This window comes from Nerophis ophidion, linkage group LG02 (genome assembly GCF_033978795.1).
Source record: "Nerophis ophidion isolate RoL-2023_Sa linkage group LG02, RoL_Noph_v1.0, whole genome shotgun sequence".
Classification (NCBI taxonomy): Eukaryota; Metazoa; Chordata; class Actinopteri; order Syngnathiformes; family Syngnathidae; genus Nerophis; species Nerophis ophidion.
In genome coordinates, this window is record NC_084612.1 from 87,310,066 (window position 1) to 87,454,244 (window position 144,179).

The following is a 144,179-nucleotide window of genomic DNA, read 5'->3' on the forward strand; positions in this document are numbered from 1 at the left end:
GGCCGGATGTTTGTAGTCCATTAGTAAATAATGCTGAGTCACTGTCCATCTCACAGCAATCTTACATTTATTTCAAACTATTTTATGCTAACTGCCTCTTTTTCTTGAAAGGCAAACTCATATCAAACCTTTTAAAGGTGTCAACAGATAAGTGAACGTTTCCATAGATTTTCTACATTAACAAAATCATTAAATGTGTAGGAATTTAATACTTTTCTCCACCTTTTTGTGTTTTGACATTTATAGAGAGGGACCTCCATGCAGTATTTGAATGGATAAACACTGCCCCCTACTGACAAAATACTTAGACTTAGCCTTCCTTTTATCGTCATTCAAATTTAAACTTTACACTACAGACACAGGTGGGTATAGAGTAGCCAGAAATTGTACTCAAGTAAGAGTACTGTTACTTTAGAGATGTATTACTCAAGTAAAAGTAAGGAGTACTCACTCAAATATTTACTTGAGTAAAAGTAAAAAGTATGTTGTGAAAAAACTACTCAAGTACTGAGTAACTGATGAGTAACCTGTTCGTTTAATGATTACGGCGACAAATAATGCACAAAAACATAAATATAGCAATGAGCAAATTCAGAGCCAGGAATATCTCTTAAGCAACTAAAACAATAATATATATTAAATAATACATTAAAATCAATCAATCAATCAATGTTTATTTATATAGCCCCAAATCACAAATGTCTCAAAGGACTGCACAAATCATTACGACTACAACATCCTCGGAAGAACCCACAAAAGGGCAAGGAAAACTCACACCCAGTGGGCAGGGAGAATTCAGTGGGACGCCAGTGACAATGCTGACTATGAGAAACCTTGGAGAGGACCTCAGATGTGGGCAACCCCCCCCTCTAGGGGACCGAAAGCAATGGATGTCGAGCGGGTCTAACATGATATTGTGAAAGTTCAATCCATAGTGGCTCAAAGACAGCAGTGAGAGTCCCGTCCACAGGAAACCATCTCAAGCGGATCAGCAGCGTAGAGATGTCCCCAACCGATACAGGCGAGCGGTCCATCCTGGGTCCCGACGAGCGGTCCATCCTGGGTCTCGACTCTGGACAGTCAGTACTTCATCCATGGTCATCGGACCGGACCCCCTCCACAAGGGAGGGGGGGACATAGGAGAAAGAAAAGAAGCGGCAGATCAACTGGTCTAAAAAGGAGGTCTATTTAAAGGCTAGAGTATACAGATGAGTTTTAAGATGAGACTTCAATGCTTGAATAAAAAAAATTAAGGCAAATTGAGCCACAATTATTTAACAGCACCATAGGCTCAGAAGGCATTCATTGATTGATTGATTGATTGAAACTTGTATTAGTAGATTGCACACTACAGTACATATTCCGTACAATTGACCACTAAATGGTAACACCCCAATAAGTTTTTCAACGTTAATCAAGTACTTAATAAATGACCAAGTCGAGGTGATCTACCTCATATGTACATATACATACATACACATATTTATTTACGTATTTTGATGTTTTTGTTGACATGTTAAAGATGTTTTAATGAATATACATGCATGTTTAACATATAGATTCCTTTTTTCATGAAGACAAGAATATAAGTTGGTGTATTACCTGATTCTGATGACTTGCATTGATTGGAATCAGACAGTATAGTGCTGATAACGTCCACGTTTTCAAATGGAGGAGAAAAAAAGTTCCTCTTTTCTGTCTAATACCACATGAAAGTCGTTGGTTTTTGGCATCTTATTTGTCCAGCTTCCATATTCGTTTTTATACACTTTACAAGAAATACATTGGCGGCAAACTCCGTAGCTTGCTAGCTTGTTTGCGCTGGCTTTCGGAGACTCTTATTTTGTTAGCGCAGGCGCGATAGAGCGGCACTTTTATTGTGAAGACAGGAACTGTGCGATCAGTCTTTAGGCTTTTGACGGGAAGTACGGTTGAAATAAAAAGTGTCTTTTTTCATTTACACTTTTAATTGATTGATTGAAACTTTTATTAGTAGATTGCACAGTACAGTACATATTCCGTACAAATGACCACTAAATGGTAACACCATAATACGTTTTTCAACTTGTTTAAGTCGGGTTTCACGTGTGACGGTCAAGTAACCGTCTGGCTCTGTTTGATTGGTCCAACGCCAACAGTGACTGCATGTGATTGGTGGAACGCAGGCATGCGCAGATCCTACTTTGAAGGTCTTTCACAAACCAAAACAAACAATAATAGATCGATAAATATCAGTAGCGAGTAGCGAGCTGAATGTAGATAAATGGAGCGGAGTAAAAGTAGCGTTTCTTCTCTATAAATATACTCAAGTAAAAGTATGTTGCATAAAAACTACTCTTAGAAGTACAATTTATCCCAATAGTTACTCAAGTAGATGTAACGGAGTAAATGTAACGCGTTACTACCCACCTCTGACTACAGATAAGAACGGAATTTTGTTGCATTTTCTCATTGCAGTGCAGGATAAAATAGCAATAAGGTGCAGCTATAAATAAATGGATTACTGTACAGGTAAATATATTGCACTTTTGCATATGCGTCCGTGTTTATGGATGTATGTTATATTGTCTTTATATTCCAGCGAGTTGATCTGTTATTGGGGGGTATTGAGGGGATTATTATGATGCGTTCAAGAGTTTTATGGCCTGAGGGAAGAAGCTGTTACAGAACCTTCAGGTTCTGCTACGGGGGTTGCGGAACCTCTTTCTAAACAGTCCTTGGTGGAGGTGGGAGGAGTCACTGCAGATATTCCAAGCCCTGGTCAGGCAGCGGCTTTTTGCGATTTCCTGTACAGGAGAAAGAGGGGAACTGATGATCTTTCCGCCGTCCTCACCACTCTCTGCAGAGACTTCCAGTCTGAGGCATTGCAGGCTCCCGTCCAGACAGAGATGCAGTTGGTTAGTAGGTTCTCTATAGTGCCTCTGTAGAATGTGCTGAGAATGGGGGGCGGAGGGAACTGTGCTCTTTTCATCCGACGCAAAAAGTGCATGCACTGCTGAGCTCTTTTTACAAGAGCTCCGGTGTGTAGGTACCTGGTCATATTGTCAGTTATTCGTACCCCCAGGAACTTGGTCCTGCTTACCATCTCCACTGCTGTGTCTTTGATGAAGAGTGGAGCGTGGCTGGACTGGTGCCTCCTGAAGTCCACGATGATCTCCTTGGTCTTGTCGACGTTCAGGAGCAGGTTGTTGGTTCTGTTTCACCTCCTCCCTGTAGTCCATGTCGTTGTTGTCACGGGTGAGGCCCACTACTGTTGTGTGGTCCGCATACTTCACAATGTGGTTAGTAGTGGACCTGGTACAGCAGTCATGGCCCATACTATTCTTAGTTATTTTTTGCCAAAAATATCCTTCAGGATGGATGAGTGTCAGACATCAGTTTATTTGATTACATCACAAATGTACATGATCTGTCATGTTAATGTATATGATACTGTACATCATATTTCTAATAGAAACTTAATAAACAAACACTGAAATATACAGCATGACACATTTGATGACCTTCAATTTAAATTTATAAGACAGAGCTCAGGAAATAGTCCTGGCTCTGAAATGACAAATATAATCTGAGATGTTATATTTATATTACATTCCGTGGATATTTAATATAAATAGTAAAAGTATACAACATCAGGTAAATAAGCTTTAATAATGGATTAGATTTATATACAGTAGCGTGTTTCTTGACACTCAAAGTGCTTCACAGACAAGTGAGACTCCATCATTCATTCATTCATTTACTACACTTTATGTACTCGGGTAAGTGGGAAAGTTCCTGAAAAAGTTCCTTGTGGAAAATGGCCTATTCTTCTGGGGAGGGATGTTAGAATATTGTAAGTTGATGCACGATGGCACAGGGGTTACAATAGAATAGAATGGACTTTATTGTCATTATATTTGCATATAATGAGATTAAGGACTCCAATTTAAGATGTGAAAGTGGAAAGAAATATGGAATGAAAATAAATCACATAAGAAGTAATAAAGATACAAAATAGGAATTGAAATAAACAGACTACCATCCAATACAAAAAAAAAAAAAGCAATCCTGTACAATATAAAAAACAATATACACAATACTGTACAATATACAGAGCAAAACAAGAGTATTGGAGTAATAAGTAATGACAATCGGTGTCGGACGTATTGCACTCAAAGGGTAATATTGCACAGTAGGGTATCAGGGTAGGATGCTGTGTAGGGGTGAATCATTTATTATAAGGTTAAGTTCAAGATGGTGAAGCTGTCTCTGAGCCTGTTTGTTCTGGCTCTGATGCACCTGTAGCGCCTGCCTGGTGGTAGCAGGTGGAACAGGTGGAAGCCCGGGTGTGTGCTGTCCTTGGTAATGTGTTTTGTTTTGTTTTGTTGAGGCAACGGGAGTTATGTAAATCCTTCAGTGAAGGCAGGGGGTCAGCCGATTATTTTTTTTTGCAGAGTTTCTGACCCTCTGAATCGCCTTTTTGTCTGCTTCAGTGCGGCTGGCGTACCACGCTGTTATGCAGTACGTCAGCGGGCTCCCGACAGCCGAGCGATAGAAGGTCACCATCCAGTTTTTTCTTCCTCAGCACCCTCAGGAAGTGGAGTCTCCGCTGGGCCTTCCGGATGACCGCAGTTGTATTTGGGGTCCAGGAGAGGTCAGCAGATATGGGGGTGCCGAGGAACCTGAAAGAGCTGACTCTCTCCACCTCCCAACCGTTGATGTAGAAAGGGGCGGTGTTTTTCCTGAAGTCAAAGATGAGTCCCTTTGTTTTTGTGGTGTTCAGTGCCACACAGTACCCTCATTTCTGTATGCAGACTCCCCCCTCCCAGTGATTGAGTTTAAGCGTGTTGAAGAGGAAGTACGTGCATGAACAGAAGCAGTGTGTCGCATGGCTCCTTCTGAATCCATCTTCTCATCCTCAGTCAACACGTTCAATCCTAAAACACACGGTGAACATGCAAAACATTCTGAAACAGTAAGAAAATTATTATCACAAAAATTGGAACAACCTAGTTTACCTGAATTCCGCTTTTTTATTTTTTTATTCTGATTGGAGGGAAGAGTGGGTACTTGGTCTAAGAAGGATGTCATTTCATCCCACTCTTTGGACACTGAAACAACAACACAAAGATAATTACATTCCAATCACCTTAGTGAGGTAAGGAAACTAACATCCTTACAAGGTATTGATTACATTGAAATAAATAACCATGAATGCATAACTAATATGATACTGTAAAACTTGCTGATTGTAATTAAGTGAAAATGAAAACATGACATGTAGCTTTAAATTAAGGATCACGCCTTTTACTGCACTTGGTCTTCTGTTCCAAATATATTTATCAAAACATGCTGCAAGATCAAAGAGAAAATTAATAAATGAATATATAATGACTTGAAAAAAATAGGAATAAAGCGTGATGTGGGTTTACAGTTTGTGCACACAAAAAGTATTAGTTATAAATGTTTTCGAATGTTAATTTATCGTCAACAGTTTAATTCTCTCCATGGGATGAAAGAGGGCATCATACAGTTAGAGATGCTACCTCAGTAGAAGCATTTAAGTCCCATCTTTAAAACTCATTTGTATACTCTCGCCTTTGACAAAATACTCTAGTCGGCACATCTGCGGTCCTTTCCAAGGTTTTGCATTGTTCCCATTTGGTTGAGTTTTTTTACACCCTGATGTGAGATCTGAGCCGTGAATGTCGTTGTGGCTTGTGCAGCCCTTTGAGACATTTGTGATTTAGGGCTATATAAGTAAACTTCCATTAATTGATTGTCATTTGGCATGTTGAGTTTATGTACCTTTTAGATATTGACGTTTGATGTATAAAATACAACAACAGATGATGAACAGAATGAAGGTACAGTTTAGGATGACAATCCGTCGAGCCTCTGATCTTTTACCTGCACAGAAAAACAAAAGTCAAACTCAAATCAACTTTTCAAAATACAAAACCCAAAACCAGTGTAGTTGGCACGTTGTGTCATGTTCGTGTTTCGTTTTCGAAGATGACCAGGTGACTTCACGTTGATTTGTGTATGCGAAGATGGCTGATGAGGCCAATCTTTGTCTGGATTGACCGGCTGCAGTGAGGGCAGGTTATGGCTGGGGGGTGGCTGGCTGAGAGGGAGGAACAGTCTCTGGTCTTGCGGAGCTGTCGCTTCTGTTCGGCTTCATGGATGCGTTTTTCCTCGAAGTCTGCTACACCGTGGCAGACTGCAGAGCGCCAGTTTGAACGGGGTTGGGCATCGGCTTCCCAGGTCTCTGGGTCCAGACCACAGCCCTTGAGATTGGTCTTTAGGGTGTCCTTTAAGCACTTTCCGCTGTCCGCCGCGTGAGCGCTTTCCATGGTGCAGTTCACCGTACAGAAGTATTTTTGGTAGGCGTTCGTTTGACATACGGCAGACATGACCAGCCCATCTCAGCTGGGAACGCTAGAGGATGGCATAGATGCTCTCCATCTCAGCCCTGTGGAGGACCTCAGTGTCTGGGATCTTGTCCTGCCACCTGATGTTGAGCAGCCTCCTGAGGGATCTCATGTAGAAGGGGTTGAGTTGTTTAGCATGCCGGTTGTATACAGTCCAGGTATAAAGGCTCCCATTTTTATAGTCTTTGGTATGACTCGTCCGGGATTTGAACTCACAACCTACCCATCTCAGGGCGGACACTCTAACCACTAGGCCACTGCATGACCTTCCCTAAGCGGCAATGCCTTTTCTTAGGGGCACTCACTTTTTTACATTTTTGGTTTAAGTATTAGATACCTTTTTACCTGCACGCTGCCTACCGCTGTTTCCGACATCTACAAAGCAGTTAGCTAGCTGCTGCCACCTACTGATATGGAAGAGTATTACAGGGTTACTCTGCCGAGTTCTAGACAGAGCAGACATTCAACAACGGATTATAATTACCGTATTTCCTTGAATTGCCGCAGGGCATATAGTATGTGCCTGCCTTGAATTACTGCCGGGTCAAACTCGCTTCGCAAAATAATTAGAGCATGCTTACTTTTACCGCATGCCTTTGATAAGCGCAGGAGTGAGAAGAGGTTTTAAATGAATTAGCGCCCCGGTGGCAATTCAAGGGAAATACGGTACTGGTTTGCAAAAAATATTTTTAACCCTATTAGGTGACATTACATAATCTCCCACGACACACCAGACTGTATCTCACGGCACACTAGTGTGCCACGGCACTGTGGTTGAAAAACACTGGTCTAAGCTTGGGCACTAATTAACCCCCATACCATCACAGATTCTGGCTTTGGAACTTTGCCACTATACCAATCCTGATGGAACATTTCCTCTTTGTTCCAAGGGACACGGCGTCCACAGTTTCCAAAAACAATTTGAAGCAATTGCATCAGTCCATCTTAGATGAGCTCGGGCCCAGCGAAACCGGCGGCGTTTCTGGGTGTTGTTGATAAATGGCTTTCGCTTAGCATAGTAGAGTTTTTACTTGCACTTACAGCTGTAGCGACCAACTGTAGTTACTGACAGTGGTTTTCTGAAGTGTTCCAGAGCCCATGTGGTGATATCTTTGACACACTGATGTCACTTTTTGTTGCAGTACCGCTTCTCTGAACCTTTTGATGATAGAACAGGCCTTAGATGATGAAATCCCTAAATTCTTTGCAATAGCTTGTTGAGAAATGTTGTTCTTTAACTGTTGGAAAATTTGCTCACACATTTGTTCACAAAGTGGTGACCCTCGCTCCATTTTTGTTTGTGAATGACTGAGCATTTCATGGAAGCTGCTTTTATACCCAATCATGGCACCCACCTGTTCCCAATTAGCCTGTTCACCTGTAGGATGTTCCAAATAAGTATTTGATGAGCAGTCCTCAACTTTCTCAAGCTTTATTGCAACATGTTGCAAGCATCAAATTCCTCATGAGCTAATGTTTGCAAAAAATAATAATGTTTTCCAGTTCCAACATTAAGTATCTTGTCTTTGCAGTCTGTTCAATTGAATATAAGTTGTAAAGGATTTGCAAATCATTGTATTCTGTTTTTACGTGCCAACTTCACTGATTTTGGGGTTAGTACATTACATCCAAAATAAAATTTCAATATGTACCACCACCATTTCATAGCCATCATTATTGATTATAATTACCCAGGAAGCAGTCCTTAGCGGTGAATGAAGCCGTTTCATTGGTCAGAGGGTTGCTGACATCACAACGATAAACTTGATCATCATCTTCATTCCTGACAGTTATTGTTAAATTTGGTCCAGTCTGCTCCTTTCCTGGTGAGCTCCACTTCAACTTTAATAAATGAGGATGTTTGGACTCTGTTGAGCACACAAGTGTCGCCTGCTTTGTGTCGCTCATCTCACAGGATATGTTGGGTTTGGATACTTTGTCTGTAAGAAAACAGAAGGATGGTCAACATGAGCTCAGATGTTTTTTTCTTTTGTTTTTGGGGTGGAGATTCATGTCGTGTTGAGTCGTGTTCACATTTGAGCTCAAATGTAACACAATCAACACTATTGTTAATGAACCTAGATTAGACAAGTTAATATTTATAGTGCTCAATATTTGTGTTAAAATGTTTATGAATGGAAATGTAAACTTACCTATAACTTCAATTGTACGCTGGAAAGTATAAGGCTTGTTGTTTATGTTCATTTCTAGGAAATAGTCTCCACTGTCTTCATATGTGGCGTTTTTGATGGTGAGTTCTGCAGAGACCCGGTCCAGAGTGATTCTGTTCTTGTATGAAGACTTCACAATGTCCTCCATGCCAGAAAAAAACACCACATAATTTTCATTATGTAGCCAGATTAATCTAATAGGTTGTTCAGAGATGGATGGCATGAAGTGTATGTCCTGACCCTTCAGGAAATATTTCACATCTTCTGCAGAAACTGTGAAAGGGACATAAACAGATAAATAGTCTTCAGCTGTAGTGGTGCATCATTAAGACACTCTTTACAAACAAAACCCCACTACAGACTTTAGTGCCTATAAACACAGCATTATCTACTATGCACGATTGTATTGAGAGTAATTACCATACTAACAAATAAAATGTTACCTGCACTTTTTCAAAAAGCAGTTTTTGTCACCTGCACTTTTTACCCGTCCAAAAATAATGTGATGTTATTAAATGGAGACAAGTCAAACACTGGCGCCAGGCGGAAAAAAGCCCCTCATGCTGAAACTCGTTTATTTAGGTCCCCCACAAGCTTGTCTATTGGCTCTCTGGGCTGCTTTCTGCCATCATTTAAATACGTATCATTCAAAATGGAGATAGATAATCATCCATACCTTATATCACTATTTGCAAAGTACATAAAAATACAAAATGTGTTTATGGATTTTTTTACGGAATTACATTCAGTCGTGTGCCCCGTTTTTGAAGGTTTGGTCATTACAGGGGACTTAAATGTGCAAGTGGATGTAGCCAATGACAGGCATTCTAAAGAACTCAGTGTTGTCCTTGAAATATTTGGTCTAACTGGCATGTAAAGGAGTCCACCCACAGCTGTGTGCACACTCTTCATTTGATCATTGCCAAGAGTTTTCGGAATTTTTTGTCGATGCTGTTTTATTGGATAGTTTGTGTGTTTTCTTTGACTTGTCTGTTAGACCCAAACCAGCATATAGATCTGCGGTTGTTGGGGGAAGACTTATAAATGAAAGCATACAGACACAGTTTGTGGAAATGCTTAGGTTTGAAAACGCCCCGTATGTTAATGTTGATGATCTGTCGAACTTTCATATGTCAAGTGTTGTAAATGTTTTGGTTAGAATGGTTAAAAGTAGTCAAAATGCGCCACAGAGAAATGAAGACTTGGTTTGGGCACAGAAAAGGGAGTGCCGCTGAGCCCAACGGAAATGTCAAAGTCAAAGCTCCAAGTCCATTATGAGATTTACAAAGAAAAGTCAAAAGTTTTCAATCAGTCAATCAATCAAAGGTTATGGATACAGCCCTTAATCTAAAATGTCTCAAAGGGCTTCACAAACCACAACGACATCCTCAGATCAGATCCCAAATCAGTGTGTTGATGCAAAACTATTTTCTTCAGCTCAACTCAGGCAAAACCAAAACAGGTAAAACATATTTTACATTCAGTATTTGCAATGTACCTTGACATGTTGGGAACAAACTCCCTTAAAATATGTACTGTATAATCCACCATAGAAAAATGGTAAGAATATATAATGAATAGCACAAACTTGATGACCTCAATGTCATGAGTGTAGACCTGTATTTTATACTTTACTATTACTTATTTTATTGATAACACCATAGTTAACATGCCTGGAGCATTTTTATTGTATCTTTATCAACATGTGTTAGTTAGACTTTGCGTTTCATAGCTTTTTTTTCTCATTAATTTAGTTTGGTGGCAAAACACACAACAGGTGCAACACAACACAACATCAGATCTTTTTTCTATTCGTACAATGACTACATTTATAAAGAATTACAGGAAAAGCAACATCAGAACTTACCTGCAGTGAAAGTCCACATGAAATAGACCAGAACATGTTGGTAGTCCATTATAGACGATTCACGTCAAGCGATTTGACCAAAGTAGTTGGCTGTCTTTTGATAGCTTTTCAGTCACTGAACACAGCAAACCAAATGGGTGTGATTTGTCAAAGTGAAAGCCAGATAACCTACAACACCTGAGTTTCTTATCTATTGATTTTCAAAATAAGAGCATAGCCAGAGCATTCATGGTATGTTAACACTTGTAAAGTATATGAAACAGCTGATTTAAATATGTGGCAACCTTTAACTTGTTCCTTAAACTTTACATCAGAGTTTTGTATTTTAACATTGATACATTTCTAACTGGATGTTTTAATCTGAAATTTGAAAATCAGTATGATTGCTTTTTTATATGCATGGTGTGATGGTGCACGTCAAGATTAAAGTTCACTGGCAATATGTCTTTTATAACTCAACAGAAAAGCCTGTTTTTCTACCGCTTATAAGCGGTAGAAAATAGATGCATGGAATAAGTAAGTGAAAGGGAAAGTTTGCATGGATTTTCGACATTAACAAAATCATTAAATGTGTAGGAACTTAATACTTTTCTTCACCTGATGTCAACTTTTTGTGTTTTGACATTTATAGAGAGGAACCTCCATGCAGTATTTGAATGTACAAACACTGCCCCCTACTGACCAAATTCTTAAACTTAGACTTTGACTTCCTTTTATTGTCATTCAAATTTGGACTTTACACTACAGATAAGAACGGAATATTGTTGCATTTTCTCATTGTAGTGCAGGATAAAATAGCAATAAGGTGCAGATATAAATAAATAGATAACTGCACAGGTGAATATATTGCACTTTTGCATATGCGTCCACGTTTATGGATGTTATATTGTCTTTATATTTTAGCGAGTTAATCCGTTTTTGGGGGGATTTGAGGGGATTATTATGATGCGTTCAAGAGTTTTATGGCCTGAGGGAAGAAGTTGTTACAGAACCACTTCTGTAACAGAAAGACAGAGAAAACAGTCCTTGGTGGGGGTGGGAGGAGTCTCTGCAGATATTCCGAGCCCTGGTCAGGCAGCGGCTTTTTGCGATTTCCTGTACAGGAGAAAGAGGGGAACTGATGATCTTTCCGCCGTCCTCACCACTCTCTGCAGAGACTTCCAGTCTGAGGCATTGCAGGCTCCCGTCCAGACAGAGATGCAGTTGGTTAGTAGGTTCTCTATAGTGCCTCTGTAGAATGTGCTGAGAATGGGGGGCGGAGGGAACTGTGCTCTTTTCATCCGACGCAAAAAGTGCATGCACTGCTGAGCTCTTTTTACAAGAGCTCCGGTGTGTAGGGACCTGGTCATATTGTCAGTTATTCGTACCCCCAGGAACTTGGTCCTGCTTACCATCTCCACTGCTGTGTCTTTGATGAAGAGTGGAGCGTGGCTGGACTGGTGCCTCCTGAAGTCCACGATGATCTCCTTGGTTTCGTCGACGTTCAGGAGCAGGTTGTTGGTTCTGTTTCACCTCCTCCCTGTAGTCCATGTCGTTGTTGTCACGGGTGAGGCCCACTACTGTTGTGTGGTCCGCATACTTCACAATGTGGTTAGTAGTGGACCTGGTACAGCAGTCATGGCCCATACTATTCTTAGTTATTTTTTGTCAAAAATATCCTTCAGGATGGATGAGCGTCAGACATCAGTTTATTTGATTACATCACAAATGTACATGATCTGTCATGTTAATGTATATGATACTGTACATCATATTTCTAATAGAAACTTAATAAACAAACACTGAAATCTACAGCATGACACATTTAATGACCTTCAATTTAAATTTATATGACAGAGCTCAGGAAATAGTCCTGGCTCTGAAATGACAAATATAATCTGAGATGTTATATTTATATTACATTTCGTGGATATTTAATGTAGATAGTAAAAGTATACAACATCAGGTAAATAAGCTTTAATAATGGATTAGATTTATATACAGTAGCGTGTTTCTTGACACTCGAAGTGCTTCACAGAGAAGTGAGACTCCATCATTCATTCATTCATCTACTACACTTTATGTACTCGGGTAAGTGGGAAAGTTCCTGAAAAAGTTCCTTGTGGAAAATGGCCTATTCTTCTGGGGAGGGATGTTAGAATATTGTAAGTTGATGCACGGTGGCACAGGGGTTACAATAGAATAGAATGGACTTTATTGTCATTATATTTGCATATAATGAGATTAAGGACTCCAACTTAAGATGTGGCAGTGGGAAGAAATATGGAATGAAAATAAATCACATAAGAAGTAATAAAGATGCAAAATAGGAATTGAAATAAACAGACTACCATCCAATACAGAAAAAATAAGCAATCCTGTACAATATACAAAACAATATACACAATACTGTACAATATACAGAGCAAAACAAGAGTATTGGAGTAATAAGTAATGACAATCGGTGTCGGACGTATTGCACTCAAAGGGTAATATTGCACAGTAGGGTATCAGGGTAGGATGCTGTGTAGGGGTGAATCATTTATTATAAGGTTAAGTTCAAGATAGTGAAGCTGTCTCTGAGCCTGTTTGTTCTGGCTCTGATGCACCTGTAGCGCCTGCCTGGTGGTAGCAGGTGGAACAGGTGGAAGCCAGGGTGTGTGCTGTCCTTGGTAATGTGTTTTGTTTTGTTTTGTTGAGGCAACGGGAGTTGTGTAAATCCTTCAGTGAAGGCAGGGGGTCAGCCGATTATTTTTTTTTTCAGAGTTTCTGACCCTCTGAATTGCCTTTTTGTCTGCTTCAGTGCGGCTGGCGTACCACACTCTTATGCAGTACGTCAGCAGGCTCTCGACAGCCGAGCGATAGAAGGTCACCATCCAGTTTTTTCTTCCTCAGCACCCTCAGGAAGTGGAGTCTCCGCTGGGCCTTCCGGATGACCGCAGTTGTATTTGGGGTCCAGGAGAGGTCAGCAGATATGGGGGTGCCGAGGAACCTGAAAGAGCTGACTCTCTCCACCTCCCAACCGTTGATGTAGAAATGGGCGGTGTTTTTCCTGACGTCAAAGATGAGTTCCTTGGTTTTTGTGGTGTTCAGTGCTACACAGTACCCTCATTTCTGTATGCAGACTCCCCCCTCCCAGTGATTGAGTTTAAGCGTGTTGAAGAGGAATGACGTGCATGAACAGAAGCAGTGAGTAGCATGGCTCCTTCTGAATCCATCTCCTTATCCTCAGTCAACACGTTCAATCCTAAAACACACGGTGAACATGCAAAACATTCTGAAACAGTAAGAAAATTATTATCACAAAAATTGGAACAACCTAGTTTACCTGAATTCCGCTTTTTTATTTTTTTATTCTGATTGGCGGGAAGAGTGAGTACTTTGTCTTAGAAGGATGTCATTTCATCCCACTCTTTGGACACTGAAACAACAACACAAAGATAATTACATTCCAATCACCTTAGTGAGGTAAGGAAACTAACATCCTTACAAGGTATTAATTACATTGAAATAAATAACCATGAATGCATAACTAATATGATACTGTAAAACTTGCTGATTGTAATTAAGTGAAAATGAAAACATGACATGTAGCTTTAAATTAAGGATCACGCCTTTTACTGCACTTGGTCTTCTGTTCCAAATATATTTATCAAAACATGCTGCAAGATCAAAGAGAAAATTAATAAATGAATATATAATGACTTGAAAAAAATAGGAATAAAGCGTGATGTGGGTTTACAGTTTGTGCACACAAAAAGTATTAGTTATAAATGTTTTCGAATGTTAATTTATCGTCAACAGTTTAATTCTCTCCATGGGATGAAAGAGGGCATCATACAGTTAGAGATGCTACCTCAGTAGAAGCATTTAAGTCCCATCTTTAAAACTCATTTGTATACTCTCGCCTTTGACAAAATACTCTAGTCGGCACATCTGCGGTCCTTCCCAAGGTTTTGCATTGTTCCCATTGGGTTGAGTTTTTTTATACCTTGATGTGAGATCTGAGTCATTAATGTCGTTGTGGCTTGTGCAGCCCTTTGAGACATTTGTGATTTAGGGCTATATAAGTAAACTTCCATTAATTGATTGTCATTTGGCATGTTGAGTTTATGTACCTTTTAGATATTGACGTTTGATGTAAAAAATACAACAACAGATGATGACCAGAATGAAGGTACAGTTTAGGATGAAAATCCGTCGAGCCTCTGATCTTTTACCTGCACAGAAAAACAAAAGTCAAACTCAAATCAACTTTTCAAAATACAAAACCCAAAACCAATGTAGTTGGCACGTTGTGTCATGTTCGTCTTTCGTTTTCGAAGATGACCAGGTGACTTCACGTTGATTTGTGTATGCGAAGATGGCTGATGAGGCCAATCTTTGTCTGGATTGACCGGCTGCAGTGAGGGCAGGTTATGGCTGGGGGGTGGCTGGCTGAGAGGGAGGAACAGTCTCTGGTCTTGCGGAGCTGTCGCTTCTGTTCGGCTTCATGGATGCGTTTTTCCTCGAAGTCTGCTACACCATGGCAGACTGCAGAGCGCCAGTTTGAACGGGGTTGGGCATCGGCTTCCCAGGTCTCTGGGTCCAGACCACAGCCCTTGAGATTGGTCTTTAGGGTGTCCTTTAAGCACTTTCAGATGTCCGCCACGTGAGCGCTTTCCATGGTGCAGTTCACCGTACAGAAGTATTTTTGGTAGGCGTTCGTTTGACTTACGGCAGACATGACCAGCCCATCTCAGCTGGGAACGCTAGAGGATGGCATAGATGCTCTCCATCTCAGCCCCGTGGAGGACCTCAGTGTCTGGGATCTTGTCCTGCCACCTGATGTTGAGCAGCCTCCTGAGGGATCTCATGTAGAAGGGGTTGAGTTGTTTAGCATGCCGGCTGTATACAGTCCAGGTCTCACAGGCATACAGCAGGGCGGGTAGGACAACAGCACGGTAGACCTTAAGTTTGGTCCTTGGGCTGAGCCCTTTGCGCTCCCAGACAGAACTGCGGAGTCGGCCGAATGCAGCACTTCCATGCGCTATCCTATGCATGACTTCCTCGTCGATGTTGCCCATGCGTGACAAGGTGCTACCCAGGTAGACAAACTTTTCAACAGCTTTGAGGTCTTCACCACGTTGTGTAAATGGTAAATAAAAACAGAATGTAATGATTTGACATTTTTTTTCAACTTATATTCAATTGAATAGACTGAGAACCTTATTGTATCTTTGCAAATAATCATTGACTTAGAAATTAATGGCAGCAACACATTGCAAAAAAGTTGGCACAGGGATATTTCTACCACTGTGGTACATGGCCTTTCCTTTTAACAACATTCAGTAAACGTTTGGGAACTGAGGAGACCAATTTTTGAAGCTTTTCAGGTGGAATTATTTCCCATTCTTGCTTGATGTACAGCTTAAGTTGTTCAACAGTTTCCGTTGTGGTATTTTAGGCTTCATATTGCACACATTTTCAATGGGAGACAGGTCTGGACTACAGGCAGGCCCGTCTAGTACACACACTCTTTTACTATGAAGCCACGCTGTTGTAACACATGGCTTGGCATTCTCTTGCTGAAATAAGCAGGGGCGTCCATGATAATGTTGCTTGGATGGCAACATATGTTGCTCCAAAACCTTTATGTACCTTTCAGCATTAACGGTGGCTTCACAGATGTCTAAGCCAGTGTTTTTCAACCTTTTTTGAGCCAAGGCACATTTTTTGCGTCGAAAAATGCGGAGGCACACCAACAGCAGAAATCATTAAAAGACCAAACTCAGTTGAAAGTAAAACATCGTCGTCACAATTGTTGGATATGATTTTAAAGCATAACCACCACTATAACTCTTGCCTCAAAGTACTGTCACCACCTGTCACATCACGCCCTGACTTATTTGGACTTTTTTGCTCTTTTCCTGTGTGTACTGTTGCGCTCCAATTTTGGTGGCCTTTTCCACATTTTTGGTATTTTCCTGTAGCAGTTTCATGTCTTCCTTTGAGCGATATCTACTTTGTTTTAGCAATTAAGAATATTTCACTTGTTTTTAATCCTCCTATGTGGAGACATTGTTGATTGTCACGTCATGTTGGGATGTACTTTGTGGATGCCGTCTCTGCTCCACAGAAAGTCTTTGCTGTCGTCCAGCATTCTGTTTTTGTTTACTTTGTAGCCAGTTCAGTTTTAGTTTCATTCTTAAGTTAAGTTAAAGTACCAATGATTGTCATACACACAATAGGTGTGGTGACATTTGTCCTCTGCATTTGTTCCATCACCCTTCTTCACCACCTGGGAGGTGAGGGGAGCAGTGACCCCCAATTCCAACTCTTGATGCTGAGTCCCAAGCAGGGAGGTAATGGCTCCCATTTTTATAGTCTTTGGTATGACTCGTCCGGGATTTGAACTCACAACCTACCCATCTCAGGGCGGACACTCTAACCACTAGGCCACTGCATGACCTTCCCTAAGCGGCAATGCCTTTTCTTAGGGGCACTCACTTTTTTACATTTTTGGTTTAAGTATTAGATACCTTTTTACCTGCACGCTGCCTACCGCTGTTTCCGACATCTACAAAGCAGTTAGCTAGCTGCTGCCACCTACTGATATGGAAGAGTATTACAGGGTTACTCTGCCGAGTTCTAGACAGAGCAGACATTCAACAACGGATTATAATTACCGTATTTCCTTGAATTGCCGCAGGGCATATAGTATGTGCCTGCCTTGAATTACTGCCGGGTCAAACTCGCTTCGCAAAATAATTAGCGCATGCTTAGTATTACCGCCTGGTCAAACTCCTGACGTCACGAGTGACACTTCCCCTGTCATCATTTTCAAAATGGAGGAGGCTGATTTCAATACCGGTAATTTGAAATCACATAAAGGGAAGACGATTAAGAGCTATTCAGTAGGATTTAAGGTCCAAGCTTACATCACACTCAAATTTTTACTGCATGCCTTTGATAAGCGCAGGAGTGAGAAGAGGTTTTAAATTAATTAGCGCCCCGGCGGCAATTCAAGGGAAAAACGGTACTGGTTTGCAAAAAATATTTTTAACCCTATTAGGTGACATTACATAATCTCCCACGACACACCAGACTGTATCTCACGGCACACTAGTGTGCCACGGCACTGTGGTTGAAAAACACTGGTCTAAGCTACCCATGCCTTGGGCACTAATAAACCCCCATACCATCACAGATTCTGGCTTTGGAACTTTGCCCCTATACCAATCCTGATGGAACATTTCCTCTTTGTTCCAAGGGACACGGCGTCCACAGTTTCCAAAAAAAATTTGAAGCAATTGCATCAGTCCATCTTAGATGAGCTCGGGCCCAGCGGAACCGGCGGCGTTTCTGGGTGTTGTTGATAAATGGCTTTCGCTTAGCATAGTAGAGTTTTTACTTGCACTTACAGCTGTAGCGACCAACTGTAGTTACTGACAGTGGTTTTCTGAAGTGTTCCTGAGCCCATGTGGTGATATCTTTGACAAACTGATGTCGCTTTTTGTTGCAGTACCGCTTGAGGCATCCAAGGTAACGGGCATTCAATGTTACCTGCAGTGATTTCTCCAATTACTCTGAACCTTTTGATGATAGAACAGGCCTTAGATGATGAAATCCCTAAATTCTTTGCAATAGCTTGTTGAGAAATGTTGTTCTTTAACTGTTGGAAAATTTGCTCACACATTTATTCACAAAGTGGTGACCCTCGCCCCATTTTTGTTTGTGAATGACTGAGCATTTCATGGAAGCTGCTTTTTATACCCAATCATGGCACCCACCTGTTCCAAATAAGTGTTTGATGAGCAGTCCTCAACTTTCTCAAGCTTTATTGCAACATGTTGCAGACATCAAATTCCTCATGAGCTAATGTTTGCAAAAAATAATAATGTTTTCCAGTTCCAACATTAAGTATCTTGTCTTTGCAGTCTGTTCAATTGAATATAAGTTGTAAAGGATTTGCAAATCATTGTATTCTGTTTTTACGTGCCAACTTCACTGATTTTGGGGTTAGTACATTACATCCAAAATAAAATTTCAATATGTACCATCACCATTTCATAGCCGTCATTATTGATTATAATTACCCAGGAAGCAGTCCTTAGCGGTGAATGAAGCCGTTTCATTGGTCAGAGGGTTGCTGACATCACAACGATAAACTTGATCATCATCTTCATTCCTGACAGTTATTGTTAAATTTGGTCCAGTCTGCTCCTTTCCTGGTGAGCTCCACTTCAACTTTAATAAATGAGGATGTTTGGACTCTGTTGAGCACACAAGTGTCGCCTGCTTTGTGTCGCTCATCTCACAGGATATGTTGGGTTTGGATACTTTGTCTGTAAGAAAACAGAAGGATGGTCAACATGAGCTCAGATGTTCATTTGTTTTGTTTTTGGGGTGGAGATTCATGTCGTGTTGAGTCGTGTTCACATTTGAGCTCAAATGTAACACAATCAACACTATTGTTAATGAACCTAGATTAGACAAGTTAATATTTATAGTGCTCAATATTTGTGTTAAAATGTTTATGAATGGAAATGTAAACTTACCTATAACTTCAATTCTATACAGCAAAGTACGAGGTTCGTTGTTTATGTTCATTTCTAGGAGATAGTCTCCACTGTCTTCATATGTGGCGTTTTTGATGGTGAGTTCTGCAGAGACTCGGTCCAGAGTGATTCTGTTCTTGTATGAAGAAGGCACATAGTCCTCCGTGCCAGTAAACCATACCACATCATTGTCATTATGTACCCAGATAGATTCAATAGGTCGTTCAGAGATGGATGGCATGAAGTGTATGTCCTGACCCGTCAGGAAATATTTCACATCTTCTGCAGAAACTGTGAAAGGGACATAAACAGATAAATAGTCTTCAGCTGTAGTGGTGCACCATTAAGACCCTTTTTTATAAACAAAACACAAGAGACTTTAATGTGTATAAACACAGCATTATCTACTTTGCACGATTGTAATGAGAGTAATTACCATACTAACAAATAACATGTTACCTGCACTTTTTCAAAAAGCAGTTTTTGTCACCTGCACTTTTTACTGTCCAAAAATAATGTGATGTTATTAAATGGAGACAAGTCAAACACTGGCGCCAGGCGGAAAAAAGCCCTTCATGCTGAAACTCGTTTATTTAGGTCCCCCACAAGCTTGTCTATTGGCTCTCTGGGCTGCTTTCTGCCATCATTTAAATACGTATCATTCAAAATGGAGATAGATAATCATCCATACCTTATATTACTATTTGCAAAGTACATAAAAATACAAAATGTGTTTATTGATTTTTTTACGGAATTACATTCAGTCGTGTGCCCTGTTTTTGAAGGTTTGGTCATTACAGGGGACTTAAATGTGCAAGTGGATGTAGCCAATGACAGGCATGCTAAAGAACTCAGTGTTGTCCTTGAAATATTTGGTCTAACTGGCATGTAAAGGGGTCCACCCACAGCAGTGTGCACACTCTTCATTTGATCATTGCCAAGAGTTTTCGGACTGTTTTGTCGATGCTGCTTTATTGGATAGTTTGTGTGTTTTCTTTGACTTGTCTGTTAGACCCAAACCAGCATATAGATCTGCGGTTGTTGGGGGAAGACTTATAAATGAAAGCATACAGACACAGTTTGTGGAAATGCTTAGGTTTGAAAACGCCCCGTATGTTAATGTTGATGATCTGTCGAACTTTCATATGTCAAGTGTTGTAAATGTTTTGGTTAGAATGGTTAAAAGTAGTCAAAATGTGCCACAGAGAAATGAAGACTTGGTTTGGGCACAGAAAAGGGAGTGCCGCTGAGCCCAACGGAAATGTCAAAGTCAAGGTCCAAGCATTATGAGATTTACAAAGAAACGTCAAATGTTTTCAATCAGTCAATCAATCAAAGGTTATGGATACAGCCCTTAATCAAAAATGTCTCAAAGGGCTTCACAAACCACAACGACATCCTCAGATCAGATCCCAAATCAGTGTGTTGATGCAAAACTATTTTCTTCAGCTCAACTCAGACAAAACCAAAACAGGTAAAACATATTTCACATTCAGTATTTGCAATGTACCTTGACATGTTGGGAACAAACTCCCTTAAAATATGTACTGTATAATCCACCATAGAAAAATGGTAAGAATATATAATGAATAGCACAAACTTGATGACCTCAATGTCGTGAGTGTAAACCTGTATTTTATACTTTGATTGATTGATACTTTTATTAGTAGATTGCACAGTACAGTACATATTCTGTACAATTGACCACTAAATTGTAACACCCGAATAAGTTTTTCAACTTGTTTAAGTCGGGGTCCACGTTAATCAATTCATGGTACAAATATATACTATCAACATAATACAGTCATCACACAAGTTAATCATCATAGTATGTACATTGAATTATTTACATTATTTACAATCCGGGGGGTGGGATGAGGAGCTTTGGTTGATATCAGAACTTCAGTCATCAACAATTGCATCAACAGAGAAATGTGGACATTGAAACAGTGTAGGTCTTATTTAGTAGGATATGTACAGCCAGCAGAGAACATAGTGAGTTCACATAGCATAAGAACAAGTATATACATTAGAAGTACATTTGAGTTGTTTATAATCCGGGGAGATGGGATGTGAATGGAGGAGGGTATTAGTAAAGTGTTGAAGTTGCCTGGAGGTGTTGTTTTAGTGCAGTTTTGAAGGAATATAGAGATGCACTTACTTTTATACCTGTTGGGAGTGCATTCCACATTCTGTGGCATAGAAAGGGAATGAGTTAAGACCTTTGTTAGATCGAAATCTGGGTTTAACGTGGTTTGTGGAGCTCCCCCTGGTGTTTTGGTTATGGCGGTCATTTACGTTAAGGAAGTAGTTGGACATGTACTTCGGTATCAAGGAGGTGTAGCGGATTTTATAGACCAGGCTCAGTGCAAGTTGTTTTACTCTGTCCTCCACCCTGAGCCAGCCCACTTTGGAGAAGTGGGTTGGATTGAGGTGTGATCTGGGGTGGAGGTCTAAAAGTAGCCGGATTAGCTTATTCTGGGATGTTTGGAGTCTAGATTTGAGGGTTACTATTACTTATTTTATTAATAACACCATAGTTAACATGCCTGGAGCATTTTTATTGTATCTTTATCAACATGTGTTAGTTAGACTTTGCGTTTCATAGCTTTTTTTTCTCATTAATTTAGTTTGGTGGCAAAACACACAACAGGTGCAACACAACACAACATCAGATCTTTTTTCTATTCGTACAATGACTACATTTATAAAGAATTACAGGAAAAGCAACATCAGTACTTACCTGCAGTGAAAGTCCACATGAAATAGACCAGAACATGTTGGTAGTCCATTATAGACGATTCACGTCAAGCGATTTGACCAAAGTAGTTGGCTGTCTTTTGATAGCTTTTCAGTCACTGAACACAGCAAACCAAATGGGTGTGATTTGTCAAAGTGAAAGCCAGATAACCTACAACACCTGAGTTTCTTATCCAGTGATTTTCAAAATAAGAGCATAGCCAGAGCATTCATGGTATGTTAACACTTGTAAAGTATATGAAACAGCTGATTTAAATATGTGGCAACCTTTAACTTGTTCCTTAAACTTTACATCAGAGTTTTGTATTTTAACATTGATACATTTCTAACTGGATGTTTTAATCTGAAATCTGAAAATCAGTATGATTGCTTTTTTATATGAATGGTGTGATGGTGCACGTCAAGATTAAAGTTCACTGGCAATATGTCTTTTATAACTCAACTGAAAAGCCTGTTTTTCTACCGCTTATAAGCGGTAGAAAATAGATGGATGGAATAAGTAAGTGAAAGGGAAAGTTTGCATGGATTTTCGACATTAACAAAATCATTAAATGTGTAGGAACTTAATACTTTTCTTCACCTGATGTCAACTTTTTGTGTTTTGACATTTATAGAGAGGAACCTCCATGCAGTATTTGAATGTATAAACACTGCCCCCTACTGACCAAATTCTTAAACTTAGACTTTGACTTCCTTTTATTGTCATTCAAATTTGGACTTTACACTACAGATAAGAACGTAATATTGTTGCATTTTCTCATTGTAGTGCAGGATAAAATAGCAATAAGGTGCAGATATAAATAAATAGATAACTGCACAGGTAAATATATTGCACTTTTGCATATGCGTCCATGTTTATAGATGTATGTTATATTGTCTTTATATTCCAGCGAGTTAATCTGTTTTTGGGGGGATTTGAGGGGATTATTATGATGCGTTCAAGAGTTTTATGGCCTGAGGGAAGAAGTTGTTACAGAACCAGTTCTGTAACAGAAAGACAGAGAAAACAGTCCTTGGTGGGGGTGGGAGGAGTCTCTGCAGATATTCCGAGCCCTGGTCAGGCAGCGGCTTTTTGCGATTTCCTGTACAGGAGAAAGAGGGGAACTGATAATCTTTCCGCCGTCCTCACCACTCTCTGCAGAGACTTCCAGTCTGAGGCATTGCAGGCTCCCGTCCAGACAGAGATGCAGTTGGTTAGTAGGTTCTCTATAGTGCCTCTGTAGAATGTGCTGAGAATGGGGGGCGGAGGGAACTGTGCTCTTTTCATCCGACGCAAAAAGTGCATGCACTGCTGAGCTCTTTTTACAAGAGCTCCGGTGTGTAGGGACCTGGTCATATTGTCAGTTATTCGTACCCCCAGGAACTTGGTCCTGCTTACCATCTCCACTGCTGTGTCTTTGATGAAGAGTGGAGCGTGGCTGGACTGGTGCCTCCTGAAGTCCACGATGATCTCCTTGGTCTTGTCGACGTTCAGGACCAGGTTGTTGGTTCTGTTTCACCTCCTCCCTGTAGTCCATGTCGTTGTTGTCACGGGTGAGGCCCACTACTGTTGTGTGGTCCGCATACTTCACAATGTGGTTAGTAGTGGACCTGGTACAGCAGTCATGGCCCATACTATTCTTAGTTATTTTTTGCCAAAAATATCCTTCAGGATGGATGAGCGTCAGACATCAGTTTATTTGATTACATCACAAATGTACATGATCTGTCATGTTAATGTATATGATACTGTACATCATATATCTAATAGAAACTTAATAAACAAACACTGAAATCTACAGCATGACACATTTGATGACCTTCAATTTAAATTTATAAGACAGAGCTCAGGAAATAGTCCTGGCTCTGAAATGACAAATATAATCTGAGATGTTATATTTATATTACATTCCGTGGATATTTAATGTAAATAGTAAAAGTATACAACATCAGGTAAATAAGCTTTAATAATGGATTAGATTTATATACAGTAGCGTGTTTCTTGACACTCAAAGTGCTTCACAGAGAAGTGAGACTCCATCATTCATTCATTCATTTACTACACTTTATGTACTCGGGTAAGTGGGAAAGTTCCTGAAAAAGTTCCTTGTGGAAAATGGCCTATTCTTCTGGGGAGGGATGTTAGAATATTGTAAGTTGATGCACGGTGGCACAGGGGTTACAATAGAATAGAATGGACTTTATTGTCATTATATTTGCATATAATGAGATTAAGGACTCCAATTTAAGATGTGGCAGTGGAAAGAAATATGGAATGAAAATAAATCACATAAGAAGTAATAAAGATACAAAATAAGAATTGAAATAAACAGACTACTATCCAATAAAAACAATAGGCAATCCTGTACAATATACAATATACACAATACTGTACAATATACAATATACACAATACTGTACAATATACAGAGCAAAACAAGAGTATTGGAGTAATAAGTAATGATAATCGGTGTCGGACGTATTGCACTCAAAGGGTAATATTGCACAGTAGGGTATCAGGGTAGGATGCTGTGTAGGGGTGAATCATTTATTATAAGGTTGAGTTGAAGATGGTGAAGCTGTCTCTGAGCCTGTTTGTCATGGCTCTGATGCACCTGTAGCGGCTGCCTGGTGGTAGCAGGTGGAACAGGTGGAAGCCAGGGTGTGTGCTGTCCTTGGTAATGTGTTTTGCTTTGTTGAGGCAACGGGAGTTGTGTAAATCGTTCAGGGAAGGCAGGGGGGCAGCCGATTATTTTTTTGTGCAGAGTTTCTGACCCTCTGAATCGCCTTTTTGTCTGCTTCAGTGCGGCTGGCGTACCACACTGTTATGCAGTACGTCAGCGGGCTCCCGACAGCCGAGCGATAGAAGGTCACCATCCAGTTTTTTCTTCCTCAGCATCCTCAGGAAGTGGAGTCTCCGCTGGGCCTTCCGGATGACCGCAGTTGTATTTGGGGTCCAGGAGAGGTCAGCAGATATGGGGGTGCCGAGGAACCTGAAAGAGCTGACTCTCTCCACCTGCTCGCCGTTGATGTAGAAAGGGGCGGTGTTTTTCCTGAAGTCAAAGATGAGTCCCTTGGTTTTTGTGGTGTTCAGTGCCACACAGTACCCTCATTTCTGTATGCAGACTCCCCCCTCCCAGTGATTGAGTTTAAGTGTGTTGAAGAGCAATGACGTGCATGAACAGAAGCAGTGTGTCGCATGGCTCCTTCTGAATCCATCTCCTCATCCTCAGTCGACACGTTCAATCCTAAAACACACGGTGAAAATGCAAAACATTCTGAAACAGTAAGAAAATTATTATCACAAAAATTGGAACAACCTAGTTTACCTGAATTCCGCTTTTTTTATTTTTTTATTCTGATTGGAGGGAAGAGTGAGTACTTGGTCTAAAAAGGATGTGTTTTCATCACGCTTTTTGGACACAGAAACAACAACACAAAGATAATTACATTCCAATCACCTTAGTGAGGTAAGGAAACTAACATCCTTACAAGGTATTGATTACATTTAAATAAATAACCATAAATGCATAACTAATATGATACTGTAAAACTTGCTGATTGTAATTAAGTGAAAATGAAAACATGACATGTAGCTTTAAATTAAGGATCACGCCTTTTACTGCACTTGGTCTTCTGTTCCAAATATATTTATCAAAACATGCTGCAAGATCAAAGAGAAAATTAATAAATGAATATATAATGACTTGAAAAAAATAGGAATAAAGCGTGATGTGTGTTTACAGTTTGTGCACACAAAAAGTATTAGTTATAAATGTTTTCGAATGTTAATTTATCGTCAACAGTTTAATTCTCTCCATGGGATGAAAGAGGGCATCATACAGTTAGAGATGCTACCTCAGTAGAAGCATTTAAGTCCCATCTTTAAAACTCATTTGTATACTCTCGCCTTTGACAAAATACTCTAGTCGGCACATCTGCGGTCCTTCCCAAGGTTTTGCATTGTTCCCATTGGGTTGAGTTTTTTTATACCTTGATGTGAGATCTGAGCCGTGAATGTCTTTGTGGCTTGTGCAGCCCTTTGAGACATTTGTGATTTAGGGCTATATAAGTAAACTTTGATTAATTGATTGTCATTTGGCATGTTGAGTTTATGTACCTTTTAGACGTTGACGTTTGAAGTATAAAGCACAACACCAGATGATGACCAGAGTGAAGATACAGACTAATATGAAAATTGGTAGAGCCTCTGATCTTTTACCTGCACAGAAAAACAAAAATCAATCTCAAATCAACTTTTCAAAATACAAAACGCAAAACCATTGAAGTTGGCACGTTGTGTAAATGGTAAATAAAAACAGAATTCAATGATTTTGAAATACTTTTCAACATATATTGAATAGACTGCAAAGACAGGCTATGAGAAACTTATTTTATTTTTGCAAGTAATCATCAACTTAGAACTTATTGGCAGCAACACATTGCAAAAAAGTTGGCACAGGGATATTTCTACCACTGTGTTACATGGCCTTTCCTTTTAAAAACACTCAGTAAACATTTGGGAACTGAGGAGACCAATTTTTGAAGTTTTTAAGGTCGAATTCTTTCCCATTCTTGCTTGATGTACAGCTAAAGTTGTTCAACATTCCCGGGTCTCCGTTGTGGTATTTTAGGCCTCATTATGCACCACACATTTTCAATGGGTGACAGGTCTGGACTAAAGGCAGGCCAGTCTAGTACACACACTCTTTTACAATGAAGCCACGCTGTTGTAACACGTGGCTTGGCATTATCTTGTTGAAATAAGCAGGGGCGTCCATGATATTGTTGCTTGGAAGGCAACATATGTTGCTCCAAAACCTGTATGTACCTTTCAGCATTAACGGTACCTTCACAGATGTGTAAGTTACCGTATTTCCTTGAATTGCCGCCGGGCATGTAATATGCACCTTGAACTACTGCCGGGTCAAACTTGCTTCCCAAAATTATTAGCGCATGCTTACTATTACCGGCGGGTCAAATTTGTGACATCACGAGTGACACTTCCCCTGACAAACACATTTCGGGAGAACATCGGCTCTGTAACACATTATAAACGCAACATAACAATTACCCGGAATGCAATTCATCCATGACTCTCACTGCTTATATTATACACCCCGCTAGCACAAAACCCACCCCGCCCCCCCTCCCCTCCTCCGTGCGTCGGTTGAGGTGGGCGGGGTTGGGGGAGCGGGGGTGTATAATATAAGCAGTAAGAGTCATGGATGTATTGCATTCTGGGTAATTATGTTGCGTTTATAATGTTTTACAGAGCCGATGTGTTTGTCATTCTTGTTTGGTGTGGGTTCACAGTGTGGAACATATTAGTAAGAGTGTTAAACTTGTTTATATCATCACATCCTTCAGTGTAACTTGTACCACCCAGTATGCCTTCCAATCTCGTCGTGTGACGATAGAAGCAGCGAAATGCATGTGTCAATTATAGGCTATTCCATACTTGCCAACCCTCCCGGATTTTCCGGGAGAATCCCGAAATTCAGCTCCTCTCCCGGGACAAATTTCCAACCGTAAACCTCCCGAAATTCAGGCGGAGCTGGACGGAGCTGGAGGCCACGCCCCTTCCAGCTCCATGAGAACCTACTCAGCAATATTGTGACCCTCTTAAACAGGACAATACTGCCATCTGCTGTACATAGATTAGAACACAACGTTATTTATTGAAACCTGGGGGATATTCACACTATAGCCCACTCATAATGAGCTATGATATTAATATGACCCAAAATATGTTTTATACTATATGAACAACATTGTAGCGTAGGATGGGCTTCATTTGATATCTTTACTCATGGATGCCAGGAAATGCTGGCGCACTGCACGATTGTTACAAGGTTTATTGATCATGTTGATTTTATACACTGTCACATGAGCGGAAGCAATGCAGACTCAGTCAACAGCCACACGGGTCACACCGATGGTGGCCGCATAAAAAACACCAACACTGTCACAAAAATGCACCCCACTGTGAACCCACACCAAACAAGAACAACTAACGCATTTCGGGAGAACATTAGTACCGCAACGCAACATAATCACAACGGAACCAATACCCAGAACCCTTTGCAACACCAACTCTCAACGAACCCAGCTAGGTGGGGGCTGTGTAGCGTCCCGGAAGAGTTGGTGTTGCAAAGGGTTCTGGGTATTGGTTCTGTTGTGTTTGTGTTGCGTTGCGGTGCTAATGTTCTCGCGAAATGCATTTGTTGTTCTTGTTTGGTGTGGGTTCACAGTGGAGTGCATATTTGTGACAGTGTTGGTGTTGTCTATGCGGCCACCATCGGTGTGACCTGTGTGGTTGTTGACTAAACGTGCATTACTTTCACTTATGTGGATGTATTCAAAGTCCACATAATCAATAAAGCAGGTAGAGGTTGTACATACAGTGTGTCAGCATTTCTTGACATCTATGAATAATGTCATTTAATAAAAACTGTCCGATGCTACATTATATATAGTAATATAAATATATATTGTTGAAATTCACTGGAGGTCAAGTACTTCATACATACATACATATATATATATATATATATATATATATATATATATATATATATATATATATATATATATATGTATATATATACAAAATATATATGAAATACTCCCGTTGGTGAATTATACTACTCCCCTCTTAACCACGCGCCCCACCCGCGACCGCGCCCCCTACCCCCCACCTCCCGAAATCAAGGGTCTCAAGGTTGGCAAGTATGGGTTATTCCAAGCCTTCAGTGCTGAAAGTAATAACCATAATAACGTTTTTTTTTTTATTAAATGGGCTTTTCGTGATGGTATCCTCACATCACACTCAATATTTTACTGCATGCCATTGGTAAGTGCAGGGGTGAGAAGAGGTTTTAAAGTTATTAGCGCCTGCTTACTATTACCGCATGCCTTGAATAGGCGCAGGAGTGAGAAGAGGTTTTAAATTAATTAGCGCCCCGGCGGCTATTCAAGGAAATAGGTTACCCATGCCTTGTGCACTAATACACCCCCATACCATCACAGATGCTGGATTTTGAACTTTGCCCCTATAACAATCCTGATGGTTCTTTTCCTCTTTATTCCGAGGGACACGGCGTCCACAGTTTGCAAAAACAATTTGGAACAACTGCATCGGTCCATCTTAGATGAGCTCGGGCCCAGTGAAACCGGCGGCGCTTCTGGGTGTTGTTGATAACCGGCTTTCGCTTAACATAGTAGAGTTTTAACTTGCACTTATAGCTGTAGCGACCAACTGTAGTTACTGACAGTGGTTTTCTGAAGTGTTCCTGAGCCCATGTGGTGATATCTTTGACACACTGATGTCGCTTTTTGTTGCAGTACCGCTTGAGGCATCCAAGGTCACGGGCATTCAATGTTACCTGCAGTGATTTTCTCCAATTTCTTTGAACCTTTTGATGATAGAACAGGCCTTAGATGATGAAATCCCTAAATTCCTTGCAATAGCTTGTTGAGAAATGTTGTTCTTTAACTGTTTGAAAATTTGCTCACACATTTGTTCACAAAGTGGTGCCCCTCGCCCCATTTTTGTTTGTGAATGACTGAGCATTTCATGGAAGCTGCTTTTATACCCAATCATGGCACCCACCTGTTTCCAATTAGCCTGTTCACCTGTAGGATGTTCCAAATAAGTGTTTGATGAGCAGTCCTCAACTTTCTCAAGCTTTATTGCAACATGTTGCAGGCATCAAATTCCTCATGAGCTAATGTTTGCAAAAAATAATAATGTTTTCCAGTTCCAACATTAAGTATCTTGTCTTTGCAGTCTGTTCAATTGAATATAAGTTGTAAAGGATTTGCAAATCATTGTATTCTGTTTTTACGAGCCAACTTCACTGATTTTGGGGTTAGTACATTACATCCAAAATAAAATTTCAATATGTACAACCACCATTTCATAGCTGTCATTATTGATTATAATTACCCGGGAAGCAGTCCTTAGCGGTGAATGAAGCCGTTTCATTGGTCAGAGGGTTGCTGACATCACAACGATAAACTTGATCATCATCTTCATTCCTGACAGTTATTGTTAAATTTGGTCCAGTCTGCTCCTTTCCTGGTGAGCTCCACTTCAACTTTAATAAATGAGGATGTTTGGACTCTGTTGAGCACACAAGTGTCGCCTGCTTTGTGTCGCTCATCTCACAGGATATGTTGGGTTTGGATACTTTGTCTGTAAGAAAACAGAAGGATGGTCAACATGAGGTCAGATGTTTGTTTGTTTTGTTTTTGGGGTGGAGATTCATGTCGTGTTGAGTCGTGTTCACATTTGAGCTCAAATGTAACACAATCAACACTATTGTTAATGAACCTAGATTAGACAAGTTAATATTTATAGTGCTCAATATTTGTGTTAAAATGTTTATGAATGGAAATAAAAACTTACCTATAACTTCAATTTCACACTGGAAAGTATTCAGCTTGTTGTTTATGATCATTCCAAGGTGATAGTCTCCACTGTCTTCATATTTGGCGTTTTTGATGGTGAGTTCTGCAGAGACCCGGTCCAGAGTGATTCTGTTCTTGTATGAAGAAGCCACATCGTCCTCCGTGCCAGTAAACAATACCACATCATTGTCATTATGGAGCCAGATAAATCTAATAGGTTGTTCAGAGATGGATGGCATCAAGTGTATGTCCTGACCCTTCAGGAAATATTTCACATCCTGTGCAGAAACTGTGAAAGGGACATAAACAGATAAATAGTCTCCAGCTGTAGTGGTGAACCATTAAAGGCCTACTGAAATGATATTTGCCTATTTAAACGTGGATAGCAGGTCCATTCTATATGTCATACTCGATCATTTCGCGATATTGCCATATTTTTGCTGAAAGGATTTAGTAGAGAACATCGACGATAAAGTTTGCAACTTTTGGTCACTAATAAAAAAGCCCTGCCTGTACCGGAAGTAGCAGACGATGTGCGCGTGACGTCACGGGTTGTGGAGCTCCTCACATCTGAACATTGTTTACAATCATGGCCACCAGCAGCGAGAGCGATTCGGAACGAGAAAGCGACGATTTCCTCATTAATTTGAGCGAGGATGAAAGATTTGTGGATGAGGATAGTGAGAGTGAAGGACTAGGAAAAAAAAAAAGGCGAGGGCAGTGGGAGCGATTCAGATGTTATTAGACACATTTACTAGGATAATTCTGGAAAATCCCTCATCTGCTTATTGTGTTAATAGTGTTTTAGTGAGATTATATGGTACCTGAAAGTCGAAAGGGTGTGGCCACAGGTGTGGTGACCGCCAGTGTCTCCGGTGGGAGGAGGTAATATTCCGCAGCTGCAGGAGGACGCAAACTCCGCTCATGTCTACGATAAGAGCCGACTTATTAGCACAATTTTCTCACCGAAACCTGCCGATTAGGCTTAGGTCGGGAACCATGTTCGCTTGACCGCTCTGTTCCATAGTAAAGCTTCACCTTTGGGAATGTAAACAAGGAAACACAGACTGTGTTTGTGTGGCTAAAGGCAGCTGCAAAACACCGCTTTCCACCAACAGCTTTCTTCTTTGACGTCTTCATTATTAATTGAACAAATTGCAAAAGATTCAGCAACACAGATTTCCAGAATAATGTCTAATTATGCGATGAAGAGACGACTTTTAGCCGTGAGCGGTGCTGGGAGAACATGTCCGCTACCACCGGTGACATCACGCGCACGCGTCATCATACGCGTCATCATACGCGTCATCATTCCGCGACGTTTTCAACAGGATACATCCCGGGAAATTTAAAATAGCAATTTAGTAAACTAAAAAGGCCGAATTGGCATGTGTTGCCATGTTAATATTTCATCATTGATATATAAACTATCAGACTGCGTGGTCGCTAGTAGTGGGTTTCAGTAGGCCTTTAAGACCCTCTTTACAAACAAAACCCCACTACAGACTTTAGTGCCTATAAACACAGCATTATCTACTATGCACGATTGTATTGAGAGTAATTACCATACTAACAAATAAAATGTTAGCTGCACTTGTTCAAAAAGCAGTTTTTGTCACCTGCACTTTTTACCCGTCCAAAAATAATGTGATGTTATTAAATGGAGACAAGTCAAACACTGGCGCCAGGCGGAAAAAAGCCCTTCATGCTGAAACTCGTTTATTTAGGTCCCCCACAAGCTTGTCTATTGGCTCTCTGAGCTGCTTTCTGCCATCATTTAAATACGTATCATTCAAAATGGAGATAGATAATCATCCATACCTTATATCACTATTTGCAAAGTACATAAAAATACAAAATGTGTTTATTGATTTTTTTACGGAATTACATTCAGTCGTGTGCCCTGTTTTTGACGGTTTGGTCATTACAGGGGACTTAAATGTGCAAGTGGATGTAGCCAATGACAGGCATTCTAAAGAACTCAGTGTTGTCCTTGAAATATTTGGTCTTACTGGCATGTAAAGGAGTCCACCCACAGCTGTGTGCACACTCTTCATTTGATCATTGCCAAGAGTTTTCGGACTGTTTTGTCGATGCTGCTTTATTGGATAGTTTGTGTGTTTTTTTAGACTTGTCTGTTAGACCCAAACCAGCATATAGATCTGCGGTTGTTGGGGGAAGACTTATAAATGAAAGCATACAGACACAGTTTGTGGAAATGCTTAGGTTTGAAAACGCCCCGTATGTTAATGTTGATGATCTGTCGAACTTTCATATGTCAAGTGTTGTAAATGTTTTGGTTAGAATGGTTAAAAGTAGTCAAAATGTGCCACAGAGAAATGAAGACTTGGTTTGGGCACAGAAAAGGGAGTGCCGCTGAGCCCAACGGAAATGTCAAAGTCAAAGCTCCAAGTCCATTATGAGATTTACAAAGAAAAGTCAAAAGTTTTCAATCAGTCAATCAATCAAAGGTTATGGATACAGCCCTTAATCTAAAATGTCTCAAAGGGCTTCACAAACCACAACGACATCCTCAGATCAGATCCCAAATCAGTGTGTTGATGCAAAACTATTTTCTTCAGCTCAACTCAGGCAAAACCAAAACAGGTAAAACATATTTTACATTCAGTATTTGCAATGTACCTTGACATGTTGGGGACAAACTCCCTTAAAATATGTACTGTATAATCCACCATAGAAAAATGGTAAGAATATATAATGAATAGCACAAACTTGATGACCTCAATGTCGTGAGTGTAAACCTGTATTTTATACTTTGATTGATTGATACTTTTATTAGTAGATTGCACAGTACAGTACATATTCCGTACAATTGACCACTAAATGGTAACACCCGAATACGTTTTTCAACTTGTTTAAGTCGGGGTCCACATTAATCAATTCATGGTACAAAATATACTATCAACATAATACAGTCATCACACAAGTTAATCATCATAGTATGTACATTGAATTATTTACATTATTTACAATCCGGGGGGTGGGATGAGGAGCTTTGGTTGATATCAGAACTTCAGTCATAAACAATTGCATCAACAGAGAAATGTGGACATTGAAACAGTGTAGGTCTTATTTAGTAGGATATGTACAGCCAGCAGAGAACATAGTGAGTTCACATAGCATAAGAACAAGTATATACATTAGAAGTACATTTGAGTTGTTTATAATCCGGGGAGATGGGATGTGAATGGAGGAGGGTATTAGTAAAGTGTTGAAGTTGCCTGGAGGTGTTGTTTTAGTGCAGTTTTGAAGGAATATAGAGATGCACTTACTTTTACACCTGTTAGGAGTGCATTCCACATTGATGTGGCATAGAAAGAGAATGAGTTAAGACCTTTGTTAGATCGAAATCTGGGTTTAACGTGGTTTGTGGAGCTCCCCCTGGTGTTGTGGTTATGGCGGTCATTTACGTTAAGGAAGTAGTTGGACATGTACTTCGGTATCAAGGAGGTGTAGCGGATTTTATAGACCAGGCTCAGTGCAAGTTGTTTGACTCTGTCCTCCACCCTGAGCCAGCCCACTTTGGAGAAGTGGGTTGGATTGAGGTGTGATCTGGGGTGGAGGTCTAAAAGTAACCGGATTAGCTTATTCTGGGATGTTTGGAGTCTAGATTTGAGGGTTACTATTACTTATTTTATTGATAACACCATAGTTAACATGCCTGGAGCATTTTTATTGTATCTTTATCAACATGTGTTAGTTAGACTTTGCGTTTCATAGCTTTTTTTTCTCATTAATTTAGTTTGGTGGCAAAACACACAACAGGTGCAACACAACACAACATCAGATCTTTTTTCTATTCGTACAATGACTACATTTATAAAGAATTACAGGAAAAGCAACATCAGAACTTACCTGCAGTGAAAGTCCACATGAAATAGACCAGAACATGTTGGTAGTCCATTATAGACGATTCACGTCAAGCGATTTGACCAAAGTAGTTGGCTGTCTTTTGATACCTTTTCAGTCACTGAACACAGCAAACAAAATGGGTGTGATTTGTCAAAGTGAAAGCCAGATAACCTACAACACCTGAGTTTCTTATCTATTGATTTTCAAAATAAGAGCATAGCCAGAGCATTCATGGTATGTTAACACTTGTAAAGTATATGAAACAGCTGATTTAAAAATGTGGCAACCTCTAACTTGTTCCTTAAACTTTACATCAGAGTTTTGTATTTTAACATTGATACATTTCTAACTGGATGTTTTAATCTGAAATCTGAAAATCAGTATGATTGCTTTTTTATATGCATGGTGTGATGGTGCACGTCAAGATTAAAGTTTACTGGCAATATGTCTTTTATAACTCAACTGAAAAGCCTGTTTTTCTACCGCTTATAAGCAGTAGAAAATAGATGCATGGAATAAGTAAGTGAAAGGGAAAGTTTGCATAGATTTTCGACATTAACAAAATCATAAATGTGTAGGAACTTAATACTTTTCTTCACCTGATGTCAACTTTTTGTGTTTTGACATTTATAGAGAGGAACCTCCATGCAGTATTTGAATGTATAAACACTGCCCCCTACTGACCAAATTCTTAAACTTAGACTTGGACTTCCTTTTATTGTCTTTCAAATTTGGATTTTACACTATTGATAAGAACGGAATATTGTTGCATTTTCTCGTTATAGTGCAGGATGAAATAGCAATAAGGTGCAGATATAAATAAATAGATAACTGCACTGGTAAATATATTGCACTTTATAGATGTATGTTAAATTGTCTTTATATTCCAGCGAGTTAATCTGTTTTTGGGGGGATTTGAGGGGACTATTATGATGCGTTCAAGAGTTTTATGGCCTGAGGGAAGAAGTTGTTACAGAACCAGTTCTGTAACAGAAAGACAGAGAAAACAGTCCTTGGTGGGGGTGGGAGGAGTCTCTGCAGATATTCCGAGCCCTGGTCAGGCAGCGGCTTTTTGCGGTTTCCTGTACAGGAGAAAGAGGGGAACTGATGATCTTTCCGCCGTCCTCACCACTCTCTGCAGAGACTTCCAGTCTGAGGCATTGCAGGCTCCCGTCCAGACAGAGATGCAGTTGGTTAGTAGGTTCTCTATAGTGCCTCTGTAGAATGTGCTGAGAATGGGGGGCGGAGGGAACTGTGCTCTTCTCATCCGACGCAAATTAGTGCATGCACTGCTGAGCTCTTTTTACAAGAGCTCCGGTGTGTAGGGACCTGGTCATATTGTCAGTTATTCGTACCCCCAGGAACTTGGTCCTGCTTACCATCTCCACTGCTGTGTCTTTGATGAAGAGTGGAGCGTGGCTGGACTGGTGCCTCCTGAAGTCCACGATGATCTCCTTGGTCTTGTCGACGTTCAGGAGCAGGTTGTTGGTTCTGTTTCACCTCCTCCCTGTAGTCCATGTCGTTGTTGTCACGGGTGAGGCCCACTACTGTTGTGTGGTCCGCATACTTCACAATGTGGTTAGTAGTGGACCTGGTACAGCAGTCATGGCCCATACTATTCTTAGTTATTTTTTGCCAAAAATATCCTTCAGGATGGATGAGCGTCAGACATCAGTTTATTTGATTACATCACAAATGTACATGATCTGTCATGTTAATGTATATGATACTGTACATCATATTTCTAATAGATACTTAATAAACAAACACTGAATTATACAGCATGACACATTTAATGACCTTCAATTTAAATTTATATGACAGAGCTCAGGAAATAGTCCTGGCTCTGAAATGACAAATATAATCTGAGATGTTATATTTATATTACATTTCGTGGATATTTAATGTAAATAGTAAAAGTATACAACATCAGGTAAATAAGCTTTAATAATGGATTAGATTTATATACAGTAGCGTGTTTCTTGACACTCAAAGTGCTTCACAGACAAGTGAGACTCCGTCATTCATTCATTCATTTACTACACTTTATGTACTCGGGTAAGTGGGAAAGTTCCTGAAAAAGTTCCTTGTGGAAAATGGCCTATTCTTCTGGGGAGGGAAGTTAGAATATTGTAAGTTGATGCACGGTGGCACAGGGGTTACAATAGAATAGAATGGACTTTATTGTCATTATATTTGCATATAATGAGATTTAGGACTCCAATTTAAGATGTGGCAGTGGAAAGAAATATGGAATGAAAATAAATCACATAAGAAGTAATAAAGATACAAAATAGGAATTGAAATAAACGGACTACTATCCAATAAAAACAATAAGCAATCCTGTACAATATACAATATACACAATCCTGTACAATATACAATATACACAATCCTGTACAATATACAATATACACAATACTGTACAATATACAGAGCAAAACAAGAGTACTGGAGTAATAAGTAATGATAATCGGTGTCGGACGTATTGCACTCAAAGGGTAATATTGCACAGTAGGGTATCAGGGTAGGATGCTGTGTAGGGGTGAATCATTTATTATAAGGTTGAGTTCAAGATGGTGAAGCTGTCTCTGAGCCTGTTTGTTCTGGCTCTGATGCACCTGTAGCGCCTGCCTGGTGGTAGCAGGTGGAACAGGTGGAAGCCCGGGTGTGTGCTGTCCTTGGTAATGTGTTTTGCTTTGTTGAGGCAACGGGAGTTGTGTAAATCCTTCAGGGAGGGGAGGGGGGCAGCCGATGATTTTTTTTTGTGCAGAGTTTCTGACCCTCTGAATCGCCTTTTTATCTGCTTCAGTGCGGCTGGCGTACCACGCTGTTATGCAGTACGTCAGCGGGCTCTAGACAGCCGAGCGATAGAAGGTCACCATCCAGTTTTTTCTTCCTCAGCACCCTCAGGAAGTGGAGTCTCCGCTGGGCCTTCCGGATGACCGCAGTTGTATTTGGGGTCCAGGAGAGGTCAGCAGATATGGGGGTGCCGAGGAACCTGAAAGAGCTGACTCTCTCCACCTCCCAACCGTTGATGTAGAAATGGGCGGTGTTTTTCCTGACGTCAAAGATGAGTCCCTTTGTTTTTGTGGTGTTCAGTGCCACAGGTTATCCTCATTTCAGTTTGCATGTTCTCCCCGTGACTGCGTGGGTTCCCTCCAGGTACACCGGCTTCCTCCCACCTCCAAAGACATGCACCTGGGGATAGGTTGATTGGCAACACTAAATTGGCCCTAGTGTGTGAATGTGAGTGTGAATGTTGTCTATCTGTGTTGGCCCTGCGATGAAGTGGCGACTTGTCCAGGGTGTACGCCGCCTTCCGCCCGAAACCAGCTGAGATAGACTGCAGCACCCCCCGCGACCCCGTACGGTACTAGCAGTAGAAAATGGATGAATGGATGGAAGTTGATGACAGGTCATGTTGCTGACCTCCATTTTTGTTTCAAGATGGCCTTTTAGCATAAATGGCTTCAGTTACTCTTTTTTTTTCTAATCTTTGAAGAATGAATTGACTTTATTCAATTTGTAATTATTCTCTCGCTGAAATCGTTCTTCTTTTTGAGATGTACATTTCTTTCATGTGTAGAAATGGTTCCCGACCAACTGTTGCTTCGTCTTCTAATTCCTGAAAGTTCAGTGATAGTGTGTGAGATTGGTAAAGAGAAAGTACGTGCAGGAAAAGAAGCAGTGAGTCGCATGGCTCCTTCTGATACCATCTCCTTATCCTCAGTCGACACGTTCAATCCTAAAACACACGGTGAACATGCAAAACATTCTGAAACAGTAGGAAAATTATTATCACAAAAATTGGAACTACGTAGTTTACCTGAATTGCGCTTTTTCCGCTTTTTCCGCTTTTTTCTTTTTTTATTCTGATTGGCGGGAAGAGTGAGTACTTTGTCTAAGAAGGATGTCTTTTCATCACGCTCTTTGGACACAGAAACAACAACACAAAGATAATTACATTCCAATCACCTTAGTGAGGTAAGGAAACTAACATCCTTACAAGGTATTGATTACATTGAAATAAATAACCATGAATGCATAACTAATATGATACTGTAAAACTTGCTGATTGTAATGAAGTGAAAATGAAAACATGACATGTAGCTTTAAATTAAGGATCATACCTTTTACTGCACTTGGTCTTCTGTTCCAAATATATTTATCAAAACATGCTGCAAGATCAAAGAGAAAATTAATAAATGAATATATAATGACTTGAAAAAAATAGGAATAAAGCGTGATGTGTGTTTACAGTTTGTGCACACAAAAAGTATTAGTTATAAATGTTTTTGATTGTACATGATATTAATTTATCGTCAACAGTTTAATTCTCTCCATGGGATGAAAGAGGGCATCATACAGTTAGAGATGCTACCTCAGTAGAAGCATTTAAGTCCCATCTTTAAAACTCATTTGTATACTCTCGCCTTTGACAAAATACTCTAGTCGGCACATCTGCGGTCCTTTCCAAGGTTTTGCATTGTTCCCATTGGGTTGAGTTTTTTATACCCTGATGTGAGATCTGAGTCATTAATGTCTTTGTGTATTGTGCAGCCCTTTGAGACATTTGTGATTTAGGGCTATATAAGTAAACTTCGATTAATTGATTGTCATTTGGCATGTTGAGTTTATGTACCTTTCAGAAAATGACGTTTGAAGTATAAAGCACAACACCAGATGATGACCAGAGTGAAGATACAGACTAATATGATAATTGGTAGAGCCTCTGATCTTTTACCTGCACAGAAAAACAAAAATCAAACTCAAATCAACTTTTGAAAATACAAAACGCAAAACCATTGAAGTTGGCATGTTGTGTAAATGGTAAATAAAAACAGAATTCAATGATTTTCAAATACTTTTCAACATATATTGAATAGACTGCAAAGACAGGATATGAGAAACTTATTTTATTTTTGCAAGTAATCATCAACTTAGAACTTATTGGCAGCAACACATTGCAAAAAACTTGGCACAGGGATATTTCTACCACTGTGTTCCATGGCCTTTCCTTTTAAAAACACTCAGTAAACGTTTGAGAACTGAGGAGACCAATTTTTTAAGCTTTTAAGGTCGAATTCTTTCCCATTCTTGCTTGATGTACAGCTAAAGTTGTTCAACATTCCCGGGTCTCCGTTGTGGTATTTTAGGCTTCATATTGCACCACACATTTTCAATGGGTGACAGGTCTGGACTAAAGGCAGGCCAGTCTAATACACACACTCTTTTACAATGAAGCCACGCTGTTGTAACACGTGGCTTGGCATTATCTTGTTGAAATAAGCAGGGGCGTCCATGATATTGTTGCTTGGAAGGCAACATATGTTGCTCCAAAACCTGTATGTACCTTTCAGCATTAACGGTGCCTTCACAGATGTGTAAGTTACCGTATTTCCTTGAATTGCCGCCGGGCATGTAATATGCGCCTTGAACTACTGCCGGGTCAAATTTGCTTCCCAAAATTATTAGCGCATGCTTACTATTACCGCCGGGTCAAATTTGTGACATCGCGAGTGACACTTCCCCTGACAAACACATTTCGGGAGAACATCGGCTCTGTAACACATTATAAACGCAACATAACAATTACCCGGAATGCAATTCATCCATGACTCTTACTGCTTATATTATACACCCCGCTAGCACCAAACCCACCCCGCCCCCCCTCCCCTCCTCCGTGCGTCGGTTGAGGTGGGCGGGGTTGGGGGAGCGGGGGTGTATAATATAAGCAGTAAGGGTCATGGATGCATTGCATTCTGGGTAATTATGTTGCGTTTATAATGTTTTACCGAGCTGATGTGTTTGTCATTCTTGTTTGGTGTGGGTTCACAGTGTGGAACATATTAGTAAGAGTGTTAAACTTGTTTATATCATCACATCCTTCAGTGTAACTTGTACCACCCAGTATGCCTTCCAATCTCGTCGTGTGACGATAGAAGCAGCGAAATGCATGTGTCAATTATAGGCTATTCCATACTTGCCAACCCTCCCGGATTTTCCGGGAGAATCCCGAAATTCAGCTCCTCTCCCGGGACAAATTTCCAACCGTAAACCTCCCGAAATTCAGGCGGAGCTGGACGGAGCTGGAGGCCACGCCCCTTCCAGCTCCATGAGAACCTACTCAGCAATATTGTGACCCTCTTAAACAGGACAATACTGCCATCTGCTGTACATAGATTAGAACACAACGTTATTTATTGAAACCTGGGGGATATTCACACTATAGCCCACTCATAATGAGCTATGATATTAATATGACACAAAATATGTTTTATACTATATGAACAACATTGTAGCGTAAGATGGGCTTCATTTGACATCTTTACTCATGGATGCCAGGAAATGCTGGCGCACTGCACGATTGTTACAAGGTTTATTGATCATGTTGATTTTATACACTGTCACATGAGCGGAAGCAATGCAGACTTAGTCAACAGCCACACGGGTCACACCGATGGTGGCCGCATAAACAACACCAACACTGTCACAAAAATGCACCCCACTGTGAACCCACACCAAACAAGAACAACTAACGCATTTCGGGAGAACATTAGTACCGCAACGCAACATAATCACAACGGAACCAATACCCAGAACCCTTTGCAACACCGACTCTCAACGAACCCAGCTAGGTGGGGGCTGTGTAGCGTCCCGGAAGAGTTGGTGTTGCAAAGGGTTCTGGGTATTGGTTCTGTTGTGTTTATGTTGCATTGCGGTGCTAATGTTCTCCCGAAATGCATTTGTTGTTCTTGTTTGGTGTGGGTTCACAGTGGAGTGCATATTTGTGACAGTGTTGGTGTTGTCTATGCGGCCACCATCGGTGTGACCTGTGTGGCTGTTGACTAAACGTGCATTACTTTCACTTATGTGGATGTATTCAAAGTCCACATAATCAATAAAGCAGGTAGAGGTTGTACATACAGTGTGTCAGCATTTCTTGACATCTATGAATAATGTCATTTAATAAAAACTGTCCGATGCTACATTATATATAGTAATATAAATATATATTGTTGAAATTCACTGGAGGTCAAGTACTTCATACATACATACATATATATACAATGGATGTCCGCTAACTTTTTGCAACTCAATGCCAAAAAAACGGAAATGCTGATTATCGGTCCTGCTAGACACCGAACTCTATTTAATAATACAACTCTAACATTTGACAACCAAACAATTAAACAAGGCGACACGGTAAAGAATCTGGGTATTATCTTCGACCCAACTCTCTCCTTTGAGGCACACATTAAAAGCGTTACTAAAACGGCCTTCTTTCATCTCCGTAATATCGCTAAAATTCGCTCCATTCTGTCCACTAAGGACGCTGAGATCATTATCCATGCGTTTGTTACGTCTCGCCTCGACTACTGTAACGTATTATTTTCGGGTCTCCCCATGTCTAGCATTAAAAGATTACAGTTGGTACAAAATGCGGCTGCTAGACTTTTGACAAGAACAAGAAAGTTTGATCACATTACGCCTGTACTGGCTCACCTGCACTGGCTTCCTGTGCACTTAAGATGTGACTTTAAGGTTTTACTACTTACGTATAAAATACTACACGGTCTAGCTCCATCCTATCTTGCCGATTGTATTGTACCATATGTCCCGGCAAGAAATCTGCGTTCAAAGGATTCCGGCTTGTTAGTGATTCCCAAAGCCCAAAAAAAGTCTGCGGGCTATAGAGCGTTTTCCGTTCGGGCTCCAGTACTCTGGAATGCCCTCCCGGTAACAGTTCGAGATGCCACCTCAGTAGAAGCATTTAAGTCTCACCTTAAAACTCATTTGTATACTGTAGCCTTTAAATAGACTCCCTTTTTAGACCAGTTGATCTGCTGTTTCTTTTCTTTTTCTTCTATGTCCCACTCTCCCCTGTGGAGGGGGTCCGGTCCGATCCGGTGGCCATGTACTGCTTGCCTGTGTATCGGCTGGGGACATCTCTGCGCTGCTGATCCGCCTCGACATCTCTGCGCTGCTGATCCGCCTCCGCTTGGGATGGTTTCCTGCTGGCTCCGCTGTGAACGGGACTCTCGCTGCTGAGTTGGACCCGCTTTGGACTGGACTCTCGCGACTGTGTTGGATCCATTGTGGATTGAACTTTCACAGTATCATGTTAGACCCGCTCGACATCCATTGCTTTCCTCCTCTCTAAGGTTCTCATAATCATTATTGTCACAGACGTCCCACTGGATCATTATTGTCACCGATGTCCCACTGGGTGTGAGTTTTCCTTGCCCTTATGTGGGCCTACCGAGGATGTCGTGGTGGTTTGTGCAGCCCTTTGAGACACTAGTGATTTAGGGCTATATAAGTAAACATTGATTGATTGATTGATATATATATATATATATATATATATATATATATATATATATATATATATATATATATATATATATATATATATATACACATATATGTATATATATACAAAATATATATGAAATACTCCCGTTGGTGAATTATACTACTCCCCTCTTAACCACGCGCCCCACCCGCGACCGCACCCCCAACCCCCCACCTCCCGAAATCGAGGGTCTCAAGGTTGGCAAGTATGGGTTATTCCAAGCCTTCAGTGCTGAAAGTAATAAACATAATAACGTTTTTTTTTTTTAATTAAATGTGCTTTTCGTGATGGTATCCTCACATCACACTCAATATTTTACTGCATGCCATTGGTAAGTGCAGGGGTGAGAAGAGGTTTTAAAGTTATTAGCGCCTGCTTACTATTACCGCATGCCTTGAATAGGCGCAGGAGTGAGAAGAGGTTTTAAATTAATTAGCGCCCCGGCGGCTATTCAAGGAAATAGGGTACCCATGCCTTGTGCACTAATACACCCCCATACCATCACAGATGCTGGATTTTGAACTTTGCCCCTATAACAATCCTGATGGTTCTTTTCCTCTTTGTTCCGAGGGACACGGCGTCCACAGTTTGCAAAAACAATTTGGAACAACTGCATCGGTCCATCTTAGATGAGCTCGGGCCCAGTGAAACCGGCGGCGCTTCTGGGTGTTGTTGATAACCGGCTTTCGCTTAACATAGTAGAGTTTTAACTTGCACTTATAGCTGTAGCGACCAACTGTAGTTACTGACAGTGGTTTTCTGAAGTGTTCCTGAGCCCATGTGGTGATATCTTTGACACACTGATGTCGCTTTTTGTTGCAGTACCGCTTGAGGCATCCAAGGTCACGGGCATTCAATGTTACCTGCAGTGATTTTCTCCAATTTCTTTGAACCTTTTGATGATAGAACAGGCCTTAGATGATGAAATCCCTAAATTCCTTGCAATAGCTTGTTGAGAAATGTTGTTCTTTAACTGTTTGAAAATTTGCTCACACATTTGTTCACAAAGTGGTGCCCCTCGCCCCATTTTTGTTTGTGAATGACTGAGCATGTCATGGAAGCTGCTTTTATACCCAATCATGGCACCCACCTGTTTCCAATTAGCCTGTTCACCTGTAGGATGTTCCAAATAAGTGTTTGATGAGCAGTCCTCAACTTTCTCAAGCTTTATTGCAACATGTTGCAGGCATCAAATTCCTCATGAGCTAATGTTTGCAAAAAATAATAATGTTTTCCAGTTCCAACATTAAGTATCTTGTCTTTGCAGTCTGTTCAATTGAATATAAGTTGTAAAGGATTTGCAAATCATTGTATTCTGTTTTTACGAGCCAACTTCACTGATTTTGGGGTTAGTACATTACATCCAAAATAAAATTTCAATATGTACAACCACCATTTCATAGCTGTCATTATTGATTATAATTACCCGGGAAGCAGTCCTTAGCGGTGAATGAAGCCGTTTCATTGGTCAGAGGGTTGCTGACATCACAACGATAAACTTGATCATCATCTTCATTCCTGACAGTTATTGTTAAATTTGGTCCAGTCTGCTCCTTTCCTGGTGAGCTCCACTTCAACTTTAATAAATGAGGATGTTTGGACTCTGTTGAGCACACAAGTGTCGCCTGCTTTGTGTCGCTCATCTCACAGGATATGTTGGGTTTGGATACTTTGTCTGTAAGAAAACAGAAGGATGGTCAACATGAGGTCAGATGTTTGTTTGTTTTGTTTTTGGGGTGGAGATTCATGTCGTGTTGAGTCGTGTTCACATTTGAGCTCAAATGTAACACAATCAACACTATTGTTAATGAACCTAGATTAGACAAGTTAATATTTATAGTGCTCAATATTTGTGTTAAAATGTTTATGAATGGAAATGTAAACTTACCTATAACTTCAATTCTATACAGCAAAGTAGCAAGCTCGTTGTTTATGTTCATTTCTAGGAAATATTTACCACTGTCTTCATATGTGGCGTTTTTGATGGTGAGTTCTGCAGAGACCCGGTCCAGAGTGATTCTGTTCTTGTGTGAAGAAGCCACATACTTCTCCGTGCCAGTAGAAAATACCACATCTTTTTCATTATGTTGCCAGAAAATTAAAATAGGTTGTTCAGAGATGGATGGCATCAAGTGTATGTCCTGACCCTTCAGGAAATATTTCACATCCTGTGCAACAACTGTGAAAGGGACATAAACAGATAAATAGTCTTCAGCTGTAGTGGTGCACCATTAAGAGCAATTTTTATATACAAAAACCCACAACAAAAGAGACTTCATCGCCTATAAACACAGCATTATCTACTATGCACGATTGTATTGAGAGTAATTACCATACTAACAAATAACATGTTACCTGCACTTTTTCAAAAAGCAGTTTTTGTCACCTGCACTTTTTACTGTCCAAAAATAATGTGATGTTATTAAATGGAGACAAGTCAAACACTGGCGCCAGGCGGAAAAAAGCCCCTCATGCTGAAACTCGTTTATTTAGGTCCCCCACAAGCTTGTCTATTGGCTCTCTGGGCTGCTTTCTGCCATCATTTAAATACGTATCATTCAAAATGGAGATAGATAATCATCCATACCTTATATTACTATTTGCAAAGTACATAAAAATACAAAATGTGTTTATTGATTTTTTTACGGAATTACATTCAGTCGTGTGCCCTGTTTTTGAAGGTTTGGTCATTACAGGGGACTTAAATGTGCAAGTGGATGTAGCCAATGACAGGCATGCTAAAGAACTCAGTGTTGTCCTTGAAATATTTGGTCTAACTGGCATGTAAAGGAGTCCACCCACAGCTGTGTGCACACTCTTCATTTGATCATTGCCAAGAGTTTTCGGACTGTTTTGTCGATGCTGCTTTATTGGATAGTTTGTGTGTTTTATTTGACTTGTCTGTTAGACCCAAACCAGCATATAGATCTGCGGTTGTTGGGGGAAGACTTATAAATGAAAGCATACAGACACAGTTTGTGGAAATGCTTAGGTTTGAAAACGCCCCGTATGTTAATGTTGATGATCTGTCGAACTTTCATATGTCAAGTGTTGTAAATGTTTTGGTTAGAATGGTTAAAAGTAGTCAAAATGCGCCACAGAGAAATGATGACCTGGTTTGGGCACAGAAAAGGGAGTGCCGCTGAGCCCAACGGAAATGTCAAAGTCAAAGCTCCAAGTCCATTATGAGATTTACAAAGAAACGTCAAATGTTTTCAATAAGTCAATCAATCAAAGGTTATGGATACAGCCCTTAATCTAAAATGTCTCAAAGGGCTTCACAAACCACAACGACATCCTCAGAATGGATCCCAAATCAGTGTGTTGATGCAAAACTATTTTCTTCAGCTCAACTCAGACAAAACCAAAACAGGTAAAACATATTTTACATTCAGTATTTGCAATGTACCTTGACATGTTGGGAACAAACTCCCTTAAAATAAACATCAGAACTTACCTGCAGTGAAAGTCCACATGAAATAGACCAGAACATGTTGGTAGTCCATTATAGACGATTCACGTCAACTGATTTGACCAAAGTCGTTTCCGGTCTTTTGGTGGCTTTTCAGTCACTGAACACAGCAAACAAAATGGGTGTGATTTGTCAAAGTGAAAGCCAGATAACCTTCAACACATGAGTTTCTTAGCTATTGATTTTCAAAATAAGAGCATAGCCAGAGCATTCATGGTATGTTAACACTTGTAAAGTTCCTTAAACTTTACATCAGAGTTTTGTATTTTAACATCGATAAATTTCTAACTGGATGTTTTAATCTGAAATCTGAAAATCAGTATGATTGCTTTTTTATATGCATGGTGTGATGGTGCACGTCAAGATTAAAGTTCACTGGCAATATGTCTTTTATAACTCAACTGAAAAGCCTGTTTTTCTACCGCTTACCGGGGATAAGCGGTAGAAAATAGATGGATGGAATAAGTAAGTGAAAGTGAAAGTTTGCATAGATTTTCGACATTAACAAAATCATTAAATGTGTAGGAACTTAATACTTTTCTCCACCATATTTCAACTTTTTGTGTTTTGACATTTATAGAGAGGAACCTCCATGCAGTATTTGAATGTATAAACACTGCCCCCTACTGACCAAATACTTAAACTTAGACTTTGACTTCCTTTTATTGTCATTCAAATTTGGACTTTACACTACAGATAAGAACGTAATATTGTTGCATTTTCTCATTGTAGTGCAGGATAAAATAGCAATAAGGTGCAGATATAAATAAATAGATAACTGCACAGGTAAATATATTGCACTTTTGCATATGCGTCCATGTTTATGGATGTATGTTATATTGTCTTTTTATTCCAGCGAGTTGATCTGTTTTTGGGGTGATTTGAGGGGACTATTATGATGCGTTCAAGAGTTTTATGGCCTGAGGGAAGAAGTTGTTACAGAACCAGTTCTGTAACAGAAAGACAGAGAAAACAGTCCTTGGTGGAGGTGGGAGGAGTCTCTGCAGATATTCCGAGCCCTGGTCAGACAGCGGCTTTTTGCGGTTTCCTGTACAGGAGAAAGAGGGGAACTGATGATCTTTCCGCCGTCCTCACCACTCTCTGCAGAGACTTCCAGTCTGAGGCATTGCAGGCTCCCGTCCAGACAGAGATGCAGTTGGTTAGTAGGTTCTCTATAGTGCCTCTGTAGAATGTGCTGAGAATGGGGGGCGGAGGGAACTGTGCTCTTTTCATCCGACGCAAAAAGTGCATGCACTGCTGAGCTCTTTTTACAAGAGCTCCGGTGTGTAGGGACCTGGTCATATTGTCAGTTATTCGTACCCCCAGGAACTTGGTCCTGCTTACCATCTCCACTGCTGTGTCTTTGATGAAGAGTGGAGCGTGGCTGGACTGGTGCCTCCTGAAGTCCACGATGATCTCCTTGGTCTTGTCGACGTTCAGGACCAGGTTGTTGGTTCTGTTTCACCTCCTCCCTGTAGTCCATGTCGTTGTTGTCACGGGTGAGGCCCACTACTGTTGTGTGGTCCGCATACTTCACAATGTGGTTAGTAGTGGACCTGGTACAGCAGTCATGGCCCATACTATTCTTAGTTATTTTTTGTCAAAAATATCCTTCAGGATGGATGAGCGTCAGACATCAGTTTATTTGATTACATCACAAATGTACATGATCTGTCATGTTAATGTATATGATACTGTACATCATATTTCTAATAGAAACTTGATAAACAAACACTGAAATATACAGCATGACACATTTAATGACCTTCAATTTAAATTTACATGACAGAGCTCAGGAAATAGTCCTGGCTCTGAAATGACAAATATAATCTGAGATGTTATATTTATATTACATTCCGTGGATATTTAATGTAAATAGTAAAAGCATACAACATCAGGTAAATAAGCTTTAATAATGGATTAGATTTATATACAGTAGCGTGTTTCTTGACACTCAAAGTGCTTCACAGACAAGTGAGACTCCGTCATTCATTCATTCATTTACTACACTTTATGTACTCGGGTAAGTGGGAAAGTTCCTGAAAAAGTTCCTTGTGGAAAATGGCCTATTCTTCTGGGGAGGGAAGTTAGAATATTGTAAGTTGATGCATGGTGGCACAGGGGTTACAATAGAATAGAATGGACTTTATTGTCATTATATCTGCATATAATGAGATTAAGGACTCCAATTTAAGATGTGGCAGTGGAAAGAAATATGGAATGAAAATAAATCACATAAGAAGTAATAAAGATACAAAATAGGAATTGAAATAAATGGACTACTATCCAATACAAACAATAAGCAATCCTGTACAATATACAATATACACAATACTGTACAATATACAGAGCAAAACAAGAGTATTGGAGTAATAAGTAATGACAATCGGTGTCGGACGTATTGCGCTCAAAGGGTAATATTGCACAGTAGGGTATCAGGGTAGGATGCTGTGTAGGGGTGAATAATCTATTATAAGGTTAAGTTCAAGATAGTGAAGCTGTCTCTGAGCCTGTTTGTCATGGCTCTGATGCACCTGTAGCGCCTGCCTGGTGGTAGCAGGTGGAACAGGTGGAAGCCCGGGTGTGTGCTGTCCTTGGTAATGTGGTTTTGCTTTGTTGAGGCAACGGGAGTTGTGTAAATCCTTCAGGGAGGGGAGGGGGGCAGCCGATGATTTTTTTTTGTGCAGAGTTTCTGACCCTCTGAATCGCCTTTTTATCTGCTTCAGTGCGGCTGGCGTACCACGCTGTTATGCAGTACGTCAGCTGGCTCTCGACAGCCGAGCGATAGAAGGTCACCATCCAGTTTTTTCTTCCTCAGCACCCTCAGGAAGTGGAGTCTCCGCTGGGCCTTCCGGATGACCGCAGTTGTGGTTTGTGCAGCCCTTTGAGACACTAGTGATTTAGGGCTATATAAGTAAACATTGATTGATTGATTGATATTTGGGGTCCAGGAGAGGTCAGCAGATATGGGGGTGCCGAGAAACCTGAAAGAGCTGACTCTCTCCACCTGCTCGCTGTTGATGTAGAAAGGGGCGGTGTTTTTCCTGAAGTCAAAGATGAGTTCCTTGGTTTTTGTGGTGTTCAGTGCCACACAGTACCCTCATTTCTGTATGCAGACTCCCTCCTCCCAGTGAATGAGTTTAAGCGTGTTGAAGAGGAATGACGTGCATGAACAGAAGCAGAGAGTCGCATGGCTCCTTCTGAATCCATCTCCTTATCCTCAGTCAACACGTTCAATCCTAAAACACACGGTGAACATGCAAAACATTCTGAAACAGTAAGAAAATTATTATCACAAAAATTGGAACAACCTAGTTTACCTGAGTTGGAGGGAAGAGTGAGTACTTGGTCTAAGAAGGATGTCTTTTCATCACGCTCTTTGGACACTGAAACAACAACACAAAGATAATTACATTCCAATCACGTTAGTGAGGTAAGGAAACTAACATCCTTACAAGGTATTGATTACATTTAAATAAATAACCATAAATGCATAACTAATATGATACTGTAAAACTTGCTGATTGTAATTAAGTGAAAATGAAAACATGACATGTAGCTTTAAATCAAGGATCACACCTTTTACTGCACTTGGTCGTCTGTTCCAAATATATTTATCAAAACATGCTGCAAGATCAAAGAAAAAATTAATAAATGAATATATAATGACTTGAAAAAAATAGGAATAAAGCGTGATGTGGGTTTACAGTTTGTGCACACAAAAAGTATTAGTTATAAATGTTTTCGAATGTTAATTTATCGTCAACAGTTTAATTCTCTCCATGGGATGAAAGAGGGCATCATACAGTTAGAGATGCTACCTCAGTAGAAGCATTTAAGTCCCATCTTTAAAACTCATTTGTATACTCTCGCCTTTGACAAAATACTCTAGTCGGCACATCTGCGGTCCTTCCCAAGGTTTTGCATTGTTCCCATTGGGTTGAGTTTTTTTATACCTTGATGTGAGATCTGAGCCGTGAATGTCTTTGTGGCTTGTGCAGCCCTTTGAGACATTTGTGATTTAGGGCTATATAAGTAAACTTCCATTAATTGATTGTCATTTGGCATGTTGAGTTTCTGTACCTTTTAGATATTGACGTTTGATGTATAAAATACAACAACAGATGATGAACAGAATGAAGGTACAGTTTAGGTTGACAATCCGTCGAGCCTCTGATCTTTTACCTGCACAGAAAAACAAAAGTCAAACTCAAATCAACTTTTCAAAATACAAAACCCAAAACCAATGTAGTTTGCACGTTGTGTCATGTTCGTGTTTCGTTTTCGAAGATGACCAGGTGACTTCACATTGATTTGTGTATGCGAAGATGGCTGATGAGGCCAATCTTTGTCTGGATTGACCGGCTGCAGTGAGGGCAGGTTATGGCTGGGGGGTGGCTGGCTGAGAGGGAGGAACAGTCTCTGGTCTTGCGGAGCTGTCGCTTCTGTTCGGCTTCATGGATGCGTTTTTCCTCGAAGTCTGCTACACTGTGGCAGACTGCAGAGCGCCAGTTTGAACGGGGTTGGGCATCGGCTTCCCAGGTCTCTGGGTCCAGACCACAGCCCTTGAGATTGGTCTTTAGGGTGTCCTTTAAGCACTTTCAGCTGTCCGCCGCGTGAGCGCTTTCCATGGTGCAGTTCACCGTACAGAAATATTTTTGGTAGGCGTTCGTTTGACATACGGCAGACATGACCAGCCCATCTCAGCTGGGAACGCTAGAGGATGGCATAGATGCTCTCCATCTCAGCCCCGTGGAGGACCTCAGTGTCTGGGATCTTGTCCTGCCACCTGATGTTGAGCAGCCTCCTGAGGGATCTCATGTAGAAGGGGTTGAGTTGTTTAGCATGCCGGCTGTATACAGTCCAGGTCTCACAGGCATACAGCAGGGCGGGTAGGACAACAGCACGGTAGACCTTAAGTTTGGTCCTTGGGCTGAGCCCTTTGCGCTCCCAGACAGAACTGCGGAGTCTGCCGAATGCAGCACTTCCATGCGCTATCCTATGCATGACTTCCTCGTCGATGTTGCCCATGCGTGACAAGGTGCTACCCAGGTAGACAAACTTTTCAACAGCTTTGAGGTCTTCACCACGTTGTGTAAATGGTAAATAAAAACAGAATATAATGATTTGACATTTTTTTTCAACTTATATTCATTTGAATAGACTGAGAACCTTATTGTATCTTTGCAAATAATCATTGACTTAGAACTTAATGGCAGCAACACATTGCAAAAAAGTTGGCACACTACCACTGTGGTACATGGCCTTTTCTTTTAACAACATTCAGTAAACGTTTGGGAACTGAGGAGACCAATTTTTGAAGCTTTTCAGGTGGAATTATTTCCCATTCTTGCTTGATGTACAGCTTAAGTTGTTCAACAGTCTCCGTTGTGGTATTTTAGGCTTCATATTGCACACATTTTCAATGGACTACAGGCAGGCCAGTCTAGTACACACACTCTTTTACTATGAAGCATTGTCTTGCTGAAATAAGCAGGGGCGTCCATGATAATGTTGCTTGGATGGCAACATATGTTGCTCCAAAACCTTTATGTACCTTTCAGCTTTAACGGTGCCTTCACAGATTTCTAAGCTAGTGTTTTTTAACCTTTTTTGAGCCATGGCACATTTTTTGCGTCGAAAAATGCGGAGGCACACCAACAGCAGAAATCATTAAAAGACCAAACTCAGTTGAAAGTAAAACATCGTCGTCACAATTGTTGGATATGATTTTAAAGCATAACCACCACTATAACTCTTGCCTCAAAGTACTGTCACCACCTGTCACATCACGCCCTGACTTATTTGGACTTTTTTGCTCTTTTCCTGTGTGTACTGTTGCGCTCCAATTTTGGTGGCCTTTTCCACGTTTTTGGTATTTTCCTGTAGCAGTTTCATGTCTTCCTTTGAGCGATATCTACTTTGTTTTAGCAATTAAGAATATTTCACTTGTTTTTGATCCTCCTTTGTGGAGACATTGTTGATTGTCACATCATGTTGGGATGTACTTTGTGGATGCCGTCTCTGCTCCACAGTAAGTCTTTGCTGTCGTCCAGCATTCTGTTTTTGTTTACTTTGTAGCCAGTTCAGTTTTAGTTTCATTCTCAAGTTAAGTTAAAGTACCAATGATTGTCATACACACAATAGGTGTGGTGAAATTTGTCCTCTGCATTTGTTCCATCACCCTTCTTCACCACCTGGGAGGTGAGGGGAGCAGTGACCCCCAATTCCAACTCTTGATGCTGAGTCCCAAGCAGGGAGGTAATGGCTCCCATTTTTATAGTCTTTGGTATGACTCGTCCGGGATTTGAACTCACAACCTACCCATCTCAGGGCGGACACTCTAACCACTAGGCCACTGCATGACCTTCCCTAAGCGGCAATGCCTTTTCTTAGGGGCACTCACTTTTTTACATTTTTGGTTTAAGTATTAGATACCTTTTTACCTGCACACTGCCTACCGCTGTTTCCGACATCTACAAAGCAGTTAGCTAGCTGCTGCCACCTACTGATATGGAAGAGTATTACAGGGTTACTCTGCCGAGTTCTAGACAGAGCAGACACTCAACAACGGATTATAATTACCGTATTTCCTTGAATTGCCGCAGGGCATATAGTATGTGCCTGCCTTGAATTACTGCCGGGTCAAACTCGCTTCGCAAAATAATTAGCGCATGCTTAGTATTACCGCCTGGTCAAACTCCTGACGTCACGAGTGACACTTCCCCTGTCATCATTTTCAAAATGGAGGAAGCTGATTTCAATACCGGTAATTTGAAATCGCATAAAGGGAAGACGATTAAGAGCTATTCAGTAAGATTTAAGGTCCAAGCTTACATCACACTCAAATTTTTACGGCATGCCTTTGGTCAGCGCTGGAGTGAGAAGAGGTTTTCAAATAATTAGCGCATGCTTACTTTTACCGCATGCCTTTGATAAGCGCAGGAGTGAGAAGAGGTTTTAAATGAATTAGCGCCCCGGCGGCAATTCAAGGGAAATACGGTACTGGTTTGCAAAACATATTTTTAACCCTATTAGGTGACATTACATAATCTCCCACGACACACCAGACTGTATCTCACGGCACACTAGTGTGCCACGGCACTGTGGTTGAAAAACACTGGTCCAAGCTTGGGCACTAATTAACCCCCATACCATCACAGATTCTGGCTTTGGAACTTTGCCCCTATACCAATCCTGATGGAACATTTCCTCTTTGTTCCAAGGGACACGGCGTCCACAGTTTCCAAAAAAAATTTGAAGCAATTGCATCAGTCCATCTTAGATGAGCTCGGGCCCAGCGGAACCGGCGGCGTTTCTGGGTGTTGTTGATAAATGGCTTTCGCTTAGCATAGTAGAGTTTTTACTTGCACTTACAGCTGTAGCGACCAACTGTAGTTACTGACAGTGGTTTTCTGAAGTGTTCCTGAGCCCATGTGGTGATATCTTTGACAAACTGATGTCGCTTTTTGTTGCAGTACCGCTTGAGGCATCCAAGGTAACGGGCATTCAATGTTACCTGCAGTGATTTCTCCAATTACTCTGAACCTTTTGATGATAGAACAGGCCTTAGATGATGAAATCCCTAAATTCTTTGCAATAGCTTGTTGAGAAATGTTGTTCTTTAACTGTTGGAAAATTTGCTCACACATTTATTCACAAAGTGGTGACCCTCGCCCCATTTTTGTTTGTGAATGACTGAGCATTTCATGGAAGCTGCTTTTTATACCCAATCATGGCACCCACCTGTTCCAAATAAGTGTTTGATGAGCAGTCCTCAACTTTCTCAAGCTTTATTGCAACATGTTGCAGACATCAAATTCCTCATGAGCTAATGTTTGCAAAAAATAATAATGTTTTCCAGTTCCAACATTAAGTATCTTGTCTTTGCAGTCTGTTCAATTGAATATAAGTTGTAAAGGATTTGCAAATCATTGTATTCTGTTTTTACGTGCCAACTTCACTGATTTTGGGGTTAGTACATTACATCCAAAATAAAATTTCAATATGTACCATCACCATTTCATAGCCGTCATTATTGATTATAATTACCCAGGAAGCAGTCCTTAGCGGTGAATGAAGCCGTTTCATTGGTCAGAGGGTTGCTGACATCACAACGATAAACTTGATCATCATCTTCATTCCTGACAGTTATTGTTAAATTTGGTCCAGTCTGCTCCTTTCCTGGTGAGCTCCACTTCAACTTTAATAAATGAGGATGTTTGGACTCTGTTGAGCACACAAGTGTCGCCTGCTTTGTGTCGCTCATCTCACAGGATATGTTGGGTTTGGATACTTTGTCTGTAAGAAAACAGAAGGATGGTCAACATGAGCTCAGATGTTCATTTGTTTTGTTTTTGGGGTGGAGATTCATGTCGTGTTGAGTCGTGTTCACATTTGAGCTCAAATGTAACACAATCAACACTATTGTTAATGAACCTAGATTAGACAAGTTAATATTTATAGTGCTCAATATTTGTGTTAAAATGTTTATGAATGGAAATGTAAACTTACCTATAACTTCAATTCTATACAGCAAAGTACGAGGTTCGTTGTTTATGTTCATTTCTAGGAGATAGTCTCCACTGTCTTCATATGTGGCGTTTTTGATGGTGAGTTCTGCAGAGACTCGGTCCAGAGTGATTCTGTTCTTGTATGAAGAAGGCACATAGTCCTCCGTGCCAGTAAACCATACCACATCATTGTCATTATGTACCCAGATAGATTCAATAGGTCGTTCAGAGATGGATGGCATGAAGTGTATGTCCTGACCCGTCAGGAAATATTTCACATCTTCTGCAGAAACTGTGAAAGGGACATAAACAGATAAATAGTCTTCAGCTGTAGTGGTGCACCATTAAGACCCTTTTTTATAAACAAAACACAAGAGACTTTAATGTGTATAAACACAGCATTATCTACTTTGCACGATTGTAATGAGAGTAATTACCATACTAACAAATAACATGTTACCTGCACTTTTTCAAAAAGCAGTTTTTGTCACCTGCACTTTTTACTGTCCAAAAATAATGTGATGTTATTAAATGGAGACAAGTCAAACACTGGCGCCAGGCGGAAAAAAGCCCTTCATGCTGAAACTCGTTTATTTAGGTCCCCCACAAGCTTGTCTATTGGCTCTCTGGGCTGCTTTCTGCCATCATTTAAATACGTATCATTCAAAATGGAGATAGATAATCATCCATACCTTATATTACTATTTGCAAAGTACATAAAAATACAAAATGTGTTTATTGATTTTTTTACGGAATTACATTCAGTCGTGTGCCCTGTTTTTGAAGGTTTGGTCATTACAGGGGACTTAAATGTGCAAGTGGATGTAGCCAATGACAGGCATGCTAAAGAACTCAGTGTTGTCCTTGAAATATTTGGTCTAACTGGCATGTAAAGGGGTCCACCCACAGCAGTGTGCACACTCTTCATTTGATCATTGCCAAGAGTTTTCGGACTGTTTTGTCGATGCTGCTTTATTGGATAGTTTGTGTGTTTTCTTTGACTTGTCTGTTAGACCCAAACCAGCATATAGATCTGCGGTTGTTGGGGGAAGACTTATAAATGAAAGCATACAGACACAGTTTGTGGAAATGCTTAGGTTTGAAAACGCCCCGTATGTTAATGTTGATGATCTGTCGAACTTTCATATGTCAAGTGTTGTAAATGTTTTGGTTAGAATGGTTAAAAGTAGTCAAAATGTGCCACAGAGAAATGAAGACTTGGTTTGGGCACAGAAAAGGGAGTGCCGCTGAGCCCAACGGAAATGTCAAAGTCAAGGTCCAAGCATTATGAGATTTACAAAGAAACGTCAAATGTTTTCAATCAGTCAATCAATCAAAGGTTATGGATACAGCCCTTAATCAAAAATGTCTCAAAGGGCTTCACAAACCACAACGACATCCTCAGATCAGATCCCAAATCAGTGTGTTGATGCAAAACTATTTTCTTCAGCTCAACTCAGACAAAACCAAAACAGGTAAAACATATTTCACATTCAGTATTTGCAATGTACCTTGACATGTTGGGAACAAACTCCCTTAAAATATGTACTGTATAATCCACCATAGAAAAATGGTAAGAATATATAATGAATAGCACAAACTTGATGACCTCAATGTCGTGAGTGTAAACCTGTATTTTATACTTTGATTGATTGATACTTTTATTAGTAGATTGCACAGTACAGTACATATTCTGTACAATTGACCACTAAATTGTAACACCCGAATAAGTTTTTCAACTTGTTTAAGTCGGGGTCCACGTTAATCAATTCATGGTACAAATATATACTATCAACATAATACAGTCATCACACAAGTTAATCATCATAGTATGTACATTGAATTATTTACATTATTTACAATCCGGGGGGTGGGATGAGGAGCTTTGGTTGATATCAGAACTTCAGTCATCAACAATTGCATCAACAGAGAAATGTGGACATTGAAACAGTGTAGGTCTTATTTAGTAGGATATGTACAGCCAGCAGAGAACATAGTGAGTTCACATAGCATAAGAACAAGTATATACATTAGAAGTACATTTGAGTTGTTTATAATCCGGGGAGATGGGATGTGAATGGAGGAGGGTATTAGTAAAGTGTTGAAGTTGCCTGGAGGTGTTGTTTTAGTGCAGTTTTGAAGGAATATAGAGATGCACTTACTTTTATACCTGTTGGGAGTGCATTCCACATTCTGTGGCATAGAAAGGGAATGAGTTAAGACCTTTGTTAGATCGAAATCTGGGTTTAACGTGGTTTGTGGAGCTCCCCCTGGTGTTTTGGTTATGGCGGTCATTTACGTTAAGGAAGTAGTTGGACATGTACTTCGGTATCAAGGAGGTGTAGCGGATTTTATAGACCAGGCTCAGTGCAAGTTGTTTTACTCTGTCCTCCACCCTGAGCCAGCCCACTTTGGAGAAGTGGGTTGGATTGAGGTGTGATCTGGGGTGGAGGTCTAAAAGTAGCCGGATTAGCTTATTCTGGGATGTTTGGAGTCTAGATTTGAGGGTTACTATTACTTATTTTATTAATAACACCATAGTTAACATGCCTGGAGCATTTTTATTGTATCTTTATCAACATGTGTTAGTTAGACTTTGCGTTTCATAGCTTTTTTTTCTCATTAATTTAGTTTGGTGGCAAAACACACAACAGGTGCAACACAACACAACATCAGATCTTTTTTCTATTCGTACAATGACTACATTTATAAAGAATTACAGGAAAAGCAACATCAGTACTTACCTGCAGTGAAAGTCCACATGAAATAGACCAGAACATGTTGGTAGTCCATTATAGACGATTCACGTCAAGCGATTTGACCAAAGTAGTTGGCTGTCTTTTGATAGCTTTTCAGTCACTGAACACAGCAAACCAAATGGGTGTGATTTGTCAAAGTGAAAGCCAGATAACCTACAACACCTGAGTTTCTTATCCAGTGATTTTCAAAATAAGAGCATAGCCAGAGCATTCATGGTATGTTAACACTTGTAAAGTATATGAAACAGCTGATTTAAATATGTGGCAACCTTTAACTTGTTCCTTAAACTTTACATCAGAGTTTTGTATTTTAACATTGATACATTTCTAACTGGATGTTTTAATCTGAAATCTGAAAATCAGTATGATTGCTTTTTTATATGAATGGTGTGATGGTGCACGTCAAGATTAAAGTTCACTGGCAATATGTCTTTTATAACTCAACTGAAAAGCCTGTTTTTCTACCGCTTATAAGCGGTAGAAAATAGATGGATGGAATAAGTAAGTGAAAGGGAAAGTTTGCATGGATTTTCGACATTAACAAAATCATTAAATGTGTAGGAACTTAATACTTTTCTTCACCTGATGTCAACTTTTTGTGTTTTGACATTTATAGAGAGGAACCTCCATGCAGTATTTGAATGTATAAACACTGCCCCCTACTGACCAAATTCTTAAACTTAGACTTTGACTTCCTTTTATTGTCATTCAAATTTGGACTTTACACTACAGATAAGAACGTAATATTGTTGCATTTTCTCATTGTAGTGCAGGATAAAATAGCAATAAGGTGCAGATATAAATAAATAGATAACTGCACAGGTAAATATATTGCACTTTTGCATATGCGTCCATGTTTATAGATGTATGTTATATTGTCTTTATATTCCAGCGAGTTAATCTGTTTTTGGGGGGATTTGAGGGGATTATTATGATGCGTTCAAGAGTTTTATGGCCTGAGGGAAGAAGTTGTTACAGAACCAGTTCTGTAACAGAAAGACAGAGAAAACAGTCCTTGGTGGGGGTGGGAGGAGTCTCTGCAGATATTCCGAGCCCTGGTCAGGCAGCGGCTTTTTGCGATTTCCTGTACAGGAGAAAGAGGGGAACTGATGATCTTTCCGCCGTCCTCACCACTCTCTGCAGAGACTTCCAGTCTGAGGCATTGCAGGCTCCCGTCCAGACAGAGATGCAGTTGGTTAGTAGGTTCTCTATAGTGCCTCTGTAGAATGTGCTGAGAATGGGGGGCGGAGGGAACTGTGCTCTTTTCATCCGACGCAAAAAGTGCATGCACTGCTGAGCTCTTTTTACAAGAGCTCCGGTGTGTAGGGACCTGGTCATATTGTCAGTTATTCGTACCCCCAGGAACTTGGTCCTGCTTACCATCTCCACTGCTGTGTCTTTGATGAAGAGTGGAGCGTGGCTGGACTGGTGCCTCCTGAAGTCCACGATGATCTCCTTGGTCTTGTCGACGTTCAGGACCAGGTTGTTGGTTCTGTTTCACCTCCTCCCTGTAGTCCATGTCGTTGTTGTCACGGGTGAGGCCCACTACTGTTGTGTGGTCCGCATACTTCACAATGTGGTTAGTAGTGGACCTGGTACAGCAGTCATGGCCCATACTATTCTTAGTTATTTTTTGCCAAAAATATCCTTCAGGATGGATGAGCGTCAGACATCAGTTTATTTGATTACATCACAAATGTACATGATCTGTCATGTTAATGTATATGATACTGTACATCATATATCTAATAGAAACTTAATAAACAAACACTGAAATCTACAGCATGACACATTTGATGACCTTCAATTTAAATTTATAAGACAGAGCTCAGGAAATAGTCCTGGCTCTGAAATGACAAATATAATCTGAGATGTTATATTTATATTACATTCCGTGGATATTTAATGTAAATAGTAAAAGTATACAACATCAGGTAAATAAGCTTTAATAATGGATTAGATTTATATACAGTAGCGTGTTTCTTGACACTCAAAGTGCTTCACAGAGAAGTGAGACTCCATCATTCATTCATTCATTTACTACACTTTATGTACTCGGGTAAGTGGGAAAGTTCCTGAAAAAGTTCCTTGTGGAAAATGGCCTATTCTTCTGGGGAGGGATGTTAGAATATTGTAAGTTGATGCACGGTGGCACAGGGGTTACAATAGAATAGAATGGACTTTATTGTCATTATATTTACATATAATGAGATTAAGGACTCCAATTTAAGATGTGGCAGTGGAAAGAAATATGGAATAAAAATAAATCACATAAGAAGTAATAAAGATACAAAATAGGAATTGAAATAAACAGACTACTATCCAATAAAAAAAATAAGCAATCCTGTACAATATACAATATACACAATACTGTACAATATACAAAACAATATACACAATACTGTACAATATACAAAACAATATACACAATACTGTACAATATACAAAACAATATACACAATACTGTACAATATACAGAGCAAAACAAGAGTATTGGAGTAATAAGTAATGACAATTGGTGTCAGACGTATTGCACTCAAAGGGTAATATTGCACAGTAGGGTATCAGGGTAGGATGCTGTGTAGGGGTGAATCATTTATTATAAGGTTGAGTTGAAGATGGTGAAGCTGTCTCTGAGCCTGTTTGTCATGGCTCTGATGCACCTGTAGCGCCTGCCTGGTGGTAGCAGGTGGAACAGGTGGAAGCCAGGGTGTGTGCTGTCCTTGGTAATGTGTTTTGCTTTGTTGAGGCAACGGGAGTTGTGTAAATCCTTCAGTGAAGGCAGGGGGTCAGCCGATTATTTTTTTTTGCAGAGTTTCTGACCCTCTGAATTGCCTTTTTGTCTGCTTCAGTGCGGCTGGCGTACCACGCTGTTATGCAGTACGTCAGCGGGCTCTCGACAGCCGAGCGATAGAAGGTCACCATCCAGTTTTTTCTTCCTCAGCACCCTCAGGAAGTGGAGTCTCCGCTGGGCCTTCCGGATGACCGCAGTTGTATTTGGGGTCCAGGAGAGGTCAGCAGATATGGGGGTGCCGAGGAACCTGAAAGAGCTGACTCTCTCCACCTCCCAACCGTTGATGTAGAAATGGGCGGTGTTTTTCCTGACGTCAAAGATGAGTCCCTTTGTTTTTGTGGTGTTCAGTGCCACAGGTTATCCTCATTTCAGTTTGCATGTTCTCCCCGTGACTGCGTGGGTTCCCTCCAGGTACACCGGCTTCCTCCCACCTCCAAAGACATGCACCTGGGGATAGGTTGATTGGCAACACTAAATTGGCCCTAGTGTGTGAATGTGAGTGTGAATGTTGTCTATCTGTGTTGGCCCTGCGATGAAGTGGCGACTTGTCCAGGGTGTACGCCGCCTTCCGCCCGAAACCAGCTGAGATAGACTGCAGCACCCCCCGCGACCCCGTACGGTACTAGCAGTAGAAAATGGATGAATGGATGGAAGTTGATGACAGGTCATGTTGCTGACCTCCATTTTTGTTTCAAGATGGCCTTTTAGCATAAATGGCTTCAGTTACTCTTTTTTTTTCTAATCTTTGAAGAATGAATTGACTTTATTCAATTTGTAATTATTCTCTCGCTGAAATCGTTCTTCTTTTTGAGATGTACATTTCTTTCATGTGTAGAAATGATTCCCGACCAACTGTTGCTTCGTCTTCTACTTCCTGAAAGTTCAGTGATATTGTGTGAGATTGGTGAAGAGGAAGTACGTGCATGAACAGAAGCAGTGAGTAGCATGGCTCCTTCTGAATCCATCTCCTTATCCTCAGTCGACACGTTCAATCCTAAAACACACGGTGAACATGCAAAACATTCTGAAACAGTAAGAAAATTATTATCACAAAAATTGGAACAACCTAGTTTACCTGAATTCCGCTTTTTTCTTTTTTTATTGTGATTGGAGGGAAGAGTGAGTACTTGGTCTAAGAAGGATGTGTTTTCATCACGTTTTTTGGACACTGAAACAACAACACAAAGATAATTACATTCCAATCACCTTAGTGAGGTAAGGAAACTAACATCCTTACAAGGTATTGATTACATTTAAATAAATAACCATAAATGCATAACTAATATGATACTGTAAAACTTGCTGATTGTAATTAAGTGAAAATGAAAACATGACATGTAGCTTTAAATTAAGGATCATACCTTTTACTGCACTTGGTCTTCTGTTCCAAATATATTTATCAAAACATGCTGCAAGATCAAAGAGAAAATTAATAAATGAATATATAATGACTTTAAAAAAATGGGAATAAAGCGTGATGTGTGTTTACAGTTTGTGCACACAAAAAGTATTAGTCATAAATGTTTTTGATTGTACATGATATTAATTTATCGTCAACAGTTTAATTCTCTCCATGGGATGAAAGAGGGCATCATACAGTTAGAGATGCTACCTCAGTAGAAGCATTTAAGTCCCATCTTTAAAACTCATTTGTATACTCTCGCCTTTGACAAAATACTCTAGTCGGCACATCTGCGGTCCTTTCCAAGGTTTTGCATTGTTCCCATTGGGTTGAGTTTTTTATACCCTGATGTGAGATCTGAGTCATTAATGTCGTTGTGGCTTGTGCAGCCCTTTGAGACATTTGTGATTTAGGGCTATATAAGTAAACTTCGATTAAGTGATTGTCATTTGGCATGTTGAGTTTATGTACCTTTTAGACGTTGACGTTTGAAGTATAAAGCACAACACCAGATGATGACCAGAGTGAAGATACAGACTAATATGATAATTGGTAGAGCCTCTGATCTTTTACCTGCACAGAAAAACAAAAATCAATCTCAAATCAACTTTTCAAAACACAAAACGCAAAACCATTGAAGTTGGCATGTTGTGTAAATGGTAAATAAAAACAGAATTCAATGATTTTCAAATACTTTTCAACATATATTGAATAGACTGCAAAGACAGGCTATGAGAAACTTATTTTATTTTTGCAAGTAATCATCAACTTAGAACTTATTGGCAGCAACACATTGCAAAAAAGTTGGCACAGGGATATTTCTACCACTGTGTTCCATGGCCTTTCCTTTTAAAAACACTCAGTAAACATTTGGGAACTGAGGAGACCAATTTTTGAAGTTTTTAAGGTCGAATTCTTTCCCATTCTTGCTTGATGTACAGCTAAAGTTGTTCAACATTCCCGGGTCTCCGTTGTGGTATTTTAGGCCTCATTATGCACCACACATTTTCAATGGGTGACAGGTCTGGACTAAAGGCAGGCCAGTCTAGTACACACACTCTTTTACAATGAAGCCACGCTGTTGTAACACGTGGCTTGGCATTATCTTGTTGAAATAAGCAGGGGCGTCCATGATATTGTTGCTTGGAAGGCAACATATGTTGCTCCAAAACCTGTATGTACCTTTCAGCATTAACGGTACCTTCACAGATGTGTAAGTTACCGTATTTCCTTGAATTGCCGCCGGGCATGTAATATGCACCTTGAACTACTGCCGGGTCAAACTTGCTTCCCAAAATTATTAGCGCATGCTTACTATTACCGGCGGGTCAAATTTGTGACATCACGAGTGACACTTCCCCTGACAAACACATTTCGGGAGAACATCGGCTCTGTAACACATTATAAACGCAACATAACAATTACCCGGAATGCAATTCATCCATGACTCTCACTGCTTATATTATACACCCCGCTAGCACCAAACCCACCCCGCCCCCCCTCCCCTCCTCCGTGCGTCGGTTGAGGTGGGCGGGGTTGGGGGAGCGGGCGTGTATAATATAAGCAGTAAGAGTCATGGATGTATTGCATTCTGGGTAATTATGTTGCGTTTATAATGTTTTACAGAGCCGATGTGTTTGTCATTCTTGTTTGGTGTGGGTTCACAGTGTGGAACATATTAGTAAGAGTGTTAAACTTGTTTATATCATCACATCCTTCAGTGTAACTTGTACCACCCAGTATGCCTTCCAATCTCGTCGTGTGACGATAGAAGCAGCGAAATGCATGTGTCAATTATAGGCTATTCCATACTTGCCAACCCTCCCGGATTTTCCGGGAGAATCCCGAAATTCAGCTCCACTCCCGGGACAAATTTCCTCCCGTAAACCTCCCGAAATTCAGGCGGAGCTGGACGGAGCTGGAGGCCACGGCCCTTCCAGCTCCATGAGAACCTACTCAGCAATATTGTGACCCTCTTAAACAGGACAATACTGCCATCTGCTGTACATAGATTAGAACACAACGTTATTTATTGAAACCTGGGGGATATTCACACTATAGCCCACTCATAATGAGCTATGATATTAATATGACACAAAATATGTTTTATACTATATGAACAACATTGTAGCGTAAGATGGGCTTCATTTGATATCTTTACTCATGGATGCCAGGAAATGCTGGCGCGCTGCACGATTATTACAAGGTTTATTGATCATGTTGATTTTATACACTGTCACATGAGCGGAAGCAATGCAGACTTAGTCAACAGCCACACGGGTCACACCGATGGTGGCCGCATAAAAAACACCAACACTGTCACAAAAATGCACCCCACTGTGAACCCACACCAAACAAGAACAACTAACGCATTTCGGGAGAACATTAGTACCGCAACGTAACATAATCACAACGGAACCAATACCCAGAACACTTTGCAACACCGACTCTCAACGAACCCAGCTAGGTGGGGGCTGTGTAGCGTCCCGGAAGAGTTGGTGTTGCAAAGGGTTCTGGGTATTGGTTCTGTTGTGTTTATGTTGCGTTGCGGTGCTAATGTTCTCCCGAAATGCATTTGTTGTTCTTGTTTGGTGTGGGTTCACAGTGGAGTGCATATTTGTGACAGTGTTGGTGTTGTCTATGCGGCCACCATCGGTGTGACCTGTGTGGCTGTTGACTAAACGTGCATTACTTTCACTTATGTGGATGTTTTCAAAGTCCACATAATCAATAAAGCAGGTAGAGGTTGTACATACAGTGTGTCAGCATTTCTTGACATCTATGAATAATGTCATTTAATAAAATCTGTCCAATGCTACATTATATATAGTAATATAAATATATATTGTTGAAATTCACTGGAGGTCAAGTACTTCATACATACATACATATATATATATATATATATATATATATATATATATATATATATATATATATATATATATATATATATATATATATATATATACACATATATGTATATATATACAAAATATATATGAAATACTCCCGTTGGTGAATTATACTACTCCCCTCTTAACCACGCGCCCCACCCGCGACCGCGCCCCCTACCCCCCACCTCCCGAAATCAAGGGTCTCAAGGTTGGCAAGTATGGGTTATTCCAAGCCTTCAGTGCTGAAAGTAATAAACATAATAACGTTTTTTTTTTTAATTAAATGTGCTTTTCGTGATGGTATCCTCACATCACACTCAATATTTTACTGCATGCCATTGGTAAGTGCAGGGGTGAGAAGAGGTTTTAAAGTTATTAGCGCCTGCTTACTATTACCGCATGCCTTGAATAGGCGCAGGAGTGAGAAGAGGTTTTAAATTAATTAGCGCCCCGGCGGCTATTCAAGGAAATAGGGTACCCATGCCTTGTGCACTAATACACCCCCATACCATCACAGATGCTGGATTTTGAACTTTGCCCCTATAACAATTCTGATGGTTCTTTTCCTCTTTGTTCCGAGGGACACGGCGTCCATAGTTTCCCAAAAAAATTTGGAACAACTGCATCGGTCCATCTTAGATGAGCTCGGGCCCAGTGAAACCGGCGGCGTTTCTGGGTGTTGTTGATAACCGGCTTTCGCTTAGCATAGTAGAGTGTTAACTTGCACTTTCCGCTGTAGCGACCAACTGTAGTTACTGACAGTGGTTTTCTGAAGTGTTCCTGAGCCCATGTGGTGATATCTTTGACAAACTGATGTCGCTTTTTGTTGCAGTACCGCTTGAGGCATCCAAGGTCACGGGCATTCAATGTTATCTGCAGTGATTTCTCCAATTTCTTTGAACCTTTTGATGATAGAACAGGCCTTAGATGATGAAATCCCTAAATTCTTTGCAATAGCTTGTTGAGAAATGTTGTTCTTTAACTGTTTGAAAATTTGCTCACACATTTGTTCACAAAGTGGTGCCCCTCGCCCCATTTTTGTTTGTGAATGACTGAGCATGTCATGGAAGCTGCTTTTATACCCAATCATGGCACCCACCTGTTTCCAATTAGCCTGTTCACCTGTAGGATGTTCCAAATAAGTGTTTGATGAGCAGTCCTCAACTTTCTCAAGCTTTATTGCAACATGTTGCAGGCATCAAATTCCTCATGAGCTAATGTTTGCAAAAAATAATAATGTTTTCCAGTTCCAACATTAAGTATCTTGTCTTTGCAGTCTGTTCAATTGAATATAAGTTGTAAAGGATTTGCAAATCATTGTATTCTGTTTTTACGTGCCAACTTCACTGATTTTGGGGTTAGTACATTACATCCAAAATAAAATTTCAATATGTACCTAAACCATTTCATAGCCATCATTATTGATTATAATTACCCAGGAAGCAGTCCTTAGCGGTGAATGAAGCCGTTTCATTGGTCAGAGGGTTGCTGACATCACAACGATAAACTTGGTCATCATCTTCATTCCCGACAGTTATTGTTAAATTTGGTCCAGTCTGCTCCTTTCCTGGTGAGCTCCACTTCAACTTTAATAAATGAGGATGTTTGGACTCTGTTGAGCACACAAGTGTCGCCTGCTTTGTGTCGCTCATCTCACAGGATATGTTGGGTTTGGATACTTTGTCTGTAGGAAAACAGAAGGATGGTCAACATGAGCTCAGATGTTTTTTGGTTTTGTTTTTGGGATGGAGATTCATGTCGTGTTGAGTCGTGTTCACATTTGAGTTCAAATGTAACGTTTATGAATGGAAATATAAACTTACCTATAACTTCAATTTCACACTGGAAAGTATGCAGCTCGTTGTTTATGATCATTCCAAGGTGATAGACTCCACTGTCTTCATATTTGGCGTTTTTGATGGTGAGTTCTGCAGAGACCCGGTCCAGAGTGATTCTGTTCTTGTATGAAGAAGCCACATCGTCCTCCGTGCCAGTAAACAATACCACATCATTGTCATTATGGAGCCAGATAAATCTAATAGGTTGTTCAGAGATGGATGGCATCAAGTGTATGTCCTGACCCTTCAGGAAATATTTCACATCCTGTGCAGAAACTGTGAAAGGGACATAAACAGATAAATAGTCTCCAGCTGTAGTGGTGCACCATTAAAGGCCTACTGAAATGATATTTTCTTATTTAAACAGGGATAGCAGGTCCATTCTATGTGTCATACTTGATCATTTCGCGATATTGCCATATTTTTGCTGAAAGGATTTAGTAGAGAACATCGACGATAAAGTTTGCAACTTTTGGTCACTAATAAAAAAGCCCTGCCTGTACCGGAAGTAGCAGACGATGTGCGCGTGACGTCACGGGTTGTGGAGCTCCTCAGATCTGAACATTGTTTACAATCATGGCCACCAGCAGCGAGAGCGATTCGGAACGAGAAAGCGACGATTTCCTAATTAATTTGAGCGAGGATGAAAGATTCGTGGATGAGGATAGTGAGAGTGAAGGACTAGGAAAAAAAAAAGGCGAGGGCAGTGGGAGCGATTCAGATGTTATTAGACACATTTACTAGGATAGTTCTGGAAAATCCCTCATCTGCTTATTGTGTTAATAGTGTTTTAGTGAGATTATATGGTACCTGAAAGTCGAAGGGGTGTGGCCACAGGTGTGGTGACCGCCAGTGTCTCCGGTGGGAGGAGGTAATATTCCGCAGCTGCAGGAGGACGCAAGCTCCGCTCATGTCCACGATAAGAGCCGACTTATTAGCACAATTTTCTCACCGAAACCTGCCGATTAGGCTTAGGTCGGGAACCATGTTTGCTTGACCGCTCTGTTCCATAGTAAAGCTTCACCTTTGGGAATGTAAACAAGGAAACACAGACTGTGTTTGTGTGGCTAAAGGCAGCTGCAAAACACCGCTTTCCACCAACAGCTTTCTTCTTTGACGTCTTCATTATTAATTGAACAAATTGCAAAAGATTCAGCAACACAGATTTCCAGAATAATGTCTAATTATGCGATGAAAAGAGACGACTTTTAGCCGTGAGCGGTGCTGGGAGAACATGTCCGCTACCACCGGTGACATCACGCGCACGCGTCATCATACGCGTCATCATTCCGCAACGTTTTCAACAGGATACATCCCGGGAAATTTAAAATAGCAATTTAGTAAACTAAAAAGGCCGAATTGGCATGTGTTGCCATGTTAATATTTCATCATTGATATATAAACTATCAGACTGCGTGGTCGGTAGTAGTGGGTTTCAGTAGGCCTTTAAGACCCTCTTTACAAACAAAACCCCACAACAGACTTTAGTGCCTATAAACACAGCATTATCTACTATGCACGATTGTATTGAGAGTAATTACCATACTAACAAATAAAATGTTAGCTGCACTTGTTCAAAAAGCAGTTTTTGTCACCTGCACTTTTTACTGTCCAAAAATAATGTGATGTTATTAAATGGAGACAAGTCAAACACTGGCGCCAGGCGGAAAAAAGCCCTTCATGCTGAAACTCGTTTATTTAGGTCCCCCACAAGCTTGTCTATTGGCTCTCTGGGCTGCTTTCTGCCATCATTTAAATACGTATCATTCAAAATGGAGATAGATAATCATCCATACCTTATATCACTATTTGCAAAGTACATAAAAATACAAAATGTGTTTATTGTTTTTTTTACGGAATTACATTCAGTCGTGTGCCCCGTTTTTGACGGTTTGGTCATTACAGGGGACTTAAATGTGCAAGTGGATGTAGCCAATGACAGGCATGCTAAAGAACTCAGTGTTGTCCTTGAAATATTTGGTCTAACTGGCATGTAAAGGAGTCCACCCACAGCAGTGTGCACACTCTTCATTTGATCATTGCCAAGAGTTTTCGGACTGTTTTGTCGATGCTGCTTTATTGGATAGTTTGTGTGTTTTCTTTGACTTGTCTGTTAGACCCAAACCAGCATATAGATCTGCGGTTGTTGGGGGAAGACTTATAAATGAAAGCATACAGACACAGTTTGTGGAAATGCTTAGGTTTGAAAACGCCCCGTATGTTAATGTTGATGATCTGTCGAACTTTCATATGTCAAGTGTTGTAAATGTTTTGGTTAAAATGGTTAAAAGTAGTCAAAATGCGCCACAGAGAAATGAAGACTTGGTTTGGGCACAGAAAAGGGAGTGCCGCTGAGCCCAACGGAAATGTCAAAGTCAAGGTCCAAGCATTATGAGATTTACAAAGAAACGTCAAATGTTTTCAATCAGTCAATCAATCAAAGGTTATGGATACAGCCCTTAATCAAAAATGTCTCAAAGGGCTTCACAAACCACAACGACATCCTCAGATCAGATCCCAAATCAGTGTGTTGATGCAAAACTATTTTCTTCAGCTCAACTCAGGCAAAACCAAAACAGGTAAAACATATTTCACATTCAGTATTTGCAATGTACCTTGACATGTTGGGAACAAACTCCCTTAAAATATGTACTGTATAATCCACCATAGAAAAATGGTAAGAATATATAATGAATAGCACAAACTTGATGACCTCAATGTCGTGAGTGTAAACCTGTATTTTATACTTTGATTGATTGATACTTTTATTAGTAGTTTGCACAGTACAGTACATATTCCGTACAATTGACCACTAAATGGTAACACCCGAATAAGTTTTTCAACTTGTTTAAGTCGGGGTCCACGTTAATCAATTCATGGTACAAATATATACTATCAGCATAATACAGTCATCACACAAGTTAATCATCATAGTATGTACATTGAATTATTTACATTATTTACAATCTGGGGGGTGGGATGAGGAGCTTTGGTTGATATCAGAACTTCAGTCATCAACAATTGCATCATCAGAGAAATGTGGACATTGAAACAGTGTAGGTCTTATTTAGTAGGATATGTACAGCCAGCAGAGAACATAGTGAGTTCACATAGCATAAGAACAAGTATATACATTAGAAGTACATTTGATTATTTACATTAGGTTATTTACAATCCGGGGAAATGGGATGTGAATGGAGGAGGGTATTAATAAAGGGTTGAAGTTGCCTGGAGGTGTTGTTTTAGAGCAGTTTTGAAGGAATATAGAGATGCACTTACTTTTACACCTGTTGGGAGTGCATTCCACATTGATGTGGCATAGAAAGAGAATGAGTTAAGACCTTTGTTAGATCGAAATCTGGGTTTAACGTGGTTTGTGGAGCTCCCCCTGGTGTTGTGGTTATGGCGGTCATTTACGTTAAGGAAGTAGTTGGACATGTACTTCGGTATCAGGGAGGTGTAGCGGATTTTATAGACTAGGCTCAGTGCAAGTTGTTTTACTCTGTCCTCCACCCTGAGCCAGCCCACTTTGGAGAAGTGGGTTGGATTGAGGTGTGATCTGGGGTGGAGGTCTAAAAGTAACCGGATTAGCTTATTCTGGGATGTTTGGAGTCTAGATTTGAGGGTTACTATTACTTATTTTATTGATAACACCATAGTTAACATTCCTGGAGCATTTTTATTGTATCTTTATCAACATGTGTTAGTTAGACTTTGCATTTTATAGCTTTTTTTTCTCATTAATTTAGTTTGGTGGCAAAACACACAACAGGTGCAACACAACACAACATCAGATCTTTTTTCTATTCGTACAATGACTACATTTATAAAGAATTACAGGAAAAGCAACATCAGAACTTACCTGCAGTGAAAGTCCACATGAAATAGACCAGAACATGTTGGTAGTCCATTATAGAGGATTCACGTCAAGCGATTTGACCAAAGTAGTTGGCTGTCTTTTGATAGCTTTTCAGTCACTGAACACAGCAAACAAAATGGGTGTGATTTGTCAAAGTGAAAGCCAGATAACCTACAACACCTGAGTTTCTTATCTATTGATTTTCAAAATAAGAGCATAGCCAGAACATTCATGGTATGTTAACACTTGTAAAGTATATGAAACAGCTGATTTAAATATGTGGCAACCTTTAACTTGTTCCTTAAACTTTACATCAGAGTTTTGTATTTTAACATTGATACATTTCTAACTGGATGTTTTAATCTGAAATCTGAAAATCAGTATGATTGCTTTTTTATATGCATGGTGTGATGGTGCACGTCAAGATTAAAGTTCACTGGCAATATGTCTTTTATAACTCAACAGAAAAGCCTGTTTTTCTACCGCTTATAAGCGGTAGAAAATAGATGCATGGAATAAGTAAGTGAAAGGGAAAGTTTGCATGGATTTTCGACATTAACAAAATCATTAAATGTGTAGGAACTTAATACTTTTCTTCACCTGATGTCAACTTTTTGTGTTTTGACATTTATAGAGAGGAACCTCCATGCAGTATTTGAATGTATAAACACTGCCCCCTACTGACCAAATTCTTAAACTTAGACTTTGATTTCCTTTTATTGTCATTCAAATTTGGACTTTACACTACAGATAAGAACGTAATATTGTTGCATTTTCTCATTGTAGTGCAGGATAAAATAGCAATAAGGTGCAGATATAAATAAATAGATAACTGCACAGGTAAATATATTGCACTTTTGCATATGCGTCCATGTTTATGGATGTATGTTATATTGTCTTTATATTCCAGCGAGTTGATCTGTTTTTGGGGTGATTTGAGGGGACTATTATGATGCGTTCAAGAGTTTTATGGCCTGAGGGAAGAAGTTGTTACAGAACCACTTCTGTAACAGAAAGACAGAGAAAACAGTCCTTGGTGGGGGTGGGAGGAGTCTCTGCCGATATTCCGAGCCCTGGTCAGGCAGCGGCTTTTTGCGATTTCCTGTACAGGAGAAAGAGGGGAACTGATGATCTTTCCGCCGTCCTCACCACTCTCTGCAGAGACTTCCAGTCTGAGGCATTGCAGGCTCCCGTCCAGACAGAGATGCAGTTGGTGAGTAGGTTCTCTATAGTGCCTTTGTAGAATGTGGTGAGAATGGGGGGCGGAGAGGACTGTGCTCTTTTCATCTGACGCAAAAAGTGCATGCACTGCTGAGCTCTTTTTACAAGAGCTCCGGTGTGTAGGGACCTGGTCATATTGTCAGTTATTCGTACCCCCAGGAACTTGGTCCTGCTTACCATCTCCACTGCTGTGTCTTTGATGAAGAGTGGAGCGTGGCTGGACTGGTGCCTCCTGAAGTCCACGATGATCTCCTTGGTCTTGTCGACGTTCAGGAGCAGGTTGTTGGTTCTGTTTCACCTCCTCCCTGTAGTCCATGTCGTTGTTGTCACGGGTGAGGCCCACTACTGTTGTGTGGTCCGCATACTTCACAATGTGGTTAGTAGTGGACCTGGTACAGCAGTCATGGCCCATACTATTCTTAGTTATTTTTTGCCAAAAATATCCTTCAGGATGGATGAGCGTCAGACATCAGTTTATTTGATTACATCACAAATGTACATGATCTGTCATGTTAATGTATATGATACTGTACATCATATTTCTAATAGAAACTTAATAAACAAACACTGAAATATACAGCATGACACATTTGATGACCTTCAATTTAAATTTATATGACAGAGCTCAGGAAATAGTCCTGGCTCTGAAATGACAAATATAATCTGAGATGTTATATTTATATTACATTCCGTGGATATTTAATGTAAATAGTAAAAGTATACAACATCAGGTAAATAAGCTTTAATAATGGATTAGATTTATATACAGTAGCGTGTTTCTTGACACTCAAAGTGCTTCACAGACAAGTGAGACTCCATCATTCATTCATTCATTTACTACACTTTATGTACTCGGGTAAGTGGGAAAGTTCCTGAAAAAGTTCCTTGTGGAAAATGGCCTATTCTTCTGGGGAGGGATGTTAGAATATTGTAAGTTGATGCACGGTGGCACAGGGGTTACAATAGAATAGAATGGACTTTATTGTCATTATATTTGCATATAATGAGATTAAGGACTCCAATTTAAGATGTGGCAGTGGAAAGAAATATGGAATGAAAATAAATCACATAAGAAGTAATAAAGATACAAAATAGGAATTGAAATAAACGGACTAATATTCAATACAAACAATAAGCAATCCTGTACAATATACAAAACAATATACACAATACTGTACAATATACAAAACAATATACACAATACTGTACAATATACAATATACACAATACTGTACAATATACAAAACAATATACACAATACTGTACAATATACAGAGCAAAACAAGAGTATTGGAGTAATAAGTAATGACAATCGGTGTCGGACGTATTGCACTCAAAGGGTAATATTGCACAGTAGGGTATCAGGGTAGGATGCTGTGTAGGGGTGAATCATTTATTATAAGGTTGAGTTGAAGATGGTGAAGCTGTCTCTGAGCCTGTTTGTTCTGGCTCTGATGCACCTGTAGCGCCTGCCTGGTGGTAGCAGGTGGAACAGGTGGAAGCCAGGGTGTGTGCTGTCCTTGGTAATGTGTTTTGCTTTGTTGAGGCAACAGGAGTTGTGTAAATCCTTCAGGGAAGGCAGAGGGGCAGCCGATTATTTTTTTTTGCAGAGTTTCTGACCCTCTGAATCGCCTTTTTGTCTGCTTCAGTGCGGCTGGCGTACCACGCTGTTATGCAGTACGTCAGCGGGCTCTAGACAGCCGAGCGATAGAAGGTCACCATCCAGTTTTTTCTTCCTCAGCACCCTCAGGAAGTGGAGTCTCCGCTGGGCCTTCCGGATGACCGCAGTTGTATTTGGGGTCCAGGAGAGGTCAGCAGATATGGGGGTGCCGAGGAACCTGAAAGAGCTGACTCTCTCCACCTCCCAACCGTTGATGTAGAAAGGGGCGGTGTTTTTCCTGAAGTCAAAGATGAGTCCCTTGGTTTTTGTGGTGTTCAGTGCCACACAGTACCCTCATTTCTGTATGCAGACTCCCTCCACCCAGTGATTGAGTTTAAGTGTGTTGAAGAGGAATGACGTGCATGAACAGAAGCAGTGAGTCGCATGGCTCCTTCTGATACCATCTCCTTATCCTCAGTCAACACGTTCAATCCTAAAACACACGGTGAACATGCAAAACATTCTGAAACAGTAAGAAAATTATTATCACAAAAATTGGAACAACCTAGTTTACCTGAATTCCGCTTTTTTATTTTTTTATTCTGATTGGAGGGAAGAGTGAGTACTTGGTGTAAGAAGGATGTCTTTTCATCAGGCTCTTTGGACACTGAAACAACAACACAAAGATAATTACATTCCAATCACGTTAGTGAGGTAAGGAAACTAACATCCTTACAAGGTATTGATTACATTTAAATAAATAACCATAAATGCATAACTAATATGATACTGTAAAACTTGCTGATTGTAATTAAGTGAAAATGAAAACATGACATGTAGCTTTAAATCAAGGATCATACCTTTTACTGCACTTGGTCGTCTGTTCCAAATATATTTATCAAAACATGCTGCAAGATCAAAGAGAAAATTAATAAATGAATATGTAATGACTTGAAAAAAATAGGAATAAAGCGTGATGTGGGTTTACAGTTTGTGCACACAAAAAGAATTAGTTATAAATGTTTTTGATTGTACATGATATTAATTTATCGTCAACAGTTTAATTCTCTCCACGGGATGAAAGAGGGCATCATACAGTTAGAGATGCTACCTCAGTAGAAGCATTTAAGTCCCATCTTTAAAACTCATTTGTATACTCTCGCCTTTGACAAAATACTCTAGTCGGCACATCTGCGGTCCTTTCCAAGGTTTTGTATTGTTCCCATTGGGTTGAGTTTTTTATACCCTGATGTGAGATCTGAGTCATTAATGTCGTTGTGGCTTGTGCAGCCCTTTGAGACATTTGTGAGTTTATGTACCTTTCAGATAATGACGTTTGAAGTATAAAGCACAACTCCAGATGATGACCAGAGTGAAGATACAGACTAATATGATAATTGGTAGAGACTCTGATCTTTTACCTGCACAGAAAAACAAAAATCAAACTCAAATCAACTTTTGAAAACACAAAACGCAAAACCATTGAAGTTGGCATGTTGTGTAAATGGTAAATAAAAACAGAATTCAATGATTTTCAAATACTTTTCAACATATATTGAATAGACTGCAAAGACAGGATATGAGAAACTTATTTTATTTTTGCAAGTAATCATCAACTTAGAACTTATTGGCAGCAACACATTGCAAAAAAGTTGGCACAGGGATATTTCTACCACTGTGTTCCATGGCCTTTCCTTTTAAAAACACTCAGTAAACGTTTGAGAACTGAGGAGACCAATTTTTTAAGCTTTTAAGGTCGAATTCTTTCCCATTCTTGCTTGATGTACAGCTAAAGTTGTTCAACATTCCCGGGTCTCCGTTGTGGTATTTTAGGCCTCATTATGCACCACACATTTTCAATGGGTGACAGGTCTGGACTAAAGGCAGGCCAGTCTAATACACACACTCTTTTACAATGAAGCCACGCTGTTGTAACACGTGGCTTGGCATTATCTTGTTGAAATAAGCAGGGGCGTCCATGATATTGTTGCTTGGAAGGCAACATATGTTGCTCCAAAACCTGTATGTACCTTTCAGCATTAACGGTGCCTTCACAGATGTGTAAGTTACCGTATTTCCTTGAATTGCCGCCGGGCATGTAATATGCGCCTTGAACTACTGCCGGGTCAAATTTGCTTCCCAAAATTATTAGCGCATGCTTACTATTACCGCCGGGTCAAATTTGTGACATCACGAGTGACACTTCCCCTGACAAACACATTTCGGGAGAACATCGGCTCTGTAACACATTATAAACGCAACATAACAATTACCCGGAATGCAATTCATCCATGACTCTTACTGCTTATATTATACACCCCGCTAGCACCAAACCCACCCCGCCCCCCCTCCCCTCCTCCGTGCGTCGGTTGAGGTGGGCGGGGTTGGGGGAGCGGGGGTGTATAATATAAGCAGTAAGGGTCATGGATGCATTGCATTCTGGGTAATTATGTTGCGTTTATAATGTTTTACCGAGCTGATGTGTTTGTCATTCTTGTTTGGTGTGGGTTCACAGTGTGGAACATATTAGTAAGAGTGTTAAACTTGTTTATATCATCACATCCTTCAGTGTAACTTGTACCACCCAGTATGCCTTCCAATCTCGTCGTGTGACGATAGAAGCAGCGAAATGCATGTGTCAATTATAGGCTATTCCATACTTGCCAACCCTCCCGGATTTTCCGGGAGAATCCCGAAATTCAGCTCCTCTCCCGGGACAAATTTCCAACCGTAAACCTCCCGAAATTCAGGCGGAGCTGGACGGAGCTGGAGGCCACGCCCCTTCCAGCTCCATGAGAACCTACTCAGCAATATTGTGACCCTCTTAAACGGGACAATACTGCCATCTGCTGTACATAGATTAGAACACAACGTTATTTATTGAAACCTGGGGGATATTCACACTATAGCCCACTCATAATGAGCTATGATATTAATATGACACAAAATATGTTTTATACTATATGAACAACATTGTAGCGTAAGATGGGCTTCATTTGACATCTTTACTCATGGATGCCAGGAAATGCTGGCGCACTGCACGATTGTTACAAGGTTTATTGATCATGTTGATTTTATACACTGTCACATGAGCGGAAGCAATGCAGACTTAGTCAACAGCCACACGGGTCACACCGATGGTGGCCGCATAAACAACACCAACACTGTCACAAAAATGCACCCCACTGTGAACCCACACCAAACAAGAACAACTAACGCATTTCGGGAGAACATTAGTACCGCAACGCAACATAATCACAACGGAACCAATACCCAGAACCCTTTGCAAGCGTCCCGGAAGAGTTGGTGTTGCAAAGGGTTCTGGGTATTGGTTCTGTTGTGTTTGTGTTGCGTTGCGGTGCTAATGTCCTCGCGAAATGCATTTGTTGTTCTTGTTTGGTGTGGGTTCACAGTGGAGTGCATATTTGTGACAGTGTTGGTGTTGTCTATGCGGCCACCATCGGTGTGACCTGTGTGGTTGTTGACTAAACGTGCATTACTTTCACTTATGTGGATGTATTCAAAGTCCACATAATCAATAAAGCAGGTAGAGGTTGTACATACAGTGTGTCAGCATTTCTTGACATCTATGAATAATGTCATTTAATAAAAACTGTCCGATGCTACATTATATATAGTAATATAAATATATATTGCTGAAATTCACTGGAGGTCAAGTACTTCATACATACATACATACATATATATATATATATGCATATATGTATATATGTACAAAATATATATGAAATACTCCCGTTGGTGAATTATACTACTCCCCTCTTAACCACGCGCCCCACCCGCGACCGCGCCCCCTACCCCCCACCTCCCGAAATCAAGGGTCTCAAGGTTGGCAAGTATGGGTTATTCCAAGCCTTCAGTGCTGAAAGTAATAAACATAGTAACGTTTTTTTTTTTTATTAAATGTGCTTTTCGTGATGGTATCCTCACATCACACTCAATATTTTACTGCATGCCATTGGTAAGTGCAGGGGTGAGAAGAGGTTTTAAAGTTATTAGCGCCTGCTTACTATTACCGCATGCCTTGAATAGGCGCAGGAGTGAGAAGAGGTTTTAAATTAATTAGCGCCCCGGCGGCTATTCAAGGAAATAGGGTACCCATGCCTTGTGCACTAATACACCCCCATACCATCACAGATGCTGGATTTTGAACTTTGCCCCTATAACAATCCTGATGGTTCTTTTCCTCTTTGTTCCGAGGGACACGGCGTCCACAGTTTCCCAAAAAAATTTGGAACAACTGCATCGGTCCATCTTAGATGAGCTCGGGCCCAGTGAAACCGGCGGCGTTTCTGGGTGTTGTTGATAACCGGCTTTCGCTTAGCATAGTAGAGTTTTAACTTGCACTTTCCGCTGTAGCGACCAACTGTAGTTACTGACAGTGGTTTTCTGAAGTGTTCCTGAGCCCATGTGGTGATATCTTTGACAAACTGATGTCGCTTTTTGTTGCAGTACCGCTTGAGGCATCCAAGGTCACGGGCATTCAATGTTATCTGCAGTGATTTCTCCAATTTCTTTGAACCTTTTGATGATATAACAGGCCTTAGATGATGAAATCCCTAAATTCTTTGCAATAGCTTGTTGAGAAATGTTGTTCTTTAACTGTTGGAAAATTTGCTCACACATTTGTTCACAAAGTGGTGACCCTCGCCCCATTTTTGTTTGTGAATGACTGAGCATTTCATGGAAGCTGCTTTTATACCCAATCATGGCACCCACCTGTTTCCAATTAGCCTGTTCACCTGTAGGATGTTCCAAATAAGTGTTTGATGAGCAGTCCTCAACTTTCTCAAGCTTTATTGCAACATGTTGCAGACATCAAATTCCTCATGAGCTAATGTTTGCAAAAAATAACAATGTTTTCCAGTTCCAACATTAAGTATCTTGTCTTTGCAGTCTGTTCAATTGAATATAAGTTGTAAAGGATTTGCAAATCATTGTATTCTGTTTTTATTTACCATTTACACAATGTGCCAACTTCACTGATTTTGGGGTTAGTACATTACATCCAAAATAAAATTTCAATATGTACCTAAACCATTTCATAGCCATCATTATTGATTATAATTACCCAGGAAGCAGTCCTTAGCGGTGAATGAAGCCGTTTCATTGGTCAGAGGGTTGCCGACATCACAACGATAAACTTGATCATCATCTTCATTCCTGACAGTTATTGTTAAATTTGGTCCAGTCTGCTCCTTTCCTGGTGAGCTCCACTTCAACTTTAATAAATGAGGATGTTTGGACTCTGTTGAGCACACAAGTGTCGCCTGCTTTGTGTCGCTCATCTCACAGGATATGTTGGGTTTGGATACTTTGTCTGTAAGAAAACAGAAGGATGGTCAACATGAGCTCAGATGTTTTTTGGTTTTGTTTTTGGGGTGGAGATTCATGTCGTGTTGAGTCGTGTTCACATTTGAGTTCAAATGTAACGTTTATGAATGGAAATATAAACTTACCTATAACTTCAATTTCACACTGGAAAGTATGCAGCTTGTTGTTTATGATCATTCCAAGGTGATAGACTCCACTGTCTTCATATTTGGCGTTTTTGATGGTGAGTTCTGCAGAGACCCGGTCCAGAGTGATTCTGTTCTTGTATGAAGAAGCCACATCGTCCTCCGTGCCAGTAAACAATACCACATCATTGTCATTATGGAGCCAGATAAATCTAACAGGTTGTTCAGAGATGGATGGCATCAAGTGTATGTCCTGACCCTTCAGGAAATATTTCACATCCTGTGCAGAAACTGTGAAAGGGAAATAAACAGATAAATAGTCTTCAGCTGTAGTGGTGCACCATTAAAGGCCTACTGAAATTATATTTTCTTATTTAAACGGGGATAGCAGGTCCATTCTATGTGCCATACTCGATCATTTCGCGATATTGCCATATTTTTGCTGAAAGGATTTAGTAGAGAACATCGACGATAAAGTTTGCAACTTTTGGTCGCTAATAAAAAAGCCTTGCCTGTACCGGAAGTAGCAGACGATGTGCGCGTGACGTCACGGGTTGTGGAGCTCCTCACATCTGAACATTGTTTACAATCATGGCCACCAGCAGCGAGAGCGATTCGGAACGAGAAAGCGACGATTTCCTCATTAATTTGAGCGAGGATGAAAGATTTGTGGATGAGGATAGTGAGAGGGAAGGACTAGGAAAAAAAAAAAGGTGAGGGCAGTGGGAGCGATTCAGATGTTATTAGACACATTTACTTGGATAATTCTGGAAAATCCCTCATCTGCTTATTGTGTTAATAGTGTTTTAGTGAGATTATATGGTACCTGAAAGTCGAAGGGGTGTGGCCACAGGTGTGGTGACCGCCAGTGTCTCCGGTGGGAGGAGGTAATATTCCGCAGCTGCAGGAGTACGCAAACTCCGCTCATGTCTACGATAAGAGCCGACTTATTAGCACAATTTTCTCACCGAAACCTGCCGATTAGGCTTAGGTCGGGAACCATGTTCGCTTGACCGCTCTGTTCCATAGTAAAGCTTCACCTTTGGGAATGTAAACAAGGAAACACAGACTGTGTTTGTGTGGCTAAAGGCAGCTGCAAAACACCGCTTTCCACCAACAGCTTTCTTCTTTGACGTCTTCATTATTAATTGAACAAATTGCAAAAGATTCAGCAACACAGATTTCCAGAATAATGTCTAATTATGCGATGAAAAGAGACGACTTTTAGCCGTGAGCGGTGCTGGGAGAACATGTCCGCTACCACCGGTGACATCACGCGCACGCGTCATCATACGCGTCATCATTCCGCGACGTTTTCAACAGGATACATCCCGGGAAATTTAAAATAGCAATTTAGTAAACAAAAAAGGATGAATTGGCATGTGTTGCCATGTTAATATTTCATCATTGATATATAAACTATCAGACTGCGTGGTCGCTAGTAGTGGGTTTCAGTAGGCCTTTAAGACCCTCTTTACAAACAAAACCCCACTACAGACTTTAGTGCCTATAAACACAGCATTATCTACTATGCACGATTGTATTGAGAGTAATTACCATACTAACAAATAAAATGTTACCTGCACTTTTTCAAAAAGCAGTTTTTGTCACCTGCACTTTTTACCCGTCCAAAAATAATGTGATGTTATTAAATGGAGACAAGTCAAACACTGGCGCCAGGCGGAAAAAAGCCCTTCATGCTGAAACTCGTTTATTTAGGTCCCCCACAAGCTTGTCTATTGGCTCTCTGGGCTGCTTTCTGCCATCATTTAAATACGTATCATTCAAAATGGAGATAGATAATCATCCATACCTTATATTACTATTTGCAAAGTACATAAAAATACAAAATGTGTTTATTGATTTTTTTACGGAATTACATTCAGTCGTGTGCCCTGTTTTTGAAGGTTTGGTCATTACAGGGGACTCAAATGTGCAAGTGGATGTAGCCAATGACAGGCATGCTAAAGAACTCAGTGTTGTCCTTGAAATATTTGGTCTAACTGGCATGTAAAGGAGTCCACCCACAGCTGTGTGCACACTCTTCATTTGATCATTGCCAAGAGTTTTCGGACTGTTTTGTCGATGCTGCTTTATTGGATAGTTTGTGTGTCTTCTTTGACTTGTCTGTTAGACCCAAACCAGCATATAGATCTGCGGTTGTTGGGGGAAGACTTATAAATGAAAGCATACAGACACAGTTTGTGGAAATGCTTAGGTTTGAAAACGCCCCGTATGTTAATGTTGATGATCTGTCGAACTTTCATATGTCAAGTGTTGTAAATGTTTTGGTTAGAATGGTTAAAAGTAGTCAAAATGCGCCACAGAGAAATGAAGACTTGGTTTGGGCACAGAAAAGGGAGTGCCGCTGAGCCCAACGGAAATGTCAAAGTCAAAGCTCCAAGTCCATTATGAGATTTACAAAGAAACGTCAAATGTTTTCAATCAGTCAATCAATCAAAGGTTATGGATACAGCCCTTAATCAAAAATGTCTCAAAGGGCTTCACAAACCACAACGACATCCTCAGATCAGATCCCAAATCAGTGTGTTGATGCAAAACTATTTTCTTCAGCTCAACTCAGACAAAACCAAAACAGGTAAAACATATTTCACATTCAGTATTTGCAATGTACCTTGACATGTTGGGAACAAACTCCCTTAAAATATGTACTGTATAATCCACCATAGAAAAATGGTAAGAATATATAATGAATAGCACAAACTTGATGACCTCAATGTCGTGAGTGTAAACCTGTATTTTATACTTTGATTGATTGATACTTTTATTAGTAGATTGCACAGTACAGTACATATTCCGTACAATTGACCACTAAATGGTAACACCCGAATAAGTTTTTCAACTTGTTTAAGTCGGGGTCCACGTTAATCAATTCATGGTACAAATATATACTATCAACATAATACAGTCATCACACAAGTTAATCATCATAGTATGTACATTGAATTATTTACATTATTTACAATCTGGGGGGTGGGATGAGGAGCTTTGGTTGATATCAGAACTTCAGTCATCAACAATTGCATCAACAGAGAAATGTGGACATTGAAACAGTGTAGGTCTTATTTAGTAGGATATGTACAGCCAGCAGAGAACATAGTGAGTTCACATAGCATAAGAACAAGTATATACATTAGAAGTACATTTGAGTTGTTTATAATCCGGGGAGATGGGATGTGAATGGAGGAGGGTATTAGTAAAGTGTTGAAGTTGCCTGGAGGTGTTGTTTTAGTGCAGTTTTGAAGGAATATAGAGATGCACTTACTTTTATACCTGTTGGGAGTGCATTCCACATTCTGTGGCATAGAAAGGGAATGAGTTAAGACCTTTGTTAGATCGAAATCTGGGTTTAACGTGGTTTGTGGAGCTCCCCCTGGTGTTGTGGTTATGGCGGTCATTTACGTTAAGGAAGTAGTTGGACATGTACTTCGGTATCAAGGAGGTGTAGCGGATTTTATAGACCAGGCTCAGTGCAAGTTGTTTTACTCTGTCCTCCACCCTGAGCCAGCCCACTTTGGAGAAGTGGGTTGGATTGAGGTGTGATCTGGGGTGGAGGTCTAAAAGTAGCCGGATTAGCTTATTCTGGGATGTTTGGAGTCTAGATTTGAGGGTTACTATTACTTATTTTATTAATAACACCATAGTTAACATGCCTGGAGCATTTTTATTGTATCTTTATCAACATGTGTTAGTTAGACTTTGCGTTTCATAGCTTTTTTTTCTCATTAATTTAGTTTGGTGGCAAAACACACAACAGGTGCAACACAACACAACATCAGATCTTTTTTCTATTCGTACAATGACTACATTTATAAAGAATTACAGGAAAAGCAACATCAGTACTTACCTGCAGTGAAAGTCCACATGAAATAGACCAGAACATGTTGGTAGTCCATTATAGACGATTCACGTCAAGCGATTTGACCAAAGTAGTTGGCTGTCTTTTGATAGCTTTTCAGTCACTGAACACAGCAAACCAAATGGGTGTGATTTGTCAAAGTGAAAGCCAGATAACCTACAACACCTGAGTTTCTTATCCAGTGATTTTCAAAATAAGAGCATAGCCAGAGCATTCATGGTATGTTAACACTTGTAAAGTATATGAAACAGCTGATTTAAATATGTGGCAACCTTTAACTTGTTCCTTAAACTTTACATCAGAGTTTTGTATTTTAACATTGATACATTTCTAACTGGATGTTTTAATCTGAAATCTGAAAATCAGTATGATTGCTTTTTTATATGAATGGTGTGATGGTGCACGTCAAGATTAAAGTTCACTGGCAATATGTCTTTTATAACTCAACTGAAAAGCCTGTTTTTCTACCGCTTATAAGCGGTAGAAAATAGATGGATGGAATAAGTAAGTGAAAGGGAAAGTTTGCATGGATTTTCGACATTAACAAAATCATTAAATGTGTAGGAACTTAATACTTTTCTTCACCTGATGTCAACTTTTTGTGTTTTGACATTTATAGAGAGGAACCTCCATGCAGTATTTGAATGTATAAACACTGCCCCCTACTGACCAAATTCTTAAACTTAGACTTGGACTTCCTTTTATTGTCTTTCAAATTTGGACTTTACACTATAGATAAGAACGGAATATTGTTGCATTTTCTCATTGTAGTGCAGGATAAAATAGCAATAAGGTGCAGATATAAATAAATAGATAACTGCACTGGTAAATATATTGCACTTTATAGATATATGTTAAATTGTCTTTATATTCCAGCGAGTTGATCTGTTTTTGGGGTGATTTGAGGGGACTATTATGATGCGTTCAAGAGTTTTATGGCCTGAGGGAAGAAGTTGTTACAGAACCAGTTCTGTAACAGAAAGACAGAGAAAACAGTCCTTGGTGGGGGTGGGAGGAGTCTCTGCAGATATTCCGAGCCCTGGTCAGGCAGCGGCTTTTTGCGATTTCCTGTACAGGAGAAAGAGGGGTCCTGATGATCTTTCCGACGTCCTCACCACTCTCTGCAGAGACTTCCAGTCTGAGGCATTGCAGGCTCCCGTCCAGACAGAGATGCAGTTGGTTAGTAGGTTCTCTATAGTGCCTCTGTAGAATGTGCTGAGAATGGGGGGCGGAGGGAACTGTGCTCTTCTCATCCGACGCAAAAAGTGCATGCACTGCTGAGCTCTTTTTACAAGAGCTCCGGTGTGTAGGGACCTGGTCATATTGTCAGTTATTCGTACCCCCAGGAACTTGGTCCTGCTTACCATCTCCACTGCTGTGTCTTTGATGAAGAGTGGAGCGTGGCTGGACTGGTGCCTCCTGAAGTCCACGATGATCTCCTTGGTCTTGTCGACGTTCAGGACCAGGTTGTTGGTTCTGTTTCACCTCCTCCCTGTAGTCCATGTCGTTGTTGTCACGGGTGAGGCCCACTACTGTTGTGTGGTCCGCATACTTCACAATGTGGTTAGTAGTGGACCTGGTACAGCAGTCATGGCCCATACTATTCTTAGTTATTTTTTGCCAAAAATATCCTTCAGGATGGATGAGCGTCAGACATCAGTTTATTTGATTACATCACAAATGTACATGATCTGTCATGTTAATGTATATGATACTGTACATCTTATTTCTAATAGAAACTTAATAAACAAACACTGAAATATACAGCATGACACATTTAATGACCTTCAATTTAAATTTATAAGACAGAGCTCAGGAAATAGTCCTGGCTCTGAAATGACAAATATAATCTGAGACGTTATATTTATATTACATTTCGTGGATATTTAATGTAAATAGTAAAAGTATACAACATCAGTAAAATAAGCTTTAATAATGGATTAGATTTATACACAGTAGCGTGTTTCTTATCACTCAAAGTGCTTCACAGACAAGTGAGACTCCATCATTCATTCATTCATTTACTACACTTTATGTACTCGGGTAAGTGGGAAAGTTCCTGAAAAAGTTCCTTGTGGAAAATGGCCTATTCTTCTGGGGAGGGATGTTAGAATATTGTAAGTTGATGCACGGTGGCACAGGGGTTACAATAGAATAGAATGGACTTTATTGTCATTATATTTGCATATAATGAGATTTAGGACTCCAATTTAAGATGTGAAAGTGGAAAGAAATATGGAATGAAAATAAATCACATAAGAAGTAATAAAGATACAAAATAAGAATTGAAATAAACAGTCTACTATCCAATAAAAACAATAGGCAATCCTGTACAATATACAATATACACAATCCTGTATAATATACAAAACAATATACACAATACTGTACAATATACAGAGCAAAACAAGAGTACCGGAGTAATAAGTAATGACAATCGGTGTCGGACGTATTGCGCTCAAAGGGTAATATTGCACAGTAGGGTATCAGGGTAGGATGCTGTGTAGGGGTGAATCATTTATTATAAGGTTGAGTTGAAGATGGTGAAGCTGTCTCTGAGCCTATTTATCATGGCTCTGATGCACCTGTAGCGCCTGCCTGGTGGTAGCAGGTGGAACAGGTGGAAGCCAGGGTGTGTGCTGTCCTTGGTAATGTGTTTTGCTTTGTTGAGGCAACGGGAGTTGTGTAAATCCTTCAGGGAGGGGAGGGGGGCAGCCGATGATTTTTTTTTGTGCAGAGTTTCTGACCCTCTGAATCGCCTTTTTATCTGCTTCAGTGCGGCTGGCGTACCACGCTGTTATGCAGTACGTCAGCGGGCTCCCGACAGCCGAGCGATAGAAGGTCACCATCCAGTTTTTTCTTCCTCAGCACCCTCGGGTCAGCAGATATGGGGGTGCCGAGGAACCTGAAAGAGCTGACTCTCTCCACCTGCTCGCTGTTGATGTAGAAAGGGGCGGTGTTTTTCCTGAAGTCAAAGATGATTCCCTTTGTTTTTGTGGTGTTCAGTGCCACAGGTTATCCTCATTTCAGTTTGCATGTTCTCCCTGTGACTGCGTGGGTTCCCTCCGGGTACTCGGGCTTCCTCCCACCTCCAAAGACATGCACCTGGGAATCGGTTGATTGGCAACACTAAATTGGCCCTAGTGTGTGAATGTGAGTCTGAATGTTGTCTATCTGTGTTGGCCCTGCGATGAAGTGGCGACTTGTCCAGGGTGTACGCCGCCTTCCGCCCGAATGCAGCTGAGATAGGCTGCAGCACCCCCCGCGTCCCCGAAAGGGACTAGCAGTAGAAAATGGATGGATGGATGGAAGTTGATGACAGGTCATGTTGCTGACCTCCATTTTTGTTTCAAGATGGCCTTTTAGCATAAATGGCTTCAGTTACTCTTTTTTTTTCTAATCTTTGAAGAATGAATTGACTTTATTCAATTTGTAATTATTCTCTCGCTGAAATCGTTCTTCTTTTTGAGATGTACATTTCTTTCATGTGTAGAAATGATTCCCGACCAACTGTTGCTTCGTCTTCTACTTCCTGAAAGTTCAGTGATAGTGTGTGAGATTGGTGAAAAGGAAGTACGTTTAGGAAAAGAAGCAGTGAGTCGCATGGCTCCTTCTGAATCCATCTCCTCATCCTCAGTCAACACGTTCAATCCTAAAACACACGGTGAACATGCAAAACATTCTGAAACAGTAAGAAAATTATTATCACAAAAATTGGAACAACCTAGTTTACCTGAATTCCACTTTTTCCGCTTTTTCCGCTTTTTTCTTTTTTTATTCTGATTGGCGGGAAGAGTGAGTACTTCGTCTAGGAAGGATGTCTTTTCATCACGCTCTTTGGACACTGAAACAACAACACAAAGATAATTACATTCCAATCACGTTAGTGAGGTAAGGAAACTAACATCTTTACAAGGTATTGATTACATTTAAATAAATAACCATGAATGCATAACTAATATGATACTGTAAAACTTGCTGATTGTAATTAAGTGAAAATGAAAACATGACATGTAGCCTTAAATTAAGGATCATAACTTTTACTGCACTTGGTCGTCTGTTCCAAATATATTTATCAAAACATGCTGCAAGATCAAAGAGAAAATTAATAAATGAATATATAATGACTTGAAAAAAATAGGAATAAAGCGTGATGTGGGTTTACAGTTTGTGCACACAAAAAGTATTAGTCATAAATGTTTTTGATTGTACATGATATTAATTTATCGTCAACAGTTTAATTCTCTCCATGGGATGAAAGAGGGCATCATACAGTTAGAGATGCTACCTCAGTAGAAGCATTTAAGTCCCATCTTTAAAACTCATTTTTATACTCTCGCCTTTGACAAAATACTCTAGTCGGCACATCTGCGGTCCTTTCCAAGGTTTTGCATTGTTCCCATTGGGTTGAGTTTTTTATACCCTGATGTGAGATCTGAGTCATTAATGTCGTTGTGGCTTGTGCAGCCCTTTGAGACATTTGTGATTTAGGGCTATATAAGTAAACTTCCATTAATTGATTGTCATTTGGCATGTTGAGTTTATGTACCTTTTAGACGTTGACATTTTCTGAATAAAATACAACAACAGATGATGACCAGAATGAAGGTACAGTTTAGGATGACAATCCGTCGATCCTCTGATCTTTTACCTGCACAGAAAAACAAAAGTCAAACTCAAATCAACTTTTCAAAATACAAAACCCAAAACCAGTGTAGTTTGCACGTTGTGTCATGTTCGTCTTTCGTTTTCGAAGATGACCAGGTGACTTCACGTTGATTTGTGTATGTGAAGATGGCTGATGAGGCCAATCTTTGTCTGGATTGACCGGCTGCAGTGAGGGCAGGTTATGGCTGGGGGGTGGCTGGCTGAGAGGGAGGAACAGTCTCTGGTCTTGCGGAGCTGTCGCTTCTGTTCGGCTTCATGGATGCGTTTTTCCTCGAAGTCTGCTACACCATGCCAGACTGCAGAGCGCCAGTTTGAACGGGGTTGGGCATCGGCTTCCCAGGTCTCTGGGTCCAGACCACAGCCCTTGAGATTGGTCTTTAGGGTGTCCTTTAAGCACTTTCAGCTGTCCGCCACGTGAGCGCTTTCCATGGTGCAGTTCACCGTACAGAAATATTTTTGGTAGGCGTTCGTTTGACATACGGCAGACATGACCAGCCCATCTCAGCTGGGAACGCTAGAGGATGGCATAGATGCTCTCCATCTCAGCCCCGTGGAGGACCTCAGTGTCTGGGATCTTGTCCTGCCACCTGATGTTGAGCAGCCTCCTGAGGGATCTCATGTAGAAGGGGTTGAGTTGTTTAGCATGCCGGCTGTATACAGTCCAGGTCTCACAGGCATACAGCAGGGCGGGTAGGACAACAGCACGGTAGACCTTCAGTTTGGTCCTTGGGCTGAGCCCTTTGCGCTCCCAGACAGAACTGCGGAGTCGGCCGAATGCAGCACTTCCATGCGCTATCCTATGCATGACTTCCTCGTCGATGTTGCCCATGCGTGACAAGGTGCTACCCAGGTAGACAAACTTTTCAACAGCTTTGAGGTCTTCACCACGTTGTGTAAATGGTAAATAAAAACAGAATATCAATCAATCAATCAATCAATGGTTACTTATATAGCCCTAAATCACTAGTGTCTCAAAGGGCTGCACAAACCACAACACAAACCACTACCACATCATCGGTAGGCCCACATAAGGGCAAGGAAAACTCACACCCAGTGCGACGTCGGTGACAAAGTTGACTACGAGAACCTTGGAGAGGACGAAAGCAATGGATGTCGAGCGGGTTTAACATGATACTGTGAAAGTTCAATCCATATTGGATCCAACACAGTCGCGAGAGTCCAGTCCAAAGCGGATCCCGCTCACAGCGGAGCCAGCAGTAGTCGATCATAATATTTTATTAGAACGTATCAAAACACGAATTGGTATGTCAGACTCAGCCCTGTCTTGGTTTAACTCTTATCTTACTGACAGGATGCAGTGTGTCTCCCATAACAATGTGACCTCGGACTACGTTACGGTAACGTGTGGAATTCCCCAGGGTTCGGTCCTTGGCCCTGCACTCTTCAGCATCTACATGCTGCCGCTAGGTGACATCATACGCAAATACGGTGTTAGCTTTCACTGTTATGCTGATGACACCCAACTCTACATGCCCCTAAAGCTGACCAACACGCCGGATTGTAGTCAGTTGGAAGCGTGTCTTAATGAAATTAAACAATGGATGTCCGCTAACTTTTTGCAACTCAACGCCAAAAAAACGGAAATGCTGATTATCGGTCCTGCTAGACACCGAACTCTATTTAATAATACAACTCTAACATTTGACAACCAAACAATTAAACAAGGCGACACGGTAAAGAATCTGGGTATTATCTTCGACCCAACTCTCTCCTTTGAGTCACACATTAAAAGCGTTACTAAAACGGCCTTATTTCATCTTCGTAATATCGCTAAAATTCGCTCCATTCTGTCCACTAAAGACGCTGAGATCATTATCCATGCGTTTGTTACGTCTCGCCTCGACTACTGTAACGTTTTATTTTCGGGTCTCCCCATGTCTAGCATTAAAAGATTACAGTTGGTACAAAATGCGGCTGCTAGACTTTTGACAAGAACAAGAAAGTTTGATCACATTACACCTGTACTGTATATACCTTTATATACATATATACATACATATATACCTATACTGGCTCACCTGCACTGGCTTCCTGTGCACTTAAGATGTGACTTTAAGGTTTTACTGCTTACGTATAAAATACTACACGGTCTAGCTCCATCCTATCTTGCCGATTGATAATATAATGATTTGCCATTTTTTTTCAACTTATATTCAAATGAATAGACTGAGAAACTTATTTTATTTTTGCAAATAATCATTGACTTAGAAATTAATGGCAGCAACACATTGCAAAAAAGTTGGCACAGGCATATTTCTACCACTGTGTTACATGGCCTTTCCTTTTAACAACACTCAGTAAACGTTTGGGAACTGAGGAGACCAATTTTTGAAGCTTTTCAGGTTGAATTCTTTCCCATTCTTACTTGATGTACAGCTTAAGTTGTTCAACAGTCTGGGGTCTCCGTTGTGGTATTTTAGCCTTCATATTGCACCACACATTTTCAATGGGTGACAGGTCTGGACTACAGGCAGGCCAGTCTAGTACACACACTCTTTTACTATGAAGCCACGCTGTTGTAACACGTGGCTTGGCATTGTCTTGCTGAAATAAGTAGAGGGGCGTCCATGATAACCTTGCTTAGAAGGCAACATATGTTGCTCCAAAACCTGTATGTACCTTTCAGCATTAACGGGGCCTTCACAGATGTGTAAGTTACCCATGCTTTGGGCACTGAGACACCCCCATACCATCACAGATTCTGGCTTTGGAACTTTGCTCCTATAACAATCCTGATGGAACATTTCCTCTTTGTTCCGGGGGACACACCGTCCACAGTTTCCCCAAAAAATTTGAAGCAATTGCATCAGTCCATCTTAGATGAGCTCGAGCCCAGTGAAACTGGCGGTGTTTCTGGGTGTTGTTGTCTGGCACTCAACGAGGGTGGACGCTCCCCTTTGCTTTCTCTTATCTCTCCTGCTTGCTTCTTTGTTTTGTCTTGTCTTAACTTTCTTGTTGCCTCTTTTTGCACTGCTCTCCAAATCTAAACATTGGAACTATTTAACTGGCCTCAACAAAATTGACAAGATCTTGGGTTTGGGGGAAACTGCTGTTGTGATGAAGCGGTTGTTGCTGGACACACGACGGACTCTTGGGAGAAGAAGGAGGGCAACCCTTTTCTGTCGAGGATATCCACCTATTCGAAATTATGACAAAAGGACATCTGCTGATTGGAGTAAGCGTTGCTCTGGTTTGTCGACAAATTGGAAGTTGCCGGCAGTCTTCAAAGTACCCCAAAGCTGCCACAAATGATTGGAGGATGCGGGAAGAACCGTGGATTACATCGGACTGTAAACCCCGCAGGTTTTGAGGACCAGTCATAGACAATTTTAGAGTGAAAAGCAAAATTTATTTTCACTCGCATACAAAATCATTCTAACTTGGATTGTTTCCCTGGCTTCGAGACTCTCCTGAAGAACAGCGCAGCGAAGACACAACAAACTCCCTTCTTGTCTCTCATGGACACACACCTGTTGTTGTTGACTTTGGACGAGACGGAACAATACATCAAGGCCGCGGAACAGAGACACACTACGGGCTTATACACACACACACACATCCATAAAAAATATACGCCACACATACACCCCCCCCACTCCCAACCCAGCGCCCTCGACGCAAATCCCGTAGGGGTGATGAATGGATGGTCGGCGCCTGAGAGCTGCGGCCTACCACCATGACCTTGAACTACCTTCCCTCTGTTGCTAGATATCTCGAGATGTATGTTGTAAGATGTAAATGTGCTTTGCTATGGAAGTTTTTTCACACTCCGAACTGGGCCCCCTTGGTAGCCCAGTCTGGATTGTATTTTTTTACTCATCCTTCCCGAGCATTTACCTTTTTCCCATCTTTTACGGGGCGCTTCATGGCGACCCATCAGCGTTTTTGTTCTGTAACCCTGTACACTGTTTGTTTGTCTAATCTTGAACAGGTTTGTGCTGAAAACAAAGTTTTGTTGTACTTGTGCAATGACAATAAAGACCTATCCTATCCTATCCTATCCTATCCTATCTTATCCTATCCTAAATGGCTTTCGCTTAGCATAGTAGAGTTTTAACTTTCACTTATAGATGTAGCGACCAACTGTAGTTACTGACAGTGGTTTTCTGAAGTGTTCCTGAGCCCATGTAGTGATATCTTGGACAAACTGATGTCGCTTTTTGATGCAGTACCGCCTGAGGGATCCAAGGTCACGGGCATTCAATGTTACCTGCAGTGATTTCTCCAAATTCTCTGAACCTTTTGATGATATTGCAGGCCTTAGATGATGAAATCCCTAAATTCCTTGCAATAGCTTGTTGAGAAATGTTGTTCGTAAACTGTTGGACAAATTGCTCATGCATTTGTTGACAAAGTGGTGACCCTCGCCCCGTCCTTGTTTATGAATGACTGATCATTTCATGGAAGCTGCTTTTATACCCAATCATGGCACCCACCTGTTCCCAATTAGCCTGTTCACCTGTAGGATGTTCCAAATAAGTATTTGATGAGCATTCTTCAACTTTCTCAGTCTTTTTTGCCACTTGTGCCAGCTTTTTTTAAACATGTTACATACATCAAATTCCTCATGAGCTAATATTTGCAAAAAATAAGTTTGAACATTAAGTATCTTGTCTGTGCAGTCTGTTCTATTGAATATAAGTTGTAAAGGATTTGCAAATCCTTATATTCTGTTTTTATTTGCCATTTACACAACGTGCCAACTTCACTGGCTGTGGGGTTTGTTCATTATAAATAAATGATAAATGAGTTGTACTTGTATAGCGCTTTTCTACCTTCAAGGTACTCAAAGTGCTTTGACACTACTTCCACATTTACCCATTCACACACACATTCACACACTGATGGAGGGAGCTGCCATGCAAGGCGCTAACCAGCACCCATCAGGAGCAAGGGTGAAGTGTCTTGCTCAGGTCACAACGGACGTGACCAGGTTGGTACTAGGTGGGGATTGAACCAGGGACCCTCGGGTTGCGCTCGGCCACTCTTCCACTGCGCCAAGCCGTCCCCATACATTACATCCAAAATAAAATTTCAATATGTACCACCAGCATTTCATAGCCATCATTATTGATTATAATTACCCGGGAAGCAGTCCTTAGCGGTGAATGAAGCCGTTTCATTGGTCAGAGGGTTGCTGACATCACAACGATAAACTTGATCATCATCTTCATTCCTGACAGTTATTGTTAAATTTGGTCCAGTCTGCTCCTTTCCTGGTGAGCTCCACTTCAACTTTAATAAATGAGGATGTTTGGACTCTGTTGAGCACACAAGTGTCGCCTGCTTTGTGTCGCTCATCTCACAGGATATGTTGGGTTTGGATACTTTGTCTGTAAGAAAACAGAAGGATGGTCAACGTGAGGTCAGATGTTTTTTTTCTTTTTTTTTGGGGGTGGAGATTCATGTCGTGTTGAGTCGTGTTCACATTTGAGCTCAAATGTAACACAATCAACACTATTGTTAATGAACCTAGATTAGACAAGTTCATATTTATAGTGCTCAATATTTGTGTTAAAATGTTTATGAAAGGAAATGTAAACTTACCTATAACTTCAATTCTATACAGCAAAGTAGCAAGCTCGTTGTTTATGTTCATTTCTAGGAGATAGTCTCCACTGTCTTCATATGTGGCGTTTTTGATGGTGAGTTCTGCAGAGACCCGGTCCAGAGTGATTCTGTTCTTGTATGAAGAAGCCACATCCTCCTCCGCGCCAGTAAACCATACCACCTCATTTTCATTATGTACCCAGATAGATTCAATAGGTCGTTCAGAGATGGATGGCATGAAGTGTATGTCCTGACCTTTCAGGAAATATTTCACATCCTCTGCAGAAACTGTGAAAGGGACATAAACAGATAAATAGTCTTCAGCTGTAGTGGTGCACCATTGGAAGCTCCTTTTTATTTAATAAACAAAACACAAAAGACTTTAACATGTATGCAAACAGCATGATCTACAAACCCTGTTTCCATTATGAGTTGGGAAATTTCCTCACAACATACGGTTTATGTTAAAATTGATTGATTGATTGATTGAAACTTTTATTAGTAGATTGCACAGTTCAGTACATATTCCGTACAATTGATCACTAAATGGTAACACCCGAATAAGTATTTCAGCTTGTTTAAGTCGGGGTCCACGTTAATCAAATCATTTTTGCATTTAAGATGACCAAATTTTCGGTGCATCACTTGTCTATAGTGCGCAAATAATAGGCTAAATGTAAGACAAGGATATATATTGTGATTTCCGAGAAATAGCGATTGTTGAAAGCGCGTTTGCTTACGTGTGAGTTGAAAATAAAAGCTCCCGTAGATCCACGCTTATGTCCCTGTCTCCTCTACTTAACCATAAAAACATTAAGATATTTCATGTTCACACTGAGAAACCCAAGTTTTTTTTTTTGCAAATAATCATTAACTTAGAATTTAATGGCAGCAACTCATTGCAAAAAAGTTGGCACAGGGGCATTTTTACCACTGTGTTACATGGCCTTTCCTTTTAACAACATTCAGTAAACGTTTGGGAACTCAGGAGACCAATTTTTGAAGCTTTTCAGGTGGAATTTTTTCCCATTCTTGCTTGATGTACAGCTTAAATTGTTCAACAGTTGTGGTATTTTAGGTTTTCTAATGCGCCACACATTTTCAATAGGAGACTACAGGCAGGCCAGTCTAGTAACCGCACTCTTTTTACTATGAAGCCACGCGGCTTGGCATTGTCTTGCTGAAATAAGCAGGGGCGCCCATGATAACGTTGTTTGGATGGCAACATATGTTGCTCCAAAACCTGTATGTACAGTTTGTACCTTTTATTATATGGTTTTAATCTGAATTATGATTACTGTTATGATTATTCTGGCAATTCTTGTAATTTTTTGTAAAGCACTGCGTCATGTATGAATTGTGCTCTATAAATAAACTTGCCTTGCCTTGCCCATATATGAGAGGCATTCCACTCTTCCACATTCCCCTACTTGGACTAACTGCCCAAAATTTGTTGCCAGAGATATATTAAGGATTTTGAGTCTTTCTGTGCAGCATTTGAGTTCAGTGTGTACTGTTTTGAAAATCATATTATTAATGATAAACAATTAATCTGCATTAAGGCGCACATTTTGACGGCCCTTGCTAAACAAAACAATGTTTACAGTCAACTGGTACAACAAGTTTTACAAGTTTGTCTTACCATGATGAAACATTTTTATTTTTAACAAACTAAATCTGACTCAAAACTTTTTAAACAATTTACAGTGTATTTTTTTCCCTGTAATTCTGTAAAATTGGTATAGAACCACTACTGCCTGGTGGGATATTAACTATTTTTCTTTTAAAGAAACTTGTATGAACAAGGTCAATGAATAAATGCATCATTGACAACAACACCTTACAGAAATACCAATATTAATAAACTGTACAACCAACAAAACATATCAACATGGAATTATATTGAAAATATATACTTATCACCACAAAAAGAAGAGTATTTATAAAACATGATGACATAACTTACCTAAAATGAGGGAAGTCATGAAATAAACTAAGACTTGTTGAGTCATTCTTGATGATCAGCATTCACAAATCTATTTGATTACAATTTGATGTTTTTTTCATGAACTGCTACCGAACTGATATTTACAGGTGTCTATGAGGCTGTGATTTGTCAAAAGTGAAACCAGTTTGTAAAACACATCAGCAGTAGACTTTCACAATAAGAGCCGAACAACAAGGTATAATAACACAGTTTGAACTGGCACGGGGAAGCCATGGAAAATTACTTCCGGACGGCTTAGAAGCGATTCTGTACCACTTCCTCAGGAAGGGGAAGCACTGTCAACACCGTGTATGGCGAGGATGTTGTGTTGCTGACCTCAACTGTGGATGTTGTGGATTGGTGGAGGGAATACTTCGAAGACCTCCTCAATCCTACCTACACATCTTCCTATGAGGAAGCAGTGCCAGGGGAATCTGTGGTGGGCTCTCCTGTTTCTGGGGCTGAGGTTGCCATGGTAGTTAAAAAGCTCCTCGGTGGCAAGGCCCCGGGGGGTGGATGAAATCCACCCGGTGTTTCTTAAGGCTCTGGATGCTGTGGGGCTGTCTTGGTTGACAAGACTCTGCAACATTGGGTGAACATCGGGGGCAGTACCTCTTAATTGGCATACCGGGGTGGTGGTTCCTCTTTTTAAGAAAGGGAACCGGAGGGTGTGTTCCAACTATCGTGGGATCACACTTCTCAGCCTTCCCGGTAAGGTCTATTCAGGTGTACTGGAGAGGAGGCTACGCCTGATAGTAAAACCTCGGATTCAGGAGGAGCAGAGTGGTTTAAGTCCTGGTCGTGGAACTATACTCTCGGCAGGGTCCTTGAGGGTGCATGGGAGTTTGCCCAACGAGTCTACATTGGTTTTGTGGACTTGGAGAAGGCATTCGACCGCGTCCCTCGAGAAGACCTGTTGGGAGTTCTCAGAAAGTATGAATTGATTAACGTGGACCCTGACTTAAACAAGTTGAAAAACATATTGGGGTGTTACCATTTAGTGGTCAATTGTACGGATTATGTACTGAACTGTGCAATCTACTAATAAAAGTTTCAATCAATCAATCAATCAATCAAAAGTGTCGGACTGTCTGATTGTGGTGGTCCGCTCCCTGTATGATCAGTGTCAGAGCTTGGTCCGCATTGCCGGCAGTAAGTCGGACTCGTTTCCAGTGAGGGTTGGACTCCTCCAAGGTTGCCCTTTGTCACCAATTCTGTTCATACCTTTTATCGGCGGAATTTCTAGGCGTAGTCGGGGCTTTGAGGGGGATCAGGTTTGGTGGCTGCAGGATTAGGTCTCTGCTTTTTGCAGCTAATGTGGTCCTGTTGGCTTCATCTGGCCAGGATCGTCAGCTCTCACTGGATCGGTTCGCAGCTGAGTGTGAAGCGACTGGGTTGAAAATCAGCACCTGCAAGTCCCACTCCATGGTTCTTGCCCGGGAAAGGATGGAGTGCCATCTCTGGGTTGGAAAGGAGATTCTGCCCCAAGTGGAGGAGTTCAAGTACCTCGGGGTCTTGTTCACGAGTGAAGGTAGAGTGGATCGTGAGGTCGACAGGCGGGTCGGTGAGGCGTTTGCAGTGATGCGGACACTGCATCAGTCCGTCGTGGGGAAAAAGGAGCTCAACCGGAAGGCAAAGCTCTCAATTTTCTGGTCGATCTACTATCCCATCTTCAACGAAGGTCATGAGCTTTGGGTTATGACCGAAAGGACAGGATCACGGGTACAAGCGGCCGAAATTAGTTTCCTCTGTCGTTTTTTCCTCTGTGTTTGTCTTTTATTTCCTGTCAGCGCTCTTATTTTGTTTTCAGTTCCTGCACGTCTCCCTGAGCGCTCATTTCCCTCACCTGTCCCTGATTGATAGCCTGGCACGCCTGGTAGCAATTCCTAATCCTGATTGATAGCCTGGCACGCCTGGTAGCAATTCCTAATCAGGCTACTATTTATACCTGCCTCTTCCTCCAGCCCTGACTGGAGGATTGTTTGCTGTAGACCATGGGTGTCAAATTTGGCCCGCCGTGTAATTTAATTTGGCCCTTGAGGCGATATCAAATTAACATAAGAGCTGGCCCGCCGGTGTAATGACAATATAACATATTATAACACCACATTCACCGCTAATACTTGCCAACTCTCCCGATTTCCCTGGATGACTCCTGAAGTTCAGTGCCCCGCCCGAAAATCTCCCGGGCAACCTTTCTCCCGATTTCCACCCGGACAACAATACTCGGGGCGTGCTTAAAAGGCACTGAATTTGCGTGCCGGCCCAATCACAAAATATCTATGGCTTTCACAGGCACACACAACTGATCGCAATTCATACTTGGTCAACAGCCATACAGGTCACACTGAGGGTGGCCGTATAAACAACTTAAACAGTGTAACAAATATGCGCCACACTGCGAACCCACACCAAATAAGAATGACAAACACATTTCGGCAGAACATCCACACTGTAACACAACAGAACAAATACCCAGAACCCCTTGCAGCACTAACTCTTACGGAACGCTACAATATACACCCCTGCTAGCACCATACCCTACCCCCCCCAAACCCCGCCGACCTCATTGTTGTTTTATTTTCTAATTTATTACCCTGTGGAAAAATGTAATGTTGATATTTGCCTCAGAAGGCTGCAAGTAGAAAAGAGGCATAACATTTTTCATTTAAATTTTATTTAATATACTATTGATGTTTTTTCGTTTCTTTTTTGAAAGTGGATTTTGCACCATTAAGTTATATAAGCGTCGCTTGTTCCATATTTAGTGTTAAAGCAAATCAGTGTCGCAAATTGAGCCCTAATTAACGTTTTATTCACTCACTTTCTCTTGCTATTTCAAGGCTTGAATGTTTGATTCATTCATTGTTATTTTATTTTCAAATATATTATTAGCCTGTGGGCAAAAAAAGTTTATTTTGATTTTTACCTGAGAAGGCTGCAAATAGAAAATAGGCATTCCATTTTTGTTTAAATTGTATTTGATATGCCATTGATATTTTTTAATTATCATTATTGTTATTTGAAACTCGATTTTGCATGTCACTATAAAGATATATAAGCCTTGCTTGTTCAATATTCAATGAAAAACCTGTTTGGGTCCCTATTAAAAGGTTAATTTGTTCAACCTTGGCCCGCGGCTTTGTTCAGTTTTAAATTTGGGCCCGCTCTGTATTTGAGTTTGACACCCCTGCTGTAGACTGTTTGCTGTCTCCAGTTCTCCCCCTGTTGCCTGCTGCCCGCTTTCAATCAATCAATCAATGTTTACTTATATAGCCCTAAATCACTAGTGTCTCAAAGGGCCGCACAAACCACCACGACACCCCCGGTAGGCCCACATAAGGGCAAGGAAAACTCACACCCAGTGGGACGTCGGTGACAATAATGACCATGAGAACCTTAGAGAGGAGGAAAGCAATGGATGTCGAGCGGGTCTAACATGATACTGTGAAAGTTCAATCCACAATGGATCCAACACAGTCGCGAGAGTCCAGTCCAAAGCGGATCCAACACAGCAGCGAGAGTCCCGTTCACAGCGGAGCCAGCAGGAAACCATCCCAAGCGGAGGCGGATCAGCAGCGCAGAGATGTCCCCAGCCGATACACAGGCAAGCAGTACATGGCCACCGGATCGGACCGGACCCCCTCCACAAGGGAGAGTGGTATCCTGTTTCCTGTCTCCTGCTTCCTTGTTCGTTTCTTCCCTGCAATTTTTTTATATTAAAATATTTTTTTCTTGCATCAAGCCTGCCATCTGTGCATCTTGGAGATCGTCACCAACACGTCCTAACAGGGAAGAGCTGGACGAAGTAGCTGGGGAGAGGGAAGTCTGGGCTTCTCTGCTAAGACTTCGGATAAGCAGAAAAGGATGGATGGATGGAAATAAGAAAACCATGATAACTGGGACGTTGTGCAGGAAAATAATCGCCGTAAAACAAGTTGACGGAAATGGCGTAGTCTCGGCGCATCTGTGGACCGTAAATTTATTCACGTGGACCCCGACTTAAACAAGTTGTAAAACTTATTCGGGTGTTGCCATTTAGTGGTCAATTGTACGGAATATGTACTGTACTGTGCAATTAACTACTAATTAAAGTTTCAATCAATCAATCAGACCGATCATGCCTTCCGGTGCCGATCGTGTAGTGACATGGACTTTGGAACCACATACAGCTTTTTTCTTCTTCGTATTTTTTATCGGCTCAGATCACTTGGTATTACTGCCCCTTCTGGATGTAGGTATCTACTACACCCTATACCACAATAGAACCTTGTTCATCTTTAACACACATTTTGATGTATTATTGTTGTCAGGTTCAAACACCAAACTATCTGTTAAACAGGATAAGAAGCAAGGAATCAAACTGAGACATGATTCAATTTAGCTCATGAGGAGAGCGCGTGGAACCGCACCCTCGTACAATGTCACCCCACGCTCTGAGGAAAAAGTTCCAGCGCCTCCCCATTTATTTTTGAATTCCCTGATTACATAGCTAAAGCTGCTTCTAAGGGTAGGGGTCACATTATGCAGCAGCCCCGCACTGGGTCACAAACAGTTCAAACCAAATGTGCTTGGAGCGGTGTCAGGTTTGCCCCTTCTCTGCTCATCCGCCTTATGATCTTGGAGATTTCAGGTCCTGATAAGGCTTCTCCCCTGGCTGTCTAGATCTAGAAAACAGACACTTCTCCAGCGAGATTTACGAGCTGTCCGCCATTGCTTGATAAGAACAAAGACAGCTTTGGTGGGCACAAGTGGATAGTAACCAAGGCAACCTGAACTGCAAGCAAACAAGTTGCGTGATAACTTATTCTGACAATTGTATTTCCAGTCTGAAAAAAACACAGTAACAAAGATCATGTGGCCTTACACAAACATTTGCACACAAAACAAACGCACCCATCTTTTCTATCTCTACATTATCGTTATCATCATGTCGGGTGACTAAAGAGCAGATGTTGTCAATCTTCTTCATTGGTCTCCTCTTTCCTTCACCTCCTCCTCCTCCTCCTCTTCCTTCTCAGGTTCTGGCAGCTCCTCCCCTATTGGAGCATCGGCGTACAAACAGGAAGTGTTCCCGTCTTTCCACGTGACCACGATGCTTCCCGCATTGAGCTCGCTGGCGTCGCCGTTGCACGGGGCGACGTTCGACCTCCGCGGCGACGGCGTGCCGGCGTAGTCGTCGCCGTCGACGTGCGTGACGACCCACGTCTCCTCGCTTTTGTTCACCAGGGCCGCGGCCGCCTTGTACTTGGCGATCTTCCTCCTGTTTCTGCAGAGGCGGCAGCGTGAGTCACATTCATTTTATTCACGTCTTCAGTTACCAACGCCTATCTTAACGAGTCGCACCTGCTGGCCATGGCGCCCATTCCCAACAAGAGGAAGCCAACGAGGAGGCAGACGAAGGCCAAACCCAGCAGCACAAACTTCCACATCGTTTCTGTAATTACAAGAACAGGGTTTAGACCAGGTGTGAAACTGTTTACACCCGGTTTGAACTTGGCAAAACCAGAAAGTCCGTGTGTATATAAGTTATCACACAACTTGCTTGCTTTGAGTTCAGGTTGCTCTGCGGTCTGTGGTTACGATCCACTGGTTCTTACAAAGTTGTCTTTGATCTTATCAAGCAAAAGGCAGCTTGTAAATATCCACTGTCTGCGGAAGAAGAGGTGTCGGTTTCTCAAATCTTGGACAGCCACAGGAAGGACCTTATCAGGACTCGTAATCTACGAGCAGAGAGGGGGCAAACCTGACACCGCTCCAAGCACCTTTTGTGTATGACCTGTTTATGACCCCGTGCAGCTGCTGCATAATGAGACCCCTCCCCTTAGAAGCAGCTGAGGCTATGTAATCAGGGAATGCCCAAATAAATGGGGAGGCATGGAACTTGTTCCTCAGAGCGTGGGGCGACACTGTATGAGGGTGCAGGTCCATGCGCTCTCCTCATGAGCTAAATTGAATCCTGTCTCTGTTTGATTCCTTGCTTCTTGTCTTGTTTAATAGATAGTTCGGTGTTTGAACCTGACACCGTGTTTATAACAGGTGATTTGAGTCATGGCTGCCCCAACTTTTTTCCACTGAGGGCCCAAACTGACAAATTTAAAGGTTGTGGGGGCCATTTTGCCAATTTTCGCCTCCAAAACCAGTACAATATATTGATGTTTTCCAAAGAGCTAGTGGAAAATGCAATGAGGGTAAACATTTTGTGTGAATGCTGAAGAGCTAAAGCCGAACCGAAAGGCTAACAGCACGCTGGCCAGATAGCTTCAAATAAACAAAATATATGACCAAAAAGAGCTAAAAAAGCTAGAATGCTAACAACAATATGCTAACATGCTCACAATAGCATGACTACAGTTAGCATTAATTAAATACCAGCATATATGACACTGAGGTGTATACCTGCTGAATTAGCTTTAAAAAAGCTAGCATGCTAACAACACTATGCTAACATGCTAAAAATAGCATGACTACAGTTAGCATTAATGAAATACCAGCATATATGACACTGAGGTGTATACCTGTTAAAGTAGCTAAAAAAAAAAAAGCTAAAATGCTAATGTTAGCGTGATAAAATACTAACTTTATTTTACAAACTGTAGAATGCGTCAAGCACTGATACAGTATATTACTCTGCAATGTATACCTCAAAAAAAATGTGAAGATGCTAACTCAGTTAGCATTCCTACAGTTAGCATTACCCCAACTCTCTCTCCTTTGAGGCACACATTAAAAGCGTTACTAAAACGGCCTTCTTTCATCTCCGTAATATCGCTAATATTCGCTCCATTCTGTCCACTAAAGACGCTGAGATCATTATCCATGCGTTTGTTACGTCTCGCCTCGACTACTGTAACGTATTATTTTCGGGTCTCCCCATGTCTAGCATTAAAAGATTACAGTTGGTACAAAATGCGGCTGCTAGACTTTTGACAAGAACAAGAAAGTTTGATCACATTACGCCTGTACTGGCTCACCTGCACTGGCTTCCTGTGCACTTAAGATGTGACTTTAAGGTTTTACTACTTACGTATAAAATACTACACGGTCTAGCTCCATCCTATCTTGCCGATTGTATTGTACCATATGTCCCGGCAAGAAATCTGCGTTCAAAGGACTCCGGCTTATTAGTGATTCCCAAAGCCCAAAAAAAGTCTGCGGGCTATAGAGCGTTTTCCGTTCGGGCTCCAGTACTCTGGAATGCCCTCCCTGTAACAGTTCGAGATGCTACCTCAGTAGAAGCATTTAAGTCTCACCTTAAAACTCATTTGTATACTCTAGCCTTTAAATAGACTCCCTTTTTGGACCAGTTGATCTGCCGTTTCTTTTCTTTTTCTTCTATGTCCCACTCTCCCTTGTGGAGGGGGTCCAGTCCGATCCGGTGGCCATGTACTGCTTGCCTGTGTATCGGCTGGGGACATCTCTGCGCTGCTGATCCGCCTCCGCTTGGGATGGTTTCCTGCTGGCTCCGCTGTGAACGGGACTCTCGCTGCTGTGTTGGATCCGCTTTGGACTGGACTCTCGCGACTGTGTTGGATCCATTATGGATTGAACTTTCACAGTATCATGTTAGACCCGCTCGACATCCATTGCTTTCCTCCTCTCCAAGGTTCTCATAGTCATTATTGTCACCGACGTCCCACTGGGTGTGAGTTTTCCTTGCCCTTATGTCCTACCGAGGATGTCGTGGTGGTTTGTGCAGCCCTTTGAGACACTAGTGATTTAGGGCTATATAAGTAAACATTGATTGATTGATAGCATTAGTGAAATACCAAAATATATGACAGCATGTTCTCCCCGTGAATGCGTGGGTTCCCTCCGGGTACTCCGGCTTCCTTCCACTTCCCAAGACATGCACCTGGGGATAGGTTGATTGGCAACACTAAATTGGCCCTAGTGTGTGAATGTGAGTGTGAATGTTGTCTGTCTATCTGTGTTGGCCATGCGATGAGGTGGCGACTTGTCCAGGGTGTACCCTGCCTTCCGCCCGATTGTAGCTGAGATAGGCGCCAGCGCCCCCCGCGACCCCAAAAGGGAATAAGCGGTAGAAAATGGATGGATGGATGGATGACACTGATGTGTATAACTGCTAAATTGACAAAAAAAAAGCTAACACGATAATGTCAGTATGATAAAATACTAACTGTAGCATGCGTCAAGTACCAAAATAAATTACTTTGCGATGTATAAAATGAAAAAGGCTAGCATGGTTAACATGCCTACAGTTAGCATTAGTGAAATACCAAAATATATGACACTAGGGTGTAAATCTGATAAATTAGGTAAAAAAAAAAAAGATAGCATGCAAATGTTAGCGTGATAAGATACTAACTGTAGCATGTATCAAATACCAAAATATATTACTCTGCGATGAATACGTGAACATGTGTAGTGGAATTTTTGACTTTATACCATATTTTGTGTCTGTTGAAATCCTAAAAGAAGATCTGTCAAAAAGCTTAAGAGGTCTTCTCTTTTCTTTTCTTTTTTCTATTCAGAACCAAGGGATATGTGGGGGAAAGTTCAGTTTGTGGCCACTCTGACCATTCTAAGAAATGTTATGACTAAGAGGTCCACGATTGTGTTGGAGCCAGCAGTTGCAAAACAACAAGACCTTGACACATGAGGAAAACATAAAAAGCCAGTGGAGCAATTTTTTGTGATGATTTGCGTGATTTTGCACGACTCTAGAGCCCCGGGACAACGTTGTCTGTTTGCATTGGCAATTTAATCCAACCTGCACTTTTTGATTTTGGGTAAATAAAACTTTTGTACTAAATCCACTTTGTTGCTGTCTAGGTTTCGGACCATTCCACCACACATGTTTAAAATGTTAGCATGGTTTGCATGCCTACAGTTAGCATTAGTGAAATACCAAAATCCGACATTAAGGTGTAAAACTGAAAAATGGGCCTAAAAAAGGCAACATGTTAATGTTAGCTTGCTAAAATACTGATTGTAGCATGTGTACTTATACCTAAAAAACGTGTTAAAAATGTTAGCTTGGTAATGTTAGCATACATCAAGTGCCAAAATATGACACAGGTCTATACCTATACAATTTGCTAAAAAAAATAAAGCTAACCTATTTACATTAGCATGCTAACAGGTAGCATTCATGAAGTAATAAAATATTTGACGTTGAAGTGCATACATGCTAACAATTGTGTCTGTCAGAATAATTGTATAGACCTTATCACACAACTTTGTGTTCCCATGAGTTTCCGGCGAGAAAACAAAAGCCGTCTTTGATCCAACCAAGCAAAAGACTTGTAGAACTCAACTGTGTGCGATGGGATGCGACATGGAGGTGTCGATTTCTTTGATCCATTGACAGCCACGGGAAGACCTGAGATCTACAAAGCGGAGAGGGAGCAGGACCTGACGCAGCTCCAGCTGCAACAGCTGTTTACGACCCCCCCTCCCATTAGGAGCAGCTGCGTAATGTAATGTAATGCTACGTAATCAGAAAAGGCCCAAATAAAAGAAGAGGCTTAAAAACCCTTTCGTCAGAGCGTGGTGGGAGACTGTACGAAGATGCAACCCAGACGTTTCTCCTCATGAGCCAAATTGAATCCTGTCTCTGCTTAATTCCTTGCTTCATGTCTGTTTCATAGATGTCATCGATGTTTGAACCTGACGGTGTCGCTAAAAAAAAATTCGCCTCAAATGACCTAACCGTGTACATGTAGAACATGTTGACAGGTGTTCTTACGGTCTTCAGTGCGATAGAACCAGCGCAGGTATTCTTTTTGTTCGTCTGTCAGCGTCACAAGCTTGTCCCGTCCATCCGCCGTGGACTCGTCTGTGTCATGAGACGACCTCCTGGGCCCTGAAACATGTTGGCGCTCACGTTAAACCGCATTCATACATGAGCAAGCTATGGAGGGTCAAATGGGACAAAATTAAACAAACAAACACATCTTTCAATACCCAAATGTGTCAATAATGAAGTATATTTGAAATGAATACATACACGTGCTATTAAATGTGTCATTAAATCATTTAATGTAAAAGTACATTTCATTATTTAATAATTTAATCAATAATTTTTTAATATTTAATTGATCAATTATTCATCTAATTCAGAGGTCCCCGACGTTTTCCAGGCCAAGAACCCCAAATTGTTAGAGAGAAAGAGAATGTATGAAATTATGATTGTATTTTTGTTAGAATAATTATGTATAAGTTATCACACAACTCTTATGCTTAAAGGCTGTTGCTATAGTTATTATCAATTGTGCTGAAATTGTACTTTTCTATCTGTACAAAGACACAACTCATGGTGTTGCTTTTCGCGAGTTTTCTCCTGTCAGCAGTGTGGTTCCAGACCCCTGCCTGCTGACAACCAAGGACAGACATCGAGTGCCTCGGCGCGGACGGGATAGAGACGGGGCGAGATCACGAGTGTCAGCACATTTTCATTCTGAATAATCGTGTATTGTGTCTACTGGGGCTGCTTGCAGCCTCAGTGAGGTAAACTGGGGACCTCCCGAATAAATAGAGGAGCACGTGGGACTGTACCTTAGAGCGTAGCGGGAAACTCTAACTGAGTGTACAGCCCAATATGTCTCTCCTCATGAGTAAAATTTGACTGTCTCTGCTTGATTCCTTCTTCTTGTCTTGTGTAATAGATAGTTTGGTGTTTGAACCTGACAATTTTACAATAAACTGGTACTAAAAGTCCATTGGTACTATTGTGCAATACTAACCATATTCAAAATAATAACTGTAATGTACCGCTAATAGCTAGCTGGCAACTAGCGCTCTATTCGCCAGCTAGCTATGAGTATGCTAATGGCTAGCTAGCCACAAACATGCTAATTAGAAGTGGGACAAATAACGCGCTAATCACTAGCTAGCATCCCGCGCGTTAGTTTCTACTTGAAAACTAGCATGGTACTCGCTAGCTGGTAACTAATGAGCCAATCGCTAGCTGAGATTCATCATGCCAACAGCTAGCTGACAACTAGGGTGTTAATCGCTAGTAACTGAAGCGTTGGTTGGCAAATATCGCTAATTGACAACTAGCATGCTAATGGAAACTAACGCTGATCACTAACTGGAAACCAGTGTGATAATCACTAGCTAAAATCTGGCATGTTAATCGCTAGCTGGCAACTACGCGCTAATCACTTGCTGACAATTACAGCACCAATCAGAAGCAAAAAACTGGACCGCTGATCGCTACCTGGTAGCTAGAGCAGCAATCGCTAGCTGACAACTAATGTGCCAATTGCTAGCCGACAACTGTGACGCAAATCGTTAGCTGGCAACTGGAGCGCTAATTGATAGCTGGCAACTAGGATGCGGATTTCCAGCCGAAAACCAGTGCGCTAATCGCTAGCTGACACCTGACACGCTAGTCGCTAGCTGGCAACTACGCGCTAATCACTTGCTGACAATTACAGCACCAATCAGAAGCCAAAAACTGGAGCGCTGACCGCTACCTGGTAGCTAGAGCAGCAATCGCTAGCTGACAACTAATGTGCCAATTGCTAGCCGACAACTGTGACGCAAATCGTTAGCTGGCAACTGGAGCGCTAATTGATAGCTGGCAACTAAGATGTGGATTTCCAGACGAAAACCAGTGCGCTAATCGCTAGCTGACACCTGACACGCTAGTCGCTAGCTGGCAACTACGCGCTAATCACTTGCTGACAATTACAGCACCAATCAGAAGCCAAAAACTGGAGCGCTGACCGCTACCTGGTAGCTAGAGCAGCAATCGCTAGCTGACAACTAATGTGCTAATCGCTAGCCGACAACTGTGACGCAAATCGTTAGCTGGAAACTGGAGCGCTAATTGATAGCTGGCAACTAGGATGCGGATTTCCAGCCGAAAACCAGTGCGCTAATCGCTAGCTGACACCTGACACGCTAGTCGCTAGCTGGCAACTACGCGCCAATCACTTGCTGACAATTTGTGCGCCAATCACTAGCTGACAATTACAGCACCAATCAGAAGCCAAAAACTGGAGCGCTGATCGCTACCTGGTAGCTAGAGCAGCAATCGCTAGCTGACGACTAATGTGCTAATCGCTAGCCGACAACTGTGACGCAAATCGTTAGCTGGAAACTGGAGCGCTAATTGATAGCTGGCAACTAGGATGCGGATTTCCAGCCGAAAACCAGTGCGCTAATCGCTAGCTGACACCTGACACGCTAGTCGCTAGCTGGCAACTACGCGCTAATCACTTGCTGACAAATACAGCACCAATCAGAAGCCAAAAACTGGAGCGCTGACCGCTACCTGGTAGCTAGAGCAGCAATCGCTAGCTGACAACTAATGTGCTAATCGCTAGCCGACAACTGTGACGCAAATCGTTAGCTGGAAACTGGAGCGCTAATTGATAGCTGGCAACTAGGATACGGATTTCCAGCCAAAAACCAGTGCGCTAATCGCTAGCTGACACCTGACACGCTAGTCGCTAGCTGGCAACTACGCGCTAATCACTTGCTGACAAATACAGCACCAATCAGAAGCCAAAAACTGGAGCGCTGACCGCTACCTGGTAGCTAGAGCAGCAATCGCTAGCCGACAACTGTGACGCAAATCGTTAGCTGGAAACTGGAGCGCTAATTGATAGCTGGCAACTAGGATGCGGATTTCCAGCCAAAAACCAGTGCGCTAATCGCTAGCTGACACCTGACACGCTAGTCGCTAGCTGGCAACTAGCACACTAATCACTAGCTGGAAACCAGGGTGTTAATCACAAGCTCACAGCTGGTATGTTAATCGCTAGCTGGCAACTACGAGCTAACTACTAGCTGACAATTTGTGTGCCAATCGCTAGCTGACCACAAGAGCGCCAATTGGTAGCTGTAAACTAGAGCGCTGATTGCTATCTGGCAACTTGAGCGCCAATCACTAGCTGATAACTAACGCGCTAATCGCAAGCCGACGACTAGGGCACGGATCGTTAGATGGCAACTATAGTGCTAATTGGTAGCAGGAAACTTGGCCGCGGATCACTAACTTAACATGCCGGCCAGAATAATCACACGCTGACAAAAAGCTCCGTGCCTGCCTACTTTATGGGTTATAGATAAACCTGTGTAAAATGGAGACATATATAGTAGTCTCCTTCTTGTTGTGTGTGCAGTTGTGTACTCTCTAAAAGCCGTAGATGCTATATTAAAACGTGACTGGGCCGGCACGCTGTTTATATGGCGGAAAATGTTGTGGCACATGCGCAGTCTGCGTCTCCCTCAGCCGGTGGCAGTCCACGCCTGACACACCCGTGACTGAGGACGTGGAGCTGTATAAAGGGACCAGTGGACCAAGGATCCTCGCGGGAACTTAGTTCTCTATTGACGTACAGTAAGCGATCATCCTGCTTTATGCGATCCTGCCTCTCCGGGTTCTCAGTGTGTTTTTCTTGTGTCGCCCCCGCAGTACCGTCCATCGTCTTTAAGGTGAGCTGTGCGTCTCACCTTTTTCCCTGGATCTCCTTCTGGACTCTGACTGCCCCCCTCAATCCTTGACTCCCCCCGCTCGGACACGGAATTTGTCTCTTCGCTCCTGCCCTACGGACTTCCGCGTTCCTTTGCTCTCGTCAACATGTTGGTAACACACACTCCAATTAAATACTTCTCATAGTCTTACACCATACATACTCTTGGGTTTTTGACACACACCATTCTATAGTTTGTTAGTATTGTTTATTATTATTATTATTGAATGATAAATGGGTTGTACTTGTATAGCGCTTTTCTACCTTCAAGGTACTCAAAGCGCTTTGACACTACTTCCACATTTATCCATTCACACACACATTCACACACTGATGGAGGGAGCTGCCATGCAAGGCGCCAACCAGCACCCATCAGGAGCAAGGGTGAAGTGTCTTGCTCAGGACACAACGGACGTGACGAGGTTGGTACCAGGTGGGATTTGAACCAGGGACCCTCGGGTTGCGCACGGCCACTCTCCCACTGCGCCACGCCGTCCCTAATTAGTATTATATATAGATATATTTACTATATATATTAAATCTCTGTACACTACTGCCACCTGGTGTCCGTTTTCCATCACCTCCATTTAGTAAACCATAACAGAAAAGTGGACGTGACGACAGGCTGTCCTCACTCAATTCCGGCTGGAAATCGGGAGAAATTCGGGAGAATGGTTGTCCCGCGAGATTTTCAAGGGAGGCACTGAAATTCGGGAGTCTCCCGGAAAATTCGGGAGGGTTGGCAAGTATGCCTGCTGACCTCCAGAGTCGTGACATAAGAAAGGTGTTAAACAGCCCTTGCATCAAACATGCACCCTTAATGGCACAAGTGCACTGATTACTTGCTGGCACTTACTGCGCTGATCGCTAGCTGGCAACTAGGTGCTAAATGCTAGCTATGTTAAACGCTAACGTGAATATGGAATAATAATGATGTTATACGTTAAAGGCCTACTGAAATGAGATGTTCTTATTTAAACGGGGATAGCAGGTCCATTCTATGTGTCATACTTGATCATTTCGCGATATTGCCATATTTTTGCTGAAAGGATTTAGTAGAGAACATCCACGATAATGTTCGCAACTATTGGTCACTAATAAAAAAGCCTTGCCTTTACCGGAAGTAGCAGACGATGTGCGCGTGACGTCACGGGTTGTAGGGCTCCTCACATCGTTTATAATCATAGCCTCCAGAAAGCGACGATTTCCCCATTAATTTGAGCGAGGATAAAAGATTTGTGGATGAGGAAAGTTAGAGTGAGGCACTAAAAAAAAAGAAAAAAGAAAAGGCGACGGCTCCAGGCGGCGGCAGAGTGAGCGTTTCAGATGTAATTAGACACATTTACTAGGATAATTCTGGAAGATCCCTTATCTGCTTATTGTTTTAATAGTGTTTTAGTGAGATTGTAAAGACATACCTGAAAGTCGGATGGCTGCGGTGAACGCCAGTGTCTCTCAGAGAAGCTAATGGAAGAGCCAAGATCGCAGCTGCCTTTTTGACGGCCGCAGGAGGAAGTCGCGTAATCCACTGAAGTCTCCGGTAAGAGCCGACTTAATATCACAATTTTTCCCATCCGAAACCTTGCTGGTTGACGTAGAGAACCATGTTCGCTTGACCGCTCTGTGTTAAAGCTTCACAACAAAGAAACACCGGCTGTGTTTCGGTTGCTAAAGGCAGCTGCAATCCACCGCTTTCCACCAACAGCATTCTTCTTTGACGTCTCCATTATTAATTGAACAAATTGCAAAAGATTCAGCAACACAGATGTCCAAATTACTGTGTAATTATGCGATGAAAAGAGACGACTTTTAGCCGTATATGTCCGCTACAACCGGTGACGTCACAAACACGCGTCGTTTTCAACAAGAAACTCCGCGGGAAATTTAAAATTGTAATTTAGTAAACTAAACCGGCCGTATTGGCATGTGCTGCAATGTTAATATTTCATCGATGTATAAACTATCAGACTGCGTGGTCGGTAGTAGTAGGTTTCAGCAGGCCTTTAATATTTAGTCACATTCAACGACACGACCGTGTGTTCAATGTTCACGTGTACTTCCACAGGCAAGTGGAACTAACCAATCAGGTGTTAGGAAACATTTTGTCCCATTTGAGCCTCCATAGTAATTCATTTGTTACAAAGCTGAGCCGTCAAGTTGATTGAGTGCGACTTACTGAGTGTCTCCTGGCAGACGTGGCCTGCGTCCAGCGACCTCCAGACGGAGCCTTTGTCATCCGGGCTCAGGAGGAGGCGCCCCCTGTCTGCAGAGAGCAGCAGTGACGTGCCGCGGCTGACCAGCACGTTCCCGTTGCACTCCCACGCCAGATCCTCGTCCTCATCGCCTTCCGACGCGGGACATGGCCGGGTGAGGTCCGGCTGCCGTGACGACAAACACCTGGAGGTGGCGACGCACGTCAGCAGGCCGCCGTGCTTCCACCGCCACTGCTGGGCCTCCGAGTCCAGGCTGCACTTCTTCAGAACGGCACCACCCGCTGGCCAGGAGTCCTCCAGACACAGGCTACTGTGGGTGTTGTGTAGCATGAACGCGCCGGCTCCTGGTGACATCATCATGACATCATCATGACATCATCGGCGAGTACAGGTAAGTCATGCGTGTGCGTGTGTGTTGGTTTTTACCTGTGAGGAGCAGGAAGAAGACCACGCTGGCACCCAACATGTCTGCAAGGCACCAAATACCACTCATGTAGTCATTATTGATACAGCTTTGTCATGAATGATATAGGAGTTTTGGCCGATACTGATCAGTATGAATTGTAGTACACACTTTTATTATTTATTATAAGCATGACTGGGCCATTAAAAGTATCAATGTACAAAACTCAAAACCATTAAAGTTGGCATTTTGTGTAAATGGTAAATAAAAACAGAATACAAATCCTTTTCAACTTATATTCAATTAAATAGACCCATATTTAATGTTCCACCTGAGAAACTTAATTTTTTTGTGCAGATAATCATTAACTTAGAATTTAATGGCAGCAACACATTGCAAAAAAGTTGGCACAGGGGCAATTTTACCACTGTGTTACATGGCCTTTCCTTTTAACAACACTCAGTAAACCTTTGGGAACTGACGAGACTAACTTTTTAAAGGGGAACATTATCACCAAACCTATGCAAGCGTCAATATATACCTTGATGTTGCAGAAAAAAGACCATGTATTTTTTTAACTGATTTCCGAACTCGAAATGGGTGAATTTTGGCAAATTAAACGCCTTTTTGTTTATCGGTGTTTTAGCGATGACGTCAGAACGTGACGTCACCGAGGTAACACACCCGCCATATTCATTTTCACATTACAAACACCGGGTCTCAGCTCTGTTATTTTCCGTTTTTTCGACTATTTTTTGGAACCTTGGAGACATCATGCCTCGTCGGTGTGTTGTCGGAGGGTGTAACAACACTAACAGGGAGGGATTCAAGTTGCACCACTGGCAAGAAATCTGCCGCCAGAACCCCATTGAATGTGCCAGAGTGTCTTCACATTTGACCGGCGATGCTAAGACAGACATGGCACAGAGATGTATGGATAACCTGCAGATGCATTTGCAACGATAGTCAACGAAATCACAAACGTGAGTTTTGTTGATGTTGTTGACTTATGTGCTAATCAGACATATTTGGTCACGGCATGACTGCCAGCTAATCGATGCTAACATGCTATGCTAATCGATGCTAACCTGCTATTTACGCTAGCTTTATGTACATTTGAAACTAGATACCCACATTTAATGCGAAACAAACACTTACCAATCGACGTATTTAAGTTGCTCCAGTGTCACAAGATGCAAAAGTCCTGATCGTTTGGTACGCACATTTTACCGGCGATGCTAATAAGGCAGCCATGCTATGGGCCACTTCATTAGGTACACCCACGCTATGGCCGAATAGCGTCAATAGCTATTCGCTCAATAGCTTCAATTTCTTCTTCAATCTCGTTTTCGCTATCTGCCTCCATACTCCGACCATCTGTTTCAATACATGCGTAATCTGTTGAATCGCTTAAGCCGCTGAAATCCGAGTCTGAATCCGAGCTAATGTCGCTATATCTTGCTGTGGTAACCGCCATGTTGTTTGTATTGGCAGCACTGTATGACGTCACAGTGGTTTCGAAGATAGCGAAAATAAGGCACTTTAAAGCTTTATTTAGGGTTATTCCGGGACCGGTAAAATTGGGAAATAAACTTCAAAAAATACAACAAGCCACTGGGAACTGATTTTTATTGTTTTAACCCTTTTGAAATAGTGATAATGTTCCCCTTTAAAGCTTTTCAGGTGGAATTCTTTCCCATTCTTGCTTGATGTACAGCAGGGGTGTCCAAACTTTTTCCACTGAGAACCGCACACTGAAAAATCAAAGCAAGCTGGGGCCATTTTGATATTTTTTATTTTAAAAACCAACAAAATATATGTATAAAAATATACATTTAGGCCTCTACTCAGGCTTGATCCCAGGGACACCAAAGGGTTTTGGTCAACAAAATATTAAAAATGTGTCATTATTCAGTATTATTATCATTATTTAAATCTGTAGATCAACATTAGGACTATCTGTCAATGTAACATTTAAAAAAAAAATTAAGTTGTATGCTCTTTTTGTCAAAGAAAACTCTTTTTTAATAGAAAAAAAACCACAAAAAATCCAATATTTTCATCCAATAACATTTTTAAGTGGAATATTTGAGATTATATAATAAGTGTAGCTTTAAAAAGGTCAATAATTCATAACATTGATTTTAGTTCATTATTATTTTTCAAGCAATGACACTTAAAAAAAATCACACTAAAATTAAAATGTTAAAAAATCAATTTTAATTATTTTGTTTACTTTTCACAAATTAATCTTAAGAACAACTTCAGATCTACCCGTCAATTATAAGTTTTATTAGAGTTTATGTTTTTTGTTTGTTCGTTTTAAAACAAAAACGTGTGGCAAACACAAAAAATGCAACATTTTACACAAAAAATATCTCAAAGTGGAATATTTAATTTGACGTAATTGGAGCCTTGAATAGGTCAATAATTCATAATGACATTGATTTTGATTCTTTTTTTTTTTTTAAGCAAGAAACAGCCTGCATGGCAGTTTTGTGTTATTACAGTCAACATTGCAACATTTTTTTGTTAAATTTAACCTGTTTGCTCTTTTATACCACTGTTTATGTTTTGTATTATTTTTTTAATCCTATTTGTAGAATGTGCCTTTGGGCCGTTAAAAAATTCCCTGCGGGCCGCAAACGGCCCCCAGGCTGCACTTTGGACATCCCTGATGTACAGCTTAAGTTGTTCAACAGTTGTGGTATTTTAGGCTTCATAATGCGCCACACATTTTCAATGGGAGACAGGTCTGGACTACAGGCAGGCCAGTCTAGTACCCGCACTCTTTTACTATGAAGCCACGTGTCTTGGCATTATCTTGCTGAAATAAGCAGGGGCGTCCATGATAACGTTTCTTGGATGGCAACAAATGTTGCTCCAAAACCTGTATGTACCTTTCAGCATTAATGGTGCCTTAACAGATGTGTAAGTTACCCATGCTTTGGGCACTAATACACCCCCATACCATCACAGATGCTGGCTTTTGAACTTTGCGCCTATAACAATCTGGATGGTTATTTTCCTCTTTGAGCTGAAGGACATGGCATCCAAAGTTTCCAAAAAATAATTTGAAATGTGGACTCTTCAGACCACAGAACACTTTTCCCCTTTGCATCAGTGCATCTTAGATGAGCATGGGCCCAGCCAAGCCGGCAGCTTTTCTGGGTGCTGTTGATAAATGGCTTTTGCTTTTGCATTGTAGAGTTTTAACTTGCACTTACAGATGTCGCGACAAACTGTAGTTACTGACAGTGGTTTTGTGAAGTGTTCCTGAGCCCATGTGGTGATATCCTTTACCTAGCAATGTCGCTTTTTGATGCAGTACCGCCTGACATTGGAGGTCACGGGCATTGCCGCTTACATGCAGTGATTTCTCCAGATCCTCTGAACCCTTTGATGATATTACAGGCCTTAGAAGGTGAAATCCCCAAATCCCTTGCAATAGCCTGTTAAGAAAAATGTTTTTTTTAAACTGTTAGACAATTTGCTCACGCATTTGTTCACAAAGTGGTGACCCTCGCCCCGTCCTTCTTTGGGAATAACTGAGCGTTTCATGGAAGCTGCTTTTATATCCAATCACGGCACCCATCTTTTCCCAATTAGCCTGTTCACCTGTAGAAGTGTTTAATGAGCATTCCTCAACTTTCTCAGTCTTTTTGCGACCCGTGCCAGCTTTTTTGAAACATGTTGCAGGTATCAAATTCCAAATAGGCTAATTTTTGCAAAAAAATAACAAAGTTTACCAGTTCGAACATTAAGTATCTTGTCTTTGCAATCTGATCAATTGAATATAAGTAGTAAAGGATTTTTTTATTCACCATTTACACAACATACCAACTTTACTGGTTTGGGGTTTTGTATATTCGGGAACCTTTTTGGCTGAGAGAGCCATGAAAGCCAAATATTTCAAAATGTATTTCCGTGAGAGCCGTATAACTAAATGAGAGTATTTTTAAGACCAACGTTTTTAGAGTATAATAAATCTGTTATAATTTTTAATAACATTGCTATTCTAAAGCTAACCAATAAAAAATATAATTCTTCTTACCATTAATGTGACTTCTTGAACAGGTGCGATAGAAAATGGATGGTTGGATTAAAATGCATGAGAATGTTTTTGTAATTTGAACGTTATTTTTAACACCGTGATTACCAGGGGAATTATTCATTACTTATTGTGTTAAGCAATATCAGCTAAGATTTATCAGAGAGCCAGATGCAGTCATCAAAAGAGCCACATCTGGCTCTAGAGCCATAGGTTCCCTACCCCTGTTCTATTGGTTTTCAGAAGATAATAGAAAATGTGCAAAAACAAAACAATCCAAATTGGTGCATGAGCGTACATTCCTTTTCTACACTTTGGCAAAAATGTAACTTAAAAAAAAAAAGGGAATAATGAATAGACGTAGGCTATAGGCTACCAAAGGCTAGCAGCTACACAGCAGCTAAGCACACAATAGCACACATGTTAGTCGGGATGTAACACTATAGAAATATCATATCACGATTATTATTTTCACAGTATAGTAGAATGTGCACAATAATAATTTATACCCACGTATAACCTGGTTTTATTGGGGGGAAAAAAGAAATACAATAAATAAATAGCCACACGATACACTTTCTTGGCAGAAGAGATATGTCATATAATTTTATTGTTCTGGCTACTTCGGAGCCAGAGGTGGGTAGTAACGCGCTACATTTACTCCGTTACATCTACTTGAGTAACTTTTGGGATAAATTGTACTTCTAAGAGTAGTTTTTATGCAACATACTTTTACTTTTACTTGAGTATATTTATAAAGAAGAAATGCTACTTTTACTCCGTTCCATTTATCTACAATCAGCTCGTTACTCGCTACTTTTTTTTTTTATCGATCTGTTAATGCACGTTTTGTTTGTTTTGATTTTGTCAGACACGCATTCAAAGTAGGAACTACGCATGCCTGCGTTTCACCAATCAAATGCAGTCACTGGTGACGTTGGACCAATCAAAGGAAATAAGACACTTTTTATTTCAACCGTACTTCCCGTCAAAAGCCTAAAGACTGATCGCACAGTTCCTGTCTTCACAATAAAAGCGCCGCTTCATCGCGCCTGCGCTAACAAAATAAGAGTCTCCGAAAGCCAGCGCAAACAAGCGAGCAAGCTACGGAGTTTGCCGCCAATGTATTTCTTGTAAAGTGTATAAAAACGAATATGGAAGCTGGACAAATAAGATGCCAAAAACCAACGACTTTCATGTGGTATTAGACAGAAAAGAGGAACTTTTTTTCTCCTCCATTTTAAAATGTGGACATTATCAGCACTATACTGTCTGATTCCAATCAATGCAAGTCATCAGAATCAGGTAATACACCAACTTATATTCTTGTCTTCATGAAAGATAGGAATCTATATGTTAAACATGCATGTATATTCATTAAAACACCTTTAACATTTTAACAAAAACGGCAAAATAAAAAACTATAAATTATATACTGTATATATATATATATATATATATATATGATATGTCTTGATTGGATTATCCAGAGAATAGTGCTCGATACCGTGGTAGAGCGCAATATGTAGGTGTGGGAAAAATCACAAGACTACTTCATCTCTACAGAACTGTTTCATGAGGGGTTCCCTCAATCTCCTGATGATTGAGGGAACCCCTCATGAAACAGTTCTGTAGAGATGAAGTAGTCTTGTGATTTTTCCCACACCTACATATATATATATGATATGTGTGTGTGTATGTATATGAGGTAGATCACCTCGACTTGGTCATTTATTAAGTAATTGATTAACGTTGAAAAACTTATTGGGGTGTTACCATTTAGTGGTCAATTGTACGGAATATGTACTGTACTGTGCAATCTACTAATACAAGTTTCAATCAATCAATCAATCAATCAATCAATGCCTACTGAGCCTATGGTGCTGTTAAGTTATTGTGGCTCAATTTGCCTTAATTTTTTTATTTTAATGTATTATTATTTAATATACAGTATAATATTGTTTTAGTTGCTTAAGAGATATTCCTGGCTCTGAATTTGCTCATTGCTATTTTTATGTTTTTGTGCATTATTTGTTGCCGTAATCAGGTTACTCATCAGTTACTCAGTACTTGAGTAGTTTTCTCACAACATACTTTTTACTTTTACTCAAGTAAATATTTGGATGACTACTCCTTACTTTTACTTGAGTAATAAATCTCTAAAGTAACAGTACTCTTACTTGAGTACAATTTCTGGCTACTCTACCCACCTCTGTTCGGAGCCATATGGTTTTTCTTAATATCATCTGTTTAACTTGCACCGTTTGAATTTGTAAAAGTGATGGTGTTTTTCAATGATAATGAAAAAGTGTGAACATTAAATATATTATCTTTGCAGTCTATTCAATTGAATATAAGTTGAAAAGGATTTGCAAATCATTGTAATCTGTTTTTATTTACCATTTACACAAGGAGCCTACTTCTCTTGTATTGTACATGTACAGTATTGGCGTAATGCATCATAAAAAAAAGTTTTTTCCGACTATAAAAAAATCTGGGGATGTGCAGTTTGCATACTTAATAACAATGAGAAATGATACAGAAAAAAAGCAGCAGTCTATGTTAAAGGCTGACGGAGTGTTTGTGATGCACTTAATAAAATTTGGAAAATATAAAAATATACTCACTGTGATGTCGTACCGCTGGTTGGAGGTGAAGGCGAGTGCGCTCGTCCGAGTCCACACAAGCTTTCCAAAGGTCAGGGGCGGAGCCTGCAGATGACGTCATCCCTCAAGTTTCATTTGTCCAAGTGTCAGGGAGACCTCAAGGCTGGTCTCTTCACCAAACCACGTACCTAATTAATGACCGTCCAGTGACACTTGTTTGTTCACAATTAAAAAAAAATACTCGTATTCCCCTTTGATGTTTTAATGTGCGCGACTTGATGGTCACGTGTTGTCACGGTGACAAAGTTCATTTTATTTTGTAGTTACTGTTTAGACAGGAAGGTTGTAACCTTGTCTCTGCCGTTTGGGACGCGGCGTGACTCATCGGTCAAACGCCTTTGCTGCTTGCCGCTTTATTTTTACGGCGCAGGTCGACGACCTCTGGATGGGAGACACTCCAAACCACATTTGAAAAAGACCTAGTTTTAAAAAACAAAAAAAATAATTACAGATACTAAATTGCTTAAAGGCCTACTGAAACCCACTACTACCCACCAAGCAGTCTGATAGTTTATATATCAATGATGAAATATTAACATTGCAACACATGCCAATACGGCCTTTTTAGTTTATTAAATTACAATTTTAAATTTCCCGCGGAGTTTCTTGTTGAAAACGTCGCGTGATGATGAAGCGTGTTTGTGACATCTCGAGTTGGAGGGGACATGTTAGCCCAGCACCACTTACAGCTAAAAGTCATCTCTTTTCATCGCATAATTACACAGTAATTTGGACATCGTGTTGCTGAATCTTTTGCAATTTGTTCAATTAATAATGGAGACGTCAAAGAAGAATGCTGTTGGTGGAAAGCGGTGGATTGCAGCTGCCTTTAGCACCGAAACACAGCCGGCGTTTCTTTGTTTGTTGCGAAGCTTTAACACAGAGCGGTCAAGCGAACATGTTTCTCTTTGTCAACCAGCAAGAATTTGGATGGGAAAATTGTGATATTAAGTCTGCTCTTACCGGAGACTTGAGTGGATTATGCGACATCCTCCTGTAGCAGTCAAAAAGGCAGCTGTGATCTTGGCTCCTCCATTGGCTTCTCTGAGAGACACTGGCGTTCACCGCAGCCCTCCGACTTTCAGGTATGACTTTATAATCTCACTAAAACACTATTAAGACAATAAGCAGGTAAGGGATTTTCCAGAATGATCCTAGTAAATGTGTCTAACAACATCTGAATCGCTCACACTGCCGTCGCCTGGAGCCGTCGTCTTTCCTTTTTTTTTTTTTTTTTTAGTGCTTCACTCTAACTTTCCTCATCCACAAATCTTTCATCCTCGCTCAAATCAATGGGGGAATTGTCGCTTTCTCGGTCTGAATAGCACTTGCTGCTGGAGGCTATGATTAATCAAACAATCAATCAATGATTATTTATATAGCCCTAAGTCACTAGTGTCTCAAAGGGCTGTACAAACCACAACACAAACCACAACGACATCATCGGTAAACAATGTTCAGATGTGAGGAGCCCTACAAACCGTGACGTCACGCGCACATCGTCTGCTACTTCCTGTACAGGCAAGGCTTTTTTTATTAGCGACCAAAAGTTGGGAACTTTATCCTCGATGTTCTCTACAAAATCCTTTCAGCAAAAATATGGCAATATCGCAAAATGATCAAGTATGACACATAGAATGGACCTGCTATCCCCGTTTAAATAAGAAAATCTCATTTCAGTAGGCCTTTAGCGGTTTATTTTGTATGTTTAAAAATGGGTCTTTCGCCTTGTCTACGTCAGTGCACTTGAATAAGTGTACTTACTGTAGCTCCTGAGTGTGCGACATTAGACAGTATAGCGCTGTCCCAAACCCATTACATTTAACGATTAACAACTTCTTCTCTTTTTTTTTAAGTATGGAAACATTTAGCCGTCCCTCCTCTTCTACCGCATAGCCAAGATTGCACCTATGAAAGTTAAAGTTAAATCACCACTGATAGTCTCACACACACACTAGGTGTGGTGAAATTACCCTCTGCATTTAACCCATCCCCTTGCTCCATCCCCCCTGGGAGATGGGGGGAGCAGTGAGCAGCAGCGTTGGCCGCGCCCGGGAATTATTTTGGTGATTTAACCCCCAATTCCAACCCTTGAGTGCCAAGCAGGGAAGTAATGGGTCCTATTTTTTTTTTATAGAAGGTGTCAAGTGTTCAGTGTCACCATTTTGAGGGCAACATGTAGGTCGAGGGTGTTCAAAGTGTGCACTGGGGGCCATTTGTGGCCCCCAGCTATTTTTTTTTACATTCTAAAAACAAAAGAAAAACATCCTGTATTAAAACAATACACACAAAAAAAATTCAAATACGCAGTCTTGAGAAAAATTAGCATGCTGACAGTTAAATAAATAAATGGGTTGTACTTATATAGCGCTTTTCTACCTTCAAGGTACTCAAAGCGCTTTGACACTACTTCCACATTTACCCATTCACACACAGATAGAGGGAGCAGCCATGCAAGGCGCCAACCAGCACCCATCAGGAGCAAGGGTGAAGTGTCTTGCTCAGGACACAACGGACGTGACGAGGTTGGTACTAGGTGGGATTTGAACCAGGGCCCCTCGGGTTGCGCACGGCCACTCTCCCACTGCGCCACGCCGTCCCCAGTTGGAATGCATCAAGTACAAAGTCTTATGACTGAAAAGTTAAAGTACCAATGATTGCCACACACACACTAGGTGTGGCGAAATTATTCTCTGAATTTGACCCATCACCCTTGATCACCCCCTGGGAGGTGAGGGGAGTAGTGAGCAGCAGCGTTGGCCGCGCCCGGGAATAATTTTTGGTGATTTAACCCCCAATTCCAAGCCTTAATGCTGAGTGCCAAGCAGGGAGGTAATGGGTCCCATTTTTAGAGTCTTTGGTATGGTCTTTTGAACTCACAACCTACCGATCTCAGGGCGGACACTCTAACCACTCATCCACTGAGTAAGTAAGTGAATGCATGTAAAATTTCCTTTTAAAAAAAAGTTAGCATGCTAATGTTAGCATGTGACCAGTTAGTTAGGCTGTAAATCTGTTAGAATAATTATGTATAAATTATCACACAACTCTTATGCTTAAAGGTGTCAGGCTTGCCACTGACAGTTTGTTTGTGTTTTAGTTTCTCCTTTGTGTGTTTTGTATTTCCTGTCCTTAGTTCCTGTCAGCACTCTTATTTTGGTTCAGCTTCCTGAACCTGATTGGCACCTGGTCACACCTGGTGTCAATCAGCCTGTTCCTATTTGAGTCTGTTTTTGTCCTCCAGTCGGTTGCTGGATTATTTTATTGTCAATGTCACTGTTGTCGTTGCTACCTGTCGTGTCGTAAGTTATATTTTCGTTAGTTGTTTTTAGCTTACTGTATTTTGTTCCCTGCTTCCAATTTGTTTTGATACAACACGTAACGACTTTTGTTCTCGGTTTTGTTTTTTGCTAGCTTCCATGCTAAGTTCCTTTTTGTTTCTTAGCTCCCATGCTAGCTCCCTTAGTTTGTTATCCGCCTCGTGCGCGTTTTGTGTTAGTACCCTTTTGTTTTTTTCTTGTTCTATTATTTATATTAAATCATGTTTTCTCATTCAATGCCTGCCTCCTTCTCTGCATCTTGGGGTTCGTCACAAACAAACTCTGAAAGAATAATCCAGCAACTGACTGGAGGACAAAAACAGACTCATAGAAGCGGGCTGATTGACACCAGGTGTGGCCAGGTGCCAATCAGCCGCAGCTGAGGGGAAACAAAGCACTCAGGGAGACAAACAGGAAGCTGAACCAAAATAAGAGTGCTGACAGGATCTAAGGACAGGAAATATTAAACACACAGAGGAGAAACTAAAACATACAAACTGTCAGTGGCAAGCCTGACAAATGGCAGTTGCTATAGTTATTAGCTATTGTGCTCAAATTGTACTTTTCTATCTGTGCAAAGGCACACAACTTGTTATCTTCCACTGCAAGTTGTTTCGCGGCAGCAGTTTCTGTCTTCATGCCCGCTACGGACTTCAAGTACCTCAATGAAGAAAAGACGACAACACGCAGACGGAGCAGAGCCAGGGTGAAATCTCGAGCTCAAGCACATTTGTATTCTGAATAATCACGTATACAGGGGCGGCTTGTGTAATATGTGTCCCCTCCCCCGAGAAGCAGCCTCAGTGATGTTGACTAGAGAACTCCCGAATAAATAGAAGCGATAGTGTGGGACTGCCCTTCAAAGCGTAGTGGGAGACTTTAACTGAGTGTGCAGCCCAATACGTTTCTACTCATGAGCAAAATTTAACTCCGTCTCTGCCTGATTCCTTGCTTCTTGTCTTGTTTAATAGATAGTTTGGTGTTTGAACCTGACATCTTCTTTGCGATTCAGAGTCAAATCGCGATTTAAATCAATCCTTTTTTAGTAACATTGGCTGCCATTTCTATGCTTATTGCATTCCTCCATAAAACAGACAAACAACTCTGATAAATGTTTATATTACTTAGAAGAAAACAGACTTTTATGAATCAGTTAACAATCGATACAAATATGAATCTCAATGAATTCGAAAATATATATATATATTTTTTTATACCCCTTCCAGTTCGCATGTTAAAGAAGAACAGCACTTTTTTGAAGACTTTTTTTTGCCTATTGTCCACAATCATTATGAAAGACATGACGACAGATTTTTTTTTTTTTAATGCATTCTAAATATTCAAAAAATTGGATCAAAAGCCTTTGGGAACCGTTCAATTCAGGCCATAGAGCCGCTAAATAGAAAAATACAAACACCTCCATTGAGGTTTTATATACATGATGTAAGTATATATGTAATGTAGTAACGGGCACATTTTAATAAGTGAAGTGAATTATATTTATATAGCGCTTTTCTCTAGTGACTCAAAGCGCTTTACATAGTGAAACCCAATATCTAAGTTACATTTAAACCAGTGTGGGTGGCACTGGGAGCAGCTGGGTAAAGTGTCTTGCCCGAGGACACAACGGCAGTGACTAGGATGACGGAAGTGGGAATCAAACCTGCAACCTCCAAGTTGCTGGCACGGCCAATCTACCAACCGAGCTAAACCGCCCACATAACATTTAATATTTACATATTTGACCATTTTAAGCATATTCATTTCCAAAACGCATGACTTAAGCTCTGATTTAACAACTGAGTTGCTCACTGCAGACTTTATGAGAGCCAACAAACATAATTAAAACATCACTTACTGTACAATCTCTGCTGGCATTAGGATGCCAACATTCTAAATATTCAATAAATTGGATCAAAAGCCTATGGGAACCGTTCAATTCTGGCCATATAGCCCCTAAAAAATCTCCTTTGAGGTTTATGTATATAAAATAATAATATAGTAAGTATATTACTATATTAGTATATATAATATATAATGATGTAGTATCAGGCACATTTTAATAACATGTAATATATACATATTTGATCATTTTAAGCATATTCATTTCCAAAATGCATCACAATGTGTGCTTTTTTTTCTTAATCTCTAATTTAATGACTGAGTTGCTCACTGCAGAATTTATGAGAGCCAACAAATAGAATAAAACATCACATACTGTACAATGTCTGCTGTCATTAGGATGCCGACTGCTAGGATGTTCAAATATTCCCATCTAGATGAAAACTGTCTCATAATCCTCGGTAAGAAACAGGATACAACAGTACTTTTTGTGTCGTCCTTGCCAGTTCCATACTGTCATTTGATTTTGATATCATTTTATTTATTCCTCCTCTCTAAGGTTCTCATAATCATTATTGTCACAGACGTCCCACTGGATCATTATTGTCACCGATGTCCCACTGGGTGTGAGTTTTCCTTGCCCTTATGTGGGCCTACCGAGGATGTCGTGGTGGTTTGTGCAGCCCTTTGAGACACTAGTGATTTAGGGCTATATAAGTAAACATTGATTGATTGATTGATCTTGATAGATTGAAAATTAACACCAATGAGTTGAATGATGAACATCGTCACATAATTTATTCCGAAAATATAAATAACGACAAATGAAGAGAGAATACTATTAGAGGCAACATGTAAGAGTAAGAAAAAAAAAAAAAAAAAACATTATGAGGGGGGCACAGATTGGGTGACCACAGATGACGTGCTAGCTGTCCAAAGTCGGGACCGAGGGTGGACCACTCATCTGTGCATCAGTTGGGGACGTCTCTGCGCTGCTGACCTGTCTCCGCTCAAGATGATCTCCTGCTGGCCCCACTATAGACTGGACTCTCACTATTATGTTAGATCCACTATGGACTGGACTCTCACTATCATGTTAGATCCACTATGGACTGGACTCTCACTATTATGTTAGATCTTCTATGGCCTGGACTCTCACAATATTATGGTAGATCCACTCGATGTCCATCGCACCGGTCGCCTCTTGGTCCCCTCCAAGGTTTCTCATTGTTATCCTATTGGGTCGAGTTTTTTCTTGCCCTGATGGGGGATCTGAGCCCTTTGAGACACTTGTGATTTAGGGCTATATAAGTAACCATTGATTGATTGATTGATGATGATTCGTACAAATTCAGAATGTGTTTGTTCTATTTTCAAACAAAGAAACCAATCTGAAGTTGTCTTTATTTTTAAGTTATCTTGCCATGATTTTACCACTTGGGAGTAGATTTGTCTCCATGAAAGTTTGACACGCCTGCTTTAAATGTTTTAACAGAAATATCAATTTAAAGGCCTACTGAAATTAGATTTTCTTATTTAAACGGGGATAGCAGGTCCATTCTATGTGTCATACTTGATCATTTCGCGATATTGCCATAATTTTGCTGAAAGGATTTAGTAGAGAACATCGAAGATAAAGTCCGCAACTTTTGGTCGCTAATAAAAAAGCCTTGCCTTTACCGGAAGTAGCAGACGATGTGTGCGTGATGTCACGGGTTGTAAAGCTCCTTACATCCTCACATTGTTTACAATCATGGCCACCAGCAACTAGAGCGATTCGGACCGAGAAAAACGGCAATATTCCCATTAATTTGAGCGAGGATGAAAGATTCGTGGATGAGGATAATGAGAGTGAAGGATTAGAAAAAAAAAAGTTAAAAAAAGAAAGAAAAAAAGGCGAGGGCAGTGAGAGCGATTCAGATGTTATTCGACACATTTACTCGGATAATTCTGCAAAATCCCTTATCTGCCTATTGTGTTACTAGTGTTTTAGTGAGATTATATGGTACCTGAAAGTCGGAGGGGTGTGGCCACGGGTGTGTTGACCGCCAGTGTCTCCAGTGGGAGGAGGTAATAGTCCGCAACAGCTGCAGCAGGACGCAAGCTCCGCTGATGTCTCCGGTAAGAGACGACTTATTACCACAATTTTCTCACCAAAACCTGCCGGTTGACATGTGGTCAGGAACCATGTTCGCTTGACCGCTCTGTTCCATAGTAAAGCTTCACCTTCGGGAATTTTAAGCAAGGAAACACCGGCTGTGTTTGTGTGGCTAAAGGCAGCTGCAAAACACCGCTTCCCACCTCCATCTTTCCACTTTGACTTCTCCATTATTAATTGAACAAATTGCAAAAGATTCAGCAACACAGATGTCCAGAATACTGTGGAATTATGTGATTAAAGCAGACTACTTGAATTGGGCTGGAAAAAAATGTCTGCTACAACCCTAGACGTCAAACGCACGCGTCAAACGAGTCATCATACCGCGACGTTTTCAACATGATACTTCGCGGGAAATTTAAAATTGTAACTTAGTAAACTAAAAAGGCCGTATTGGCATGTGTTGCAATGTTAATATTTCATCATTGATATATAAACTATCAGACTGCGTGGTGGGTAGTAGTGGGTTTCAGTAGGCCTTTAAGGACTTTTGTGCTCTTAATCATTTCCTGATATTTGATTGATCATTGCAAACCATTAAGCCAATTAAAAAATGTAGGCCTTACTTTCATAAATCGACATTAATGTGTAAATTATTTTGCCTGTAGCATAATAATGTTGACAAACTGTAATTATAAAATAAAACTGAGGGTGGCAGCAATGCAACTTAGATGGACGCCAGCTGCGGTAAAGCTGAAAAGAAGAAGAAGCCGGAAGTAGTTTCGTAAAACATGGCGGCTTCCCGGTCACCCTCAACACTCTCACAACTTTTATCATAACTTTCTTGTTTTCGACGTAATTGAAAAATAGAAATAAGGACCCGGGTGGAAGCAGTAAGGAACCCGGTGTGAGTTGGGGGCTTTTGGCCCGATGTGAGGATGAGGACGGGCGGCGGAGCGTTAGGAGCCTCGCTGGCTTTCCTTCGCCTCCTTCCGCGCTGTGGCGTCCAGGCAGCGTGCGGCGGGGCGTCTGCAGGCCGGGCTTTGTGGTCTGCAGGCCGGGCACCGTGGTCGTGTAGGCGCCGCTCCTCGTCTGGACCCCCGTGGAGGCTCCTGTTCTTCGGCTCGGATCAGTTCGCTGTGGAGTCTCTTAAAGTCCTCGAAGCTAACAGGTGACTATTTACTTGATCAGGGCATTTGATTAATTATTTGACACTTTTATTAGTAGATTGCAAAGGAAGAGAATACCACTAAATGGTAACACTCCAATAAGTTCTTCAACTTGTTTAAGTCGGGGTCCACGTTAATCAATTCATGGCTAATCATTCAGAGACTATTTACTCAAAAACACAGCTATCACTTCAACTACAATAACAAATTGGATATTAAAGGCCTACTGAAACCCACTACTACCAACCATGCAGTCTGATAGTTTAAAAATCAATGTTGAAATATTAACATTGCAACACATGCCAATATGGCCTTTTTAGTTTACTAAATTGCAATTTTAAATTTCGCGCGAAGTATCCCGTTGAAAACGTCAGTAGGATGACGCGTGACGTCTCGGATTGTGGCGGACATTTTTTTCCAGCCCGATTCCAGCTACGAATAGTCTGCTTTAATCGCATAATTACACAGTATTCTGGACATCTGTGTTGCTGAATCTTTTGCAAATTGTTCAATTAATAATGGAGACGTCAAAGAAGAACGATGTAGGTGGGAAGCGGTGTTTTGCAGCTGCCTTTAGCAACACAAACACAGCCGGTGTTTCCTTGTTTACATTCCCGAAGGTGAAGCTTTACTATGGAACAGAGCGGTCAAGCGAACATGGTTCCCGACCACATGTCAACCGGCAGGTTTCGGTGAGAAAATTGTGGTAGTATGTCGGCTCTTACCGTAGACATGAGCAGAGCCTGTGTCGTTCCTCGTGCACCTGCCAAAGAGGCAGCTGTGTGGCTTCCCTCAGAGACACTGGCGGTCGCCACACCCCTCCGACTTTCAGGTACAACAGTATAATCTCACTACAACACTAGTAACACAATAAGCAGATATGGGATTTTCCAGAATTATCAATCAATCAATCAATGTTTATTTATAAAGCCCTAAATCACAAATGTCTCAAAGGACTGTACAAACCACTACGACATCCTCGGAAGAACCCACAAAAGGGCAAGGAAAACTCACACCCAGTGGGCAGGGAGAATTCACATCCAGTGGGACGCCAGTGACAATGCTTACTATGAGAAACCTTGGAGAGGACCTCAGATGTGGGCAACCCAGGGAAAATCATAGACATCTCATAAGTTAGAGATGCTACCTCGGTAGAAGCATTTAAGTCCCATCTTAAAACTCATTTGTATACTCTAGCCTTTAAATAGACTGCTGTCACACCAAATTCCTTCTCCCCCATTTACTTCCGTGGTCATGATTAATACAGACGTTTTGTTAACGCTATGCTATAAAAATATAACGCTATGTTATAAAAAATACAGACGTTTTGCTATCGCCTTATTATAAAAAATAAAAAATACAATTATATAAACAATTTACAAACACATGCTATGGGATGACGCATTTACTTCCAGGGTCACGTTTCCTCTTACGTCATTCCATAGCTTGTGTTTGTAAATCGTTTTTTATTATTTTTTTTTATAATATAGCGTTAACAAAAGGTCTGTATTTTTAATAATATAGCATTATATTTTTATAATATAGCGTTAACAAAACGTCTGTACTAATCATGACCCCGGAAGTAAATGGTGGGGGAAAGTTTTTGTTGGGGGAAGAAATTTGGCGTGACACCCCCCTTTTCAGATCAGTTGATCTGCCGTTTCTTTTTTTTCTGCTCTGCCCCCCTCTCCCCTGTGGAGGAGGGGGGCACAGGTCCGGTGGCCATGGATGAAATGCTGGCTGTCCAGAGTCGGGACGCGGGGTGGACCGCTCGCCTGTGCATTGGTTGGGAACATCTCTGCACTGCTGACCCGTCTCCGCTCGGGATGGTCTCCTGCTGGCCCCACTAAGGACTGGACTCTCACTCTTACGTTAGATCCACTATGGGCTGGACTTTCACAATATTATGCGAGACTCACTCGACGTCCATTGCACCGGTCTCCTCTAGAGGGGGGGTCACCCACATCTGCAGTCCTCTCTAAGGTTTCTCATTGTCATCCCACTGGGTTGAGTTTTTCCTTGCCCTGATGTGGCATCTTTAACCGAGGATGTCGTTGTGGCCTGTGAAGCCCTTTGAGACACTTGTGATTCAGGGCTGTATAAATAAACATTGATTGATTGATTGATAAGTAGAAGCAGCATTGGCTGCTGTGACGCCAGAAATTCGGCCGCCATCTTGAAGTGGGGATGAGGAGCCGGCGAGCAGCCTAAACTGACAGTTGAAAGGTAGAAAACAAAGATGCTAAACTGGCAGTTGACAGGTAGAAAACAAAGATGCTAAATTGACAGTTGACAGGTAGAAAACAAAGATGCTAAACTGACCGTTGACAGGTAGAAAACAAAGATGCTAAACTGACAGTTGACAGGTAGAAAACAAAGATGCCGGGCTGGTGTTCAGCGTTTTCCAGCTCAAATGAGCAGACTGCTGAAAATTGGAATTGGGGGATGTGGGGAGGGGCCGACGGCGGGGCAGGGCACGCTGCAGCCCTGCCCAAGATGGCGGCAAGGAGGCGGAGAATGCGGCGGAGAATGCGGCGGAGCGGAGAGGAGGGGCGTGCCGGGAGCGACGCCGCTGCCGCAATCTAACTCAGGTGCTTGGCTCACACACCGGATGATTAAGATTTCTCCTGATGCTGCATAAAAGGGGAGAAGGAGGAGAGATCGGAAAGGAAGGAGTTGGAGAGCCTGCAAGAACGGACGAAGAGCGGCAGCAGTGAAAAAGAGAGAGAACAGCGCACGAGAGACGACGACGCGGCCGGCTGAAAGAGCGACCGAGGAGCGAGTAGCGGAGAGGAGCTGAAAAGCGATCCGAGCTGCAGAAAAGCTTTATTGCAAAATAAAGAGTCAAACCTGCGCAAAAGCGATGTCCTTCCTGGGTGGTCAGTGGAACCCGGGCGACGACGGCAAAAGTCGTCCACAGGGGATTACTTTTCACAAGTGAGATTTACCATTAACGTACTATTGGTTGTATTTTGCGAAAAGAATATTACCACGGAGTTGAGAAGGAGCAAAAATATTCAATAGTACTGAAATCGTAGCCGCTGGCAAACAAGAGTATGACCATAATAGAATTGCTTGTCAATGAAATTAATTAAATAAAAAAATGTCATAATTGACTAACATGAAGTTGAAATAAATGATGAAAATAAAGATTGTAAAAGCCAACAGGGGTAAAAGTTAGGACCACAGTCCAGATAGTGTTATGTGCATACGTGTTCCAAATAAACTCAAACAGATATTGTCCTAGCAGGAGCTCCAAAAAGGATGTGGTGGCGTCCCTGGAAGTGGTCACGTTGAGCGACGATGTTCCCGTGTCCAAGTTTGCTGAACAGAAGTGCCTTCCGGTCCACAGATGGCCGCTGGGCGACGTGGACAAGCGCTTTGACGTGGGCGTGGTGGTGTCGTTCGGGTGTTTGCTCCAAGAGAGACTCATCGCCAAGTTCCCGCAGTAAGTCTGCCTTCTGCCTTCCAAACACGGAGTCGGCACGCTAACATCAAACTGTTTGTCGCAGTGGGGTTTTAAACGTCCATCCTAGCCTCCTGCCGAGGTGGCGCGGCCCGGCGCCGGTTTTCCACACTATCCTGCACGGAGACGCCGTGACGGGCGTCACCATCATGCAGATCCGCCCACACAGGTAAGCCGGACGTAGTCTTTTTTTTTATGGCATTCGCAAGCATCACCGTGCAGTTGGCGCTTAGAAATTTCAAAATGGGGTCCTAGGGACCCCATCAAGTCATAAAAATCGGGTCCCACATTAAATTTTGTGGTTATTTTCTAAAACAAATGATAAATGTATGCATTATCCTATTATATCTCACATTCTACAGTTGTGATCAAAATTATTCAACCCCGACACAATTTTGGTGTTTTAGCAAGTTAGACATTTATTCCGTATTTTTTTCAAAGTCATATCAAATAAAGATGTGTCAAATAGACAAATGCAACTTAAATTGTAACACTGTATTTTACAAAATACCAAAAAAGGACATTTTTCTTAATATCTCATTGACAAAATGATTCAACCCCCTAGTTCCATGCATCTTTAGTACTTAGTAGAACACCCTTTGGCAGTAATGACATCCTTCAAAGGTGATACATAAGCGGACACAAGCTTCTTGCAAGCATCTACAGGTATTTTAGCCCATTCCTCTTGGGCAAAGGCCTCCAGTTCATTCATATTCTTGGGCTTGCGTGCTGCAACTGCCTTCTTCAAGTCCCACCACAGCTTTTCTAGAGGATTTAGGTCTGGCGACTGTGAAGGCCACTCCAGAGTCTTCCAGCCCTTCTTCTGCAACCACTCTGATGTTGATTTGGAGGTCTGCTTTGGATCGTTGTCCTGTTGGAAGGTCCAACGTCTCCCAAGCCTCAGCTTCGTCACTGACTTCATGACATTTGCAGCTAATATATCCTGCTAGGAAATAGAATTCCTAATGCCTTGAAAGCGCTGGAGATTCACAGTACCTGAGGCAGAGAAACAGCCCCAGAGCATGATTGACCCCCCACCATGCTTAACAGTAGGCAAGGTGTTCTTCTCTTTGTAAGCTTCATTTTTTCTCCTCAAGACATAACGTTGATCATAGGCCCAAAGAGTTCCAGTTGTGTCTCATCACTCCATAGAACAGTTTCTCAAAACCTCTGGGGTTTGTCCAGATGATTTTTGGCATACTAGAGTCTATTTTTCTTGTGCCTGGTAGTCAGAACTGGGGTGCGCCCAAGGGAGTAGGTTTGATTTTGAGATTGGTGGGGACACAAAAGTGCTCCAAGGCAGCACTCTGAAAGTTTACTTTTTTTTTTTTTTTTTTACATTAGCAATCATAATTTCACCTCATGCAGATGTTATAGGGTAAAGTAACTAAAATGAAAGCAAAGGAGACAACTTCGAAGAGTTCTCATCTTTACTCTTTAGTGTAGGGCTGTAATGCAACTGTGCATCATACTGTCAATTAACACAGCCTACTGTCCATCAACAACATCAGAAATACATTCATGCAATACAACATTGTAAATTAACATAAATGAACTGTAATAATCTTTTCCCCAACTTGTGTTTAAATCACTCACAATTTTTCCCTTCATCTACTTCTTTCTATTGCTGCTTTTGTACTGTAAATATGTTACATGAAACTAAAAAAAAAATAAAAAAAATAAAACGGAAAGGTGAAATCCGGCGATCTGATTGGCGGTTAACCGTGGTTTAAATATTCTAAAGCCTTATCACAGCGTAGGATATCACTCCGCCTCAGGCACGTATGACTGGTATGAATGGAAGTTGTTGTCATGTATCCATGACAACGGACTGTTGCAGTCCGTAGAAAAAGACAGCTGATGTTTTTACGATGTTAAAAAACGGACTAAAGTAGTTGAATTCACATGTTTAAGGTTAACTTTCACCTCCGGGGAGGGTTAACAAAGGTAAAGGGGACTGAGCATTGACTTTCACCTGAAAAAAAAGCGGAGGAAAAGACTAGATGCAGTGCTAATTTGGAGCTAACGTCTGGATAGGTGGGACTGTTTTTTCCACAGTGAGGCTATTTTATTGGATAATATGTATTTCTGGTTGAATAAAACTACATTAAATTGATCGAGTATTCCTATTTCATATTGCCTTTATTGGTAACCATTTTATAAAAGCAATATATCACTCCAGTCCATGGTATATGCTCATTATAAACACTCTAAGGGGCGTGACCTGAGTGATATATTGTTGAATTATTCAATATTGCTGAGCCTCTATACACCCTTGAAGTAACTTACAGTTTGACTCCTAAAGAAGTCTCTTATATCCAGTTTTCTTTTCATTGACATCCTTCAAAACCTACAGCACACACGCACGCAAACAGACACAAACACAATGTAAATCACACCACTGATATTAAAATCAGTCTAGCTACCGTGTGCCAGGAACAACAAATGCCGAAAATGTTGACAACTTACACTGACAGTTGCACCGCCTCTCGTGCGGTCGCTAGCAACTAGCATGTAGGCTAGCTTTTACAAGCAGAAGGAGTGACACGTAAGTTTGCATGAAACTGGCAACCAATCAGGGAGCGATATTTAAGAGGCGGGACTACTAGCAGAGACCGACATTTAACCCTTTCTGTGCCATAATCATTGACTAAACATTACGGGCAGCGCTTGTATTGATAGTGACTACACAGTAGCGGCTGGATATTGGTAGGGACGTGTCCCTAGCGTCCCCACCCAATTCTACGCCCTTGGGTGCGCCTGGGAGTTCTGGCATGGAGGCCTTCATCTCGTAGTGCGCGCCTTATTGTCTGGGAAATCTCTAGACTCTACATCAACGCCTCCTCTTTTATTTGGACTCTCCCTGATTACATGGCAACAGCTGTTTGTAAAGGAAGGGGGGTCGTAAACAGCCGTCACCTTTGGTTACAAAACGGTTCAAAGAAAAGGTGCCTGGAGGGGTTCAGGTCCTGCTTCCTCTCCACTTTGTAGATCTCAGGCCAAGACAAAATCTTCCTGTGGATTACAATACATCAAAGAAACCTACACTTTCATGTCGCTTCCCATCCCACACAGTGGAGTTTTACAAGCCTTTTGATTGGCAAGATCAAAGACAGCTTTTGTCTGCTTGCCGGGAACTCTTTGAAACCAAAGTTTTGTGATAACTTAGATACAATTATTCTGACAAAAATACATCTGATAAGTTTATCAATAAAAAGCAGAGCCTGGCGATGCATGCGCGTTTATCATAACGCACAGTCAGCATCTCTGTTTCAGTAAACAATGACGGCGATGTTAGCCTCAACGATGCGAGCGACACTTGGTAACTTGTCAGCCACTTCTCCAAGAGACTCCTTTTGAACACTCCTCGCACATTACAAATACGGTGTTAGCTTTCACTGTTATGCTGATGACACCCAACTCTACATGCCCCTAAAGCTGACCAACACGCCGGACTGTAGTCAGCTGGAGGCGTGTCTTAATGAAATTAAACAATGGATGTCCGCTAACTTTTTGCAACTCAACGCCAAAAAAACGGAAATGCTGATTATCGGTCCTGCTAGACACCGACCTCTATTTAATAATACAACTTTAACATTTGACAACCAAACAATTAAACAAGGCGACTCGGTAAAGAATCTGGGTATTATCTTCGACCCAACTCTCTCCTTTGAGTCACACATTAAAAGCGTTACTAAAACGGCCTTCTTTCATCTCCGTAATATCGCTAAAATTCGCTCCATTCTGTCCACTAAAGATGCTGAGATCATTATCCATGCGTTTGTTACGTCTCGCCTCGACTACTGTAACGTTTTATTTTCGGGTCTCCCCATGTCTAGCATTAAAAGATTACAGTTGGTACAAAATGCGGCGGCTAGACTTTTGACAAGAACAAGAAAGTTTGATCATATTACGCCTGTACTGGCTCACCTGCACTGGCTTCCTGTGCACTTAAGATGTGACTTTAAGGTTTTACTACTTACGTATAAAATACTACACGGTCTAGCTCCATCCTATCTTGCCGATTGTATTGTACCGTATGTCCCGGCAAGAAATCTGCGTTCAAAGGACTCCAGCTTATTAGTGATTCCTAAAGCCCAAAAAAAATCTGCCGGCTATAGAGCGTTTTCCATTCGGGCTCCAGTACTCTGGAATGCCCTCCCGGTAACAGTTCGAGATGCCACCTCAGTAGAAGCATTAAGTCTCACCTTAAAACTCATTTGTATACTCTAGCCTTTAAATAGACTCCCTTTTTAGACCAGTTGATCTGCCGTTTCTTTTCTTTTACTCCTATGTCCCACTCTCCCTTGTGGAGGGGGTCCGGTCCGATGGCCATGGATGTAGTACTGGCTGTTCAGAGTCGGAACCCAGGATGGACCGCTTGCCTGTGTATCGGCCTGGGACATCCCTACGCTGCTGATCCACCTCCGCTTGGAATGGTTTCCTGCTGGCTCCGCTTTGGACTGGACTCTCGCGGCTGTGTTGGATCCACTATGGATTGACGTTTCACAGTATCATGTTAGACCCGCTCGACATCCATTGCTTTTGTCCTCTCCAAGGTTCTCATAGTCATCATTGTCACCGACGTCCCACTGGGTGTGAGTTTTCCTTGCCCTTATGTGGGCTTACCGAGGATGTCGTAGTGGTTTGTGTTGTGGTTTGTGCAGCCCTTTGAGACACTAGTGATTTAGGGCTATATAAGTAAACATTGATTGATTGATTAACACTTCAAAAGGCACATATTTTCCCCGTTTGTTGACCTGCAAAGTGTTTTTGTGGTGGAGGAGTCTGGTCGGGTGCTGGTTACCTCGAAGCTAACAGCTAGCCTGTCTCCATCCTGGAACGATGTCGATCCAGCGGGAGATAAAAGTGAAGTTTCCATGGACTCGCAAAGACTAAAACAAGTGATTTACTGGAGACATGGCACAGGATAAAGTCAAAAAGGTTGACTTTACACGCATCTTAGTGTTTACCATGAAGTATTTCTTTTGACTGCCCTTTGCGGTAAAGTTGTTTACTTTCGGCGAATCAAAATTTAAGAAATTGTACCGGAAAGTTCATTACTCTGAAGTTGACCAATAAAAACACAATAAACGGGGACATAATTTTGACCCGGCAAATATAAACAATACAAAACACTGGTGGAAACCGATTATAAAAAAAAAGAAGCAAACAGCAGTTTTGATCCAGTGAAGGCAGGGTCGGTCAAAAAAAAATAAATGCGCGTCCTCTCTGATATCAATGCGTTAAGAAACAAAAAGTGCTTTAACGCCAACAGTGTCGTGTTTGGCTCAGGTTCGACGTGGGTCCCATCCTGAACCAGGAACTCCATCAAGTCCAGGAGAGGTGCACGGCTGAAGAACTCGCCAACATCCTCGCCGTCAAAGGAGCTCAGCTGGTGAGAGGTGGCGGACTTAGAAGTTTTTTCTCGCCAAAACCTTGACTAACTTTTTATTTTTAATTTTTCAAACAAGCTCATGGACACGCTGAGGACGCTCCCTCAGAAGATGGCCGACAAGCGAGAGCAGAGCCAGACGGGCGCCACAATCGGTACGTAGTTTTGAGCTACACTCTGTGTCGGTCTTCTTACTGACTCCTCCTTGTCCTCCTACAGCGCCCAAAATCAGCTGGTCTATGAGTTGGGTGGAGTGGGAGGAGCAGACGTGCGAGCAAATCGACTGCTTGTATCGGGCAATCGGATCAAAGGTATCAAGCGCCTTCCTTTGATCCTGAGAGCCTTGCATGGCCTCAAAATCCTTGCACGTAAAAAAAACCCAAAAAAACACTCCTGTTGCGCAGGTGTTGATTCTCTTTGTGCTTGTGATGTGTTTCTCTGTTTGTCTGAGTAACATTATCACTGGAGGACTAGAGGAAAGGGAGTGGTCAGGTGTGCTACACACACACCGAGCATGACGACACAATAAGCTAACTGCTTCAATATAGCAAGGATTTCCTAATCAATATTTTTGGCTTCAAATCTAATCTGATTTTGAGATCTGATATATTATAGAAATAGAAAGGATTTAGATAGCAAGTTACTTTTATTTATTTTTTTATGAAGCTCATCTTTGTGACTGCCCCAAAGCATTCACTCATATGGTTTTCTACACCAAAAGGAATCTATTTATTAAACTTCTTCTTCTTCTCCAGGTTTTAGCGCGCTCTACCTTCCACATTTTTCATCTGATTCAAACCGTTCCAACTTCAAACTGTTCAGCCTATTCGGGAATCGCGGACTTTCCCTTGATAAGTTCCCAGAATTCCCGGTTTTCGGGGACATTTTTCCCAATTTAAAATTAATTGGCCATTTTTCAAACTTTCACCATTTCCACATTTTTCAACCTATTCATACTATTACCACTTAAACAAATTCCACCATCCCGGAAATTTAAATGATCCTTTTTCCAAGTTCAAAACAATTCCTGGGTTTTCCAAAGCCCTATTTCCACCCTTTTTTTCTGCCGACTACATCCTCCCACAATTTTCAATTCCTGTTTTTCCCGGAATTCCAGTGTTTCCCACAGGTCAGGCATCTATTTGTGGTGGTGTGGTCGGGCGGGTCGGGGGGGTGGCAGCGCCGGCGGCGATGACCAAGAAGAACGCGGAGTTAGATTATAATTACAACACTTTATGTACATTTTTATATACATATTTATAGAATATTTACATATTTGTATAGTATGTAACTACAAGCTCATTTCACAGACAGAGTCTCATTGCTTTTATGAGCGGTCGAGCGAGTCAAAAGCCAAAATAAAAAAATGTATTTTTTTAAATATTTTTTTTTATTTTATTTGTGGCGGCCGTAATTCTTTTGTGGCGGGCCGCCACCAATAAATGAATGTGTGGAAAACCCTGAATTCCATCATACGATTTCTCAATTCAACATTTTTCGACTGATTCGAAAAATGTCAACACCAACCATCCATCCATCCATCCATTTTCTACCGCTTATTCCCTTTCGGGGTTGCGGGGGGCGCTGGCGCCTATCTCAGCTACAATCGGGCGGAAGGCGGGGTACACCCTGGACAAGTCGCCACCTCATCGCAGGGCCAACACAGATAGACAGACAACATTCACACTCACATTCACACACTAGAGCCAATTTAGTGTTGCCAATCAACCTATCCCCAGGTGCATGTCTTTGGAAGTGGGAGGAAGCCGGAGTACCCGGAGGGAACCCACGCTTTCACGGGGAGAACATGCAAACTCCACACAGAAAGATCCCGAGCCTGGATTTGAACCCAGGACTGCAGGAACTTCGTATTGCAACCAATTGCAACTCATTCCGACCATTCAAGTTTTTTAACATTTTCAAAAAAATTCCCGCACTAACATTAAACTTTCATATTAAGGTGGGGGCCGCAAAATAACGTCTTGAGGGCCGCGTGTCTGAGACCCCTGACCAAAACGCTTTGGAAAGTTGCATCCTCCATATATCTACATTTTGAAAAGTTAAAGTACCAATGATTGTCACACACACACTAGGTGTGGCGAAATTATTCTCTGCATTTGACCCATCACCCTTGATCACCTCCTGAGAGGTGAGGGGAGCAGCGGGCATCATTTTTGGTGGTTTAAACCCCAATTCCAAACCTTAAAGCAGTCAGATTAAATATCCAGGAGGAACTTGTTAAAGAACAACACCTGGAAATGGCAAAAATCCGCCTGGAAAAAGACATTTTTGAATGTTTTGAGGTTACAAATGTACATTAAAGATGCAGCGTTGCATTGCATGTTAACTGAGTTAGGCACACCACTTTTTTTTCTATATGGTGATTTGAGGCTAAATTCCTTACTGATGGTTCTATTGCATGGTAAAAACTGTTGTGAAAACTTGTCATTTACGCTTTGGTAACCATTTTATAAAAGCAATATATCAATCCAGTCCATGGTATATGCTCATTATAAACACTCTAAGGGGCGTGACTGGAGTGATATATTGTTGAATTATTCAATATAGTTGAGCCTCTATACACCCTTGAAGTAACTTACAGTTTGACTCCTAAAGAAGTCTCTTATATCCAGTTTTCTTTTCATTGACATCCTTCAAAACCTACAGCACACACGCACGCAAACAGACACAAACACAATGTAAATCACACCACTGATATTAAAATCAGTCTAGCTACCGTGTGCCAGGAACAACAAATGCCGAAAATGTTGACAACTTACACTGACAGTTGCACCGCCTCTCGTGCGGTCGCTAGCAACTAGCATGTAGGCTAGCTTTTACAAGCAGAAGGAGTGACACGTAAGTTTGCATGAAACTGGCAACCAATCAGGGAGCGATATTTAAGAGGCGGGACTACTAGCAGAGACCGACATTTAACCCTTTCTGTGCCATAATCATTGACTAAACATTACGGGCAGCGCTTGTGTTGAGGTAAAACATTCGGGCACACTTGCTTTGGTTGGACGGTAACTTTTCCCTCATGTTGGCTGCAGGAGAGTTGCAGAGGTTGTGTATTCAGATAGTGCCAAGAGGGTGAACAGAGAAACATAGCGAGCGCATGCAGAGTGTGTTTTTTGGCAATGTTTTGACGCTAAAACCTTGTTGTCATGTTGCTTCTGAATCTTCCCCCGCCTTCAGATCCCCCTAAGAACCACGTGGATGGGACACACCGTCAAACTGCTGGACTTCGTGGGAAAGTGTCACATCTCCTTAGCAGGCGAGTCTCCTAAGAATGATTCGGGATTGGTTAACACTTGCAGTCCGCTACTTTGCTCCATATTTTACATTTACATGTTACAATAATTTATATTCATCCTCATATTAAGTGAGGGGAGTGTTTAGGTGACCATTTTGCTATTTCATTTTTAGAGGGCTCTAAATACCAGCCATCCATCCATTTTCTACTGCTTGTCCCTTTTTGGGTGTCGAGGGGGGTGCTGGAGCCTATCCCAGCTGCATTTGGGCGGAAGGTGGGGTACACCCTGGACAAGTCGGCCAACATAGATAGACAACATTCACACTCACATTCACACACTAGGGACCATTTTAGTGTTGCCAATCAACCTATCCCCAGGTGCATGACTTTGGAGGTGGGAGGAAGCCGGAGTACCCGGAGGGAACCCAAGTAGTCACTGGGAGAACATGCAAACTCCACACAGAAAGATCCGAGCTCAGGCTCGAACCCAGGACCTTTGTATTGTGAGGCACTTGCACTAACTCCTGTTCCACCATGGAGCCCCTTATTTACATTGGGGCAAAAAAGTATTTAGTCAGCCACCGATTGTGCAAGTTCTCCCACTTAAAATTATGACAGAGGTCTGTAATGTTCATCATAGGTACACTTCAACTGTGAGAGACAGAATGTGAGAAAAATAAATCCAGGAATTAACATTGTAGGAATTTTAAAGAATTTATTTGTAAATGATGGTGGAAAATAAGTATTTGGTCAACCATTCAAAGCTCTCGCTGATGGAAGGAGGTTTTGGCTCCAAATCTCACGATACATGGCCCCATTCATTCTTTCCTTAACACGGATCAATCGTCCTGTCCACTTAGCAGAAAAACAGCCCCAAAGCATGATGTTTCCACCCCCATGCTTCACAGTAGTTATGGTGTTCTTGGAATGCAACTCAGTGTTCTTCTTCCTCCAAACACGACGAGTTGAGTTTATACCAAAAAGTTCTATTTTGGTTTCATCTGACCACATGACATTCTCCCAATCCTCTGCTGTATCATCCATGTATCCATTTTGGTATAAACTCAACTTGTGGTGTTTGGAGGAAGAAGAATACTGAGTTGATACCAAGAACACCATACCTACTGAGAAGCATGGGGGTGGAAGCATCATGCTTTGGGGCTTTTTTTTTCTGCTAAGGGGACAGGACGATTGATCCGTGTTAAGGAAAGAATGAATGGGGCCATGTATCGTGAGATTTGGAGCCAAAACCTCCTTCCATCAGTGAGAGCTTTGAATGGTTGACCAAATACTTATTTTCCACCATAATTTACAAATAAATTCTTTAAAATTCCTACAATGTGGATTTTTTTTTCACATTCTGTCTCTCACAGTTGAAGTGTACCTATGATGAAAATGACAGACCTCTGTCATCATTTAAGAACTTGGACAATCGGTGGCTGACTAAATACTTTTTGGCCCCACTGTTTATTTAACCCCTTTTTTTTTTGGATGATTTTTGGGTTTTGTAAACCACCAGGTGACTTCATTTCCAAAGTTTTGGTATGGTCGGATCTCACTTGCCTCACTGAAGACTTAAAGGGGAACTACACTTTTTAAAGAAATGTGCCTATCCCTATGTAAGACATAAACACGTTTTTCTATTTTTTTTTTAATACATTTTAATTTGTACTATACAACTTGTACTAGGAGGTCAACAATGTACTAGAGTTGTACGGTATACCGGTATTAGTATAGTACCGCAATAGTAATGAATCATATTCAGTACTATACCGCTTCTAAAATGTACTGGTCCCCCACACTTTAGAGCAGGGGTCTCAGACATTATTTTGTGGCCCGCACCTTGATATGTAAATTTAGTGTTGGTGTGGCCCGCGAGTTTTATATGAATGGCGCTTGACAGCGTCATATTTGTCATATTTGCTATAATCACCAACCCTCCCGAATTTTCCGGGAGACTCCGGAATTTCAAGGCAATCATTCAAGGGCAATCATTCCCGCGAACATCCGTCAGTTTTCACCCAAACAACAATGTTCAATGAGTGCCTTGTTGACACTGCCTCTGACGCCCTCTACAACTTGTACTAACAGCGTACCATTCCAGACATTTCTATATTTGGATTTTATGAACACAAGTCATAGCATCCACCTTTTCATCAAACATGCGGCATACAGTCTCAGCCACATGTTCTGTAAGGTTTCTGCAAACACGTGTCAGTGACTGCAAGGCATACTTATAGGTCACACTGAGGGTGGCTGTATAATCAACTTTATCACTGTTACAAATATGCGCCACACTGTGTACCCAAACCAAACAAGAATTTTGGGAGAACATCCGCACTGTAACAAAACATAAACCCAACAGAACAAATACCCAGAATCCCATGCAGCCCGGGCTACAATATACACCCCCTACCACCAAACCCTGCCTTCCAACTCTGGTATTTGTTCTGTTGTGTTTATGTTTTGTTACAGTGCGGATGTTCTCCCAAAATTCTTGTTTGGTTTGGGTACACAGCGCTAGCACGGCACTCCTATGGTATTGATGACTGGATGTAAATTAGGACAAATCCCTAGACAACGCTTGTCTCGGAAATTGTTGGGAGATGCACTTAAATTCGGGAGTCCTCTGGATAAAAGGGGAGGGTCGAAAGAAGGTGAATTCATTAAAACGTGCATGTTAGATTTTGAAGAAATCTTTTCTTGCGACCCAGCCTTACCCAGTGTCTGCATCTAGTGGCCCCCAGGCAAATTGAGTTTGGGACCCCTGCTTTAGAGTCTTAAAAATAAAAAATTTTATGGGTTGTGTAGTTGTTTTTTTTGTACTATCGCACAGCCACACTAGCTGTCATACGTTACAAATGCACTCGAAGAAAAGATGTGATTCCACTTCCTGTTTTGTGCGCCATATGATCGCAGTGCACTTGACTGACCGCTAATGTTGTCCGTAGATCCCAGCAGGAAATCCACGCCCGGCTCGGTGAGCTTCCAGAAAGAGTCCAACGTCCTTGCCGTTTGCTGCAAGGTCGGACTTCTTTTACACGCTCATGTCTGATTACACTTGTTTTCTATGGAAGACAACAACATTTCAGTTTGTAGGTGTACCACCTTTTTTATGTTCGTGTGTTCCAGGACGGATGGGTGGGCTTCAAAGCGGTCATTTTGAAGAAGCTTCTGACGGCGGCCGACTTCCACAACGGTTACTTGCACCAGACGCTGCAGCGGCACCAGACTCCGCCTCATCAGGCCGCCGGGGGCGTGTTCTCCAGCAGGAGGGGCGGGACGGAGGCGCCTCACGGCGAGGCAGCACTGCAGAAGGACAAAAAAAACTAACCGTGTTCCCTGACGAGCAGTGGGCGGGGCATCAGGGAACGTCATGTTAGTGACTTTATTTAAGAGTCGTAATAAATTTACGTACTCGCCGCAAGGACACAAATGTTTGGGTTTTTTTTTACCTGTAGGAACATTTCAAATCTGGGACATTATGTGATCGTGCGTAGTATATATGTATAATATATTAAATACATATATATGCATACTTGCCAACCCTCCCGGATTTTCCGGAAGACTCATGAAATTCAGCGCCTCTCCCGAAAACCTCCCGGGACAAATTTTCTCCCGAAAATTTCCCGAAATTCAGGCGGAGCTGGAGGCCACGCCCCCTCCAGCTCCATGCGGACCTGAGTGACGTATATAAAGAGCGTGTCTGACCAATGACGTTATGACTGTAGAATGATCGAGGGTGAGTTCTTGGTTTCTTATGTGGGTTTATTGTTAGGCAGTTTCATTAACGTCCTCCCAGCGCGGCAACAACACACAACAACAGCAGCCCGTTTTCGTCTACCATAAAGCAGTTTGTCTGCCTTAAACAGCAATGTTGTGATACTCTTAATCAGGACAATACTGCCATCTACTGTACATACATATGGTTAGAAAAACAAGGATGGACAATTCAACCCTTAACTCAACAATGAGTAGATGAGTAAATAAATGAACACTGAAATTCAAGTATTTCTTTTGTTTTTGTATATGTGTGTATATATATATATATATATATATATATATAGCTAGAATTCACTGAAAGTCAAGTATTTCATATACATATATGAAATACTTGACTTGGTGAATCTAGCGGTAAATATAGAATAGAATAGAACAGAATCATCCATCCATCCATTTTCTACCGCTTATTCTCTTTTGGGGCCGCTGGTGCCTATCTCAGCTACAATCGGGCGGAAGGCGGGGTACACCCTGGACAAGTCGCCACCTCATCGCAGGACCAACACAGATAGACAGACAACATTCACACTCACATTCACACATTAGGGCCAATTTAGTGTTGCCAATCAACCTATCCCCAGGTGCATGTCTTTGGAAGTGGGAGGAAGCCGAAGTACCCGGAGGGAACCCACGCATTCACGGGGAGAACATGCAAACTCCACACAGAAAGATCCCGAGCCTGGATTTGAACCCAGGACTGCAGGAACTTCGTATTATGAGGCAGACGCACTAACCCCTCTGCCACCGTGAAGCCCTGGGGGAATTATTGATCCCTGGGGGAAATTCAGCACCACAGTTCAATCACAATAAACAATTATAATAATAATATAATATATGAATAATATAAATAAACTCCTCCCCTCTTAACCACGCCCCCCCCACCTCCCGAAATCGGAGGTCTCAAGGTTGGCAAGTATGATAATAATGGTCATGGCAACATGATGCAAACAATTTGTCTTGCTGCCAGCAGAGGGAGCCACATATAACTTTTTTAAACAACTGAATGCCGTGACGTCACATCTCCAGATGTGTGTTTTGTTCTTGGTAAACACTCAACACAAAAATAATTGTTCTAAAACTCACAACAATTACACTTCAAGTAGTTTATTGTATTTATTTATTATTAATGAAGGTTTAGTTTCCTGAAAAAAAAAATACAACTACACAAGCAGGACTTTAGATGATGGAGATGTTAAGGATGATGTACAACAAAATGGCGTCAGGACAGTTATCAATGAGTTTGGTTAGTTTTGTTAAGTGACGTCACCCCTTCTCACTTCTGAAGGCGGACACTAATTAGTAAATTACTTTCCGACTCTTATACAGTCCAAACAAAGTGAGAAGTGTAAATGATTAACCTCGGGGGGGGAGTTGATAGAAATCAGCTCAGAAGTTGCTGACTCAGACGTGACGTCACACAACAATGCCGACGCACTAAAAGACGCCAATAGAGCGCTTAAAGTTTAAAGCGCTAACTTTTTTTTCTTAACAAACATGTTCCAGTTAGTTGTTAAACATTTGCCTCGTCAATACTTACATTCTCCAGTTCGCCGTCACACTTGCAAACAACACTTTAGTCGACTTGTTCACTTTCCTAATAATACACTCCTTGGTGCGTATGACACTGCCCTCTAGTGGCCCGACATGCACACTGCATGGTTCAGTCGCCCAGAGGAAAAAAGACATGTCTTAGCATCGACATCTGATAAGTAGACGCTAACGAGACGCGGGGCCGCCATCTTGGAGTGGTGAACCGCTCCACTCTGTGCAATTCATTTGTCAGGAGCAATGAGCTGCCAGCACATTTAATTCATCTTACCACACTGAATGCCAATGATTTTCACATGCTTTTTTTGTCATGCGTGTAGCTATGATAAAGAAAACATGTTTTGGCGTCTTTTATTATTTATAGTTTGCTTAAAAGGCCTACTGAAATGAGATTTTCTTCTATAAACGGGGATAGCAGGTCCATTCTATGTGCCATACTTGATCATTTCGCGATATTGCCATATTTTTGCTGAAAGGATTTAGTAGAGAACATCGACGATAAAGTTCGCAACTTTTGGTCGCTAATAAAAAAGCCTTGCCTGCACCGGAAGTAGCAGACGATGTGCGCATGACGTCACGGGTTGTGGAGCTCCTCACATCCTCACTTTGTTGACAATCATGGCCACCAGCAGCGAGGGCGATTCGGACCGAGAAAGCGACGATTCCTCCATTAATTTGAGCATGGATGAAAGATTCGTGGAGGAGGAAAGTGGGGCGGTTTAGCTCGGTTGGTAGAGCGGCCGTGCCAGCAACTTGAGGGTTGCGGGTTCAATTCCCGCCTCTGCCAACCTAGTCACTGCCGTTGTGTCCTTGGGCAAGACACTTTACCCACCTGCTCCCAGTGCCACCCACACTGGTTTAAATGTAACTTAGATATTGGGTTTCACTATGTAAAGTGCTTTGAGTCACTAGAGAAAAGGCGCTATATAAATATAATTCACTTCACTTCACCAGAGGGCAGTGGGAGCAATTCAGATGTTTTTAGACACATTTACTAGGATAATTCTGGAAAATATCTTATCTGCTTATTGTGTTACTAGTGTTTTAGTGAGATTATATGGTCGTACCTGTACAACCTGAGAGTTGGAGGGGTGTGGCCACGGGTGTGGTGACCGGCAGTGTCTCAGAGGGAAGCCACGTTTCTCGACGAGGCACAGGCAGCCGGGCTGAGATGTATTTATTTTTTCCCTCCACTGTGTAAGCATCCAACGGTCG

At 41.2% G+C, this 144,179-nt stretch overlaps 8 protein-coding genes and 1 long non-coding RNA gene across 24 annotated transcripts in view; 1 reads left to right on the forward strand and 8 right to left on the reverse strand.

The window, feature by feature from the left end:
* Positions 1-3,361: 3,361 nt before the first annotated feature.
* LOC133547854 (CD48 antigen-like) lies at positions 3,362-57,238 on the reverse strand. 5 transcript variants are annotated; one of them, XM_061893343.1, is made up of 7 exons: positions 57,092-57,238; positions 54,349-54,639; positions 53,887-54,135; positions 49,918-50,019; positions 49,414-49,461; positions 49,155-49,220; positions 3,362-4,919 (listed from the first exon to the last, which is right to left on the reverse strand). In XM_061893343.1, exons 1-7 carry the CDS (start codon positions 57,138-57,140, stop codon positions 4,762-4,764), a joined length of 963 nt encoding a protein of 320 aa, XP_061749327.1. In that variant the 5' UTR covers positions 57,141-57,238; the 3' UTR covers positions 3,362-4,761. The 5 variants fall into 5 exon arrangements, with proteins under 5 accessions (XP_061749327.1, XP_061749350.1, XP_061749324.1 ...); XM_061893340.1 differs by lacking the exon at positions 3,362-4,919 and adding an exon at positions 47,458-49,073; XM_061893366.1 differs by lacking the exon at positions 49,414-49,461.
* On the reverse strand, positions 7,833-10,604 carry LOC133547899 (CD48 antigen-like). Its single transcript, XM_061893387.1, has 3 exons — positions 10,455-10,604; positions 8,570-8,860; positions 7,833-8,356 (listed from the first exon to the last, which is right to left on the reverse strand). The coding sequence occupies exons 1-3, from the start codon at positions 10,501-10,503 to the stop codon at positions 8,091-8,093; spliced, it is 606 nt and encodes a 201-aa protein (XP_061749371.1). The 5' UTR covers positions 10,504-10,604; the 3' UTR covers positions 7,833-8,090.
* LOC133547891 (CD48 antigen-like) lies at positions 12,125-21,866 on the reverse strand. Its single transcript, XM_061893377.1, has 6 exons — positions 21,717-21,866; positions 18,974-19,264; positions 18,512-18,760; positions 14,552-14,653; positions 13,762-13,854; positions 12,125-13,680 (listed from the first exon to the last, which is right to left on the reverse strand). The coding sequence occupies exons 1-5, from the start codon at positions 21,763-21,765 to the stop codon at positions 13,820-13,822; spliced, it is 726 nt and encodes a 241-aa protein (XP_061749361.1). The 5' UTR covers positions 21,766-21,866; the 3' UTR covers positions 12,125-13,680; positions 13,762-13,819.
* On the reverse strand, positions 23,391-29,946 carry LOC133547910 (uncharacterized). The gene is made up of 3 exons (XR_009805669.1): positions 29,664-29,946; positions 25,833-25,934; positions 23,391-24,960 (listed from the first exon to the last, which is right to left on the reverse strand). It is a non-coding gene; the product is annotated as an uncharacterized LOC133547910 (long non-coding RNA).
* LOC133547764 (uncharacterized) lies at positions 35,659-45,957 on the reverse strand. Its single transcript, XM_061893309.1, has 7 exons — positions 45,820-45,957; positions 44,251-44,541; positions 43,789-44,037; positions 38,646-38,747; positions 38,134-38,181; positions 37,830-37,931; positions 35,659-37,748 (listed from the first exon to the last, which is right to left on the reverse strand). Exons 1-7 carry the CDS (start codon positions 45,866-45,868, stop codon positions 37,522-37,524), a joined length of 1,068 nt encoding a protein of 355 aa, XP_061749293.1. The 5' UTR covers positions 45,869-45,957; the 3' UTR covers positions 35,659-37,521.
* Positions 57,239-58,765: 1,527 nt separating the features above from the next.
* Positions 58,766-94,468, reverse strand: LOC133547781 (CD48 antigen-like). 9 transcript variants are annotated; one of them, XM_061893310.1, is made up of 7 exons: positions 94,283-94,468; positions 92,314-92,604; positions 91,851-92,099; positions 74,037-74,138; positions 61,262-61,309; positions 60,976-61,068; positions 58,766-60,894 (listed from the first exon to the last, which is right to left on the reverse strand). In XM_061893310.1, exons 1-7 carry the CDS (start codon positions 94,326-94,328, stop codon positions 60,668-60,670), a joined length of 1,056 nt encoding a protein of 351 aa, XP_061749294.1. In that variant the 5' UTR covers positions 94,329-94,468; the 3' UTR covers positions 58,766-60,667. The 9 variants fall into 9 exon arrangements, with proteins under 9 accessions (XP_061749294.1, XP_061749306.1, XP_061749299.1 ...); XM_061893326.1 differs by lacking the exons at positions 58,766-60,894; positions 60,976-61,068; positions 61,262-61,309 and adding exons at positions 71,845-73,210; positions 73,292-73,384; positions 73,578-73,625; XM_061893322.1 differs by lacking the exons at positions 61,262-61,309; positions 74,037-74,138 and adding an exon at positions 86,627-86,728.
* Positions 94,469-98,677: 4,209 nt separating this feature from the next.
* si:cabz01068815.1 (solute carrier family 51 subunit beta) lies at positions 98,678-117,166 on the reverse strand. 2 transcript variants are annotated; one of them, XM_061893399.1, is made up of 6 exons: positions 117,052-117,166; positions 110,397-110,438; positions 109,934-110,314; positions 104,016-104,132; positions 99,650-99,740; positions 98,678-99,566 (listed from the first exon to the last, which is right to left on the reverse strand). In XM_061893399.1, exons 1-6 carry the CDS (start codon positions 117,149-117,151, stop codon positions 99,272-99,274), a joined length of 1,026 nt encoding a protein of 341 aa, XP_061749383.1. In that variant the 5' UTR covers positions 117,152-117,166; the 3' UTR covers positions 98,678-99,271. The 2 variants fall into 2 exon arrangements, with proteins under 2 accessions (XP_061749383.1, XP_061749376.1); XM_061893392.1 differs by having other exon boundaries at positions 98,678-99,572.
* A 7,938-nt stretch (positions 117,167-125,104) lies between these two features.
* On the forward strand, positions 125,105-141,644 carry mtfmt (mitochondrial methionyl-tRNA formyltransferase). Of its 2 annotated transcripts, none has more exons than XM_061893507.1 (9): positions 125,105-125,521; positions 128,767-128,967; positions 129,032-129,154; positions 134,281-134,383; positions 134,460-134,535; positions 134,600-134,691; positions 137,579-137,657; positions 140,588-140,661; positions 140,769-141,644. In XM_061893507.1, exons 1-9 carry the CDS (start codon positions 125,289-125,291, stop codon positions 140,967-140,969), a joined length of 1,182 nt encoding a protein of 393 aa, XP_061749491.1. In that variant the 5' UTR covers positions 125,105-125,288; the 3' UTR covers positions 140,970-141,644. The 2 variants fall into 2 exon arrangements, with proteins under 2 accessions (XP_061749491.1, XP_061749494.1); XM_061893510.1 differs by having other exon boundaries at positions 125,106-125,521; positions 128,770-128,967.
* Positions 141,645-142,515: 871 nt separating this feature from the next.
* LOC133547938 (plakophilin-3-like) overlaps positions 142,516-144,179 on the reverse strand; it is an 86,894-nt gene continuing 85,230 nt past the window's right edge. For both annotated transcript variants that reach the window (XM_061893403.1, XM_061893402.1), the window contains exon 13: positions 142,516-144,179. This exon is cut by the window's right edge and continues 3,531 nt beyond it. The gene's annotated coding sequence lies outside the window, so the exon portion shown is untranslated.

Excerpts from the sequence above, each read along its gene's own strand:
- LOC133547899 (XM_061893387.1), bottom strand. The coding sequence starts at position 10,503 with ATGGACTACCAACATGTTCTGGTCTATTTCATGTGGACTTTCACTGCA. Across the intron at positions 8,861-10,454 it reads CATGTGGACTTTCACTGCAG|TTTCTGCAGAAGATGTGAAA; the intron begins GTAAGTTCTGAT and ends TCCCTTTCACAG. Across the intron at positions 8,357-8,569 it reads GCGTACAATTGAAGTTATAG|ACAAAGTATCCAAACCCAAC; the intron begins GTAAGTTTACAT and ends GTTTTCTTACAG.
- LOC133547891 (XM_061893377.1), bottom strand. The coding sequence starts at position 21,765 with ATGGACTACCAACATGTTCTGGTCTATTTCATGTGGACTTTCACTGCA. Across the intron at positions 19,265-21,716 it reads CATGTGGACTTTCACTGCAG|TTTCTGCAGAAGATGTGAAA; the intron begins GTAAGTACTGAT and ends TCCCTTTCACAG. Across the intron at positions 14,654-18,511 it reads CGCTAAGGACTGCTTCCTGG|GTAAAAGATCAGAGGCTCGA; the intron begins GTAATTATAATC and ends TTTTCTGTGCAG.
- LOC133547764 (XM_061893309.1), bottom strand. The coding sequence starts at position 45,868 with ATGGACTACCAACATGTTCTGGTCTATTTCATGTGGACTTTCACTGCA. Across the intron at positions 44,038-44,250 it reads GTATAGAATTGAAGTTATAG|ACAAAGTATCCAAACCCAAC; the intron begins GTAAGTTTACAT and ends GTTTTCTTACAG. Across the intron at positions 37,749-37,829 it reads GCGGAAAAAGCGCAATTCAG|GATTGAACGTGTCGACTGAG; the intron begins GTAAACTACGTA and ends CGTGTGTTTTAG.
- LOC133547854 (XM_061893343.1), bottom strand. The coding sequence starts at position 57,140 with ATGGACTACCAACATGTTCTGGTCTATTTCATGTGGACTTTCACTGCA. Across the intron at positions 54,136-54,348 it reads GTATAGAATTGAAGTTATAG|ACAAAGTATCCAAACCCAAC; the intron begins GTAAGTTTACAT and ends GTTTTCTTACAG. Across the intron at positions 50,020-53,886 it reads CGCTAAGGACTGCTTCCTGG|GTAAAAGATCAGAGGCTCGA; the intron begins GTAATTATAATC and ends TTTTCTGTGCAG.
- LOC133547781 (XM_061893310.1), bottom strand. The coding sequence starts at position 94,328 with ATGACTCAACAAGTCTTAGTTTATTTCATGACTTCCCTCATTTTAG. Across the intron at positions 74,139-91,850 it reads CGCTAAGGACTGCTTCCCGG|GTAAAAGATCAGAGTCTCTA; the intron begins GTAATTATAATC and ends TTTTCTGTGCAG. Across the intron at positions 61,310-74,036 it reads CAAACGTCATTATCTGAAAG|CATGTTTTGATAAATATATT; the intron begins GTACATAAACTC and ends TTGATCTTGCAG.
- si:cabz01068815.1 (XM_061893392.1), bottom strand. The coding sequence starts at position 117,151 with ATGACGTCATCTGCAGGCTCCGCCCCTGACCTTTGGAAAGCTTGTGTG. Across the intron at positions 110,315-110,396 it reads CTTCTTCCTGCTCCTCACAG|GAGCCGGCGCGTTCATGCTA; the intron begins GTAAAAACCAAC and ends TGATGTCACCAG. Across the intron at positions 99,741-104,015 it reads GTTCTATCGCACTGAAGACC|AAACGATGTGGAAGTTTGTG; the intron begins GTAAGAACACCT and ends TTGTAATTACAG.
- mtfmt (XM_061893507.1), top strand. The coding sequence starts at position 125,289 with ATGAGGACGGGCGGCGGAGCGTTAGGAGCCTCGCTGGCTTTCCTTCGC. Across the intron at positions 125,522-128,766 it reads AAAGTCCTCGAAGCTAACAG|CAGGAGCTCCAAAAAGGATG; the intron begins GTGACTATTTAC and ends ATATTGTCCTAG. Across the intron at positions 134,384-134,459 it reads CCGTCAAAGGAGCTCAGCTG|CTCATGGACACGCTGAGGAC; the intron begins GTGAGAGGTGGC and ends TTTTCAAACAAG.